This window comes from Canis lupus, chromosome 8 (assembly GCF_011100685.1).
Source record: "Canis lupus familiaris isolate Mischka breed German Shepherd chromosome 8, alternate assembly UU_Cfam_GSD_1.0, whole genome shotgun sequence".
NCBI classification, from domain to species: Eukaryota; Metazoa; Chordata; class Mammalia; order Carnivora; family Canidae; genus Canis; species Canis lupus.
The window spans coordinates 41,772,385-41,915,781 of record NC_049229.1 but is presented as its reverse complement, the minus strand read 5'-3'; the positions used below and the strand labels follow the sequence as shown (position 1 = coordinate 41,915,781).

Sequence of the window (143,397 nt, the reverse complement as noted above, 5' to 3'; positions counted from 1 at the left end):
CACCATTTGCTCCTCTTATGACCTTGGGGAAGGCAGTTTCTCCAAGCTCTAGTTTCCTCAACTGTAAAATGAGAAGGTTAGGTTAGATGACCTCTGAGATCCATTTCCACTCTAACATTTATTGCTTTCACAATTCTGAGACTAAAGTATAAAGAAGCACATCCTGGTACTTCCAGTTGGATAGATAGAGTTCAACCTCTTTTGAACCTTGAATTGTCGTCTATCTTCCTGGCTTAATCATCAGAAGGGAGAATTTCAGAGGCTTTTTTTTTTTTAACTTTAGGATTCCATAAAGTATCTCATAATGTGGTGAAATTCTTAAAATTATTTTCAAAGGGAGCATATTTCTTTTTAAAAGTATATGAACTGCATAGCACTCCTAAGAGAATGTCTTATAAAATTAGAGAATGGAGTATCCCAGTTCCAAAGAGACTGAGAATGACATAATCATGGAGAGAAGTTAGTGAAAGGATCAAAATCCTGTGAGCTACCTCTTTGCCCTCCTACTCTTAGCTATGTACCCACTTTCTAGAGTTGGCCTCTTAAAAATGCAGATTTTCCTATCTCTTACAAAGGAAGAATAAAGAAGGAAGCTCTATGACTAACTGTTGTAGATAAATCAGAGCTAAAAAGGGAATGCACTTATATGTAGAATAATTCTTTCTGTCTGCCATGGATCAGAAGTGTGTTTGAGTTTGAAGATGTGCCTATTCAGAGGAGTGGTGACACTCAGCAGCAGCTTATTACAGAGTAATATGATACTTCTCCATGGAGGTAGCCATTCTTGATTGCAGATATAATTTCACTGCTGGTGGCTGAAAGTACTACTCAGAGATCATGACAGCTGCTTTTGTGCTTACTTCAGTTACATCATGGATGGTCATGATGCAGACCATTTGCGATGGCTGAACTTTCTCCTATTTAAAACAACAAACCCTTGGTTTTGTGAGCAGTGTAGTGAAAAATAGTTCATTGGGAGTGTCTTGTGTATATTAAGGGAATGTCACATAACAAGGAAGTATAGTTAAAGGTGCATTGTCATTTGCTCTTTCAGGCAGTAGTAACATCTAAGGAACACTACTATGTTTAGAGTTCTAGAAGCTATGAAACTTAGAAAAAGTAGGGGCACCTGGGTGGCTCAGTTGGTTAAGCATCCACCTTCAGGTCAGGTCATGATCCCAGGGTCCTAGGATCAAGCCCCATGTCGGGCTCCCTGCTCAGCAGAGTCTGTTTCTCCCTCCTCCCCCTGCAGCTCCCCCTGCTTGTGTACTCTCGTGCTCTCTCTCTCTCAAATAAAATTTTTTAAAAGATTTTATTTATTCATGAGAGACACAGAGAGAAAGAGGCAGAGACATAGACAGGGGGAAGCAGGCTCCATGCAAGGAGCCTGAAGTGGGACTCCATCCCAGAATTCTGGGATCATGCCCTGAGTTGAAGGTGGATGCTCAGCCGCTGAGCCACCCAAGCATCCTTCTCTCAAATAAATTTTTTAAAAAAAGTAAATTTCCCTGTTCTGGAGAAGCTTGATCTCCAGCTGCAAATATAGAATATATAGTTGCGGAATGGTTTATGATCACTTAAAAAGCATCAGACAGCTGACATCATAGACACTGTTGTGATTAACAAAATGTAAATCCATATATAAAGCACTATAGTGGTGTTACATCTTATATGGGATTGGGTTTGAATGCTTAAGATGAAAACCAAGGTAAAGAAAATTAGCCAAGAAAATCTCAGGACAGCATATTGAATACCCACGTGCCATCCCTTCATAAGCCCAACTCAGCTGTTTTCTTTGGCATTGAGTAAAATTGCTCTTTTTTTTTTTTTTTCAGTTGATGAGGTGCTGACTTTTATTTAGGAGTCACAATGAATGAGAAATAATGCAGCTTTAAAAACCACATCTGTATATACATGCCATGGTATGGATGAATTATGCTAAGTGAAATAAGGACATTATGCTTATCGAGGACATTATACTAAGTGAAATAAGCCAGACACAAAAGACAAATATGTTATTCCTCTTCTAGGAGATGCTAGACTAATCAAACTCATAGAAACAGAGAGTAAAATGGTGGTTATCAGAGTCTGGGGGAATAGGAAGTGGGGAATTAAGTGTTGATTTGGTATGGAGTTTCAGTTTGGGGTGGTGAAAAGGTTCTGGAGGTGGGGTAGAGTGATGTTTGCACAGCAGTGTGAATGTACTTACAGCTCTTTAGCCATATACTTAAAAGTTGACAAAATGGTAAATTTTGTTAAATAAATATTACCAAAAAAAAAAAAAAAAAAAAAGACTATCCCCAGATTGTAAAATTCCAGGGCAGCCCGGGTGGCTCAGCGGTTTGGCGCCACCTTCAGTCCAGGTCCTGATCCTGGATACCAGGGATCGGGTCCCACGTCGGGGCTCCCTGCATGGAGCCTGCCTGCTTCTCCCTCTGCCTGTGTCTCTGCCTCTCTCTCTCTGTGTGTCTCTCATGAATGAATAAAATCTTAAAAAAGTAATTCTAAAAGGTAAACTCAAACAGTGTAAGCAGTGGTAACTTTTTGGTCATAAGTAGATTACATGTAGATTTTCAGGGAGAATATCCATGTGGACACATTTTTAGAAATCAAACTCATATGTAGGGCTAATTTTTGCTTGTTACATATGAAGGAATGACCTGCCTCCTGTTTTATAGCTAAGGAAGGAGGTCAGGTCCCAAAGTGTTGAAGAATTATTTATCCAAGCTTACATGTTTAACGCCAAGGAAAAGTCCCTTTCTCACCAGCTGTTCCCTTTTTACACAGATACTTACCAGGTGGTATCAATGCCAGTACTTCATCATTTTTGCCATGTCTGAGTACCATTTTTACTGTTACTTGTTTTCTTTATATAAACATTTCTTATAAAATACATTTACTTAATATATAAAGTTATTTTTTTAAAAATTTTATTTATCTGAGAAACAGAAAGTGAGAGCTCGAAGGGATGGGAAGGGACAGAGGAAGAGGGAGAAGCAGACTTCCCACTGAGCAGGGAGGCTTGATCCAGGACCCCAGGATCATGAGCTGAGCTGAAGGCAGACCTTAACCGACTGAGCCACCCAGGCACCCCCATAAAGTTATGTTATTTTTTTTAAAGATTATTTATTTATTTATGAGAGAGAGAGAGAGACAGACAGACACGAGGGAGAAGCGAGGGAGAAGCAGGCTCCATGCAGGGAGCCCGACGTGGGACTCAATCCCGGGTCTCCAGGACCACGCTCTGGGCTGAAGGTCGCGCTAAATCACTGAGCCACCCGGGCTGCCCTATTTTGGCTTTTTTATGTACAGTTAACATACAATGTTGTATCAGTTTCAGGTATGCAATATAATGATTCCATGATTCTATATATTATTCAGTGCTTATCAAGAGAAGTGTGCTTCTTGGGCAGCCCCAGTGGCGCAGCGGTTTAGCGCCGCCTACAGCCCGGGGTTTGATCCTGGGAACCCTGGATCGAGTCCCACATCAGGCTCCCTGCATGGAGCCTGCGTCTCCCTCTGCCTGTGCCTCTGCCTCTCTCTCTCTTTCTCTGTGTCTCTATGAATAAATAAATAAAATCATTAAAAAAAAAAAGTGTGCTTCTTAAACCCCTTTATCTATCTCACCCATTCTCCCATTTATCTCCCCTCTAGCAGCTGTTAGTTTGTTCTCTGTATTTTAAGATTGTTTTTTTGTCTCTTTTTAGTTTTGTTCATTTGTTTCTTAAATTCCAAAATATGAGTACAATCATACAGTATTTGTCTTTCATTTTTTGACTTATTTGACTTAATTTCACTTAACATTATACCCTCTCAATCCATCTGTGTTGTCACAAATGGTAAGATATCATTCTTTTTCTTTTTTTATGGATGAATAATACCGTTTTATATTTACATACACACACACCCCACATCTTAATCTGTTTATCTATAGGTGGACACTTGGGTTGCTTCCATATCTTGGTTATTGTAAAAAATATTGCAGTAAACATAGGGGTGCATTATATCTTTTCAAATTAGTATTTTTGTTTTCTTTGGGTAAATACCCACAAGTGGAATTACTGGATCATATGGTGATTCTATTTTTAATTTTTTGAGGAACCTCTATACTGCGTCAGCTTGCATTCCCACCAACAGTGCATGAGGGTTCCTTTTTCTCCACATTCTCACCAACACTTGTCATTTCTTGTGTTTTTGATTTTAGCCATTCTGACAGATAAAGTGACATCTCATTGTGGTTTTGATTTGTATTTCCCTGATGATTAGTGATGTTGAGCATCTTTTTATGTGTCTGTTGGCCATCTGTAGGTCTTCTTTGGAAAAAAATGCTTATTCAGGTCCCCTGCCCATTAATTGGATTATTTGGCTTTTTGGTGTTTAATTTTCTAAGTTCTTTATATAGTGGGTATTAACCCCTTACTGAAGATATCATTTGCAAATCTCTCATCAGTAGGTTGCCTTTTTGTTTTGTTAATGGTTTACTTCGCTATATAAAGGCTTTTTCTTTTGCTGTAGTCCCAATGATTTCATTTTGCTTTTGTTTCTCTTGCCTGAGGAAATGTATCTAGAAAAATGTTTCTATGACTGATGTAAAAGAAATTTCTGCTTGTGTTTTCTTCTAGGCATTTCACGGTTTCAGGTCTCACATTTAGGCTCTTAATTCATTAAAAAAGGGGTCCCATTTCACACATAGCTGTCTAGTTTTCCGAGCTCCATTTGTTGAAGAGATTGTTTTTTTTCCCATTATATATTCTTGCCTCCTTGTTGTAGATTAATTGATCATATAGGTGTTTCTTGAGGTAGGCCTGTATAGCTATAAACTTCTCTCTCAGAGAAGTTTTTGCTGCATCCCCAAAATTTTGGACCATTGTATTTCATTGGTCTCCATGTATTTTTAATAACCGTATATAGTCAACATACAGTGTTATATTAGTTTCAGGTATACAATGTAGTGATTCAGCAATTCTGTGTTACTCAGTGCTCATCATGATTGTTGTACTCTTCATCCCCTTCACCTGTTTTACCCAGCCCCTCTCTTTCTTCTCCACTGGAAACAACCAGTTTGTTCTCTGTATTTAAGCATCTTTTTTTTTCCTCCACTTGTTTTTGTTTCTTAAATTCCACATGAGTGAATCATACGGTATTAGTCTTTCTCCAACTTATTTCACTTAGCATTATACCCTCTAGATCCATCCATATTGTTGCAAATGGTAAGATTTCATTCTTTTTTATTGCTGAGTAATATTCCTCTGTGTGTGTATGTGAGAGAGAGAGAGAGAGACATAGTCTTATCCATTCATCTGGGATGGACATGTGGTTGCTTCCATATGTCTAGCTAGTGTAAATAATGCTGCAGTAAACATAGGGGTGCATATATCTTTTTGAATTAGTGTTTCTGGCATGCCTGGGTGGCTCAGCAGTTGAGCGTCTCTACCTTTGGCTCAGGGCGTGATCCTGGAGTCCCAGGATTGGGTCTCAAGTCGGGCTCCCTGCATGGAGCCTGCTTCTCCCTCCTCCTGTGTCTCTGCCTCTTTCTCACTCTCTGTGTCTCTCATGAATAAATGAATAACGTATTTTTAAAAAAAGAATTAGTGTTTCTGTTTTGTTTGGGCAAATAGTAGTGGATTTACTGGATTGTAGGGGAGTTCTATTTAAAAAATTTTGAAGAATCTCCATACTGTTTTCCACAGTGACCACCAGTTTGCATTCCTACCAACAGTGAATGAGGGTCCCTTTTTCTCCACATCCTTACCAGCACTCGTGTCTCCATGTGTTTTTTGATGTCCTCTTTGATTTCTTGGTTGACCCATTCATTGTTTAGTAGTGTATTATTTAGTCTCCATATATTTGTGTTCTTTCCAATTTCTGCGATTGATTTCTAGTATGCATGACATAATTTTAACTTAATGAGATTTGCTTTGTGGCCTAATAAGTGATCTGTGCACTTTAAAGGAATGTATATTGCACTCTTCTTGGATGGAATGATATATATATGTATGTATATATATATATAGAGAGAGTTTTTTTAAGATTTTCTTTATTCATGAGAGAGAGGCAGAGAGAGAAGCAGGCCTCCTACAGGGAGCCCAACGTGGGACTTGATCCCAGGACCCTGGATCATGCCCTGAGCTGAAGACAGACGCTCAACTGCTGAGCCATCTAGGTGTCCCTGGAATGATGTGTGTGTGTGTGTGTGTGTGTGTGTGTGTGTGTGTGTGTGTGTTCAATGGAAAATCTTTCAAACCTATCTAAATGATCAAAAAAAAGGTAGTGAAGGCAAAACAATGCTATTTTAGTTAAATGTTACTGCTTGGCAGCTGAAGCCTATTTTATTTTTGTTAAAAGAAGAAATTAATAATTTTTAGGCATTCAAGATACCAGCACCAAAGTGACAAGATGCAAAGGATTGAAGCAGAATTGAAAGGGGAATGACTTTCTCACTGTGTGAGTCATTGGTATTTACATCATTTTATATATCACCACCAGTGGGTATGGCCAAGAAATATGTACCCATACCCTGCACTCCCTGCAAGTAGAGTAGGTGAGTTTTGAATTTGTTTTGCAGAAGAAAAGCAGTGGTAGGGTCAATATAGAGAAGTGTTTTTCAGTGGAGATAAAAGTGGAGACAAGATTTCAGAGAATCAGTATTATTAAACCTTCTTGTTGATGAAGGTGCACCTAATCCCTGTAGGGGAAAATCGGTTGACAGTGGTTAATTAATTTTTTTTTTTTTTTTTTAAGATTTATTCATGAGAGACACAGAGAGAGAGAGGCAGAGACACAGGCAGAGCGAGAAGCAGGCCCCATGCAGGGAGCCAGACGTGGGACTCGATCCCGGGACTCCAGGATCACACCCTAGGCTGAAGGCAGGCGCTAAACTGCTGAGCCACCCGGGGATCCCCAACAGTGATTAATTTAGACCTGTAATGTTTCTTAGTAGGATAATACTGACCTTTGGAGCCAGATAATTGTCAGGCACGAGTGTCCCAAGCATGGATATTTTTACTTGGGCACTAAAATGCCATTCATAATACCCATCCTCTTCCCTCCCCCATTATTGTGATAACAAGTTCCCATACATTTCTAAATGTTTTTTTAGGGGTGCCCGGATGGCTCAGTAGGTTATGCATCAACTCTTGGCTCAGGTCATGATCTCAGGATTGTGAGATGCAGCCCCTCCCTCTCCTGTCCCCTCCCCTATGCCAGCTTACCTGTGCACTTGCTCTCTCTCTCAAAAATAAGTAAAAATTTTTTAAAAAGTAATTTTTAGAGATAATTAAGTACTACTAACCCCATCGGGAGGGTTGGGCAGTGTATTCTAAGCAGAGGGAATGATCTCTACAAATATATGAAAACAGGACTGAGCAATTGAAACTTCTCTATCTTTTCCAGAAGAGAAGAAGAAGCTGATCAGAGATTTTGACGAAAAGCAACAGGAAGCAAATGAAACGGTGAGGAGGAGGAGCATGTCCTTACTTCTTCCTGGAGTTAGTCATTTCCAAAAGTAATGCTTATTGATCACAGATTAACTGTTCCTGTCTTTGATCTTGGTTTTGATTATTTTTTATTAAATGAGGCCAATTGATGGGGTGAGTGGTAAAGGGGGTTTGACAAACACAAATGGATAAAGCTTGGATACTCTCTTAAAATGAGTCTTTGATATAATACATTCCTGATATGAATAGTAAGGGCATTCTCAAACCTTTACCTGGGTGATCTTTTATTTTCTTTTATTTATTTTATTTTACTTTATTTAAAAAAAATTTTTTTTAATTTTTATTTATTTATGATAGTCACACACAGAGAGAGAGAGAGAGGCAGAGACATAGGCAGAGGGAGAAGCAGGCTCCATGTACCGGGAGCCCGACGTGGGATTCAATCCTGGGTCTCCAGGATCGTGCCCTGGGCCAAAGACAGGCGCTAAACCGCTGCACCACCCAGGGATCCCTATTTTTAAAATTTTTTTATTTATTCATGAGAGACAGAGAAAGAGAGAGGCAGAGACAGGCAGAGGGAGAAGCAGGCTCCATGTAGGGAGCCCAATGTGGGACCCAATTCCGGGACTGCAGGATCACACCCTGGGCCGAAGGCAGGGGCCAAACCACTGAGCCACCCAGGGAATCTCCCTGGGTGGTCTTTTAAAATTTCATTAGGGGCACATTGGTGGCTCATTCGGTTAAGAGTCAGACTCTTGATTTTGGCCAGGGTCATGATCTTGTGGGTCATGGGATTGGGCTGCATCGGGCTCTGCACTCATTGGGGAGTCTGCTTAAAGATTCTTTCCATCTGCCTGCCCCCCATTTCTCTTGCACGCATGCACACACACACTCTCTAAAATGAATAAATAAATCATGTTTAAAAATAAAATTTGGGGCATCTGGGTGGCTTAGTTAAGCATCTGCTTTGGCTCTGGTCATGATCTCAGGGTCCTGGGATCGATCCCCAGTGGGCTTGTGCTGGGCATGGAGCCTGCCTAGGATTCTCTCTTCCTCCTCCTGCCCCTTGCCTGCATTCTTTCTATCTCAATAATAAAAAACTGGCCATTAAGATCAATTTTTCTTCTTTGTTAAACTTACTATAAAAAAGAAATGTATCTCAGAAGTGCTTGTAGCCACATTCCCTTATGTTTTAAAAGAGATTAGCGAAAAAAATAAAAAAATAAAAAAATAAAAGAGATTAGCGAAATTAACCAATCCCAACTCTGGCCATCCCAGGCAGATGAAAATAATTTATGGCCTCTTGTGAACATGTCTGGGTGTTACATTTTACTTACCCAATAAAATGGAAATCTGATTGGGACTCTGGATTATCTAGGACATGGAGACAAACAATTGATTTTCAGAAGAAAGAGGAAGGGGAAGAACCCTGATGCCAGACCCTTACCATTTTAGTACAGTAGACCTCAAAGTGCTTCATGATAGCACTTGAACCATAACAAACTAAAAATTTGGTATACTGAAAAGGATATTTGAAGATTTGTGTAATCTTGAGCAGATTTCTTCAATTTTTATATATGAATTAGAAGTAGTATTTCCTACCTTATTGAGGACAGGAAAGATTAAGTTATTAAATAATGTATAAGATGTTTAATAAGAAATAAAGTACTTGCTAGTTTTTTCACTCATTTATCACATACTTTTTGAATGCCTGTTCTATATGGACTAGGCACTGCCAGGCACTAAGAGAAAGGAGGTGAACATGGAATGCCTGGGTGGCTCAATGGTTGAGCATCTGCCTTTGGCTCAGGTCTTGATCCTGGGGTCCTGGTCTCAAGTCCCACATCAGGCTCCCTGCAGGGAGCCTGCTTCTCCTTCTCCCTATGTCTCTGCCTCTCTCTCTGTGTCTCTCATGAATAAATAAGTAAAATCTTAAAAAAAAATAAAGGAGGTAAACATGTCACATGTGGTCCCTGCCCCTCCCCTCGTGGAACATATGGTTGAGTACTTATTCGGATTTGTCTATGGTTTGATTAGTCAAAACTAGCACATGCCCGGATGAGAGCAGCCCATCTACTCACTACTTTCTGCCTTCCTAGCTGGCAGAGATGGAAGAGGAACTACGTTATGCACCTCTATCTTTCCGTAACCCTATGATGTCTAAGCTTCGAACCTACCGGAAGGATCTTGCCAAACTCCATCGGGAAGTGAGAAGCACACCTTTGACAGCCACACCTGGAGGCCGAGGAGACATGAAATACGGTTCATATGCTGTAGAAAATGAACATATGGTAAGCTTCAGCTGGTTTTTTTTTTCCCTTAATGGCCTGTGGGCACAAAAATTAGCCATATTGTAGAGTTTGTTACCAGTCAGTAGTAGACTCTTGTTCTTTACACTGTATCCTGTTTCCTGCATCCAATTCCCCTTCTCCTCTTGGGGTAACCAGCTCTATTGTATTTAATACAGATCTTTCCAAACCATGCTTAGATTTCTTTGTATCTCTTATAAAACAGTGCTAGGTACTCAGTAGAGGAATACAAGTGTTATCTATTCTTAATTGTATCTGGACTTTGTATTCTGACCTATTGATCTGGGTTTTCATGTATACTCAAAAAATTCAGTTAGGCTTTTTAATTTATCCAAAGTTTGTTACAAATTAACCCAGGCTTTCCTTTACATTTATATCAAGATGACCCAACATCCAGAGACACAGTAGAGAAGGGAGGATCCTTCTCAGGAGGGGACTAACGGGCTTTTACTTAGTTGTAATGGAAAGTAAGCCAGATTACCTCTCTAGACTCTAGCATTCTGATTTATAAAATTAGACTGACAGAATTGAAAACCTATATACTGAAATGAGAAGCTGGATAAAGAATAAAAGTTCACAAAAATTTAATGTGTTGCATTTGGGATTATACTCCACTGTACAAAGTAGAAATGGTCTGGCAAATAGCCAGTAGCATGGGAGAGAAATGGACAGGGACCCACAGGTATAGACTGTATGTATGTAAAAAGGTCAATAGCGTAGTGTTAAACAGTCCTGTTTCATGATACATCCTGATTATGGTTCAAAGACATTCAGATGATACTGGCCTGACATTGCTGATGTCAGAACTGGAGAGAATGATACAAACTTTCAAAAGTCACTTGTGAAGAGAGACGGAAAAGGCAAACAGGTGAAGCTTGTTAAAGTGAGATGAGAGGTATTAAGTGAGTTTGGGCATTTGTTACCAGAAATCAACAACAGAAAAAAAGCAGGAGATAAAGCCAAACAATAGTTTGCTTTAAAATTACTAGTTTCAGGGCAGCCCTGGTAGCGCAGCGGTTTAACGCCTTCTGCAGCCCAGGGTGTGATCCTGGAGACCCGGGATCGAGTCCCACATCGGGCTTCCTGCGTGGAACCTGCTTCTCCCTCTGCCTGTGTCTCTGCCTCTCTCTCGCTCTCTCTGAATGAATAAATAAATCTTTAAAAAAAAAATTACTAGTTTCAGGGGTACCTAGGTGGCTCAGTCAGTTAAGCATCTGCCTTCGGCTCAGATCATGATCCCAGGGTCCTGGAATCAAACCCCGTGCATTGGGCTCCCTGCTGAGCTTTTCCCTCTCCTCTGCTTGTGCACTCTCTTGCTATCTCTATCTCTCAAATAATTTTTTAAAAAATTACTAGTTTCAAAAGTTATAAAGATTATTTAGATACACATACCACCTTCAGTGGCATTCTTGTTCTGAACTGGGGTTGATTTATGTGATCTTATGTCTTTGCCTGCTCTTCGGTCTGATCAGTTAAAAATCCCCCATTTTTTTTTAAAAGCCATACTCCTTTTTTTTTTTTTTTTTTTTTTTAAGATTTATTTATTTATGATAGAGAGAGAGAGAGAGGCAGAGACACAGGCGGAAGGAGAATCAGGCTCCCTGCAGGGAGCCCAATGTGGGACCCAATCCTGGGACTCCAGGATCGCGCCCTGGGCCAAAGGCAGGCGTCAAACTGCTGAGCCACCCAGGAATCCCCCATACTCCTGCTTCTCTTAAGCTAAAGTAATTGGGATTCATTTCAGTGTCATTGAAGTGGTTCCATCATCCACTAGTGTGTAGGCCATTTCTTAGCTGGAAACCCAGTAGTTTGGTTTCTTGATGGTGGTGTGTAGTGCTAGTATACTGTCACATAGTTTAGTCATAGGCCCTGTAAACCAACCCTTTTCTGAATGTGTAAGTGCTTTGAATAGTGAAGAACTTAGCTGTACCCATTAGTCAGTGGTTAATTCTGGCTGACAGAGTCTACTTCTGTCATCGTGCCTTCTGTGTTTGGGATTATAGGTGGAGTGAAACTTTGGTAGGGATTTAGAAAATTAGGGCACTTGGGAAATTAGGGCAGCTTACTTGGCCCTAGATACCTCCTTCCCTGAGAGTAGTCACCAGTGTGGCAACTTCAGAGTTTTTGTTTCATTTGGCTTGAGATGAAATTCTTTTTGGGTTTCCAAGACTGTAGCCACTTAAGTGTTTTCCAAAATGAGATTAGTGTCTCAGACTTCTAAGTGATTTCTGTTCGTACTGCAAATGAATAGCTTATTCATGGTCCCTTAATCCTCAGTACCAATCAAGAGGAAATCTTCAGTGAATTAATCTATTTCTAGGCCATGGAGTTTAGTTAGTTGGTTTGTTACCCCGTAAAAAGTTACAGGCTATATGCATATTTAGGTAGCTCCTGTACCCCAAATCTGGGCCACTGCCTCTCAGAAGTTGTTAGTCCAGAAAGCACATGAAATCACTTCAAATTCATCATGAACACAAGGAAAATGCCTTAATGTTTTTAATTCTTTTCTTGCCTCACATAAATATAATAAACAGTGATGTGACGGTATGTGATCTTATATTGGATTCCAATAATCTTATAGTTGATTAGCATCTTTGGTTGTCTTAAAAGTATTGAAAATTACTGCACGTGCTATATCCATTCTTACATCGGAATGGCCACAGGGAATGTGCGGCAGTGAATTCATAACAGAAGAGGTCTAACATTTCCCTTCCATGTACCTGTCAGAACCGGCTGCAATCTCAAAGGGCATTGCTTCTGCAAGGCACTGATAGCCTGAACCGGGCCACCCAGAGTATTGAGCGTTCTCATCGGATTGCCACAGAGACTGACCAGATTGGCTCAGAAATCATAGAAGAGCTGGGGGAACAACGTGACCAGTTGGAACGTACTAAAAGTAGGGTAAGTCTGAGTGGATGGGGGAAAGTGGGTGGGCCCCTTATATTCTACAGTTACGGATGGGAGTTCTGAATTCAGCGTTAGGACCCTTTAGGTGTTTACACTTTTCTTGGCTGGGAGATTTCTCTTGAAAGTAATTTTACCCCTCAGATTTAGAGGTCATTAGAGGAAGAAAAAAAAAAAAAAAAAAGACTGAGGAAACTCAGCATCTGCATTTATGGAAGATTGTCAGTTCCAAGATGATAGCCACTCCATCCTTTTAATTCCTGTATTACCAACCTAAGATTTTTCTTATACATGTAGTATGATACTATGCTGTTCTTATGAAAGCACCATCTATTTAAAATGATCCTAGTTTGTCATTTAGAGCCAAGGCTATTTTCCAGAGGTCACAAAATAGTACTGCTGACAATTTATAGAGGTTTAATCCTGGACTATATTGCTACCCAAGGTAAACTGGATCACTGTGGGAAGAAAATGGGAAATAGCTTAGGCCAAATGACTATATCAAGGCCTCTGAAAAACACCTTGTTTCTCCCTTTCCATACACCTGCATAGGAATTTCAAAAGTAGCACAACTTGTCAATAAAGTGTCCTATTCTTAACATTATGAGGCAAATACAAATTAAAGAACAGATACTGTGGGCAAGACTTGGATTGTTTCCTCAGTGTGGGGATTGGAGGGGATTTTCTCATATATTCTAATAGTTGCAATTCTCTGTTCTTAAATTAGAATAATGAATGCCCTTCCCTCCTCAGTGAAAGTTCACAACTACTGAATTCAAGGGAAACTGTGGAGAAGGCAACTTGCTTACTGATTGTGTGGTTTTTGACTTTTGAATATATCAGGTGGATTGTTTGAATTTAAAAGCCAAGGAATGAGCTGAAAGATCAACTTATTACTATGGCCACTGGGGAACAGGAACAGATGGCATGTGGCATCTGTTGAAATATTCCCCAGCTATCTAGCTAACAGGCAGCCAAAAGGAAATGATTTTTTTAAAGGCTTTTAAAATATTGATTCCTTTCATAATTTAATGTGTCTGTAAAAGGGGTTAAGAAAAAAGGACCAGATCCCAAACGTGGTAATCCACCAGCCTACAAAAACAAACACTAACCCAAGAGGTTCCCCTGAAGTTTGGCTGATGAAATTCAAATCTGAAGTTGCCTCAGTTACTGGCGAGGTACACTTGAAGCCTTTTTCTGTTTGAGTAGCCAAGGTGAAGGATTAGTTTGGTCCCAGAAGTTCCCCACAGTAACCCTGGGATATAATAATTCCTAGGCCTCCTTGTTGAGTACTAGAGGAACTTGTCCTTTCTAGTTTCTTCTTATATTCAGAGGCCATCATTCATTTTGGTTTGATAGAGTTTTTCAGCACACACCCTTTAATGCCCGCTGTCAATTTAGTTAACTCATGTTTAAGTTCTATAGTATGTACTTTCAGAAGGGGGAAATAATTGCTATTTTCTCTTCTCAGCTGGTAAACACAAGTGAAAACTTGAGCAAAAGTCGAAAGATTCTCCGTTCAATGTCCAGAAAGTAAGTTTTAAAAATAGAGTTGAGAAACTTTGCGACTAAGACATTAAATAGTGACTTGCAAAGGTCCTGATAAAGCAGAAAGAATAAAGTATTATCTTGTCTAGTTAAATATCCTTTGTTAAGAGTATATGCTGCTCTGACTTGGAACAGTTGGAAATTAGTCCACTTTTAATCCCAGCTTACATTTTTCAGAGCACATGCATATTCCTTGAAATATATTTGTATAAACTCAGTTAGAAAACTTAATACTTCCTTTTGGCTCCATTTGTCCTTCATGGGAGTCATCCCCTTATCAGGGAGTTCTGTTAGCAAAAAGTTTACTTAAAAGTCCCTAAAAGTGGCTAGGGTACACAAAACAAAACGATGACCAAGCCATGGAATTAGTAGGAGTGAGATTTTTCTAAACAATGGTAAGAGGAAATTTTCCATTTAGAGCTAACATGAGAACCAGAAATTGGATTCCTACATCAAGAAAAGGTAGTGTAGGAGCTTCAAAAACTTCACTACCTTTATAAAGATAACCATTTGGGTTGATGGAGGAAGAGAAGAGTTACTGACTGGTAATGTATCTCTGCTATTTTGAAATAGGATTCAAATTGATTTCAGAATTGATATTTTTCAGGGCACCTGTCTATCAAGAGTGTTCAACTCTTGATCTTGGGGTTGTGAATTCAGGCCCCATGTTGAGTATGGAGCCTACTTTAAAAATAAATAAATAAATCTTCTAGGAAGAGCTAGTTATAAAAATGTATATTAAGTAATTTTAAAAAAAGAAAACAAGACATTTTTCATTTTATCTTGAGGCAATGTGGGACTCAAACTCACAACCCCAAGATCAAGAGTCACATGCTTTTCCAACTGAGCCAGCCAAGGCACCCCTACAAAAGCTGTTTTTAAAGTGAAGAATGGACTACTATTTGAAGACATTTTAGAATCAAGAAACCATTTTTATGTTTTGGTGTATCTCTTGTCCCAGTCTTCGGCATTTCTGTGAGGTAGTGTTATCCTTAAGTTACAATTGAAAAAGCTTTCAAGTTGTCACTTACCAGCTAAAGAACCTTTTATACACACACACACACACACTTCTGAGTGGCAAGGGGATCCAAAAAAAAAATCAGTCTGCCTCACAGTATCCAACCTTGGCCACAGGGTCAAACCCCTTAAGTATTAGTATTAAGAAAGGAAAGAAATGAGGTCATCCAGACTTCTGACTGTTCCCTACTTTGCTTCTCTTTGTAGAGTAACAACCAACAAGCTGCTACTTTCCATCGTCATCTTACTGGAGCTGGCCATCCTAGGGGGCCTGGTTTATTACAAATTCTTTCACAAGCATTGAAACTTCCTAGAGGGAAGGGTTTGTGGACCAGAACTTTGGCCCTGTGAATGAATGGTGTTAGAGAGGAGGAATAAGCATAGTGCTGCTGTGAGGTAATGGTTCAAGGATGCACGGTGTAGCCAGACTGGGGTGGGGGGAGACAGAAACCACATAACTGTGAAGGAACAGCAATGAGACCAGTATGATATACCAACGTAATAAATGCGGTTTATGACTTCTTTAAATTTACATAGTACTTCAACATATTAATACCCTGTGAACTGCAAAAAACAAAACAAAAAAAACACATCAATTTACAGTAGTATTATTGGTCACCAAGATGGAGAGGGAAAGGAAACTTTACAATTGTGAGAATGCACAAATGTTCTCATTAAGGCAGTATTGACCCAGATGACCATTAGTATCTATCTCCTCAGTTGCCTCATAATTCTGAAATGTCCTTCGTGAAACATGTCAGCACACAAAATTTGCTAAATTCTCACACGTTCTTCACTTTCTGATTCATCTGGTGAACTGGGAGTAGGAAGATGGTCATAAACAATGTGCCCTCCCTCCCTTGTCTGACCAAAACTTGAAGCAATCACATCCACTGCCAAGCCAGCTGTAGCCTTGGCCTCTTCCTCTGAAGCAGCCAACTGAGGATTGACTTCAACAAGATCCAGTGCTGACAGCAACCCTGAAAGAACAAAGTGGGACAAAACCTCAGACGGTTCCCCAGCTGCTACTTTCAGTGAGGGTTATCCCACTAGACAGAGCAAGCCAAGGTTAAAAGTCATTTTCTACTATTAAAATTACCTACCATAAGGAAGGCCCCTACACCTACCTCATCTTTTTGGGCATGAATTTAAGTTCAAACACTGTATACTAGAGTAGGATTAAAATCAGTCATCCCTGTTCAACTAACCTAATAGGCATAGCTGTCAGGCCTCCTGGATAAGGAAAGAGCTCCTCCTTGGGGAGGAGTTAGATAAGGATTTTCCAAACTGCTGTTGGGAAAATGTGTGCCATATCCAGTATTACTAGGAACCTTCTAGATGTCTGTATGTGGGTATATGAAGAGATCATCTTCCCTCTTTTGAGCCATTACCATTTTTGACCTCTGATGCTATCTCTCTTAAGGCACTACATGCTTTTAGTTATCAGCGTATCTCTTAGTGACACCTTTACAGGTCTGAGCTGAGGGCAGGTACCACGTCTGACATGGTTTTTCAGTCTCCCATCATAGTGACCCAGTATCTTGCACTTAGTCAAAGGAATAACTGGCCATACTTTAATTTGGACTTGTTACCTTCTGTGGGTTTAAAAACTTGTACTAAAGGATTTGAGAAGGGAAGATTAGACAAGAACCTATCCCGACCTGCCCACCCCAATACACAAGTCCACTTCTCTAGGGTATTTAACTTTCTTAGTTGGTTATTCTGGGTGAAGCTTATCTACCTCTTCAAGTCATCTGAACAAATGAATACTGGAGAATACAAGTATCAGAATAATTAGGGTGGCTACAAAGCCTGGAAATCTGGGTGTATATATCTACTGGTCTGTTGATGTCACAGTGCAATACATGATATGCTCAATGACATTACATCTGTTCAGTGTGCAGTCCCTTATTAGCAGATTAGCAGTGCATAGCTCAATGCAAAGCTGCAATGAGCAGGCATGTTACTGCAGCATTTCCACTAATTCCTGTGTAAGTATGTGTGTCTGATTTCCACGGACTAAACCTGGGTCTTTGGTATAGCCCAGAAATAATAAAAAGGCACTTGAACTATTAAAAATATGTATTACCCATGTTTCCAGACTATTGCTACCCTCTAACTTAAGCAAAGTGTTTTATGTAGTTATGTAGCTATTCTTTGGGAATAGAATAATAGAGCAGGGGAGGGAGAAACAAGGTATGACCACTACCCCACCTAACTATTAGAGGTTACTAATTAACCCCTGCTCTAACTGGGGTCATTGGGAACCAAAGTGAAGAATCAAATACCCAGGTTCACTGGCCACTAACTAAAGGACAACTGATAACATCTAAGATCGGGGATCTGAGAATGAGACTATCTTAGTGCTGTCAGACCTGATAGACCTACACATTCTTTTCCTTCCTGTGGTGCCTAAGGTTCCAGTAGGCTCCAGAGAGACCATTTCTCAATTTCCTTATCTATCCCAACTACTCAAGAGCTTCCTGTGGTTCTGGGCCTTTCATTGTGGGCTCTCTGCTATTTAGATCCTAATTTCATAGAATGGTACTGAAGTATCATGTGGTAGTTGTTTAAATTTTGCAAGGAAAGGTCATTTAAAGTAACCTTCAGCAACTAGAAGCTTTCTGACATATGGAAACTACAAACCATGAATGAATGTGGGGACAGTAACCTGTGTAGCCACTCTTAATCTAGCATTCATTTTACTAATCTTTTGTCATCCATTCATCTTCTAGTATCCCCATATTAAAACTCCTATCAAGCTCTAGTATAAGGTTTATCCTATATAAGATCCTATATAAAAGACCCAAGATACTGTCCACCTTTGAAATATCTTCAAGAGAAGGTTTAACTCCACATTCTCAACTTCAAGTAAACTGTTACGTCATTGTAAAAATTATAGCTGTTTGGCCTTGCCTTTAACCTTAGTCTGCCTTTAGATAATGCAGATACAAAGAACTACATCGATTTGGCAGGTTATTCTTGTATTTAATAATATTTAAGTAGACAATTTTTTATTCACTATTACCTTTGCATATTTTGATATAAGCCAGGTCCAAACATGCCTCTAAATGACTATTCCTTATCAGCCTGACCATATGGTTTTTAGTTATAAAAGTTTAAGCAAAAATAGTATCTGTAATGCCATGGAATAGTAGGAAAAAACCCTCTGGCATCAGCATATTTACTTACACAGTTAAAAGGTTGATCCCTTCTTACCTGTATTGTGTATTTCCTCAGTAATATACATGCCTTCTCGATAGGTCAGTCCTCCTACCACAGGAGTTCCTGTGGCTGGAGCCAGGGTAGGATCAAATGCATCAATATCAAAACTCAGATGGATTGGCCTTTGTCTTCTTGAGAGGAAGAAGATAAGAACAGTCATTTGGGTGTGCTTGGACATTGATCTTTCCTATGGTGAGAACTCCTTGATTTTGTTGCTGTTAGTCCTGGTACTTTGCTAACACAGCAGATTTCCAGATTTCCTATTCTGGAACTTACTGTGTATTACCATATTAGCTTCCTACACACCCCTTCATTATTTTGCCGTTTGTTCTGTGTGCCTCAGACTAACTCTGATTTATATTTCTGACTTAACCTAGGCATGAGAGCCTTTCACATTAACAATTTTTCACTTCCCTATGAGATTGGGCTCTGGGAGAGTCCAACTTAAGTTAGACTGACCTAGGTTACAGTTGTTCTTATGCTCCCCATGTAACAGCAGCTGAACTTAATTGATTTGGTATCTGCAGTCTTATCTCCCAATTCTAACTTCAGTTTAGCCCACGTGTCCCAGGAGTGGAATCTAGCATACAACACATATATGCTAGATAACTAAGATTTCTTACAGCTTAAGAAATGTAATCGCTACCTTGTAGTATACCATTAATCACTTGGAAATAAAAACTTAGCACTGAGAACATGCTCTTAAAACTAGCCTTTGGTTGGCATTTATCTGCCATCTTTCTATACTACCAAGATTTGCTCAATATAAAACTTTCAGATGCAGCCACAGTGAGTTTAGGAAGGGGACAAATGAATGAATGCTTCTCATCTCAAAAGATAAGCATTAAAAATGGAGCTAAAGAGAAATTCATGAGACACAGAGGACCCAGGCTATGACTTCAAGGAAACCCCCTCCCAACCCCAGAGGAAGAATAGGTCCTATGTTTCATATTCTCCCTTTCCAAAGTATTTGAATTTTTTGGAAATGTACATATTTTGCTTTTATTTTAAAAGAAGAGCTGCTGTCCTCAAATGATGGGCTAAAGTGTGCTGCTCATTGGGAGTCTGCCCTATTCCCTTTGGGACTTTTCCCTTTGGAAGTAGATATCCATTGTAAGTTACTTACTTGCCAATTAGCAGATCAAATGTCTGTTCCATGACCTTCTGAATACCAAGTCGATCTATGTCTCTCATGGAAAAATACTGGATATCATAATTCTTTAAAATAAAACTATGAAATAAAAAGGAAGGAGTCCTTAGTTTGAAAAGCATTTTTAATCAAATGCATGTTGGGGTGGGAGGGAGTTTGTCCTTTTAGTAGCCCTACAAGAAGTCAAAGCAAGGAACACCTATCGAAAGGAACATAAATGGCCGGGACAGACCCAAAGCTTAATTCCAGCATATCAACTTACTGTTCAGGAGGGTCCACATCTCTTAGACCAATATATATGATATTTGGGGAAGAGATACAAGGTTTGATCCAGGAAAATCCTGGGAGTTGTGGTACCTGTCAAAGGAGGAATATACAGGACTCATCAAGGATTCTTGGTCTCACCAAGATAATCACCATATGCTTCCCAAGGTATGCAGTCTGCTTTCTCCTCCTACCTACAGGATATGTTTAAAGCAACCCAGGACACACTTGATCTGGAAAGAGAACTTAACACAAATGGAAATGATTCAGAAGGCAACTGAAGAACAGATTTCTCAATAAAAATTTCTCCTAAGGTGACCATGGTTTCTCATTAACTTACCTAAATAGCAAGAACACTGCTGATTAGCCCTTTTTCACCCCTTTGTACATTACTGAATTGTTTACACATTGGTTCTTGAAACACAACCCAATTGCCATCTTAAGTTGCCTACAGGCAAAACACAAACTCTGCCTAATGAATAACTTTTGTACTCTCCTGGTTTAACTTGGTCTCTCATTGAGGAAAAGGATATACAGATTCTAATCTATTCCCAACATGGACATCTGTGTCTTCTGAGCAGCCTAGGAAAATATTACCTAGAAGTAATCATGGTTTTGCTTTCCTTGAGACCAGTGGGTCTGAGAGTAAGGCAGGCCTGAGAGCCTTTAATCAAGAAGTCCTCTCATGCTGTGAGTATATCAGTCACTAGAGTTACTACCCACTGCCACTTTCCTTTCTCGCAAATTATGACACAAACACACACACATGAGAGACAGGACCATGTCCTAGTCCTCTTTACATCCCTAGCATCTAGTAGACTGCCTGGCCCATAATAATGTTTGATGAACAAGTGAAGGAATACTAAACCTTTCTACCACCATCAGCCCATTCTTCATAGAAATCTTATTAAACTCGTTCCTAGCCCAGCATAACCCCTGCAAGCCATTCAACCTTTTCGTTTTAGCCCACTGACCTTGTCCTGTAGTTCTCTGAGGAGAAATGAAACTGGCTGTCCATGGAGATTTCCAGATGAAGTGGTGAGGGGTGTATTGATGTCAGCATGGGCATCAACCCAGATCACACAAAGGTCTGGGCAGTGCCGGGCGTGGCCACTAATGGTACCAATTGCCAGGCTACAAGGAACAAACACAATAAATCGAGGCCCCCTGCTTGGCAAACATCACCAATAACAAGTATCCTCAAGTCAGTGCAGTTCACACTTTGTCCTCAGGGCAAAGTCAGGGCCCCAGGCTAAGGCTAGATTTGGATGACCAAAAAAGTCCCTGGACCTATAATTCCCAAAGATTAACCTTGAGTAAGTTAGGGAGAAATGGAAGGTTCCAAAGATTCAAAGCTTGTTGACTAGTTATCCTTATAGTTTGACAGATGTCATTGCTGCCTCCAAATCCCTAAAATTTGACCCATTAAGCCCTGGCCCAGAAAAGGACCTCAAATATTTGTTCAGTGAATGAAATCCAGTTAAATGATGTGTTCTGTATATAACAACTCATAAATATTTCTTAATAACTTAAGGAAGATTAGAGATTTAATTTCAAAGAATCAGTTATTAAGGATAAAAATTCACATAATAGCTTTTTGACATTTCTTTTTAGGAAACCGCACATAAGGACAGTAACGGACACCCAGTTAAAGACCTCATTTAGATGATTGAATAAACATGTATTTGCATGCTACCTTCTATATATTAGCATGGCATTCAAATATCTGTGGGGCTTTTTTGCCTTTCCTTGTCCTTGGACTCTATGTACATTGGCCAACTACTGTCCCTATTATAAGAATATAGCTGAAGAAATCGTGGTTGGAAAACTGCCCAGTTTCTCAGTAACCAAAGAATTTGACAGAGATGGGAAATGCAGCTTAAGCATTTTAGAAACTAACTACAGTTCTCCTTGGTCAGTATGGCATGAGACAGCATTTTAAGCTCTATGCCCCACATAGGATGTTTTTTAGGATAGCACTGTCTAGTGTGAAAAGCAGTGGATTAAGTCAGAATCCTGGTTTTTTTCCCAGAAAGCTATGTAATGTAGGGTGAGTCATCGGGTTTTGCTAGTTTCCTTTTTCTGTAAGAAAGGGATAATAATCTTGGCTTATTTAAGTCAGAGTTGGTCTGATGTCTAAGGCAATAGTATATCCTGTGGAAAAGGAGCAGGGTGACCTAAAGATGCCTTCCTTTAAAATGTTCAGTAGCTGTTCAATTTACATACTCATCCCTTCCTTTCTAGAATCTTCCAGATAGCCTAAGTTTTAGCCCTGAACAGGAAACCGTGACGGGGCTGCAATAGTTAGCTACAGACAAAAGCCAGAGACTATGATTAATCATATTGATAAGCAGTTCCCAAATAGATAACCAGAAAAAAGTCAGTATAAATGAACTTCAAGAGATAGCACTGAGCTAATAGGAAGCCCCACACTCTGGCTGATTTAATTGGATCACTGTAGAGAACCTGGATCACTCTCTTAGTCTACCTAAGATTTTATTCCTTTTTTTTTTTTTTTTTAAGATTTTATTTATTTATTCATGAGAGACACGGAGAGAGAGAGGCAGAGGCACAGGCAGAGGGAGAAGCAGGCTCCATGCCAGGAGCCTGACATGGGACTCGATCCTGGGTCTCCAGGATCATGCCCTGGGCTGAAGGCGGCACTAAACCGCAGAGCCACCTGGGCTGCCCTAAAATTTTATTCCTAATGAGGAAATCTACCTGCACTTAAAATTGTAACAAAGATTCAACTTCTGTTAAGGGACCAGAAAAGCTCTCTGGGCACCACAGGGGCAGTTGCTAGATTGGGTCTCAAAAGAAACTTCAGGGATGCCTGGGTGGCTCAGCGGTTGAGTGTCTGCCTTCAGCTCAGGGCATGATCCCGGGTCCAGGATCAAGTCCACGTCGGGCTCCCTGTGAGGAGCCTGCTTCTCCCTCTGTCTATATCTGACTCTCTCTCTCTCTGTTTGTCTCTCATGAATAAATAAAATCTTTAAAAAAAAAAGAAAAGAAAACCTCAGAGGTCACAGTGAATTTGAATCCCACCTTTACTATTTCCTGGCTCTAAAAGTTGGGTGAGTTATCTGACCTCTCTCCAAGTGTTCCTAGCAGTAAATTAGGTAAAACTGTCTGTCTCGTGGCATTACTATAAGGGTTAAAATGAGAATATATATGAAGTGCTCAGTACTCCTAGTATTATAACGCTATTTTTCTTTCTACCAAAAACCTTAATTACTTAGCTCAAATAGGACTCCTCTAGCCCAGAATGATTTCTTCTTTCTTGAAACTGTAGAATTTGGGCAGCCCTGGTGGCTCAAAGGTTTAGCACCGCCTTCAGCCCAGGGCGTGATCTTGGAGACCCAGGATCGAGTCCCACATCAGGTTCCCTGCATGGAGCCTGCTTCTCCCTCTGCCTGTGTCTCTGCCCCCACCCCCCTTCTCTCTCATGAATAAATAAAATCTTTAAAAAAAAAAACAACAACTGTAGAACTCAATATTATTTTTTCATCCCATATGTATTTATTTGATCTAGTCCTGATCACAATTTCCACAATCCCTAGCACTGCACACACACAACAAATAATCCCACAAATTCTGCCTGGTGGATCCTTCCAATTCTCCCAAAGAGCCAAATGAAAGTCATAAAATAGTTTTTCAAGAAAACTTTACAAGAGATGAGCACAAAAATGAAACACAAACACACTGTGTCTAAAAACTTCATTTTGTCTACCTCTGAACTTGCCACATACTATACAGTGTGTTCTGAAAAAACCACAGGTGTCTCCAACAGCTCCGGATCTTAAGATATTAAAACACTGTTATGCACATCATACCATAAAAATTCTAAAGGGCATTTTACTCAAAGTGGGGAAACAGACAAGCTAACTGATTAACACAAAGCACCATACAATCCAGCTCCTCCACCACCCCTTCATCCCAGTTTACCTGTGGTCTCCTCCCATTGTGACACAGCTATAGCCACTTGACACAGCTCTACTAACCACTTCAGCCAGTTCCTGGTTGGCAAGGCCCACTGAGCGAGGATTCACTATTAGGTTGTTGTAGAGATCATCTTTAGGGACTGGAGTAAAACTCAAATCTCCAAAATCTTTTAGCTGGCAGCCTGGAAACAAATGAGGGATGACAAGAACAAGATTAATTGTGTATGTTATTCCAACTCTTACTGGCCCGGGGCACAAATCAGAACTTGTGATAAGGTGCATGTCATACTCATTTTGCCACAGTAAAATTCAAAATGTCACGTGATTGGCAGATGGTCTCAGTCCTCCCAGCAATCCTATAGGGAAGATCCTATTGGAAACACCAATTTTGCAGACAAAGAAGCTGGGTTTTGGATAACGAAGCCCAGAAACGTTCACTGATTTAACCTAACAGTCACAAAATTGGTAGTAATGAGACCTCAGATGTCCCAGGGTTATAGAGGATAAATAGAATACCAAGAGGTATCCATAGGATTTACAGAAATTTAAGTACTAATCAGAGCAAAAATGCATGGAAATTTTCATGTTAAAACTTTTAAAATAAAAGGCCAATCTGAGGACCTAAAACATCCTAAAAGAGAAATGTCAAACATCTGTTACTTACAAAGGTCCCAGACATTGTTTTGATTGCTCAACATAAATTCTTATTTAAACTCACAACAATCCTGTTAGGCAACTAAAACATACTGTTCTATAGACAAGGAAATGGAAGGTCCCCAAGTCACAAAGCTGCTAAGTGGCAGAAGTGGGACCCAAATTCAGGCCCTCTGCCTTCAAAACGTATATTGACTACACAGTTTGTTTCCCAAAAAGTCCCTCTTGATTCCTCCCTGTTAAGAACAAGTGAGACTTCTTGGAAAAAACAACTAGATAACAGAAATGCAGAGGCAGCAGCAAACCTACTGCGGCACACACCTGGGCCAGCTGCCGCCCATGTTCTCAGAATAGCTGAGAACGCAGTGGTGGTGGAAGCACCCTCACTCTGGAAGCACCGGTGCAGAGCCAACCGGGAGGCACTGCCCACAGAGAAGCTGGACAGCAACAGGCTGCCCAAGATGGTGGGCAGCATGGTGGGCATCCACAGCAGCAGGACATTCGCCCAGGTGGATATCGCCCAAGGTGATCAGCCCCTACCTGGGCAAGTCCTCCCCCATATACAAGCCCATGAACCTGGCTGGCCCAGGCATCTGGGCCACCCACTTCCCCAGCTTCGTCCCCCTCAAGTAGCTTGTTGGGCCAGTACAAGCATAAACTTCTCTTTAAAAAACTGTTTTGAAATAACTAGTAATATATGCTGATAATATGCTATAATATTTTCACTCTTAGATTTCACATATTCCAAAGAACTATGCCACTATGCATTCATTTTTTTAAGCTAAAGGTAAGTGCCATCCTTGCCATTTAACCATTTATATGAATAAATTGGTTAGTGCCACTTTTAGAGTTAAGCCTAAGTAATCCAACTCTATCATGAACAGATCTGAACTATCAGAGAACATAATGTTACCATAGATTGTATCCTTAAGTCCCTGCTTCTCAAACTGGAGTCCAGGTAAGATTGGGGGCAGGGGGTAGGAGAAAGTCATCACAGGTAGTAATACTGGCAGAGGTTTGTGTTAAAAATTTGGAATAAGATCAGCATGGACCCATCTTGAATTCAAACAGTACAGTTTTGAGCTTTACCTCTCTAAGATTTTTAATTTACATGAGAAAGAGAATGTACATGTGCAGGGTGTGGGAGGGACGGGGGAGGAAGAGTCCCAGACACACACTGCTGTGTGTGTAGCTGGATGCAGAGCTTGATCCCACAACTATGACATCCTGACCTGAGGTGAAATTCAATCAGACACATAAGCAGCTGCGCCCCCTAGATGTCCCTTGAGCTTTACCTCTTGAACCCATTCTCCATTCAAAGCTAAGTAACTGAGAGGTTTGTAAAAATTTGAGAAGCAGTGGCCTGTAACATAAGGCCACCCAAGGAATCACCACTAAAAAGGGATACTAGAAGCAAAACAAAACCTTATTATTCTATCCCCCAAAATTAAGATGCAGCTACAGCTGCAGAACTCTCTATGTATCTTTTGGTCACTACATTAAAAAAAAAAAAAAAAACATGACCAGAGATAAGGAAAACTGAAAAAAAAATATTGAAGGTAGGAGAAGAATATGGTAACAGGCCAAAGCCATTGGATCCAAGAGAAAAAAATATGACCAAATAAAACACCTACAAAAATCTTTTAAAAAGAAAAAAGAGCCATAAGGGAAAAGCAGCTATAAGATCTCAATACAGGGGACAGTTTAGATTTAAGAGAAATGAAGCTTTAAGTTTTAAGTCAGTATCTGGTCTTGCTGTTGGCAACAGTCTAGGGCTGGACAGATTCTGAATGTCAGTTTCTACTTTCCTACCCCTTACGCCACATCAGGCATTTAGGTTCTTACTAGGTAGAAGACCCAGGGCATGCGGGTGTTTTATAATATTAGGTGTATAGTTAGAAAAAGTTTATTATCTAATTAAATGTTAATATTAACCGACTTTTGAAGATGACTCATTTAATCTTCACATGACCAATAAATACATGGGAATCAACCCAGTGTTTAAGGGACAACTTGGGGGAACATGTAAGTCCAGTTATGGGATCTAGGATGTAGAGTCAGGTAAATGTGACAATACAGTACTCAGCTCACTATTATTTATTCATCAGAAGAAAGCTGCAGAAAGCCTATGAAATTTGGCAGTCTTAGATTACACTCTCTGAGTGTATATATTTGAGTGACTATTTGACTATACTATATATTGACTATACACTATATCTGAGTGTATAGTCACTCTGAGTGACTATATTTCATAAAAGGGTTTTTGGTCACTAAACATGTAACTCTTTGAAGTGGATCACCAGATTAATTCGCAGCACAGACAGAGGGTTCTTCTAAGATTATCTAACTCCATTTGCTCTCATTCCTTACTCACCAGCCTCCCTCTGGTTATTCACTTAGTTTCTCTGTTGCCCTCATACTGGCAAGAGGGCCTCCTAGCAGCAGATGTTGGAAGAACTGTTGTTCACCATAATTATGAATGGGCCTTCTGGTATATACCTCACGGTTAAAATGAACCTCTGGGTTGGAGAGCCTGATAAACTCTGCACATGAAGATTTCTGTTCCTAACTAATTCCAAAAGAGACTGCTATGTTCATTACAGCATTTTTACAATAACCAAGATAGGGAAGCAACCTAAGTGTCCATTTATATATGAACGGATAAAGAATAGGATAAAATTCATATAAATCTATTCTCTATCTGATTATATATAATATATAAATATATAATTTATATAAACCCATTCTTTATCTGATTATATATACTATATAAATATAAATAAATATATATATAAAAATATTACTCAGCCATAAAAAAGAATGGAATCTTGCCATTTACAACAACATGGATGGACCTACAGGGCATTATGCTAAATAAAATAAGTCAGATAGATAATACCATATGATTTCACTTACATATGGAATCTAAAAGAAACAGAAACAGGGCAGTCCAGGTGGCTCAGCAGTTTAGCACTGCCTTCAGCCCAGGGCGTGATCCTGGGAACCTGGGATCAAGTCCCACATCTGGGCTCCCTGCATGGAGCCTGCTTCTCCCTCTGCCTGTGTCTCTGCCTGTCTCTTGTGAATAAATAAATAAAATCTTTAAAAACAAACTCAAATACTAAGAACAAACATAGTTGCCAGAGGGAGCGGAATAGAGGGATGGGCAAAGTAGGTGAAGGGGATTAAAAGGTACAAACTTCCAGTTATAAAAGAAGTCATGGAAATTAAGAGTGCAGTGTAGGGAATATAGTCAATAATAACATAGTAACGTTGTTTGGTAACAGGTGGTGACTATACTTACGGTGAGCACTGTAGATGTACAGAATTGTCGAATCGCTATGTTGTGTACCTGAAGTTACTGTATGTCAACTATACTTCAATAAAACTTAAACAAAACAAACCCTTCTGTTCCTGAGTCCACAAAGCTGAAGACCAGACCACTGAAGGGATTAATATCTGGAGAGACCCTGCCTGATTTGCCCACCCTATAGGACTCCCAATTCTGCTATTTAAAAAAAAAAAAAAAAAAAGCCAGGTAAGAACTAAGGACAATGAGCCTTAAAAGGCAGAAAGGAAATTCAGTGAGGATTGAGGGGTGGGGTGGGGTGGGGCTCAAGGAATGATTCCTACGTCAAGTAAGGTTTGTACCAGCATTGTTTTGCTATTTTTGTTGTTGTCTTTCCTTACTAGTAGAAAATTTTTGTAAAATTGTTAGTGTCTAGTGGTGAAAGTCCCTACCCCACCACCCAGGCTTGACTGCTCTACCTTTGCAGGCCTTGGTGCATAAACACCATTCGTACTATTCTTTTAAATAACGTTGTTGGAGTAGGCTTAATTGCTGTAACTAACCTTCCCCAAAACAATGGCTCAAACACAGTAACTGGTTTCTTGTTTGTTTAACATCCAGGCTGGATATTCCAGGTCAGCAGGCGGCTTTCCTTCACGCAGTGATTCAGAGACCAAGCTCCTTCTGGCTTGTGGCTCTGCCATAACTAGGGTTTTGCCACCTGTGTGGCTAAGGTTTGGGTCTCCCCAGGCTCAAGGCAGCAGGAGAGGAAGAAAGCCCCGAGAAGTCTACTTTTAAAGGCCCAGGCCCATCACACATGCTCAGATGGCACTGGTCAACTAATGCAGGTCTAACTTCTGTCCAGAAGAGAATGGATTTTGGCAGACAGCTAGCAATCTGCCACAACAGTACTTTTAATTTCTACTGCCATAACCTTTGATTAAAAACTCAAAATATTGAAGGCTTCTGTTGCTGATTCTAATTACTGGCAATCCTAACCTAGTGCATTACAGAGCTGAAACAGTGAATATACTATGCCAGCCTGATAGGCCTCTCAGGACCTTTCTCCTCTAATGCCTGCTATCCCGATAGCATTGTAGCCCCAGAGGTGTAGTGGTGAAGAGCCCAGGATTGGTTTCTAAAGCGTGAACAAGGTTCTGAAAGAAGAAATCTACAAGCCATGTTTGGAAAATGTTGAGCAATTTAATAGAAATTAGAAGTTTGCATACTGGAGTAATGCAAATAAGGCTGAAGAGAACATGAATTGTAACCCATAGGGCAACATTTCTGAGGAGTAGGGTTTTATAAGAACAGGATGTACACAGTAATGATGAAGCTAGTAACTTTATCAGAGTGTTATGACAAATTCTAGTTCGCAAGGCCCAAGAAATGGTCTCACTGATTTTTAAAGAATCTTACGAGTCCTAGTGAAAAGAGTAAATATAATAATGGGAAGAGTATCTGCGGGTCATGCTTGAGGGAGCTGCCGGTTTGTCAAACTTTTTGTGCTTCAGGTCAATTCATTGGCAAATCTAGAGGAGATGAAACAATGTTTCATTGCCGCTCTTTCTTCTAAGAAGGCATGGTAGGACAAAACAAACCTAAGACTTCAAAGCTCTCATGACAAACAGATTTGGAACCAACTTGAAAGGGCTCTCGTTGTGACTTGCAGTAGGGGGGAAACATCAAGCTTTGTAGATACCGGCACAGCCTCGTTGCTTCTCTCTCTGCAGTGCTGGTAATAAAAATCCACTGAATACTACTATGATCTTTTAGGTCCAAATGTTAACCTTTGGCCCTGATGAACTTCTCCAGGCTCCATCAGAGTGGAACGGGAACACAAGTACAACAGAATGATGCAACCAAATGGTGGGGAAGAAATCCAAATAGCCCTAACACTAGGGAACGCCTGAAGGAAGCCAGTGAGAGGGAAAGGAACAAAGTTGTCTATCTCCATACATCACACTGCTCTAGAGGCTTTAGGGATAGCAGCTAGTCCTCACATCCTCTGCTGCTATCACTGTCCACACAGTTGAGAGGGAGAGATTCAGCAAAGTTCATAGTTCCAACTGTGTAGGACAAGCCTGGATCACCCTTTCATTAGAGACCCCCATATATAGGTGGTGTTCTGAGTCAGCAGGCACCTTCTGACAGCATAGAAGGTGCCCCATTCTGTCTAACTGCTCTGACTTCCACTTCTAGGGCGTTCTCACCGCTTCCCAGGCTCCCAGCAGGTCAAGAGGAATGGGCTCAAAAGGGGGCTGACACAGGTCAGGTAGCCCACTGTCAGAATAACAGATTCTGAGAAAAGCTAGGGACCGATTAGTGTGCGGTTTTCCAAACTGTCCCTTAACAGGGTGGCATGTTTATTATGACTTGTCAGGAATAACAAGTCAGTGAACCCTGGGGAAAAACAAAGATTCAGCTCTCACTTGGTGCTGGGAGGATACTAATACTAATGGCTTTTAAAGGTTACAGGCTCAAGGGGCACCTGGGTGGCTCAGTCAGGTAAGCATCTGTCTTCAGATGCTGAGATCAGCTCAGGTCATGATCCCAGGGTCCTGGGATAAAGCCCTACATCAGGGCTCCCTGCTCAGCGGGAAGCCTGCTTCTCCCTCTCCCTCTGCCATTCCCAGCCCCCCTCCCCAACTTGTGCTCTGTCAAATAAAATGTTTAAGACTCAAATATTGCACATAACAGATTTAGCCCCAAAAGGAATTCCTGGTAAAGGAATAGAACTGCGAATCCTCAGAACCTCAAAATCATACCTGGAAAACCAGCCTATTAAAAACAAACTTGCAATGTTACCAGAGGTCTAATTTAGGAAAAGGCCAGTTGGGCAGCCCTGGTGGCTCAGCGGTTAAGTGCTGCCTTCGGCCCAGGGCGTGATCCTGGAGACCCGGGATCGAGTCCCACATTGGGCTCCCTGCATGGAGCCTGCTTCTCCCTCTGCCTGTGTCTCTGCCTCTTTCTCTCTCTGTTTCTCATGAATAAATAAAAATCTTTAAAAAAAAAAAAAAAAAAAAGGAAAAGGCCAGTTACTGCAGGGCATCTGAAGTAAGAATTTCTCTTTTCTCTAAAATGTGATTTGGGTAATAACCTTTGAAGAGACTATTACTTAAGGTAAACTCATTTGATTACCACTAAGAAAATGCAGATGTCTGCATTTTATTTAGTGCATTTCCCTGCCAGAGGCTGTACAACCTCCCGCATCAGGTGTCCTGGAGTCCTCTAAAAATCCGCTCTTTGCTTCTTAGATTCCGTCTCCAAAGTAAGTTTAGTGCATCAGGGCAAGAAATCCTGTCACACAAATAACTCATATTTGTTCCAGTTCACTTCTGGGTCTCTGAGAAGACTGCTTCAACCAGGGCTCTCAACATCTCCTTGCCCCTCACCCAGTTCTCCAACGCAATGTGAAACATGGCTGAGGAAGACCAGGCCAGGCAGAGTGGCCCCAGAGGCTTGAGGATGGAAGGTGAGCCAGGTAGCCAGGCCAGTCATTTCAGACATGTCCATCTAACACATACCAGAGTTATCCTCAAGATCAAATAGTATAAACATGGTGTCAATAGATGCCTTTGCATGAATGTGATCCTTGAGTAAGAAAAAAAAAAAAAAAGTCCTAATATAGAACTCAAAGATTTAGTTCAAGACCTGTAACTGAGGGATCCCTGGGTGGCTCAGCGGTTGAGCATCTCCCTTGGGCTCAGGGCATGATCCTGGAGTCCCGGGATCGAGTCCCACATCAGGCTCCCTGAGTGGAGCCTACTTCTCCCTCCGCCTGTGTCTCTGCCTCTCTCTGTCTCTCATGAATAAATAAATAAAATCTTTAAAAGATCTTTAAAATCTTTAAAAGACCTGTAACTGAGAGGACTGGCAACACCATTTATAGTTTTCTTGCTACTTGGTTCTCTGGCTACATAGGCCCTTCTTTCCTAAGGAGGAAAGAGTATCCACTGTCTGAAGATAAGCTTAGTAATGTATGCTCTCTGAACCAAATTGACGTCAACCCACAAAGTGCTTCTAGATCAAGATGAACCAGCTCAGGCTTTCTAAGATGGACTGTTAGCTGGTGGCACCCAAGCAGCCTGATTCCAGCACAGGCAGGGGTAGAGGGGAGGGGTGCCTCTGGCTTCCCAAGTCACATAATCATCTACTCCATTCAGAACAAGATCGTCGAGCTTCTCCAGAAGAGAGATCTGCTATTGCTGACAAAACTTCAACTTGCTCGAATATAGAACCGAAGAGATAGTGACAATCCCTGGGGATGAAGTACTGCTCTTCAGAAAATGGGATCTTAAGTTCTTGGATGCTCCACTTTGTTCCAGAAAGAATTTAAAGGGAAGCCTATCAGGCTGGTGACTACAGCTTTGCCAGGTAACACTTCTGATGTACAGCTCCCTGCCCCAGACCCTGGGCTGGCATCCTGGTGAGTGTTCCCAAAGAACCGCAAACCAGAAAGACCGCATTCCATACCACTCTGGGCTGAAAGCAGAGTGCACACCAGATAGGTACAGGTCAAGTGCCACAATAGATGCAAAAGAGGAATCCTTGCCCTCTGGCCCCTAACGTCCTAGAAGAGTCAAACTCTCCAGCTAACTTCGGTTTCCGAGCTTGTCCTATCTCACATGCTTGTTAGGAGTACTACATGAGATAACAAGGGAAAGCCTCCACACGCTAAGGATTACATATTAGTTTAATTGGATGAAGCATCTTTGTGGTTTTTCGCCCCACCCTACCCTTTTTCTTTTCCTTGAAACTGATGGCGTAACCTAAGACTTCCCAAAACCTGTTTTTTTTTTTTTTTATTTTTTTTATGATAGTCATACAGAGAGAGAGAGAGAGAGAGGCAGAGACAGAGGCAGAGGGAGAAGCAGGCTCCATGCACAGGGAGCCCGACGTGGGATTCGATCCCGGGTCTCCAGGATCGCGCCCTGGGCCAAAGGCAGGCGCCAAACCGCTGCGCCACCCAGGGATCCCCTCCAAAACCTGTTTGTAATAGGACTAGGTCATTTTGATAAAAATCAGGTTTTGGTAAGAAGTAGCAAACACACACAGGCCCATGGATTGCTCATGGAAATGGCTCCAATAGAGTCCAGCTCTCACATACAGCTTGAATCTTCCACATCTCCTATGAAAGAATACAAAGGCAAGGCCAATTAATCCTGAAACACCAATTCTCTAAAGCCCTAACCACAACGCCACACCCTTCTGTGACTCAATTCTTGGGTCACACAGGAAGGAGTTTTCTACTTCTCCTATTCAGGGGTTCTGACCTGGGAGCCTGGGAGAGAAAAACAGGAAGATTTGGTCTTTCTTCTCCCAATCTGAACATTACCACACCTGTTATATTAACATATCCTCACTACCAAGAATTTGATCATTAATAGGGAGGAACAAAAAACTTTATTCAAAGATTAAATTATTTAAACCAACCACAGTAATCCCTTAGGTTCCAGACCTCTGAACCATGCTTTGTTGGATATTAAAATAATGCCAACATCTCTCTCTAAAGTAACTAGAAGCCAGCCTTACTTGAAACAGTCATCATTATTAGCAACTCAGGTCCTGATTCAGAAACAAATAGGTTTCATAAAAGGGCAACAACTAGCTATTATCATCTACTTTTACACTTAGCTTAAATAAATTCATCAACTGGTAGCCTAATACCTTGTAAGAGTTAAACAGTTTCACATATGACTATTACTATGAGTTATACATTCTCAAAAATCTGGAAATCAGCTGGCTTCTAAGGAGCAAATCATTTTGAGAGAGAAGAAATAGTGATCTGGGAAAATCCCACAGGTCATGATGAGAGTGAAGTTACAGGAACACTCATCAGGATGCTTATTCCTCTGTTCCTTCAGCAAAGGCCAACTGTGTGCCTGGTACTCTAGTAAGTCCTGGGGATATGGAGATGAGGTAGGGCTGCAGCTTTCAATGAGTGCACACCCTGACAGGAAGACAGGCAGGGAAATCGAGGTGCAGTGCTTACCACTAGTGAAGGGAACGGGGAGGTGCTGACTCAGACCCAGGAAGAGCCAGGACTTATCAGACGGGGCAATATCTGAATCATGAAGGTATTAACCAGGATAAAAGCAGAAAAGGGAAAAGCTTACCAAGCAGAAGAGGCACATAATACCTTCAGCCCTACAGAACAATTTGCAATTCCCCTGAGCCCAGGGCTCCTGGGAGGACTGTGAAGAGAGGGGGAGGAGCACATCCTAAGCTGTAGGGAGCTACTAAGGTTTTCATGTCAGGAAGTGACAAATCAAATCTGCGCTGCAGGTCTAGTGCCCTTGGGGCCTGAGGAAAATGGTGGACTGGCCTCCACAAGGGGACTGAAAGATAAGGGCATAGGAGAGAAGCAACAGATTCCAGCAATACTTGGAGTGGGTGTGGAGACAAAGGCCTGCACACCAGCTTTCTGGCTCTGCTACCAGAGTTGAGAAAGATGCAGGGTAAGGGAGTGAAGATGATAAGTTCAATTCTGGATAGATGGCCTTGAGGTGTTAGAGACCATCTTGTTGAAAATACATGAAGGGGCGCCTGGGTAGCTCAGTGGGTTAAGCATCTGCCTTCAGCTCAGGTCATGATGTTAGGGTCCTGGATCCAGCCCCATATCGGGCTCCCTGCTCAGCAGGGAGTCTGCTTCTCCTTTTCCCTGTGCCCCAAACCCCTGCCCTGTGCTCTCTTGCCATCTCTCATAAATAAAATCTTCAAACAAACGTGGAAACCAGTAAATGGATCAATTCTAGGCAATGCTTAATAACAAATAACAGCCCTTCAGTAGAAATATATATACTGCCACCACCTTTGCAGAACTTCAAGAAGAAAAAAAAAAAAAAGCCTGAATCTGACCAAGGATCTATATCCAATTATCAATTTACAGGAAGTACAGAAGACAAAACAGGGTGCCTGAGTGGCTCAGTTGGTTAAGTGTCTGCCTTCAGCTCAGGTCATGATCCTGGGATCGAGGCCCAAATTGGGGTTCCCTGCTCAGCAGGGAGTCTGCTCTCCCCCCAACTTGTGTTCTCGCTCTCTAATAAATAAAATCTTTTTTTTAAAAGTTATTTATTTGTGATAGAGAGAGAGAGAGGCAGAGACACAGGCAGAGGGAGAAGCAGGCTCCATGCACCAGGAGCCCGATGTGGAATTCGATCCCGGGTCTCCAGGATCGCGCCCTGGGCCAAAGGCAGGCGCCAAACCACTGCGCCACCCAGGGATCCCTCTAATAAGTAAAATCTTAAAAAAAAAAAAGCACACACATCATAGGACACCATGGAGATATAACCTGCAAAATTCAGAGATTATACAAATGACCTAGTTTCCTCCACAAATACATGGCAAGAAAGAAAAACACAAAAATGAAGCAAGGAACCAGCAAGGATGTAAAAGATATCAATATAGAGCTCATTTGGATCCTGAGTAAAACAAACTGAAAAATAAGTGCAAAAAGCCTAAGTCAATTGAACAGTGTCAACATAAACTGGTGTAAGACAGAGACAAAATAAAAATAGACTGAATTTTCCCTGTTTAGAAGGGAAAAGACTTCTTGCTCCCTTCTGTTTGAGAATTCCCTTCTCTGTCCTTTTCAAATACATGTAAATACAACAAATAAACCTCTTGTCAATCTCCCAACCCAGGAATGTTTCCCTCAAGGACTAGAGATTAACAGACTAACTTCTATGGACACAGGGGATGGGCAGCTTGCTCCATATTGCAAAACTACCTCCTATCTTAGAATATGAGAAGTTGGTTTCCCCCCTGGTGGTTGTTCAAATTTCTATGATAAAGTTAAGATGAGCTTTATCTGACAAAAGTTACTGTCAAATCCTTTAACTGGAGGACTAGTTACTATTTATTATGATATACTATATACTATTTATTATCTTGAAAACACATAATGGGCTGTCCCTGCTTGGCTACTTAAAAGGACCAAATTGCTTTATTTTCACTATCTTTTAGTAGATTGCCTGATTTAATGCTTATTCAATAAATGGTTTTCTTTTTCTACTACTTTTGTGGAAAATTGCTCTCAATTGGGAGATTTTTTTTTTTTTTTGTTATATTTCCCCAACCCTGGGCATTGGATATTAACTTCTTTTAGGTGTGATAATGGTACTGTGGTTAAATTTTAAAGAATTCTTTTTTTTTTTTTTTTTTTAAGCAAGCTCCAAGCCCAACGTGGAGCCCAAGGCAAGGCTCAAACCCATGGCCCTGAGATCAAGACTTGAGCTTAGACCAAGAGTCAGACACTTGACTAACTGAGCCACCCAGGCAAATTTTAAAGAATTCTTATATTTTTAATATTTAAGTATTTGCAGACGAAACAATATGATATCTGTGATTTGCTTCAAAAAGTAGGGGCACCTGGGTGGCTCAGTTGGGAAATGTCCAACTTTTGATTTTGGCTCAGGTCATAATCTCAGGGTCACGAGATGTAGCCGTGGGTCAGGCCCTGCACTTAGTGGAGAGTCTGCTTTTCTTCCTCTCCCTCTGCCCCTCCCTCCTCCTCATGTGTTCTCTCTCTCTAAAATAAATCTTTAAAAAAAAAAAAAAAAAAAAAGGCACAGAGTAGGGTGATTGCCATATATTGATAATTCACACCGGGTAACAGATACAACAAATTCACTCAGTCACAATATCTACTTTTGTTATGTTTTAACACTTTCATAATAAAGTCAAAAAGAACAAGAAGCCACCTGGGATACAGGTTTGGAGCTGAGTGAGAAAACCAGTGTTGGAGATAAAGCTTTGGAGGCATCAGTATACAGGTGACAGGAAACCCATAGGGATGGACAAAATGCCAATGAGATAATATTAGAGCAAGAGGATCAAGGGCAGAACCGTGAGGAACACTAGCACGTAACAGGTGGGTAGCAAAGATCTAGCAAAGGAATCTGAAGAGCTAAAACCAGTAGAGCATGGGGTCTGTTTCGATGAGGAAAGAGTGGCTGACAGCACTGCGAGAAAGTAGGAGGTCTAAGACCTCAGCAAAACCAGTTTCATTGCAGTGATGGCCCAGGATGTCAGAATATAGCAAGTTGCAGCCTGCCAGGGCAGTGGAGAAGTCAGGACGGTGGTGGCTCTGAAGGGAAGCAACTAGACAACAGCTAGAAGGCTTCCTAAAGATAAGGGAGGATGGCAGGACTGTAAGATTTGCAATTAATTATTGAAGGGATGGGTTAGAAGTTGAGAAACCAGGGGAAGGAAGGGATAATTTTTAGAACAAGAAATTCAGAAGGCAGTAGAGATGGGATCTAGGGCACCAGGAGGTGGTGTGACCACTTGTTACCTGTCCAAGATCGGTTTCTCGCTTCTTCAGAGATGGCTGGGAGCATGACCTCTTAGAATGGAGACTAAACTCACCATTTTCCCTTGTCCCTATGTGTGGCCATGTGACCCATGGGCCACAGGATAAGCAGAAGTGTCCTGCGACTTCTTGGGAACTTGCCTTGAGGGAAAGCACAAGTCCTCCCTTTGCTTGCTTCTGTCCATCTTAAAACCTGCTGCCAGGCACAAGGCCAACACCGTCTGGGACCATGAGATAGCGGCCTGGCCGGTCAACAGCAAGATAAGAATCTAGGTCTGAACTTTATTTTTTTTTTAAAGATTTATTTATTTATTTATGATAGATCTAGAGAAAGAGAGAGGCAGAGACACAGGCAGAGGGAGAAGCAGGCTCCATGCCAGGAGCCTGATGCAGGACTCGATCCCAGGACTCCAGGACCCCGCCCTGGGCCAAAGGCAGGCGCCAAACCGCTGAGCCACCCAGGGATCCCCCTAGGTCTGAACTTTAAAACACAGAGTGGCCAAACCAGCCCTGGACTTCTCTTAGATCCCTGTTATTTTGTGCTTTTGCCACATGCAGTTGTAGCTCCCTGATACAGGGAGGGCTAGATCCTTCATCCTCGGAGAGTGTGAAAGTCTTGGGTGATACAAACAACTGGGGGATGACAGGGAGAAGGGCTGCCAAAGGGGTTCCTGGCTGGGTCGGAGAGCCAAGGCTGTGAGGATTACAGGGCGGGACCTGCAACAGCTGTCCCGGAAATGGGAGAGGCAAGGCCCTGGGGACACAGGACTTGGGAAGTAGGAGACCGTTCGCTTATGATGGTGCTACTCCAGCCGAGAAGGCCCCCACCTGGCATCAGTTGTATCCGCAGGAAAGGAGATTCTCAACTACTACTGCTGACCATGGCACCTGCACTAAGTTCCTCAAGGTCTTCAGGACATTTTTGGTTTGTTCATTCTCAGCTTTTATTTATAGAGCAAAACAATGTGCTAAAAAAGTTGAAGTTTTTTTTTTTAAGTTGAAGTTTTTTTAAGCACATGGCGTTGTTATGTCTAAAGAAAAGCTACAACCTCATTTTTAAAAAAAAAGATTTTGTTTATTTATTCACGAGAGACACACAGAGAGAGGCAGAGATATAGGCTGAGGGAGAAGCAGGCTCCACGCAGGGAGCCTGACGTGGGACTCGATCCCAGGTCTCCAGGATCATGCCCTGGGCTGAAGGCAGCGCCAAACAGCTGAGCCACCAGGACTGCCCTACAACCTCCTTAATTCATATTATATTCTAACTTATTTAATTCTTCTTTAAATTGTGGTAAAATACACACAAAAATAACCACTTTGGGGGCACCTGGGTGGCTCTATAAGTATCTGCCTTCAGCTCAGATCATGATCCCAGGATCTTGGGATGGAGCCCGGCATCTAGCTCCCTGCTCAGTAGGGAGCCTGCTTCTCCCTCCGCCATGTGTCCCTCCCCTTGCTTGCACTCTCTCTCAAGTGAATAAATAATCTTAAAAAAAAAAAAAAAAAAAAAACTTTTATGTGGAATTAAGTACATTCACATAATTGTATAACCATAACTACCATCCACCTCCAGAATTCTTTTCATCTTGCAAAACCGAAATCCTGTACCCATTAAACAATAGTTCTTCATCCTCCCTTCCCCCAACCCCTGGCAATCACCATTCTGCTTTCTGTCCCTAGGAATTTTTTTTTTTTTTAAAGAATTTATTTATTCATGAGAGACAGAGAGAGAGAGGCAAAGACACAGGCAGAGGGAGAAGCAGGCCCCATGCAGGGAGCCCAATGTGGGACTCGATCCCGGGACTCCAGGATCATGCCCTGGGCTGAAGGTAGGCGCTAAACCACTGAGCCACCCAGGGATCCCTGTCCCTAGGAATTTGATTACTCTAGGTCCCTCACAAGTGGAATTACACTATCTTTTTGTGACTGGCTTATTTTCAGCATAATGTTCTCAAGATTCACCCAAAGCTGCAGCATATGTCAGAATTTTTCTTTTTTAAGGCTAATATTCTGTTGTGTGTTTGTATCATTTTGCTTATCCATCCATTCATTCATCAGTGAGCCCTTGGGTTGCTTCCGCTTTTTGGTTATTGTGTATAATGCTATGAACATGGGTGTTTTCTTCTAGGGACACCTGGGTGGCTCAGGAGTTGAACATCTGCCTTCGGATCAGGGCATAATCCCCAGACCCAGAATCAAGTCCTGCATTGGGGTCCCTGGGAGGAGACTGCTTCTCCCTCTGCCTATGTCTCTGCTTCTTTCTGTGTCTCTCGTGAATAAATAAATAAATAAATCTTAAAAATCAATCAATCAATCTCTTCTAGACCCTACTTTTAATTCTTTTGGGTATATGCCTGAACTGAAATTGCTGGATCATATGTTAACTATTTTCTATATTTTGAGGAACTGCCATATTGTTTTTGACAGCAGTTATATAATTTTACATTCCCACCAACAATGCACGAGGGTCCTAATATCTCCACATCCTCACCAAGTCTTGTTATTTTCTGGGAGATTTTTCGTCTTTCTTTCTTTCATTCTTTTTTTTTTTTTTTTTTTTTTTTACCCAACCACCCTAATGAGTGTCATCATTTGTTTTTGACAAATTAAGAATGACATAGTAGTAAAAGCCTAGCACAATGTCCAGAACACAATCAATGAATCAAACAACTTTGAAATAAAAAGTGTAAATTAAATTCTTTGCGAATTTTTAAAAAAGATTTTATTTATTTATTCATGAGAGACACAGAGAGAGAGAGAGAGAGAGAGGCAGAGACACAGGCAGAGGGAGAAGCAGGCTCTATGCAGAGAGCCTGACATGGGACTTGATCCCAGGTCTCCAGGACCACACCTGATCTCAAGGCAGTGCTAAACCGCTGAGCCACCCAGGCTGCCCATCTTTGCAATCTTTATGAGAAGGAAAGATCAGTTATACTGAAATTTGCCAAATCCCAATAATGCCTTTAAGAGATTTACCTAGCCTCAGGTACATCAGTGACATATGCTTTTGTTGTGGCACATTACTATGCAAACTACTAATTACAGAACAACTTCATCACCTTTCAAAAAGAAACCAGCACCCATTGCCAGCCACTCCCCATTGCCTTCTCCCCACCAGTCCCTGAACTAATCTACTTTCTGTCTATGGATTTGCCTATTCTGGACATTTCATATAAATGGAATCATAGAATATGTAGCCTTTTGTGTCTTTCATTTGGTATAGTGCTTTCAAGTTTTATCCATGCTGTAGCATGAATTAGAAATTCATTTTTTATGGCTCAATAATATTCCACTTGTATGGATAGATCATATTTTTTTTATTAGATCTCCCACAAAAATACAGACTTCTAGCTTTTCTTGAAAAATTGAAGAGAAGGCCTTCCCTTTCCCACATAGTAATCACTGGCTAGAGCTCAGTAATGGCATTTTGTCACCTGGATGTTCCTGGCACCTGTCTCTGGGTCTTATCATTCCCTCTGCCTAAGGTGTTCCCAGATATGCATCTCATTTCTTTCTTCACTTGCCAAACATTTGCTCACATGACCCCTCCTTGCTGAAGCCCCCCCATCTATATATACAATCCTTGCTCTATCCCCAGTACTTGCTATACCCCATCCCTCGCTTTCATTTATTCTACAGTACTCACGTTACCACCTGACATACTGTAGGTTTTACTCAGGTCTGTTTCCAACCACCCTTCATTAGAATGAGAGCTCCAAGATAACAAGGATTTGTTTTGTTCACTATTGTATTTCCAATACCTAAACCTTAGCAGTGCTCAAATTTTTTGAATATAGAAATTAGTGGGAAAAGAAAAAAGAAATTAGTAAAAGAACTTGTTCTAGTTTTTTATTTATTTTTATTTATTTTTTATTCTTTTTTGGCAGTCAACATGCTTTATTTCCTGGGGCCCAGTGTTCTAGTTTTTAGTGACTAAAAAGCTGCTCCTAGAAAAAATAAACCTGAAAGTGATGGGTTGTTTTGTTTCGCTTTTTAAGATTTTATTTATTCATTTGACAGAGAACATAAGCACAAGCAGGGTTCTGGGATTATGACCTGCATCCAGACTCCCAGCTCAGGGCAGGAAGCTTGCATCTACCTGTCTCTGCCCCTCCCCCCACCACTCCTGCTCTCTAATAATAAAATCTTTAAAAAAATAAAAAGCTTTGATGCATACTTTATATTACATTTTAAGTTCAATGAGATTTAGCAAATGTATAGTCTTGTAACCCTATTATGATATGTGCTTAAGGTCTAGAACATTGAAAATGATTTAAGTCACAGAAATACATTAAAGTAGGTCTGTTTTACTACAGTCAGGCATGCCCAGAACTTTAAAATATCTTTAATTAAAACTTGAGGCTGGGCAGCCCGGGTGGCTCAGCGGTTTAGCACTGCCTTCAGCCCAGGGTGTGATCCTGGAGACCCAGGATCGAGTCCCACATCAGGCTTCCTGCATGGAGCCTGCTTCTCCCTCTGCTTGTGTCTCTGCCCCTCTCTCTCTCTCTGTGTGTTTCTCATGAATAAATAAATAAAAATCTTAAAAAAAAAAAAAAAAAAACACTCGAGGCTGTTTTCAGAAGTCACATTAAGGAACGTGATGGTTGAAAAATCAAAGCACCAGAAGAACAGAAAGCCACTAAAACCCAAAGAGACTAAGATCTAGTCCTAAACTAACTAAAGGCCAAAGTATATTAACTTATAAGAAGACTGTGTCAAGTACTAGGGAAATAGCAAATAAAAGAACAAGAATTTGGGGATCCCTGGTTGGCTCAGCGGTTTGGTGCCTGCCTTGGGCCCAGGGCATAGTCCTGGAGTCCCGGGATGAAGTCCCAGGATCGAGTCCCACCATTGGGCTCCCTGCATGGAGCCTGCTTCTCCCTCTGCCTATGTCTCTGCCTCTCTCTCAGTGTGTCTCTCATGAATAAATAAATAAAATCTTAAAAAAAAAAAAAGAGGGCCAATATCTGGGTTAAAGGCCACATTACCAGCAATAAGGCTTCAAAAGCCACACTGCAGGATGGTCCAGTAAAGATTCTATTGCTATCGCCTCCATTACTAGAGAAAGGTATTACATGTAGCTGGCATGGCTGACTCCATGACACTGGACAGAAGGCACTGCAGGCACTGTTACCACCCTGCCTATCACAGAATGAATTCTTTGCTGCCCTTTCTCAAATTTCAAGTCAGAGTTTAGGATGCATGCTTCTATTGGTGGAGCCCAGGTCAAGATCCCATAATTCTAGTTGCAATGAAAATATGACAGAATGTGGGTGAAGAGAAGTCTAAAGAGGTAGATGAAGGTCAAATTACAGAGGTCCCATTGGCTGAAGTCTAGAACATATAGCAGTAGTAGTTGAAGGACAAATGTCAAAATGTAAAACTACTGGGGCATCTGGGTGGCTCAGTGGTTGAGCATCTGCCTTTGGCTCAGGTTGTGATCCCAGAGTCCCTGGATCAAGTCCCATATTGGGCTTCTCCCTCTGCCTATGTCTCTGCTTCTCTGTGTCTCAAATAAATAAATAAAATCTTATTTTAAAAATGTAAAACTATAAAATGAAAGTGTATTACAAAAATGTATCTAGTACAAGTCTGAGATTTCATTAGTTATTATAGGTTCAGTCTATGTTTTAATAGTATGAAATTTTAATGCTAACTTAAAGAAATACAAAATGAATAATATGGCAAATTAGCAAAGACAGTATATGAATGACAAGACTGAGAAGCATGGATGCATGTATAAGAAAGCCATGGAAAGACACAGCAAAGGAGAAATGGTCTTAGAAAGCTCACTCTGGTGGCAGTGAAGATGTGAACCAAGAAAGGTAAGAATGGGATAAAAGATACCAATGGAAAAAAAAAATACCAATGGAAAGTTATAGTCAAGTGTAAGTGGGATAGAACTATAGCAGCACCATTATGGTGAAGGACTCTAATGGGTGACAGCATGAAACAATGGGAAGACAGCAAGAGAAGTAGATTTGAGGGAGAAGATAATGAATTTTGTTTTGAACAGGTGGAGTTTGAGACATCTGTGAGACAAAGTTGGAGGAATATTTAAGGGTTGGGAAGAAGAGGAAGATCCCACAAGGGAGTCCAGGAAGGAATGGAGGGAAGAGACTCAAAAGAGTCTTTGCTAACAGTATTTCCAGAATAAAGTGGTCAGTTGTACAATAAAGAGGTCCAGCAAAATAAAGGTTGACAGATCAGTGGGCTTGCTCAAGGTAGTCTCCGTGGAACAGCAGGGTGGAAGCCAGGCTGAAGTATCACGATCATACAACTAAACTTACGAATGCTAATATTCTCTACCAGTCACCAAAAGCAAACACACACTCCTGAACTCACACATCAATCCATACCAAATGAACAATTTTCAGACTGCAGATGTTAAACTACCTTAGGCCCTCTATCAGTTCTTCCTGAAGCAGACTGGGGCTCAATCAAAGAGATTCCTATTCTGCCATCTGATGGCACACCAAATGGAACAGGAAGAGCAAACGTCTCTCTCATTGAGAGGAACCAGAGTAGCTCTCATGTGGCTTCCGACTCCAGGACTCTGGGCCTGGTCACAGTGGCAGTTAATTTAGATAGTTGCTTCAGTGGCTGGCACCTCTTTTCAGGACCACAGTTGAGTCAAATTACCTAATTACAATGATAAAGGCCTCAAACTGTTATTCTCTGTTTATAGCTATCTTCCCCCCCACCCCCACCCCAACACTCCACAACCTCTGAAGAAAAAAGAGGCAAATAAGCACGGCTGTCAGCTACCCAGAATCGAAGCAGAGCCACTGCCTCTTCATCTCTCCCAGGCTCTCTGCACATACTCAGATAAGGGGTTACCTGAGAGAGGAAACACCGAGGGTCCTGACTAAACTCAGGGAAAAACCAAACCCAGACACTAAGTCAAATCCATTCATTCAAGAAACTGGAAGTTTGACCAATTCCATGGCAACATCAGCAGCCTGTGACATCAGAGCTGAAGGCAAGGAACAAAGGCATTTCTGAAAGTTACCTTTCCGTGGGTCTTCTTTCCCTTGAAATTTGACCCATGGTGCTTATTTGGAAGTGCCTAGTACTTTAGTACTGTTTCACAATAGAGCAATTGAAACTTCTCTTGGTACTTTTCTTCAACATATTTTTGGAGATTAGCCAAAACCACATGCCGCAAATCTGCTGAGTGTCACAATCTTATTAATATGCAATGAGATTCTATTTGGAGCTGCTGGTGATACTGGCCTACCAGTGAGCTACAGGATAAGGATATAAATTCTAAAACTACAAATATCTGAAAAATTTAAAGAGAAGACCAAATAAACTGCAGCTTCCCCATCACTTTAGGTTGAGAGTTTATAGAGGAGGTATTTGAGGGAGTAGTATTTAAGGGAGAAAGGGTTGGAGTGGAAAAATACTGCGAGCTAGGACAGGAAAGGTCTACAAAGCATGAGTAAGGGAAGCTGCCACAAATGTGCCCCTCCCCCTCATTCAACAGCCTCAGCTGAATCTTATAAATGTGTCCTGTATAAGAGGCTGAAATTGAGTACCGAGCAGGCAATTCAAGCAAGGCCAGGCCCAGTTCATCAGATGGACTGCAGAGCTTTATCCAGTATTAAGAAATAGTGATTACCAGAGATTGTTGTCTTCGATGTAAAATGATGCCTTTTAAAAAGGCTGAATGCATACTGCTGACTTAAAGGGACAGTATCCTCAATTATAAGCAGGAACAGAAACTTCTTCCCATTAGGTAACTGATGACACAATAAAACTAAATTTTCATTTATCTTTCATCTCTGGTGGTGAATCTGGAGAGTTATTAAAATGATTAAGAGACCCTACTGTAATTATTTAACAGAGAAAAGTTTTAAGTATTCAGCCATAGACACCATACCTAGATGTAGTCAGAGGTATAAGACGTGTACCTCACTCAAGGTGGCTTTGGTGACTTCATTATTCCTGAGTTTTAGGAGGAAATGATCCACCTCTGGAATGGACTCAGTGATCAGCAGAGGAGATTTCAAAGCAAGAGTGGGGAGGGAATTTTTAATTCACCTACATTCCCCATTGCTATCTCCAGGACCTACAGCTTCCTTGCCTTTTGCACTTACACCTTCAGAAAAGATCTGTGAATTGTCCTAATATGAATGGAGGAAATGGCTTTAAACACCAGCTAGAAACAGTAAGGTTAAATAAATAACCTGAATCAATAACCGTTGGAATTTGGTGCCCTCTTACCAAAAGAAGGGTTCTCTATTACCATATGCATGGCATTTATCTTTGGGTCAGGTTCTGTAGGTTTATTTTATTTTATTTTATTTTATTTTATTTTATTTTATTTGGTTCTGTAGGTTTAGACAAGAATGAAACTTTACTGCAGTTCACCGGGGCGCTTGTGAAAATGCACACGTCTAAGTCTCACCACAGAGCCAATAAACCAGAGTATTTCATGGAGGAGCCTAGGAACCTGTTTTTAACAAGTAATCCAAGTGATTTTCATAATCAGAGAAGTTTGAGAAACTGATCTAAGGCTCTGACTACAGTAATATAGAGTTATTCATCCTAAGGAGGAAAGGAAGGATATGAACAGAGGAAACTAGCTAGACTGATGAATCAGAAGCACTTCCTGACTGAGTTCAGAGAGCTAGAATTTGAGAGAGAAAGGCTGATGGAGCAGTTAGAGTTGGAGCTAGCTAGCATTCTTCACACTGCTTTGCTGTCACTAAGCTTGCTCCAGCTGCCGCCTCACTCCACCTCCTTGCCTTCCACAGTTACTCTATAGGTGACAAGACTTTGCCTGAAGACTCTCAGATCTTAAACAGCAGATGGAATCCAAAGGAGGATGAGAGGCTTCCCAAGTACAAACAGATAGTGTGCAGTCCCTGGATAGGAGACGAGACTCTGAACTGGTCTGTAAACGGCTATCACAGACATCTGAAAATCCAACCACTTACCCAAACTGGAGAGTCTTTTCATCAAGCCAGCTTCTCTTATGGCAGCAGGACCATATTCCACACCCTTTCTTTTCTGTCACATAAATTACACGGTTAGATGTGAGGGGAGAGGGTTAAAAACAAGACCACTTTATTTCACAAAAATACAGAAATCTGCTATTCTGTACCTAGTTCCCAAACAGATCCTTCTGGAAACCTGTGACAGCAAGCATCAGCCTTTCCTTTTATTATTTTCACCTGAGGTCGGTTCATTTCAAACACTCGCCGGAAGAAAGCCCGAAAAACAACAATTACCGGGATCGAACCAACCTCCAAGCCCGTGGCTGTGGGATGCACAAATGGAAGCCGAGACGGGGGGAGGGGCTGAGCCAGGTCTGGACCTAGAGAGCCCGGGCTCCCCGCGCAGGGAGCTCTGCACGGCTGCAGGTTGCATCCATTGAAGAGAACAAAACAGCCGCTCCCATCCTCCCGCCGCTGGAGACGGCAGCGCCGATTTCCCCGCCAATGCATGGTTTCTAAGAATGGACCCCGAAGCCTTCAATCTTCGGTCGCTCTCTGTGACCTCTTCCCTCTCGACTTTGCACCAGGCACTCGGGCTGGTTGCTGCCCCTCCAGCCCCTCCCTGAGATCCCGTCCCCCCTTCTCCCCCAGCACCCCAGGCGGGACCCACCACTTCCTCCCTCCTCCGGGGGAGGCCGCAGAACCCCGGCAGCCCGCGGCCGCCTGCCCGCCGCGCGAGCACGACGCCCCCCTCCTCCTTCCACACCTACCAGGGAAAACCCCACGTGCTCTCCCGGAGCCCAGCTGTGGGAACTCCCCGCCTCATCCCCTCTCCGTCCTCCCCGTCCGTCCCCCACCCCCGCTTCCCCCAGGTTCTACCCCACGGTGCCAGGTCCAGGTTCCCACCTGTCCCTGCGAGAACGGGGCCCCGATCACAGCCACCGAGTGAACGGACTTCGTCAGGACGGAGTGCACTCGCGTCCGCAGGAGACGCGACAGGCTGCTTCCCAGCGACATGACCGGCAGCGCGGCAGCGAGCGGAGCAAGGAGCGCCTCGGTGCGGCCCGCCGCCTTCAAGGAGCGCAGCCGCCCGGCGCCTCGCTCACCTACCCCGGCGCCCGCGGCCCCGCCCCGCCCTGTGACGTCACCGCCCGGCCCCGCCCCGCCCCGCCCCGCCCCAACCGGCCCCCGACACACCTTCCCGCAGACCCCGCCCACCGCTCCTGGCGTGGACACGCCCTCGCTGACGTCACCCCCCCCAGCCCGAGCTCTCCCTCCGCCGACGAGCCCTGCAGCAGACGCCGCGAGGCTAGTGTCCGGTCTGGCCAATAAGGGCGCGGTCGCCGACAGGTGAGTCGGTGGCGGGGAGCGAGCCGCGCAGGTGAAGTTAGCGCATTCGGCGGAACGCGGGAGCCAGCTCGCAGCCCTGCAGATCGCGACTCTCCTCCTACGGTGCACGCCCGGCGGACGCCAACCCTAGGGGCTGCCCGGCTGGCTGCGCCGCTGGGAGCCCCTTCAGTGCCTGCCGAGGCGAAGCCCCGTCCGCCTGCTCTATTCCATCAAAACTGTGGGTGCAAAGAACACGCTTATCCATCTTTGGGCGTTGAAGGCTAGGAGGTCAAACAAGAGCTCTCCGGGCTGGGCATGTTAGGATCTTACGAAACGATCCCCTTCCAGGTGTTTTCACTTCTTTACCTGAATAACGGGAGCACTGGTTATTAAAAACCAAACTTAGCAACATATCTGGACTATTCTTAAAATTTGGAGAGATTGAAGAGCTGAAAGTAACTACTTAAAGTTTTTATAATAATATTTTGATAATAATGATGAAATCTCCAAGAACGTTTAGCCCTCTAACAATTCCATAAATCTGGGGGCAGCTTGGGTGGCTCGGCGGTTTAGCGCCACCTTCAGCCCAAGGCGTGGTCCTGGGGATGCGGGATCGAGTCCCACATCGGGCCTGCTTCTCCCTCTGCCTGCGTCTCTGTTTCTCATGAATAAGTAAAATCTAAGAAACAAACAAACAAAAAACCCATAAATCTGGGACAGTTTTAAAGAGGAGGAAACAAAATGAGAGAATATAACTTTCCCAAAGTCACATAGCCTGTAAGTGACAGAGTTGTGTGACTCCAGACTCCCAAGTTCTTATCCATGGTGGGCTTGTGGGAATTTGGACGTTAGTCGTACCAAGACACATTTTTACATAAACAACAGAAAATTATCTCACCTGATGCCATCTTACATGCTGCTCTCCAAAATAGTTCAGAGGTCTCCATGGCAACATCACAACTCCAAGGAGCTTTAGGATCCTAAGGCGGTTTATTTTTAGAGGATAAATTTTATACCTGTCTCCCCCTGCTGGTTTAACAAAGACATGTCCTGAAGCTTTAGCAAAATAAGAATATTCCTGTAAGGCAGTAGTTCTAAAAGTGTGATCCTCCCGCTAGCACCATCAGCCTTTGCATACTTGTCAAATGGAAGTCACTGACTCAGTAACTCTGAGAGCGGAGCACCAGCAACCTAAATTTTTTTTTTTTTAAATTTATGATAGTCACAGAGAGAGAGAGGGGCAGAGACACAGGCAGAGAGAGAAGCAGGCTCCATGCACCGGGAGCCCGACATGGGATTCGATCCCGGGTCTCCAGGATCGTGCCCTGGGCCAAAGGCAGGCGCTAAACCGCTGCGCCACCCAGGGATCCCAGCAACCTAAATTTTAACAATGTCTCCAGGGTCAGAGCTGTAGGGAGTGGTATGGGTGTGGCCAGGGATTCAGGGTCACTGATACTGTCACATTTGTTCAGATCCTTGGGATTAATTTGGTACCTTTTTCCTATTCACCACATCCCCTTGACTGTTTTCTGACATTGATTCAGGCTCTCCTGGACTACTGCAAAACCTGTTTCTTAAAAAAAAAAAAAAAGAAAAGAAAAGAAAGAAAAAAAAAGAAACCTGTTTCTTGAGCACCTACTGTGGGTCACCAGACTGACCTTTCTAAAGTACTACATTAATCTTGCATGCATTTCAGTGGCTTTCCATTACCTATAGTTTAGTTAGAAATGAATTACCAGCTCCACATCATTAGGGTCCAAGAAGGGGACAGTAGATTGTTATATTACTATTATCCTTTAAAATTCTAATTATTATTACATTTATATGTGGGAGATATTTTAGAATTCATTTTTTAAACCCTGAAAAACAAGTGGTCTGCTTTTGTTTTCAAAATAGGCATTTATGGGATGTCTGGGTGGCTCAGCAGTTGAGCAGCTGCCTTTGGCTCAGGGCATGATCCTGGGGTCTGGGATTGAGTCCTGCATTGGGCTCCTTGTGGGGAGCCTGCTTCTCCCTCTGCCTGTGTCTCTGCCTCTCACTCTCTCTCTCTCTCTCATGAATAAATAAAATCTTTTTTTAAAAAGTCATTTATTTTCTTTTTTAAAGTCATTTATTTTCAAAATAAGTTATTAAAGATAATATTCTAAAGTTATAAAAGTCATAGAAAAATGAGTTTAAGTTTTAGAAATGTACTTTAAAATTTATGTTCTGGGGCACCTGGATGGCTCAGCGGTTGTCTGCCTTTGGCTCAGGTGGTGATCCCGGGGTTCCAGGATCGAGTCCCACGTCGGGCTCCCTGCGAGGAGCCTGCTTCTCCCTCTGCATATATCTCTGCCTCTCTCTCTGTCTCTCATGAATAGATAAAATCTTTTATAAATAAATAAATAAAACTTATGTTCTGCTATAGCATAAGTCTAGACCCTTCCTCAGATCCAAAACAAGTTGTTTTGCTTCTCTTCTTCCTTTATTGAAGGACCTCGATATTCAACCTCTTTAATTCAGTGGCTGCCAACACACACTCTATCCTTGATAGGTTGCTGGCAGTGTTTATGTACTTGGGGAGTGGGGTGGGGGAGCCAACAGAGTAGGTAAGACCTGATCATGGTGTTTGCCAATTTCTATAGTGCATATGCCCTCAAGCACCATTGTGATGTTACTGATCATGGAGCTGGGAAAAGGTGCTCATCATATAGCATTTCCATCATACAGATATGATCAATATAAATAACCTCAAATAATAGCAAGATGTGGTAAAATAATTAGGCAATGACAAGTTTTGAATGTATATTATCTTTGTTTTTAATACAATTTACTTGTAAGTGTATATAATTTTATTTCTAATAATGACAGTATTTAACAACTGATTCAAAATACTCTTGAAAATTTATTTTTTTAAAAGATTTTATTTATTCATGAGACGCAGAGACACAGGCAGAGGGAGAAACAGGCTCTATGGAGGAAGCCCAACATGGGACTCGATCCTGGGTCTCCAGGATCACACCCTCAGCCAGAGGCAGCGCTAAACCACTGAGCCACCCGGGCTGCCCTACTCTTGAAAATTTAATGATAGGGTCTTGCAGGTAGCAAGCATAGCTCCAGTATGTCACCAGCATACCACTGTTTACTAAAAATCCAAGGGAACTCAGAAAAGACTAAATTAGAAATTCTCAAGGGCCAGGATCATAACTCTTTCTGCTCATCATTTTATCCCTTCCTGAATACAGTGCTTGGTACAAAACAGGGGCTTGGCAAGTAATAAACCTTCCAGATTTTTATGAAATCCTTATTCATGAGCCTTGATCTATGGCTCTGATATAGGATGGAAGTCTCCAAAGATTCCTTTCTGGACTTCTACATTTACATCCTAAAGAACTGAGCTCACCAACCACACCTTTAGACTCTAAAATTTGTAATCTCAGGGATCCCTGGGTGGCGCAGTGGTTTGGTGCCTGCCTTTGGCCCAGGGCATGATCCTGGAGACCTGGGATCGAATCCCACGTTGGGCTCCCGGTGCATGGAGCCTGCTTCTCCCTCTGCCTATGTCTCTGCCTCTCTCTCTATCATAAAAAAAATAAAATTTGTAGTCTCTCTTTTATTTAAAAAATGTATTTGTTCATTTATTGCCAATACTTACTGAGCAGTTAGTGTGTGCAAAGCACTGTTCTATGTGCTGTTCATAGAGATGAAGACAGATGATAGCTCATCGCTCCCAGTGCTTACACTCTAGTGGGGAAAACAGTCAAGTAATTAAATAATTTCAGATAGTAGTAAATGCTATGGAGAAAATAAAGCAGGGATATGGGACATGAGGTGCTGTTTTAGAAAGGAGTACCAGGAAGACCTCTCCAAACTAACCTTTGAGACAGAAACCTGAATGATGAGAAAGAGCTGGTCATAACAAGTTCTGGGAGTAGAGCCTTCTAGGGTTACAGGGACAGCAAGACCCAAAGCCATAAAGTTGAAATATGCTTGTGGGTCAGAAGAACAAGAATGCCTGTGTAGCCCAAAAAATGTGTAGCCCAAATGGGGGTTTAGTTAATTGAATCAGATTGTTAGGCTGTGGGGACAGATCTCAAGAGGCAGAATTGAAGAGCATGAACTTTAGAGGAAGATTTTTTTTTTTTTTTTTTTTTTACACAAAGGCAGAGGGTTAAATGTTCTGAATCTGTGCTAAGGAGTTGGGAAAATTCAGTCTCTTCTTTCTTGTTTTGCTTTTCTATCCCAAGTCTGGGAGAATTAACATAATAACCCTAGGATACTGTTAAGGTAAGGAAGCAGAGGATGAGTTCTATAGAGGGTAAAATAGTCTGTTTAGCAAGCAGTAGAGACTCCTGGTTTCAGTAGGAAGGCTGGATAGAGGGGAATAAAGGAAGGGAATAACTGTAAGGGACTGATTTCATTGCCTGCCCAACCCACAGTCTGGTCTGGAGGCAGCCACCTGAGCCCCTTATATACTCACCACCCCCAACACCACCACAAACAGAGGGATTTTCATTTTGAGCCTTGATCAGTGATAGGGACGTGAAAGCAGAAATATGGTTGCCATCAACGTATAAATGAAACTTAGGTATGAAACCTCTTTCAGCATCAGTGGAGGCTGAGGCTACAAGGATGTCTGAACACTGTTTTCTTTGCTGAGGCTCCAAGCTGAAAACAAGTCTTAAGCCCTCTGTGCCTGAATGTTGTATTTGGGACGTTTTATAACCAAACTGACATGAATTCTCTCCTTGGTGAGTCACAGATAGAGACTACACTAGGTGGAGTTGTCACACAAAGGAAACTTTATTTGCAACAAAATAAGGAGATCATGGGGAATGACTTCCAAACTGGGAACTCCCAAGTCGGGATGAGTGGTTTCTTTGATTTGGGGTTAGGATGAATATTCAGAAAGTGGAGCTTTGTCATTGGGGCTAAGATTGCACAGGTATTCTGTGTTGTTAATGAAACTGGTGCTCCTCCGTGGGCAGAGACTTTAACGTTATAATGAGGTAGAGGTAACTGTCAGACACTCCGTGGTCCATCTGCTCTGGTGTGAGTCAGTGGTCAGTCTCAAACTGGTGGGTCTGTGGAGCTCTTCCTGTTGTTTGCCTCCAAAAGATAAAGTTAACATTCTTGTGGTTCCCATGAAAAAGGTGGGTGTCAAGAAGAAGGAGGGGGAGGAGAAGGAAAAGTGGAGGAAGAGGAAGAAGATGAGAAAGAGGAAGGAGAAGAAGATGAATAGGAAGAAGAAGGAAGGGCAGCCCTGGTGGCCCAGTGGTTTAGCACCACCTTCAGCCCAGGGTGTGATCCTGGAGACCCGGAATCGAGTCCCACATGGGGCTCCCTGCATGGAGCCTGCTTCTCCCTCTGCCTCTCTCTCTCTCTCTCTCTGTGTGTCTCTCATGAATAAATAAAATCTTAAAAAAAAAAAAAAAGAATTAAAAAAATGAATTTAAAAAAAAGGAAGAAGAAGGAAAAGTAGAGGAAGAAGAAAGGTGTTTGTAGGGGTCTTGCTGGTGACAGTTTAACCTCTTAACCCTATGAGGTGCGGTTTCATTTTCTCCCCTCTCCCTATCTCTTTTCCTTCACTTAATTTCTTCTCATCGTTCAGGTTTCAGTGTCAAAGTCCCTTCTCTGAAGAAGTCTTCCCAGTCCTCCAAAGTTGAATTAGACATAATCATAGAATTTGCTAAGGTTAATGAATACTATATGCTAGATACCCACTCACACTTCACAATTGTTATTTAATCCCCACCACAAGGCACTGAGATAGGCAAACTATCATCTCCATTTCATATATGGGAAGCAAGGCCTGCAAAGGCTAACAAATTTACCAGAATTCACACAGTAATTGGCCAAAAGCAGCATCCCAAACTGAGACAGATCAAGGGTATTAAATACCCCTGCATGGTTTACTTAATCCTCTGAATTATAATTGTATATTTAAAGGACTATCTCTTTCTCCTTGAGAGCAGCTCCTTTGAGAGCAGGAATGGTGTCTTACCTACTCACTGTCATTTCACACAGTGCCTAACATGAGAAGCGTTCGATAAATTTTTATTCAATGACTAGATATTAAATGGCATATGAAAGTGTTTTTTAAAAAAGATTTACTTATTTGAGAGAGAGTGCTCACATATGGGGGGAAGGACAGAGGAAGAGAATCTTCAAGCAGATTCCCTGCTGAGTGCAGAGCAGGGGTCCATCAAGGCTCTATTTCATGACCCTGAGATCATGACCTGAATGGAAAGCAAGAGTCTGAGCCACTCAGGTGCCCCTGACAGTGCCTTTTAAAATAAGTCATACCTCTTTATGTTATGAAAGTTCTGATGATGGTATTACCACTCTTATATGGCCCACAGAAGATTTTTATGGAATTAGCATTTGAGTTGAGCCTTAAGGATTTTCCAGAAGGAATCTGTAGGGTGTTTAGGGAATGGTGAAAATACCGTCAGCTACAGGCATGAACTTGAGTGATGGATGTAGAGGTAGAGAGTCAATAAATAGTTGAGAGCCCATTTGTCAGGCAATGTTCTATGAGCTAGTGATAGAGTGATAAGTTGAGTCCAACTGTCTCCTGGGGAGAGAGCACCTATAGGTACTATTATGTGTGAAAAACAAAACAAGGTAATGTGGTAGAGGTATGTATGAGAACTGCATTAACTAGTGCAGTCAGGGGAATGAGAGACAGATGCTGAAAGTACTGTGCAGGTGCAGTAAATAGTACTTAGCTATAGATTAGGGAGGGAACCAGAAAAGGGAGACATGTAAAGCCTAAATGAAGAGGAAAATTATGGTACTGGAGTAATGATTCTGAAGGATTAATAACCATCAAAGGAGTATGAAAATTACTTGAAACAGAAAATACCTGATCAGCACCCAAAGAAATAAATAGTAAAGCAAGAAACATAAGGAGAGCCTCCTGAATATACAGCTGCCACGGTACTCCATCCTTCACCCCACCGAGGGAGTTTCCTGATTGGGAAAGACAGTCATAAAAAGTGTGAACTCAGCTGCCCAGTAGCTTCAAAAAGCCCAACAGAACTTCTCACACTTTTAAAAAAAGATTTTATTTATTTATTCATGAGCGACACAGAGAGAGACAGAGACAGAGGGAGAAGCAGGCTCCTTGCGGGGAGCCCTATGTGGGACTCAATGTTGGGACTCCAAGATCATACCCTAGGCCAAAGGCAAGGGCTAAACCGCTGAGCTCCCCAGGCTGCCCAACTTCTCACACTTTTAAGTATGAAGTCTTAATCCCCCTTGTCTTAGATGTTGGTTATAGCTTTATCTCTGGCTAACCAGTAACTCAATACTGAACAGCTCTCCTTTTTCCAGTTAATACATCTATTGTCAGGTAATTTCCAGGTAATTCACGTTCAACCATGTGAATCTGAGGGGAAAAGATTTCCTCTCAATAGTTCTCAACCCTGGCAGCTGTTAAAAATAATCTAGGCAGGGACGCCTGGGTGGCTCAGTGGTTGAGCATCTGCTTTGGGCTCAGGTGGTGATCCTGCAGTCCCGGGATCGAGTCCCACATCGGGCTTCCTGCATGGAGCCTGCTTCTCCCTCTGCCTGTGTCTCTGCCTTTCTCTCTGTATCTCTCACGAATAAAAAAAAAAAAAAAAAAAATCTAGACAGCTTCCAAAAAATGCTCTTGTTCATAACCTCCCTGCTCCCTACCCATTCTTACTCAATTACCAATTATTACCAAGTAACCAAGTTGTTTGTTTTTTTTTTTTAAAGATTTTATTTATTTATTCATGAGAGACACACAAAGAGAGGCAGAGACATAGGCTGAGGGAGAATCAGGCTCACCTCGGGGAACCCAATGCGGGACTCCATCCCAGACCTCTGGGATCATGCCCTGAGCCAAAGGCAGATGCTCACTGAGCCACTCAGGTTCCCCCCCAAGTAACCAAGTTCTTAAGAACTCTTCAGATGTTCCTAAGAGGTCAGGGTAGAGAATCCAGTATTAAGTGTTATATCTTTCAAATTTTCAGTGTGTCTTAAGTTTTAATGTACAAGCAAATCACCTGAAGTTTTTGTTAAAACTCAGATTCTGATGCTGTAGGTCTGGGGTGAGACCCAAGAATCCGCATTTTGAATGAGCTCCTAGGTGATGCCAATGCTGCTGGTCTTCCTACCACACTTTGAATAGCAAGGTTTTTTTCAACCAAGGTCTGTTCACCTTTCAAGTTTTCAGAAACATTTTTACCTAAGGGTAACTTATTACCAAGGCCTCACAGTTGTGGCTTAATCAAAATCACTTAAGTTGTGGCTGTTGGCCACATGAAATTGAGCTGAGTGTAATGATCTAATTGAACCTGTTTGTCAAACCTATGTCCAATAAGCTAGATCACTGTTTTAATTTATTTTAAACAAGTTTGGTTTATTCCACTTAAAAAACTTTTAGTGTACAATGGCATAAGGTATCTTGATATTACAAGGGGAGAGAAACCTTCTATATAAAAGCCAGGTGTGTTCCTTGACTTAAATTGAAAGTATTAAGCTTTGGGACACCTGGGTGGCTCAGTGGTTGAGCATCTGCCTTTGGCCCAGGGCATGATTCTGGGATCCATGATCGAGTCCCACATCCAGCTCCTTGCAGGGAGCCTGCTTCTCCCTCTGCCTATGTCTCTGCCTCTCTCTCTCTCTGTGTCTCTCATGAGTAAATAAATAAAATCTTTTAAAAAAAGAGAAAATATTAAGCTTTACATCCTAGAATGCTACAAGATGGGGATATGACTCTATGAAAAATAAAACAAATTCTACTTTCTGCTGTGACTGTTTTAATAGGTTTCTTTCTATTTCTATGTGTCTATTTTCCTTTCTTTCCTACTTGTCTATTTTTTCCACTGAAATAATTCTTCCTTATTTGAAATAATTACTAGCCATTTTCACCAGAAAGGAAAACAACAGCGTAATACTAAATAAGTAATAGTAGGTTAACATGATGGAATACTATGTAACTATTTTAAATGGTATTTATTTTAAAAATCTGTAGAAATATGGAAAATGTTTGGCGCACCCGGGTGTCCTAGTCACTTAAAGCACTAGACTCTAGGTTTCTTTTTTTTTTTTTTTTTTTTGACTCTAGGTTTCTGCTCAGGTCATGATCTCAGGGTCATAAAACCCTTGTTGGGTTCTCCATTCAGCGTGGAGTTTGCTTGTCCCTCTCCCTCTGTCCTCCTCCTACTCGCTCTCTCTCTCAAATAAATAATTAATAATAAAAATCCTTAAAAAAACGAAATATGGAAAATGTTTGCCAAACATTAATTTTTAATTACTGTTGAATTACTTAAACAAGGAGGCAAAAAAAAAAAAAAAAACAAAAAAAAAAACAAGGAGGCCATTAGAGTATTTCTAATAGTTTAGCTGCCCACATAAGCAAACCAAAACCTAAGCCTGTAAATGTCACAAGATTAAGAAATCTAAATCTAAGCACAGCCAATCATAGTCAACAAAGCTTTCCCAAATCAGGCAATCTTAAATTGTAGGCAATCACATAATTTCCTTGTTTTGCTTCCACCTCTTCTCTATAAAAGTCTTTCCCTTACCTCCCATCAGGTGGAGAGTTCTTAACTACTTCTGGTTTGGCATTGCCCTATTCAAATAGATTTTTGCTCAAACTTAAAAAAAAAAAATTTTTTTTTTTAACATGGGTCTTAAACTCACAACCCTGAGATTAAGACCTGAGCTAAGACTCATGCTTCACTAACCGAGCTACCCAAGGGCTCCAACCTTAACATGCTTAATATATCTTAGTTTAGATTTTATTTTTATTTTTTTAAAAATTTTTTAAGATTTATTTTTATTTATTTATGATAGACACACAGAGAGAGAGAGAGAGGCAGAGACACAGGCAGAGGGATAAGCAGGCTCCATGCCGGGAGCCCGACGCGGGTATCGATCCCGGGACTCCAGGATCGCGCCCTGGGCCAAAGGCAGGCGTGAAACCGCTGAGCCACCCAGGGATCCCCTTAGTTTAGATTTTTAAAAAAATTTTTTTTAGTTTTGATTTTAATTTTACAAAATGGTGCATACACTATGACTGCAATAATTTTTAAAAGTGTAATAACCAAAAGATGGGATGAGAGAGTGACATGTAACACTGAAAGGTTTTTAGGATTGTCTGTAATATTTTTCTCTCATTCAAAAGTTTTCTTTATTACATCATCTTCAATAAAAACATTAAAACAAGAGGACTTAAATGCTTGGGAAGTGAAGATTTATTTGTTTAAGTGGCAGGATTATGGATGTATTTTCTTTTATATAATTTCAGTTTGATTTTGGGAAAATAAAGAACATATTGAAAATGGACAGATAATAAAATTTTAAAAATACATGTTACTTACAAGAGTATCAAAAATATTAAACGCATAAGTGTACAAATAAGTGTAATGGAAGATGTATAAGACAACCACAATAATTGCTGAGAAAAATTAGAGAAGAACTAAATAAATGGAGAAACATACCAGGTCTATGGGCTGGAAGACTCAACATAGTTAAGATGTCAATTCTCCCTAAATTGATTGATAGATTCAATGCAACCCAAGGAGAATTTTTGGTGAAAATACAAAGAACCTAGACCAGCCAACACAATATTGAAGGAAAAGATCGAAATTAAAAGACAACATTATGAGAAATCAGAATCTACTATAAAGCTATAGTAATTGAGACAGGTTGATGTTGACACAAAGAAAGACAAAATAGAAAAACAGACCATGATAGAATTTGGAAACAGATTGACACAAATGCAGTCACTTGATTTACAACAAAGGTACCATTGCCATCAGTGGGGAAAGATGGTCTTTTCGACAAATCTATTGGGGAAGAAAAAAGAACCTTGACCCTTACCTCCTATCAAACAAAAATTAATTCAAAATGGATCATAAGCCTAAATGTGAAAGGTAAAACAATAAATCTTTTAGGAAACAAAGGAATAGAATATTTTCATAACTCAAGGCAGGCAAACTGTCTTGAACAGGATCTAAAACAGCATTACCCATAAAAGATTGAAAATTAGACTTCATTAAAATTAAAACCTCTCCTCACCAAAGACACCATTAAGAGTATGAAAAAATATGGCATAGAGTGCATTTTACTGCACAGATGATAACACCTCAATAAAAAATTGTTTTAAATGGACAGATAAGGAAAATTCCACTTCTAGAAGACAGGTTAGACATATCTTTCCCAACCCTTCCAACTGAGAACAGCTAATCCATGAATATTTTATAAGAAACAAACAAAAGAAGACTATGAAAGGTGGAAAGAAGGAGGCAGACTGACTAGAGATCTCTCTATGACACAGCAGTGTGTTCCTTGGGTTTTCTTTTTGCCTCATATATCACATACTGGGTGCTGGAGAAAATGGCAACCAGGAAATGCTTTATGGATGGAAACCTGCCTTCTCTAGCCAAAGAACTAAGTAAGGAACAAACTAGTGAGACAAGAAACTTTTAGAGATTAACTAGTCTACTCCAGCCAAACACTACCCCCCCCCCCCAAAAAAAAAAGGTGCTCCCTCCCACTCCTGCCAGTTGAGGAACCTAGACTTACATCTTGCCAAGCTATAAAGGAGAGCTCCACCCAGCCACTGGGATGGTATCAGAGAAGGCTGAGTAAGAAGTGGGGACTTTATCCCTTTTGAGTGGTAACAGCTGCCCTCAGTGCCATCCCATGGTGTGAATGGAGTACATGAAGGGGAGCTTGGACTTCTTATCCAGAAATTATCCACTCTTATCTAGATATTACAAGGAATACCTCCCCATTAGGAGTCAGTGAAGGCCAAGTGGAGAACTTGGACTTCCACCTCTGCCTAGCAGTAATGTGTTAGTGTCCCTCTTCCTCCACTGGAAAAGTGTCAGTGGAGGCCTGTTATAAGAGAAGATTAAATAAAATCCAAAATCCCACAATATTCAAAATGCCCAGGTTTCAGTTGAAAATCACTCATCATGAGACACCTGGGTGGCTCAGCAGTTGAGCATCTCCCTTTGGCTCAGGGCCCAATCCCGGATTCCTGGGATCAAGTCCCACATCAGGCTCCTTGCATGGAGCCTGCTTCTTCTCTCTCTGCCTGTGTCTCTGCCTCTCTTTCTGTGTCTCTCATGAATAAATAAATAAAATCTTAAAAAAAAAGAAAAAAAAATCACTCATCATATTACGAACCAGAAAAACCTCAACTTTAATGACAATAAACAATCAACAGATGCCAATAGTGAGATGACATAGATGTTAGAATTTTCTTTTTTTTAATATTTTATTTATTTATTTATTCATGAGAGACACAGAGAGAGAGGCAGAGACATAGGCAGAGGGAGAAGCAGGCTCCCTGTGGAGAGCCCAATGCTGGACTTGATCCCAGGACCCTGAGCCACTGAGCCACCCAGGCATCCTGATGTTAGAATTTTCTAATAAGGATTTTAAAGCAGCCATCATAAAAATGTTTCTACAAACAGATACAAACACACTACAAACAAATGATGAAGTTGAAAGTCTCAGTAAGGTAAATAAATAAAAATTAAAAAAAAAAAAAAAAAAAAAGGGATCCCTGGGTGGCGCAGCGGTTAGGCGCCTGCCTTTGGCCCAGGGCGCAATCCTGGAGACCCGGGATCGAATCCCACGTTGGGCTCCCGGTGCATGGAGCCTTCTTCTCCCTCTGCCTGTGTCTCTGCCTCTCTCTCTCTGTGTGACTATCATAAATAAATAAAAATTTAAAAAAAAAAAAAAAAAGAAAGTCTCAGTAAGGAATAAAAAAATATCAAGAAGAACCAAAATGGAAATTCTAGAACTGAAATATATAACTAAAATAAAAAAACCTCAGGGTATGGGCTTAACAACAGAATGGTGAAAACACAAGAAATTATCAGTGAACTATAAGACAGAATAACAGAAATTACCCATTCTGACCAACAGTGAGAAAACAGACTGAAAGGAAAAAAAAAAAAAAAAAAAAAGAACTGAGTGTTAGGGACTCAGACTATAACAAAAAATATAACAATCATATCATCTGAGTCTTACAAGGAGAGAAGAGAGAGGGTGAAGCTGAATAAGATACATGAAAAAATAATGGCTGAAAATTTCCCAAATTTGGCAAGACATAAAACTTACAGATTCAGAAAGCTGAGCAAATCCAAATTGGATAAACCCAAAGAAATGCATGCCATTATATATCATAGTCAAATTTCTGAAAGATAAAGACAAAGAAAAATCTTGAAAGCAGAATGGAGAAACACCTTACGTATAGGAGAAAAATAATTCAAATGACAGAGATTTACCATCTGAAACCATGGAGACCAGAAGAAAGTGGAACAATATTTTCCAAGTGCTGAAAAAAGCCTGTCAACCAATAATTCTATATCCAGGCAAGATGTCTTCCACAAATGAAGGGGGAAATCAAGACAACCTCAGATGAGAGAAAACTAAGAGAATTTGTCACCAGCAGACCTACCTTGAAAGAATGGATAAAGGAAGCAAGTTCTCTGAGCAGAAAGCAAATGACAAAAGAAGGAATCTTGGAATATTAAAAAGGAAGAAAAAAAAACAATGAAAAGAGCAAAAATATGAGTAAATACAATAGGTTTTCTTTCTCTTTTGAGTTTTCTAAATTATGTTTGGTGGTTGAAATGAAAATTAGGCCACTGTCTGATGGGGTTCTAGATGAGTCTGAGGAAATATTAGGTAATTATAAACAGGGAAGGGAAAGCAGAAGTAAGGTTTCTAGACTTCACCTGAACTGGTAAATCACTGATTTCAGTAGACTATGGTAAGTAGTGAGATCATAGAAAATAGGTATATTGGTCTTTGCTCCCAGTTCCTGGCACAGAGCTCCTCAAACCCTTGTAATATCCTAAGTGATAAGAGCACTAGGAGCATCTTTTGTTTTAATGTTTAGTTTTTGGTTCTTGACACAGAGTTCCTAAATCCCTTGGAATTTTCTGGATGACAGCAAGATCTTTTGCTCTAATGAGGTGACTCTTGGTGGTCTCCTGGGTGGGGGCTCCTTACCAGAAAGACCAAGCCATGATTAGGAGCTTGGGATTTTCAGCCGCATCCCCTATTCTCTAGAGGGGAGAAAGGGATTAGAAAGGGGGTTAATAATCCATCGTGCCTACATGATGAAACCTCCATGAAAATTTCCCTAGCATGAATTCTGGAGAGCTTCCAGGTTGGCGAACACTTCCACATACCAGGAGGATGATATACCCCAAATAGAAGGATGAAATATTTTGTAATGCAAAGGAAAGAAATAAATTTTATTTATTAATTCGAGAGAGAGAGAGAGAGAGAGAGAGAGAGAGGCAGAGACACAGGCAGAGGGAGAAGCAGGCTCCATGCAGGGAGTCGTTTGTGGGACATGATCCCAGGTCTCCAGGATTACGCCCTGGGTGGGAGGTGCCGCTAAACCACTGAACCACCCGGGCTGCCCTTATTTATTTATTTTAGAGAGAAAGAGAGCATGAGCATGACAGGCAGAAGCAGAGGGAAAGGGAGAGAGAATCTCAAGCAGACTCTATTGAGTGTGGAATCCAATGTGGGTCTTGATCCCAGAACCCCACAATCATGACCTGAATTGAAATCAAGAGTTGGCCACTTAACTGAGCCCCCAGGTGCTCTGATCAGATTTCTTTCTTAAAATTCATGTTCATAGATACTCAGATTCCAAGAAGAACTTCACTAATAGAAATAACTACCCATCTTATTAAGTCAGGTTAGTTCTGTGAACGGCCACCACAATGGTCAAGTCACTCAAGTATATTTTGTTTCTTGTAGCAGTACTCTTTGGAAAGTGTAGCAAAGACTGGCTAGTTGTTCTTATCAAATTGTTTCTCTCTCCCCTCTGGGCATACTGATAAACCATGCTTCCCAGCATCCTTTGAAGTTAGTTATAGACAAGTTAATAAATTCTGGCCAGTGGAATGTAGGTGGAAGACCATAAAACCCTCCCATGCATGATACTCCATTCTTGCGCCTCCTCTGTTGGCCATACAGAAGATCCAATGGCGAAACGCATGAGAAGGTCCCAAGGGATCACGAAGCCACTAGCTAGAAGAAGCCCGAGTCTCCAAATTACCACTTGGCAGAAATTCTAAGTCATCTGACCACAAGCATCCAAGTGGAACAGAGTGGTAATAAACATTTGTGTTCACCCTCCGAAATTGTGTTTTTGTTTTGTTTTTAAAATAACAGCCTATCTTGGGCAGCCCGGGTGGCTCAGCGGTTTAGCGCCACCTGCAGCCCAGGGTGTGATCCTGGAGTCCCGGAATCGAGTCCCATATCGGGCTCCCTCCATGGAGCCTGCTTCTCCCTCTGCCTGTGTTTCTGCCTCTCTCTCTCTCTCTCTCTCTCTCTGTGGGTCTCATGAATAAATAAATAAAATCTTTATTAAAAAAATAACAGCCTATCTTGACTATACGTTTCTCAAGCTTCCTTTCTCTGCTTCTCCACAACGGAATTCATCAAGGTATTAGTTGTGACCCCACAAAAAACATAGTAAACTTATTTGGAGAAACTTGCTAACTCTTAAGTTCTTTTCATCAGCTTCCCTTCCTTGCTGATAGATTCCACTGAGCTTTTTTTTTTTTTTTTAAGATTTTATTTATTCATGAGAGAGAAAGAGAGAGAGAGGGGCAGAGACACAGGCAGAGGGAGAAGCAGGCTCCATGCAGGGAGCCCAACGACGACGTGGGACTTGATCCTGGGACTCCAAGATCACTCCCTGGGCCAAAGGCAGGCGCTAAACTGCTGAGCCACCCAGGGATCCCCTCCACTGGACTTCTGAGGCTTATCAATACTTTGAACTCCAACATTTAGAGCTAAAACAACCACTCTTGCTGTTCTCATTTTGAAGCTTATTTATTTATAATCTCTACACTTAATATGGGGGTTAAACTCACAACCCTGAGATCAAGAGGCACATGGCTCTTCCAACTGAGCCAGCCCAGCACCCCTCCCTCCTTGCTCTTTTTATTCAGTCATGTCATGGGAACTTATCACTTCATGTCCCAGCTGGCATCTAGATAAATGGCAAACACATAAGTTCCAATTTCTACTGAGGTGTCAAACACCAAACAGAGCTAGGATGACACTGTATCTGACAAAGCAATGGAGTTATAAGGATTTTGGAATTACATTACCATACTATCCCTAATCATTTAATATTAAAAAAAATTAAGTACATTAGGTGCTTTTTTTCCCTATCACCTATAGATGTGAATCTTATGAACCTGCACAGGTTCTTAACCTTTTTTTGTGCCATATACCCTTTGTAAGTCTAGCAAGTCTGGTAAACTTAACCTTTTTTTTTTAACCTTTTTTGTGCCATATACCCTTTGTAAGTCTAGCAAGTCTGGTAAACTTAATGGGCCCTTTACCACAATAATTTTTTTAAAAAGATTTTATGTATTTATTATTTATTTATTTATTCATTCATTCATGAGAGACACAGAGAGAGAGAGAGGCAGAGACACAGGCAGAAGGAGAAGCAGGCTCCGTACAAGGATCCTGATGCAGGACTTGATCCTTGATCCTGGGATCAGGCCCTCAAGCAGACAGACGCTCAACCAGTGAGCCACCCAGGCGTCCCACCACAATAATGTTTTAGAATGAATACAATACATAGGATTTAAAAATCGACTGAATTAAAATACAGTTACCAAAATATTTTTAATATGTGTTTGTGTCTCTATTGACAGATTAAATAATAAGATATAGAAGAAGGTCTAGTAATTACTGCAATTTTGAAGTAGTGATGAGTGGAAATGACATTTTGAGATGACAACTGTTGTGAAATGAAAATATTCAAGGTTTCTATCAGAGTGACAAAGAGCACAAATATTGCTGATACTAATTGGTTTGTTGCCTGCATTCATAGCACCCCTCCAAAAAAGTTAAATTTTAATTAGAAGTTAATGAAACTAAAGATGAGCTTCTGATTTTATCCATGGAGTTCAGGTTAAGAACTCCAGGACTGAAGGCTTCCTCCGAACCATCGACAGTGTTTCTCTGAGTGCTGGAAATATAAGTGGCGTAAAATGTTCTTCTTTTGTATATTTTTCAAATTTTCCACAATAAGAGACATCACATGATATTTACAGTATTGCTTGGTAAGATTCAGGGTATAGAAATAAAACTGCAGAAACAAAGCAACACTTGAAGAATATCATTTGTGTTGTGCCCAAGATTGCGAATCCGAGAAACCACCAAGGAGCCGACACCGATGCAAGCGCACAAGGGTTTATTAGCAAGCTCGAGCTTGGGTCCAAGTATACCCAACTCAGCAGAGCAGGGACTTGGACCCAAGCTCGAGCTTGCTAATAAACCCTTGTGCGCTTGCATCGGTGTCGGCTCCTTGGTGGTTTCTCGGATTCGTAATCTTGGGCACAACATTCGGGGGCTCATCCGGGATCCGAGAGACCCCCAGGACCCTATCCGGAGGGTTTCACGCGTGGTGAGTGCACTCAACTTTTTCCACCTTTTGTGCGCATATTCTCTGAGAGCTCTAACCTGTAGGAATTCCAATCTGTATTAGGTCGGCATTGGCTTAGGCGGACGCGCTGGCGGGCCGCCAACCGAGGGGTCTTGAGGAGACGTCCCTTGCCCCTGCCTGGAGGACGGGGTCCTCATCTGTATGGAGGACGGGCGGTCCTCATCTGTAAGGAGGACAGGAGTCCTCGTCTGTAAGGAGGGCCGGCTGCCAGCCCTTCGGATTACTTTCTGTCTTGTCTCTGCGGCCGCACTGGAACGTTTGTCTGTTACTGTGTTCTTGTTACCTGTTTGCGCGCTGGTCTGTGTTACCGTGTTCTTGTTAACTGTGCGCTTGACTGTGTTATTTGTTAACTGTCATAACTGTCTGTGCCTTGGTGTGGATGGGGGACATAATGGGGCAGATGACACCCTTGTCTCTTCTGCTCTCCCATTTCTAGGATGTTAGGGAAAGAGCTCGTATTCTGAGCATAGACATACAGAGAGAGAGATTCCAAATTTATTGCATATCAGAATGGCCAACCTTTGGCGTGTGATGGCCCCGAGAAGGAACTCTTTCACCTACCTATTATCTCACAGGTTAAGGCCATGATCTTCAGGGACAAACTGGACGGCCACCCTGACCAGGTGCCCTACATCCTGGTCTGGCAGGACATGAACAAGAATTCCCCTCCTTGGCTAAAACCATTTTTACTCCCCAAAGCACACAACTCGGCTGAAGGTAAGGAGAGACTCTGGGTCCACTGCCAGACTCTAGGGGCAGGTCTCCAGGCTGCCAAGCACAAGCCGACCAATCTGGCCGAGGTATGGTTATGTAAGACAGGGTAAGGACGAGAGTCCTGCAGCCTTCTTAGAGAGAATACTAGGAGAGAAGAGCTTGCAGGACTTATAGTAGCAGAAAGAGTCTATAATAATAAAGTCCAGAAGAACAACAAACCAAACTAAGTGACCGGCAGACCTGAAACCTAGCCAGGATCCTGCTGGCCACAACTATGGACGACCCACAGGAAAGACAGAGGTACCTCAAGAAGCTGGCTTCAGGCACAGGTAAGGAGGATGGCCCTGGTCATTGGGAGTGCCCTAAACTGAACAAAAACCAATGTGCTTACTACAAAGAAGAGGGCCACTGGGTGAAAGACTGTCTTAACAAAAGACCTAAGGTCCCTGCCAAGATCTTGGAGATGGAGGACCTGGACGACTAGGGTAGCTGGGGTTCAGCACCCCTCCCCGAGCCCAGGGTAACCCTCAGAGTGGAGGGGCAACCTATTGAATTCCTAGTGGACACTGGGGCACATTTTGTTTTATTACAACCCCAAGGGAAATTGGCAAACAAGACTTCATGGGTGCAAGGGGCCACGGGCACCAAACGGTACTCATGGACTACCCGAAGAACTGTGGATCTCAGCATGGGCTGGGTATCCCATTCCTTCATAGTCAGGTCGGGATTTGCTCACCAAGATGGAGGCACAAATTTGTTTCCACCCCAAAGAGACAAAAATCCTAAACAAGGAGGGGCACCCTATTCAGGTGCTTCTCCTGAGTTTAGAAGAGGGATATTGTCTCCACCAAATGCCCTCAGCCCCAATGACTGACATTGACCGTTGGCTGCGGGAATTTCCCCAAGCGTGGGCAGAAACTGGGGGAATTGGGCTGGCCTGGCACCGACCGCCATATACATTGAACTAAAGCTGGGGGCAGACCCCAGGGTCCACCGATACCCCATGCCTCTCATAGCGTGTAGGGGAATCACACCCTACATATGGTGACTACTGGACTCGGGCATATTGAGGCCTTGCCAATCGGCATGGAACACTCCCTTGCTGTCGGTTCGGAAACTGCACTCTAACGATTACTTGGGTGAGTTCTGTTCCGAGCACCCTCATTTGATATCCTGTTGGAGGCGGAGGAACAGGACAGACACATGCCTGCGAAGCACCAGGGACTTACTACAAACCATAGCGGCTCTAGGATACCGGGCCTCAGCTAAAAAAGCCCAGATCTGCAGAGCAGAGGACAGCACAGACCGTGACCAAGAAACTGCTGGAAGACATCTCACCGAAGTATGGTTTTCTTGTTAAGATTGGATCAGACAATGGCCCAGGATTCGTCTCTAAGGTAACACGGGGAGTGGCACTTGTACTTGGGGCAGATTGGAAATTACATTGTGCACATAGGCCCCAGAGCTCAGGACAGGTAGAGACGATGAACAGAACATTAAAGGAGACCTTAACTAAATTAGCCCTGGAGACCTGCGGGGACTGGGTGACTCTCCTCCCCTTCGCCCTATATAGGGTGAGGAACTCCCCATATAAGATGGGACTGACTCCCTACGAGGCCATGTTCGGTATTCCTCCACCTATTATCCCCAATTTAGCAGCAGGTCTCCAAGGTGAAGAGCCTCTGGCATGTTGGAACGTGGAGAAGGGTTCCATGTGAACAGCAGTTGAACATGGGTCAGTCGGTCCTGAGAGATGGGCGAGCGCCATTCCGAAGGGACGGGCGTTGGCCTCCTTGCCCTCAGCTGATCGGAAGGGAGTCCGGTTCAGATCCCCGAATCTGGAGGGCAGAGATGGGCGCCGAGGCGTCCAGTGCGGTAAGGCAACCGATCTCGGAGAAGCCAGCGGGAGCCCCGGGGAGAGTTCTCTTTCCTTTGTGAAGGGCAGGGCGCCCTTGAATGGGCTCGCCCCGAGAGAGGGGCCTGTGCCTTGGAAAGCATCGCGGTTCCGGCGGCGTCCGGTGAGCTCTCGCTGGCCCTTGAAAATCTGGGGGAGAGGGTGTAAATCTCCCGCTGGGCGGTACAAACCTGAGGTGCTTGCTGAGTTTGATCACCAACTCCTTTTCTCCCTCCAAATGTTACAACGAACCCACGAGCAGCTGTGGCCTAAGCTGAGGGCCCTCTACGAGACTGGGCCACCCCTGGGCCCCCATCGATACCGGCCAGGTGACTGGGTGTATGTGCGGAGATACCAACACCAGAGACTTCAACCTCGCTGGAAGGGACCCTACATCGTGATCCTGACCACTCCCACCGCTCTCAAGGTCGCGGGATTACTCCCTGGGTCCACTACACCCACGTGGGGCCAGCTGCAAGGACTTTGTTAAGACTGCGCAGTTCTCACTTACCCCACTAATGTTGCTTCCCTGTTAGCCATTTAAAAATGTGCATGCAATTCAGCCTTGCTTTTAAAGTTTTTTAAGAGTTAAAAAGATGGGAGCATCTTAACTGTAGAGAGGCTTTTGCAAGCAAGGGGAGTGGTTTATGTGCTGCCCCAAATGAGGAGTGTTACTTCTTTACTGACCACTCAGGAATAGTCCGGGAATCTATGGCAAAAGTCAGAAAAGGTTTGGCTAGACGTAAACGGGAACGAAAACAGCAACAAGGTTGGTTTCAATCCTGGTTTAATCATTCCCCCTGGCTCACTCTTGGAGAGCAACCTGGACCCATGATTGGGTCCTTCCTTAGGTTCCTCTGAGAGGGGGAAATGTGGAGGCCGAGAAAAATCAAGGCCATTCCACCTAAAGTTTAGCATTAGCACAAGTACAGCCATCTTAGGTCCCTGTGAATAAGAGCTGAACTTTAAGGGGAAAAACTGCAGAATGTCCTCAATGTCCTCGGCAGGTAATCCCATATCAGGAAGACAACAGAGCTCAGAATTGCCCTTGGCAGAGAATCCCATTTCAGAAAGACAAGAGAGCCCACGCCCATGGTAGAAAGTCCCATCTTAGAATTCTTCCATCCCTTCTGGAAATCCCCTAGACCAGCCTATAAAAAACCCAGCTGTAACCCACTTCGGGGTCAAGTCCCTGCTCCGCTGTGTTGGGTATACTTGGACCCAAGCTCGAGCTTGCTAATAAACCCTCGTGCGCTTGCATCGGTGTCGGCTTCTTGGTGGTTTCTCGGATTCGCAATCTTGGGCACAACAGTTTTGGGGAAAAAAGGAAACAAAATCTTGGATGAAGATGGAAAGACCGAACCTAACTTTCATCAGAGAGACTCAAAGCTGGTGAGACTGTTAATGCCATTTGTCTTTATAGACAAAGGGATCAATTCTTTAATTCATGATGCTGCCTCAGGGCTGAAGCACCATAACTCCAACAGGCCACAAGCCACTCTTGAGCCAAAAGTAAAAAAAAAAAAAAAAAAAAAAAAAACCAAAGACAAAAACAAACAAAACAAAACAAAACCCACAGGCGCTATTACTCATGGGTTTAGTGATTTTTATTATCCACACCTTCTGCATCTTCCTCTCTTGCTAACTTCCCAGCCAGGACTCCTCTGTCTACTCAATGCTCCACGCAGTGGTTGGGAAGAGACAACTCCCAAGCCAGTGAAATCCAAACTTCTTACCAGGCCCTATAAGACCCTCTTGGATCTGAGGTCTGCACCTCTCTCCCCAACTTCATTGATTTTAATTTTTTTTATTTATTTATTCATGAGAGACAGAAGCAGAGGCATAGGCATAGGCAGAAGCAGGCTCCCTGCGGGGAGAGCCTGATGTGGGACTCGATCCCAGGACCTCGGGATCATGGCCTGAGCCCAAAGCAGATGCTCAACCACTGAGCCACCCAGGCGCCCCTACCTTCCCAACTTCCAAATGCCTCCTCCTTGTGTCAGTCTCTTGATTCCTCCAATACATCAACCTTGTTCCAGCCTCGGGGACTTTGCCTTTCCTGGTCCTCCAAACTGTCATATTCCTCCTCCAGAGCTCTCCCGGACCAGTCTGGCTCCCCACGCGCGCAGCTCCAGGGTCCTCAGAGATTTTCCTGATTGCCCTGTGGCAAGTGTCCCCAAGCCACTCCTGCGGTCATGTTATTGCCAGCAGCACTCCCTGAAATCGTTTTGACACCCTTCCATATTGCAGTTGCTCTTACTGGAGCGGACGCTCCTTGAAGGCACGAATCTCCAGCACGGGCGGGCCAGCCCTGGATCTTCAGCAACTACCTGGCGCGGGAATGAAATGAATGAGTAAGTGACTGTAACGAGTGTGTATCTGCGGACTGTCTCCTGGCCTGGACCTAGAAATCGTCTGCCAAGCGAGAGCGCGTGAACAGGCCAGCTGCGTCGGCCTCCCGCGAGTCTCCGGAGTAGCCACGCCGCCCGCAGAAGCCCTGCGGGGCCGGGAAGCGCGAAACCCGAGCCGGCGGAGCCTCGCCGCAGCTCTGGGCGCCGACTGCGGCTGCGCGGAGCGTGAGGCGGGGGCGGGGCGGGGCGGGGCCTGCGCCGCTCTCCGGAAGTGGGTTGGAGCTGCTGAGAGGGCGCCGGCGGGCGAGAGGGCGCGACGGGGCGCGAGAGGGCGCCGGCGGGAGGGGCCCGCCGACCATGGAGGACGAGCGGAGCTTCTCGGATATCTGCGGCGGCCGCCTGGCCCTGCAGCGCCGCTACTACTCCCCGTCCTGCCGGGAGTTCTGCCTCAGCTGCCCCCGGCTCTCGCTGCGCTCGCTCACCGCGGTCACCTGCGCCGTGTGGCTCGCGGCCTACGGACTCTTCACCCTCTGCGAGGTAAAGGCCGCTCGGCCCCTCCCCGCAGTCGGAGTCGGGGGCGGCGTTCCCGGGTCGAGGCCGGGTCTCTCGTCGGGCCTTCCCGTCGGTGTAGGGTCGGAGGGCGGGAACTGGCTGGCTCTGCTGCCGGGACAGCTGTTTTCTTGACGTTTAGTGACGTTTTGACACCTGTGCTCTGTGCCTCCTGTGGGCGTCCACTTAGACCTTGCGCGATAGCCTCAGACTCTAACTTCCAGGTGACCTACGTAGCACGTGCTCACAGGAATTCAGTTCCAGGGGTTCGGAGAACTGTTAAGTGCATCGACCTCATCCGTCGCTCCGAATCTTCAGAGGAGTCGCTGCCAACAGAACCTTTATAGAGTCTTAAGGAGAAACCGTCTTTGCCTCCACAACATGAGCTTCATCAGTTCTAACCTGTTTTTCAAGGCAGTCTACCCCCCCCACCCCCACCCCTTCCCCAACCTCAAGTGATTTCTAATGAATTAGGAAGTTTTGGTGATGCGTTGTTTCTGGGCTCACCATTCGGACTCATTCCTATTTTCTGAGCCTCAGCTTTAACATGTTTAAAAGGGAATTGCTGCCTGCCATGCCAGCTTCACAGTATTGAGGGTCACATGTAGTGGCTTTGTGGCAGCCCTCAAATAAAACGAGTCACCCTAAATGCTTTTCAAGATGAATTTTTTTAAGACTTTATTTATTCATGAGAGACACACAGAGACAGAGAGAGAGAGGCAGAGACACAGGCAGAGGGAGAAGGAGGCTCCATGCAGGGAGATGGACGTGGGACTCGATCCCGGGTCTCCAGGATCACGCCCTGGGCTGAAGGCGGCGCTAAACCGCCGAGCCACCCGGGCTGCCCCAAGATGAATTTAGTTTCAGATGTAGTGTCCTGAACTGAATATATTATTCTAGGAGTGATCTGACCAGGTCGAGGGTTTTTTCTATATTTTGGGTCTTGTTTCCATTAATGCATTCATTGGCTCTCTTACCATCAATGTATGGTAATTTGGCATAGATATGTGCAGAATTAAGACTGCCCTAAGTTATGCCAAACTGTATCTAGAAGTTTGTTCAAAAGCCAGTTAATATGGTTAAACTGCCAGGACAGTCCTTCTCCCCCCTCGAAAAAGATTTAATTTATAATGTAGTTGAATTTTAATACTAGCCTGAGTTCTGGCCGTGTTGTCATGTGAGGAGGAGGAGCGAACAGATTATTATATGTCCACTAACTGCCAGCTGCTTTCCTGAATGTCTCATTTTAACCTTAGAAGAAAGCCAAGGCTTAGAGTAATAATTTACCCAAGGTCACAAAGCTAGTAAATGGCATACTTGGGCTTCAAACTCAGGACTGACTCTGAAACCCTTTCTTTTCCACTATACTGTCTCCTCCTTGGGGAGGGCTTACTTAGGTAAAATTTTTAAATAGAAGTTTGTTTTTATGCCAGCTCCTTTTTGTACCCTCTTATCCTGGTATGTCCCACCTGCCTCCATGAAGGGCCCACAACTCAGTAACCTTATCTTCCTTCAAACTCCACTGCAGGGGATCCTGGCTCAGCGGTTTAGCGCCGCCTTCAGTCCAGGGCGTAATCCTGGAGACCCGGATGGAGTCCCACATCCGGCTGGCTCCCTGCATGGAGCCTGCTTCTCCCTCGGCCTGTGTGTCTTTGCTTCTCTCTCTGTGTGTGTCTCTCATGAATAAATAAATAAAATCTTAAGAAAAAAAAACCTCCACTATATTTCTTAAGGGGTCTGTGTATCAGAGTTTATCTTTGGGTTCAAAACTATTTGTCAGAGTAATGACTCTCAGGAGGGAGAAGAAATGAAGGAATTCACAGAAACATGTGGCTTAATTTCAGCCCAAATAAATATTGAATTGTTAGAATTTCAGACAGAAAAATGAAGTATAGGGATCCCTGGGTGGCGCAGCGGTTTAGCGCCTGCCTTTGGCCCAGGGCACGATCCTGGAGACCCTGGATCGAATCCCATGTCGGGCTCCCGGTGCATGGAGCCTGCTTCTCCTTCTGCCTATGTCTCTGCCCTTCTCTCTCTCTCTCTGTGTGACTATCATAAATAAATAAAAATTAAAAAAAAAAGAAAAATGAAGTATAAAGAATGTAGGTAGTAATGAAGTTTTGGGCAAGGATTACCTTATTAAAAAGCTGATAGGGATTAAATCCCCTTACATTTTTTGTACTTCATCCCTTCTTTCCTGCTGGTTTTGAATTCACAATTCTATTAAAAGTGTAGGTTATTACCTGATTTATTGCAATCTGGAATGCTTTACCCCCTTCCTTTTCTCAACTAAGCATATCTATCAATAACCACCAGCTCTTATATACCAGTGAAATTCTTCTTCCTTGGAAGTCTTCATGGGGTATCCTGTGTGCTTTGAGGTCTCTTTCTTGCTTTCTCTCATTCTGTTTTAATACTTAGGCACTAATAGTTCCATAGTAGTCTCCAAAAATTTTAATTTTTGTATTAATTTTGCCTCTAATACACCTGTAAGGGCTGGGGCCGAATTTTCTATTCTTCCATGTTTATTCAGTTCAGACTATGAACCAGACACTGTACTAGATACTAGGCATTTAATTAACTTAAAGTAGACATTTTTGGATCATCAGAGACCTAGCACATAGATTTTTCCATTCTCCATTCATTAATCAGTAAGTAATTACCAAGTACAGAGGTCAGCAAACTTTAAAAGGCCAAATAGTAAATATTTTGGGCTTTACAGGTCTCTCACAGTCCTGTTTCTTTTTCTTTCTTTTACAACTCTTTTAAAAGTGTAAAAACGGATGCCTGGGTGGCTCAGTCAGTTGGGCATTTGCTTTTGGCTCAGGTCATGATCCTGGAGTCCCAGGATCAAGCCTTGTGTCAGGCTCCCTGCTCATTGGGGAGTCTGCTTCTCCTCCCTCTGCACCACTTCCCCTGCTTGTGTTCTCTCTCTCTTGCTCTCTTTCTTTCTCTCAAATAAATAAAATCTTTTTTTTTTTTTTTTTTAAGTGTAAAAACCATTCTTAGCTCAGGGTCGACCAGACAAAAACAGATCACAGGCCCAAATAGAGTCCTGATCCAACACTTACTGTATGTTACATAGAATGAAGTAGAAAAGTATTTTCAAAGAAAACCAGAGGCAGTTGGTAGTTTAAAACAGTAAAAACAGATTTAAAAAAAAGATTTTACTTATTTATTTATTCATGAGAGACACATAGAGGCAGAGACATAGGCGGAGGGAGAAGTAGGCTCCTTGTGGTGAGCCTGATGTGGGACTTGATCCCAGGACCCCAGGATCATGCCCTGAGTCGAAGGCAGATGCTCAATCACTAAGCCACCCAGATGTCCCAGTAAAAACAGATTTTATTCAGCAACTACTGCAGTAGGAAAAAAGAGACCTCACTGCAGAATTGGGCTCAATTCTGAATATAGCACGGACAAGTTGGAATTCATAGCCAAGGAGCACAGTGGGGATCAGTGGATGGAAAATGACTAAAAGAAAACATCAGTAGTAGTTCCAGGCATCAAAACCTCAAGAGGATCTAGGATCTCTTTCTTCCTAGATCTCTTTTTAAATTTTTTTTTCTTTTTTCTTTTTTTTTTTTTTTTTTAGGCAGAGGGAGAAGCAGGCTCCATGCACCGGGAGCCCGATGTGGGATTCGATCTTGGGTCTCCAGGATCGTGCCCTGGGCCAAAGGCAGGCACTAAACCGCTGCACCACCCAGGGATCCCCCTAGATCTCTTTTTAAGATGCACTTCATTTTCCAGAAGCCCCTCCAGGAGACCCTCACACTCATTGACCAGAGTTGTATCATGTAATCATTTCTAAACCAGTCATTGGCAGGAGTGGGAACCAATCATGATTCATTCCGAGTTTTATTAGCAAGAGTGGCTGTTGAGTACCGTCTGCTACATTGTGCTAAGCATTTTATTATTGTACTGTCTGATTTTGCACTGTATATTCTGCTGGTGGAGCAGGAGAGGAAAAGGTCTGAGTCGTTATGAAAGACCTCTGAGAGTGGTGTGATGATAGATACTGTTTTGGTGATTAAAGTTCTCCTGTCCATTTGTTGTCTGGATGCTTTCATTATGCTTTCATAGCACTACAGAGTTGAAATAAAAGTGATTTCCTCTTCCATGCATGTTCTTCCCATCTTGTCAACTCATAGTAGAACACAAGCTTTTTTCCGCATTGCCTAGAGTAGACTGGTTAAACAGCGGACATCTGTGCGGAGGACCACCTGGTAATCTTACTGCCTATGTCTGGCTCTCTCTTCAGAACAGCATGATCCTCTCTGCTGCCATCTTCATCACCCTCTTAGGCCTGCTTGGTTATCTCCATTTTGTCAAGATTGATCAGGAGACATTATTAATCATTGATTCCCTTGGCATCCAGATGACTTCATCCTATGCCTCAGGCAAAGAAAGCACTACCTTCATAGAGATGAGCAAGGTGAAGGATGTGGTTATCAATGAGGCTATTTACATGGTAAGTAGTTAAGTAGTAAGTATTACAGGTTTCTCGAGAAGACGCAGCCCAGTGGCCTTTGCCTGGATCTAAACTGAGTCTTAATAACTTGATGTCTGTTCACAGAATTAAACTTGAAGACTCTGTTCCAGTATTGTAATGTTTCCTTTTTGGCTAGCATGTCTATAGACCATGAAAATGAAACTTGTATTGGAAAAATAGATTCCTGTATTTTTATAGAGATATAGCAGGATTTCACAGATACTAAGTCAGCATTTCAACTTTATTTTTTAGCTCAGCTTCAAAATCATCTCGTGGTGGTGGTTGTTGCTGCTGACATTTTGTCGTTTTTTGCATTTAAAGAATTCTCACTTCAAAAGCAATCAGGTGTTCTACTACTTGATAGTTAGAGATAACCATTTACTTTTTTTTTTTTTTTAAGATTTTATTTACTTATTCATAGAGACACACACAGAGAGAGAGGCAGAGGCAGAGACACAGGCAGAGGGAGAAGCAGGCTCCACGCAGGGAACCCGACGTGGGACTCGATCCCAGGTCTCCAGGATCACACCCCGGGCTGCAGGTGGTGCCAAACTGCTGTGCCACTGGGGCTGCCCGAGATAACCATTTATTAAAAGGTCTTTAGCCTTCCCTTGAAGAAAAAGAAAACAAAACGAGTCTCACTTAGATCTCTGCTATTTGGTTTATTTTCTTACAGCAGAAGGTGATTTACTACCTCTGCATTTTATTGAAGGATCCAGTGGAACCACATGGGATATCCCAAGTAGTACCCGTCTTCCAGGTGAGCATAGAACACTTGTCTAGAGCTTCTTCTCCAGAAAACCCGGTACCTTTCTCCATTCTCTGCATATCTACTGCTACTTATATTCAATAGGAATGTAAACTCCTGTTGTTAAGCGTATTTGAGGACACCTGACAGCTATTTTTATTGAGAGTTTTGGATTTTAGTTATTTCAAGTTTCTTTCTAAAGCAAATACAGGCTTTCAGAAATATTATAAATTTATACAGATTATAAAGAAAAAATAAATAGCAGTTTCTGCCTAGAAGTTACCATTCATCTGCTTTGTTAGTCTGCCAATACAGGGTTTTACATAAATGTCACTGATCTACACATGCAGTTATACCTAATTTATGTCTTGCTTTTTAAATCTAATATACATATTTTCATGCATCTTCAGAGGCCATTATACTATTTTAAATAGTTCTATTATCATGTTGAGTTTATTTAGCCACTCTACTGCTAGCTTTGAAATCATCTCCAGGTTAGTTTTTGTCTCGCTCTTACAAAAAATACACAAACACAACTATAAGTATATATTTACGTACATAGTTAACTCTGCCTTACTGCCCTTCCTTTTTTCACAAAGGATTTAAGGCCGCTAAGCTAAAATTCCTTTGCATTATAGTTCAAAGTTATTTTAGTAAAGCTTATGAACAGTGTAATAGATTTTTACAGTTTGAGATTTGGCTCCAGAGATTAGACAACTTTACTGTACTTTTGGGAATTTGTACTTGTTTTTCTACAGTCTTGGCTAACTGTGGGTTTAGTTCTTTGTTTCCTTTAGTATGTAGGTAAAGGAATCTAAAGTTATTGAATTGCTCTTTAAATGACAAAGATTTTTCATGTTTCTTTGAATTATCTATCCCTGTTTCCTCTTGTTCTAAACTATCCATCTCCTTTATTAGTCAAGTAGAATCTAGATATTGATTATGCATTTATAACAACTTACATATTTTGGGTAACAAACTTTTATTAAATATGTTTTCCACATATTTTTTCCCCATTCGGTGACTTTTCTTTTAATTTTGGTTGTATCACATTTCATTGTACAAAATACCTTTCAATATTTACATATTAAATTGCACTTCTCGTCCTTGAGGGCGGTTTCACAGCTTGTGACATTTATGAGGGAGTGTGTCCTTGTTATTCCTCTTGCTTTCTTAGCCAGTAAGGTGCTGTTTGGCCTGAACTTCTGCCTCTTCGAGCTCACACCTGAGCCATTTAGACCCCCTGATGTGGTGAGATTGAGGTTACCCATAGAGGCAGCACCATTAAGTGCTCTCTTATGTTCTCTTCTGCTCTCTTATCCTGACTGCATTTCTTGCCTTTGGAATTCAGAGTGCCAAGCCCCGCCTGGACTGCTTGATTGAAGTGTACAGGAGCTGCCAGGAGATCCTGGCACACCAGAAAGCCACACCAGCAAGTCCTTGAGTCCCAGCATTTCAGAGGCCAGTATTATCTTCCATGGGAGATGACTCCTAAGCCATAGTGGCTGGTTTATTTTCTGTATTCTAAACCATCAGGCAGACACAGTCCTAGGAACCAGTATGGATGCAGTGGATCTCAGAGCCATACAGCAGGTGCCTGGAAACCTAACTCATTGTGTGATGTTGAGCAAAGTATTTATGTATATTTTAGCGATCTCTTTGTAAGGTTTCGCCTACTTTATCAATTGAGGGAAGATCTTAAGAAACGATATGTCAAAAGTAATGTTGACGAAGAGCACTTTGTGAAATTCCTCAGCATGTTCAGGTTTACTTTTTTGTAGAGATTTGTGGAGCAAGACAATGGGAAACTGACATCAGATCTCTTACAAAACATGATTTCCAACTGCACGGACCCCTGTATAAAAGTCAACCCCTTCACGTACCAGTGAGTAGGAAGACATGTCCTACAAAAGACTAGCCTCTGTCCACCTAGCTCCTGTGTTCTGTAGAGGGTGAATTTATGACAACTCTCGTAATAAACCGATCTCTTTCCAAAACACACAGTAATTGCCTGGTTCACACACAGCTGCTTTTTATTGACAACATGAACATGGCATTTCAGTCATGAGTGTCAGGCACATTAATACTCTACTGTTACTCAGCATTGTCTGTGGTTTCAAAACCTTATTTTGCCAAGAGGGGTGACACCAAAGGCCAGACAGATATTCAGCTTTGGTTTCCAGACATGTTAGAGGAGAATAAACACACAAACAGTAGAAGCTTTTGATTATAAGGCAGTTTTCTTCTGTGTAAAACTAATAAACTGTGGGAGGACCCCTGAGGGGCCAGGAGGGAGCGAGGCAGGGTGGGGGAAGTAGCCTGAGCTCAAGTTCATTGTGAACACAGCTCCGTTCTTGCTTGTTTTGGCCATGGGATCCTAATTTTTTTTAACTCCCAAGTCGATATTATTCTCATGGCCATAGAGACACTCAGGACATTAGAAAACTAGAGTTGTAATTGCTGCCTTTTCCATCATCCCAGGAGTAGTTATTTGGAGCCTAATGGTACATGTGATGTTTGACTTGTTTGAGGTAGAAATGTCTCTGCTAGATCCCAAGGGCCTGGGCAGCAATAGAAATGGGAGATGGCTGTAAAATTTCCAGCCTCGCAAAGCCAAGGTCATTTAAAAGAGGCATTCTCATGTGCTGCTTTTTTTTTTTTTTTTTTTTAAATCATGCTTGTCAGTTTAAAGAGTGAGGGAGGGGAAGCCTATAGCAGCTGAGGTGTTCAGATAAACTAGTTCCAGCCTTGAAGTTTTTGCAGTGTGCAACACACATACATACACACATTGTTGAAGTCAGAGGCTTGGTTCTTGGATGCTACTGCTAAACCCATACAGTTTTCAGCACTTTATTGAATGCTAAGACTGCCTTAGAACTTTGAAATAAAACTCGGTTTCTCCAATGCCAGAAAATCAGAGTATGAATGAACTCTTTCGTCTTTTTGTTTTCTGTTAGAGGAGGGTAGAGACAAAGTTCATCCCCTCTGCATTCAATACAAGGTCTCAGTTGGGGATGGGGGGTTATAGTTGTATCACCTGGATATTCTTAGAGTGGGACAGAGATCTCCTATGTGCCTTCTCCCCTCTGACTAATTCCCAGCAGAAGTTTGCCAGAAGTCTTGAGGAACAAATCCAGGCCCTGGATTCTGTTTCTGACTCATCTTTGGTGGCCTCACAAAGCAGCAAAAAAACAGTGCATTTGCTTGGTCTTTCAAAGAGCAAGGAAACAAGTGACGACCACCCCATCCTACAGTAGGAAGCACAGCCTTCACTGAGCCCTGTCCAGTCACTAAAATGAGACAGGGAGAAGTCAGGTTGGACTTACCCCCTGCCCTTGCTTGTACCCAGTTGGGCTGACAGTCCAGTGTGAGGGAGAACAGCTTCAGTCTCAGCAGGAATAGTGCCTTTTCCTTGTCCTGCAAAGATAGGAGCTGCTGCTCCAGAGGGGGACTGCAAATGCCTACTCATTTGCAGTGGGGAAGGAAAACATGAGTCTCTTCCTTTTTCTCCAGCCCTACCGATACCTTTCCCACCTGGGAATGGAAGTCCAGTTTTAGTGAGTTCTAGGCTTTTGTCACAGTTCAGATGAATTGGAAATTTTAGTCCTATCTTGTTCAGGGATGTTGGGAAAACTTCAAGTATAAATCCCCACGTAAGGACCATATACAGTATAAAAGATACCAGCCTTCCCAAGAGTATCAGTGCAGAAAGCCTTGACTTACAGCACTGATGCCCTCAGTAACCAGTAACAGTGGACATTCCCAGTCTGTGTCTAGAATCGGGCAGCATCCAGAGCTCAGCATTCTTGTGAAAAAAAGTGGTTTCTATACCAGGTCTGGATTTTTGAAAGTTGGGCCCTGAAACATAAGGCACCTAGAGAGTAAAGGCTTCGTGGACACTGAAATACACATTTCATAGAACAAACAGGGCTGGGTTGGGGGAGGGCTGTCAGGCCCATCACAGTAGTATCATACCCCAGGATACAGATCGCTAACCCCAGAGGTACCAGGTGGTTGGCAGGGAAAGGGGTAGAAGTTTTCACAGCAGCGTTGGCCCTCTGGCAGCACATGGGACAGAAGCAAAGAACTGCTGTCCGTCCAGTTCCCATAGCTGGTGGGCGGCAGGTGGGTTAGGGGGGGTGTTCACAGTTGTTGAGCAATGGTTCATGTAGCTGGCCATGATGAAGGTAGCCTCTGCAATCTTAAGACAACAGAAACAAAGGAACTGAACTGGCCTTGGCTTGAATCCTGGCTTTCTCACATACTAGCTGCTATACGGGGTACATAACCTTCCTGGGCTTCAGTTTCTTAAAGTATCTGGGAGAAAATGTCCAAAGGGAACCATTTCTATGAGGCTCAAAGGCCCAGTGAAATGGATGCCTGTTGGTCTGCAGCACCACTGTCACACAGTACCCTCCTGAGAACAGGAGGGGTGATACTCAGCTCTGCTGGTCTCCAAGTCAGGGAAGTGGATGTCCCTGGAAGAAGTGTCTGTATAGCCTCTCCTTTAGCAGGAGCAGTATTAAAAGGAAGAGGTTGGGGAAACTCCAATTTTAGGATTAAAACAAAAGGGTTTCTACTTACTCTCAGAATGGAGTCAGGAACTATAAATCAGAATTTAAGCTTTGGAGTCTACTTTGTAACTGTTATTTTTGCTAGTCCGTATTTCCCGCACTGAGCATGATACAAAGCTTTTAAAGTAGAAGAGGTCTCTGGATGGACTTTAAGACCATAGAAAAGGGGGAGCATGTGCAGACGTCTTACTTTGGGACTGGCAGAAGCCAGGAGAAGGTGAGAGCACACTGAGGAGAAAGCTGGCTGCCCTGGCTCTGGGTCTGCTGCAAGAAGAGCAAGTAGACACCTGCCTCCAGCCTATGTGATGCTGGGCTGCAAGGGCTGAAAGCACTATGTGGACCAGAGTGCATGCCCTCCTGGCCAGCCCCTCATCCACCAGCTCAGCAGTGACTCCTGAGCTGCAACCCTACCTGAACCCTTTGGAGGATTGATTGTAGACAAGGCCAAAGTTTCACCTGGGGAAGGCCCTTCTAGAGGATGGTCATAACCCAGCTTCCATTTTTTTTCCCCCCAGCTTCCGTTCTTAACTTCAAGCCCACCTCCTCATACTAGATAAATCCAAGTAACATGTTTTAGCAGCTTTCAGACCCACCTTGGGAGCAGCCATCTGGAAGAGCAACTTCTCAATGTGACCTTTCCCAGAGCCCTGGTCTGGAATGGATCTAATTACAAGCATGAAGTCATCCCGGCAGCCACCGAAGGTCATTACTGAAGAGTAGGGGTATGTGACGTGCACTTGCTGTGAGAAGAAGCCAGTTAGTTCTGGGGAAACTTCCCACCTGCCTCCTGAGCTGCACCCCGTTTCTTCCAGGCACAATTAGCCTTAACCAGAAAGGGAGAACTTGGAAGTGGTCCTAATTTGGAGGTCTACATCTTGAATGTCTACAAACTGTGTCTAGACTAGAGGACAGCAAGGCTTGGGGAGGGCGGGTAGGGAAACTGTGGTCACTTAGCTCGGGACTTTCAGTCCAGAGAGTAAGAGAAAAAGGCACTATTCAGAAGGAGGGGTCAGAGCCAGCCCTCGTTGTTTTGTACCATAGTATTGTGGTCCAGGATGCTGACACCATCCTCATTCACAGCAATCCACACCAGAGTGCTCTCTTTGGAAGACAGCTGTGCAGGCTAGGGAAACAGGAAATCCCATCAGACACAACCACAGCTAGGGATGCTCAACCATAAGAGCTTTCTGAGGAAGAAGGCACATTCAGGGATCTGCTAAGCAGTGGTTTGTGACCTTTTCTCATTGTGGAAAACTTGAAAGATGGTATTTGTACAGCATGCCGAAGTAAACACACAGAGACATCTGGCCTTGGAGCTCTGGCCACCTAATTACCATCTCAAGGGTGGAGGGGTACCTATAGCCCATCCTGCCACAGTACACTGTAGGGGCTCTGTGCTGCAGAACAAAGGCCAGCCCTGACTGCTCTGTCATGGGCATGGAGAATGGGCTGTTTTCTCCTAGTGCTGGCAAACTGACAGCATTCCACCCACAGCCTCTCCTGGCTGAAGTGCATCTTGCTTCAGCCAATTTCCTAGGAGCTGCAAAAGAAACAGGAAAGAATGCAATCTTATGGGCTTTATGCTCCACTACTGAGAAAAGGGACTATCTGGTGGACAATTCCTGGAATGACTGATTTTCACTGTCATAGCTACAGTAGAGCAATCCAGATTTCCTAGCTCTCCTACCCAAAAGGCTGAGGAGAAGGATGGACATGTCCTCATTTTCAGAAGCTTCTCCCAAACTCCCAAGACTAAGAGGTTCCCAGGATCCCTCTGTCATATGCCCTTATAACATCCCTATACTTCTCCTTCCATATTGTAACAGTTTGTAAAATAACTTACATGTATATTTAGATAGAGAATATATATAATTATTTGATTAATGTATGTCTCCCCCACTAGATGGGAAGCTCCATGAAGGCCAGGACAGTATCTGATTCACTCATCTCTTGCAATCTCATACAGTGCCTGAGTCCTAGTAGGAGCTCAGCAATTCTTTATTGAATAAATGAATGTCCACTGGTCTAATCTCTACCATCAGTGAATAGGATCATGATCCAGCTTTGAGGACATGATTGATTATGAATAAAGTTTATGCACATCAGACACCTGGCCAAGAAAAGTTCCAGCTAAAATTACTACTGGCCACCTGGGCTTCACTCAGGTGAAATTAACTGTTGCCTGAGTAGTTAAGAGTCCCCTGTGGCCATGCTAAGTCAGCAGAGATGCATTCGTTTAGATTACATAGTTACATATTGTTCTTTTGCACCTTTTAAAAAATGAAAGCATTTTTGAGATGGTAATGTCAAGTTTGAATCCTTGTGTGTGAATTAGTTGGCCGTATATTTTTTCTTTAGGGGTAGCACTGAGAAGTCTGAAAGGAAACATGAATGTTACCCAGAAATAATCCTGGCTGGAAGTCAGTGATCACAACTGTGCTCTGGACCAGAAATGGTGGAGAAACGGCGCCCTCTGGTGGTTGCCAGCGTGCAGGCGGGCCCTGCAGACTGGACTGGCTCCAATTGGACCAGATGTGGACAGCAGCTTGAGGAGAAATCTAGGGCATGTTCCTGAGGGGGGTGTGGGGGGTGGTAATCACTCCTTCCCCCTGGAAACCACCAGCACTTACCCGAGCAGCAAAGAGCTTAGCACCAAAGAAAGGCCATTTCCGGGCCACTGTCAGGTAGATGCGGATGCACTCGGGAGGGGAACAGCCTTGCAGTGCTGCCCACTTTGTGGTCAGCAGATCTGCCAGGTGCCTAGTTTGAATGAATGGAGACAAGTGGGCCACTGAAGTGCCAACATGTTTTCACTGCAGCTCTGAGGCCTTCCCCAGCCCGACAGCCCCTGCCTCCCCACTGCAACTCCCTCCAAGACCTTGCAGCCTACCTCAACTGTTCAGAGGGTGCCCCGTGTCTGTAGCGCCTTGGGTAGAACCTGTCTAAGACGTGCTGGAGGTGATGTTGAACCTTGGCAGGGAGTGGGCTCCCAGGGCCTGGTGGGCTGGGCCTCTCTAAGTCCCCATATTCTACCTGCGTTGGAAGCACATGAAGGGGGCAGTCAAGAGTCTGGAGGTGGGTGAGGTGGGGCTGGGGCTGCTGGAGAGGTGAAATAAACCATTACACTTCACTGCGTCATTGATGGGGTGAGGGTGGATGCGAAAACACTTCTTTGAATGACCCTTTATCTCAAATTTCATAGACCCTAGAGAGATCACCTTATAGTCCTAGATGGTTATTTACATCAACCTCCCTGTTGCAGTGGAGGTTAGTGCCTTATCCAAAGACAGTTAATCAGTGGCAGACAAGGGCAAACTGGATATTCTGGCTTCCAATCCAAAAATATGAGATACAGTACTGAAGATGCTATAGATCCTAGAGTATTTCAGTGTTCCAGAGGTGGCCTTTGGAATCAGACACTGGGCTCAGATAGATACCAGCTCTGCCATCTGCTGGCTCTGTAACCCTGAGCAAGTTACTTAAACTCTCTGGGCTTCAATTTCCTCATCAATTAAGTGAGGATAAGAACTAACTGGGATAAAACAAAATGTTTTAGCAGAGGCTTCTTTATAGGGTATTTGGTAAATGTTTACTACTAAAAAGTCCAACTATTATTTCCCCTCCCCCCCAGCATGTACATTCAGATGCTTTCTCATGGGAACCACAAGGGCATCCCAGATACTTCCAGCAAGACAGCCTCGTAAAGGTAACGGAGAAGAGTCGAAGTCTGAGTGCATTCAGATTCTAAATGTTATACAGTTGTAAGTACAAATTTTAGTACATCCATTCTGTGATACACATTCTTTTGGTAGCATACTTAGTACAACCCCGTGGGGGCGGGCAGGGAGGCATTTTTGTTTTCTGTATACAGAGAAGGAAACTAAAGCACAGACCACTGCAGTGACCTGGCCACGATCTTGCAGCAGGAAGGTCGCTGGCACTCAAAGGCAGGACTCTGGCTTCCACCACCAGAGTTCTGCCCATAATCTGTATCTGCAGAGAAGGGCTCTGCTGGTAAGGAGCCAGCTTCCCTCCATAGCAGGGCCACCCTCCTCTCGGGCACCACAGGGTCTGTGGTCTCCTGTTTCAGGCTGCATGCTATGTGCTCCCTGTGAGTCTGATCCAACTCCTGAACAGAACCTTACCTGAGCCATCAGGGCAGCCATCTCAAGAGCCAGCTCCTTGTTGACAGGAAACCTCCCTGCCACTATCTCCCCACTAGTCTGGGAGGCGAGCAGCAGCCGCTCCCGCTCCGTCTCCCCTTTGACTTGACTCCGAAAGTACAGCCTACAGGGAAGACAGAAGAAGCCAAGACTCAGCTGGGATCCTAAATGGATGAGGTCATCCTGGCATCTGTTCATCTTCATTTCCAAAGAAAGAAACTACTCTTTTTATACCATCTGTGAGCCTATTTTTTATTGCCTCCAGAAAAATTTAACTAAGCACAACACAGGGCAGATAGAGTGCCATCATATCTCAAGCAACAGCGGCACAAGGTACACCTGAATATACTACTACCTTACTGGATTTGGTGAGGGGAATCTGCTCCCTGGAATCATAGCTTATTAGGGAGCTGGATGAATTAAAGATTCCAAGAGACTAATGGAAGTTATTTGCCTGGAGACAGATCTAGGATGGGATTTTCTTATTCGAATGGACAAAAAATCATGGTATCTACTTCTATATTTGCTGGAATTGTTACAGGAGCTATTTATTCTTTGGCCTTAAATATCTAGTGCTCATACAAAATTTCACTTTCCTAATGTAACGTGCAGCCATCGCACACCAGGTTGTTCTGATTTTTTTTGGCAGGGTAGGGGTGTGTGTGTGTGTGTGCAGTTCAGGAACCAAGAGCCTGAGCTACCCAGGGCCAGCCTGGGCCACCAACTACTGTCCACAACACAGTGTTGTCTGTGGATCCACTGTCTGTCCAGCACAGGCCAGCCTGTTGGAGTGATGAGTGCCCCCCCCCCCCCCGCCCCCGGTGGCAAGCTCTCATGCTTGGCCCCACCCTAGGGCGGCACTCAGGACCTGTTCTTGTACATCAGCTTCACAACACGCGTGCCACCCTCAGCCTTGCCAGAGTGCAGCTCCTTCAGGGCTTGTTCCCACTTGGAGATGGCATCACAGATCTTAAAGAGGCAAGAGAGGAAAGTCAGGAAAGGCCCTGGGGCAGGACTCAGGAAGAGCAGCAAGGCAGGGTTGAGTGACTGTCCTCCATCAGGAGGCTGACTTGCAGGCCTCATGTGCCTGGGACCTAGAGGTGCCTTACAACCATCTCACAGACAGGAAGAGCCCTGGGCAGGGCATGAGCAGCAAAGCATGGAATGCTGCTCCCATTGGCCTTAACACCTGAGAAGTCTCCCAGAGGCTAGGCAGGCCTCAATCAAAAACTGTGGCCCCGTATTACCAGCTCCATTTCCATTCCACTGACCACTATTCTCTTCCAACAAGTGTACTCAGAGGCCTACTGTGTAACCAAGCCTTACAGACACGCAGACATTTACAAAGAGAATATATAGTGCAGTATTTCAAGGCAACTTTGGTAAAAGACTATAGAAGCCTTTGCCCCGTTGCCATAAAAAGAGCAGACATGACCAGCACTCAAACTCATCAATGCAACAGCGCATTCCCATAAACACTTAACATCCCCCATGGGGGCTAATCACAAACCACAAGACAAGATAGGTCTTAAATCCCATTCAAGGGCCTTTGACTTGATATATATATATATACATACACACACACACACACACACATATATATATACAATTTGAGATCCTTTCTACTGGCGCTAACTGCTTAAAATGTGCTTGAACCTGTAAGCACAGCATGGGCCCTGGCAGACAGGGAGAGAATGAGGTGCCAGGATACAACGCCACAGGTGTATAGCTGCCATCCTCTGCATGTGTACAAGGACAAATGCCTCCCTGTCCTTCCCCCACCAAGAGGAGAAGCAGCTTTTCCCCTGGATACTGCATAGCCCTTCAAGGGTAGGGGAAATATGTAGGGAAAAACAACTTTTCTCTGCCTGTATGGGTATGTTTTAGGATGCCACAGAATGCTGGCCCACAGGAGCACCTTGGGTTCCAAAGCCAACAGGCTGTGAAATAGTAAGACACCAGCCAGAGGGGCTCTTTCCCCACCACCCAAACCCCAAAGCCTTGGGAGTGTCCCAGGAGGCACTCAGTGGGATTTGTGGGCAGGCCATCACCTTGACACCCCCTGGCAGGCAGTGTTCCAGGTCCCTGCCGGAAGGATCGTCTGTGAAGAGGGCAAAGCCAGAGTGGGAGGACTTTCTCATGCCTGTCTCTTGGTTCAGACGCTGGAGGAACTCATCAACTGTGGAGGAGCCATCAAAACCGACCACCTACATGGGAGAAGTGTTAGTCCCAGAGGAAACTTCCTGAGAGGAGCTCAATAGGGCTAGTGGAGCAGTGTGGGTCTGGAAGGAGGAAAGCTCGGCTGAAAGGAGCAAGGGCACATGGCAAATGCTGAAGGAAGCTGGCTTCCGTGGTCACATGCAGAGGGGGAGTGCTTCAGGGATAAGCCTGCCTGCTGTAAGCTGGAGTCAGAAGCTCTGCTGCTCCTTTCTGGCCACTCTTTTGGAGGCCTTTGTCATGCCACTTGTTTGGTCAATGTGTCAGCTTCCCCATTCAGGCAGTGGCTTCAAAAGATCTACTTCCCAGGTGCCAAACAGCAAGGCACTTTTGCAATTCGAGATCCTTTCTACTGGCACTAATCTCCCCACCCCTACCTGCAAATTGCAGGCTCTTCCTTCTGCTTGTTTGCCTATTAAGAATCTGCCAAGCCTGAGGAGGTTTAGTACCCACCTGGCCTAAGGTGTTCTCTGGGGTCAGGATATGAGAGGGCTCAGGAGAGGGAGCCGCGCTGCCTCCTCACCTGGTAAGTCCCATTGGTGAAGTGCACAGGGATGCTGAAGGGCAAGGAGTGGTGGAAGGGGTTGCGTAGCAAGATGGACACCACTTCCATGCGTGATGGCCTGGCCTCCCGCTCCCCGGCCTGCAGGGTCCGCTCCACCGCACGCTGGCAGTAGGTGGCATACTGGCCGGTTTCATTTCTAGAGACAGGTGACAGGTGAAAAAAGAAAAGAATTCCAGGGGATCCACTCATCCCTGCTACCCTGGCACCATGGCTGCCACCCTGACCCAGCCAAGATCAAATCTGCAGTGGGGCCGGTGGTGAGTAAAGCCCTGAACACTCTGGTGTGTGGTGTTACTCTGTCATTCAGGGTCTATCAGCAGCAGGTGGCTGGCACAGATATTTTCTCCAGAAGAACAGGGCAACAGATAATGAAAATGTGGGAATGATCTGGGGACACTGTAGCTTCACGTCAGCACAGCCACTAAGCATGCATATGGACACAGACTGGTGTGCAGAGTAGCCCTGGCAAGCCCAGACCTCCACATGCCCATCTGTGGACATGGCAATGAGGGACGTCTCTGTGACCGATGTGCAAACCTCCAGGGGCAGGGTGATCTGATCCATCCTGGTCCCCCATGGCCCACTTCACCACACCACAGTCAGCAGTGCTGGAGTGGCTCACTCACCTGGGATCTGCATGGCGCTGGAACTGCTGTTTCACGTACCAGAGGAAGTGGTGCTGGGGCAGGAAAAGTGGGGTGCACAGAGCCAGGAGCTGCCAGCACTGCCGGGAGAACAAGCAGCATGGGGTGGGTGCCAGCTGTGCAGTACCACCAGCCCTCACGGCCCTGAGCGACCGGGCCTTCAGCACTCTCCAAACCAGGGCCCCCAGCCTTCTGTGGCCTCCAGATTGGCCATCTGGTCAGGCTTTGTCCAGAACAGCAATCACACAACCTGATTATGCACAGACACCTAGGAGAGGCACAGCCGTACGGAGGCAGCCACTGGTACCACATGTAGAGGGGACCTGCCCAGAACCCTCCTTCCACCTTCCAGCCTACTGGGCAGCCCCGGCCAATGGCTGCTGTCAGCAGCTTCGCCCTGGGGATGCCCACCTGTACGAGCGAGTATTTCTGAGGTGGGCGGCAGCTGGTCTGCTTCATGAGTTGGCAGTAGATCTCGCTCTGCAGCTCGGGGTGAACGAGGCAGACCTGCAGGGCCGTCTGGGCCAGAGACACGTGGTAGTCCACGGAGGCAGCCTCCACAGGCACGTTGATGAAGAGCTGGCAGGACTGGCAGGAAAAGGACAGGGGCCCAGGCAGACCAACGGCCCCTTGATTAGTACCCGTAGTGGCAGTGGGCAGACTGGGCGGCCCCCCATGGCTCCCGGGAGGTCCGGGTTGCCACAGGCAGCCCTTTCTAAGAGGGAGCGCGCCATTCACTGCCTGAGAGCAGCTCTGCCTGCTGAGAAGGCTGCTTTGGGATAGGATCTTTCTTCCTTTAAATGTGTCCATTACATAAGCAAGACATTTTTTAAAGAGAATATTCAGATGGACACAGAGAACATTCTAAAATAGGTCAGAATCTCTCAGGTTGAGAAGCAACCTAAACCTGGCCTTTCCTGCTGCTTGCTACATGAGGAGGGGAGTTCCTCAAGGGGGAGTTTTACTGGCACCTTCCAAGGGAGCCGCGAATGTCTCCCCGCCATAATGGACAGTGGTGAGGACCCTCTGGGACTCCTTCCTTTCCATTCACAGCCCTCTATGAGTTCCCCCTAACTACAAGGTTCCATGGGTTCCACCTGACTATCACCACAGTGGGCAAACTGCTCTGGGGTGAGCCTGGCCTCATGGGGAGGGGGCCACCTGTGGGTGGGCTGGGCTTCCTCCCTATTTTACCTTGAAGAGCTTGAGAGCCTCGGTCTGCAGAGCCTCTGAGGGCAGGGTGGTGAGGGAGGTGTACAGCCCATCTTTGCTGTAACACAGCATGGGGTGTCTCCAGAGAGGGGAATCTGCCCAAAGCAAGCACCGAGAGCCACGCAGTTAGCACCAGTGAGGGACCTGGCCTCCCACCACCTCTTTGATTTGTGGGGAAAACAAGGATTGACCATCTGAGCACATGCGATGTACTGTGTTTATACCCACGGAGTGTGAGGTATGCAGCCGTGCACCGCATCTAGCGCACAAGGACGGCTTACAGAAAGGGAGCTACTGCTCTGCTCTTGGGGCTGAAGTAAGTGAGGTTGGGGTATCTGAGCACAAGCATGTGTGTGCAGGGGAGGCCGCTCCCTGCAGCATCAGGTCTCGATGGGGAACCCACATCAGCCTGAAATAAGCCTCGGAGGAGCAGTGAAGGGGTGTGTGGTATGTGTCATTTGCTTCTTGGGGTCCTGAGAATCACTAGCAAAATAAAGATCCAGTAACGCCCCAGGCTTAGGTTAGTCCAATCCCAATTTAGGCTTCATTAATTAACAAACTCTAACTCTTAATCAGCTACCTTTTTTCCTCAACCCTCTGCCCAGCCAGCAAAGCTGCAGTGAACAAAGTAAAACATTGACTGAGGTCACTGGAAAATCGGCTTCCCAAAGAAACTCCCCCAGATACAGAGTGGTCATCTTCATTGAAACAGGGCTCTGGAGCTTGGATGAGAAAGGCCCTCTGTGGCTTAGATGCTTTTAAAACAGCTTCAGGTACAGAAATGCTTTCTTTGGGTTTCTGACCAACCACTACCCAGACACCACCCCCCCACCCAAGCAGTGATGGCCACCCTTGCTTTACCTGGGTCTCCCTCCCCATCCATCAGTTTTCCAATGAGCTGCTCATAGGCAGTGCCAACCCTGGCACTGCTGCCGCCTGCAGCCACTGTGAGGTGGTAAAGCCACGTGTCCTAGAAGGGGATGGAAGCCATCTGGTGAGACTGGAGTAGGAAGAATGGAGGTAAGCGCTCCAGAGAAGCTTCCTTGAAGGGGCCAAGCCCAGGGTGATATGAGGCTAGTCTGGTTGGCACAAGTCAAGGCCATCAGTCTCTAGGAGGAAAGACCTGGGATCAGTGAACATGAACCCAAGTTTCTAAGCTTGAGGTGCTATCTCATAGTCCCAGTGGAGAGAAGCTGGTCACTGGGAGGGAATTCACTATAAGAAATCATCCCAGAGAATATGAGCCACCAAAATGTCCAGAAGGGACTTGAATCTGGGGAGGCTGGGAAAGAAAGATGGAAGATGAGAATCACAGGACTGAGCATGGCCATGGGGGCCCAGCCCCCTCCCTTACCTTTTCATGCTTAGTGCCAATGAGGAGGTAGGTGGGGCTATGCTCTGGGGGGTGGATCACCAGGGTGCAGTGGGAGGACAGCAACCGCCTGCTCCCTCCAGCCTCATAGTCCTCGTCCGAGTCACAGGATCGATCTACTTCCTCTATGCGCGCGTCCCGCACAGGCAGATGGCCCAGGGGTCGCTGCGGACAGGAGGAGCCTTCCATGAATGGGAGAGCCAGCAGAGTACAAGGCAGTCTCCTCTCTCTGAACCCTTGGGCCCTGTTGGGCTAGGAATCATGGGCATGGCCAGGTCACAGATTGAGGGGGTTAACTACAGCTCCCCGGCTGAGGCTTGCCTTGAGAAGCACAGTTAGACCACACAGGTGGAATCTGTGGGCCACGCACATTGGCCCTTTAGGCTAGTGGGATCCAGCCAGCTTTGTACTTGTGGTGGCATTGGGTGCGGTAGGGGGGAAAGCTGGGGCCTGCCATCAGGACATGGAGAAACAGGAATGTGGTCTGGGGAGAGCAGAGAGTAGGTGCTGTCAGGAAGCCATGAAGTACCTTGTCCTCATGACTTCGATAGTAGTAGAAGGTTTTCCCAACAAGAGCACACCAGACCAGCTTGGAATGGCCATGTTTTACCTATAAAACAGAAATTAAGACCACATTATTAGAACCAGGTAATCCCACAAGTAAATCCAGGACTGCCAAAGAGAGGCCACAGAAAGGCAGATCTCCAAAGACCTGGTCAAACTCAGGTCCTTAAGTGGAGATGTCACCCAGACTCCCTACTAACAGAACCAGCCCTTTCACATCGAGGGTCTGTGGTGTGTACCCTGTGATACCTCATCCATTCTTGTGCCACATGCCATTAAAAGATTAACCAGGCCAATCAGGGGTCCTGTCCCAGGACTGTGTTCATCAGCTATAAGGATGCTGAGAGGGAGGCAGGGCCATCCACGGTAGCCTGAAGCCCCCAGGCCGACATAAATCACAAGGGCATTGCAAGTGCACAGAGGGCAGAGGAGGCCAGCACGAGCCACAGCCTGAATGGGGAAGCAGAGGCAGAGAGAGCCAAGAGTACGGAGCTTGCTCACACAAGTAGCTCTGCTTCCTGCTGGCCTGCTGGCCTAGTTCATGTGCTTCCTTGTTAACTTCCGTCTTCTTGAGGTTAACAAGCACTTCTCTGCTCCTTAGGCCACAAGAGTCCTAACTCAAACACCTTTAGGGCAGGTCTGGGATCCCATGTCTTGGAGTGGGCACACCTGCCTCGCCTATGTCATGGCTTCCCACTCCTCACAGAGGCAGGTGCAGGTGGGGTGGGTGGCAACTCCCAATAACCTCAGAACAGGTACAAAACATTCCTTTCCTTCCTGTCCTGGCGACAGCTTGGTGCTAACAACCCTCATCTCTGTTTTCATTCTCTGACACTAGGAGTGGTCAGGCTGTGTTTGAGGCTAATCTCCAAGAGCCAATTCCTGCAGACAGGGGCTGTAAGGGGGTCGGCACTCAAGAGGCCCATATTCAGGAGGCCCACATCCCTCCCCACCGGCCCCTCCAATACCTTGGTCAGCCAGCCCTTCACAGTGGGCTTGGTGCCGCCCCGAGGCAGGGCTGGAGGCCCCACGGCCTGGACCCTCAGCAGGCTCTGCAGCACCCGGATCCACTCCTCCAGCAGGCCAGGTGAGTCTGCTGTCAGGTAATAGGTTTTCTTCTCAGAGATAAGCTGTAGAGGAGGGATTGGGGGCCAGGGGAGATGGCATGATGGAATGCCAGGGACCTGGCTCTGAGGCGGTGCAAATCCCTGAATCCACCGGGACTTCTTTCTTGCCACCTGGGACTCAATCCCTTCTTTCCTTTGTTCTTTTCCCCATCTCTGCTGCCTTCACTCTGGCTCACCCATTCAGTCTCTTCTTCCTCCCCAGTACTAGAGGCACATCCAGACGGGGATGTGAGGTTTCTCCCACACACTCATTCTTCCCCAGCTTTGTTTCAATCAGAATCCTATCCAAACCCAATAGCTCCTCATCTAAACCCCTGGCTGCTAGGAGCACACCCACCTGGAATGTCTGTGCACCCTCCCCACGAACAATCTGGCAATGGGAATTCAGTTCCACTACTCCCTGAGGTTTCCGGATGACATCACTCTGTAAAGACAGGAATGGGGAGGAAAACAGTCAGAGCCTTCCCAGAACACATCGTTCTCCCTCAAATGTGACTCTAGGCCTCAGACAAAGGAGAAAGCGATCCCCAAGCTTTCCTGCACTGTGATATGAAGGGTAACTTGTTCTGGATCCTGGTTCTAGCTAAATGGGGCAATAATTAGAAACAGGTTCATCTGACCCAGGCCTTGAAAAGTATAGATTGAACCTTTAAAACTGGGTCAGAAGCCAGCAGGTTATTACTGAGCTATAAAGCCTTTACAGTCTTTCTACATCTTTATACCAAGTATGGCAAATAAGTGTCATACATACATATCACCATTCCCCTCTCCGGTGTGCCCGCACACCTTACTAACCACTCAGAGCATGCCTACTTGCTGAGTGATACAGGCCCAGAATCCTCAACAGCCACTGACAATCGGCTGGAGTTGCATGAGCGACACAGCCTTTTCACTTTCTTTAAAACATTAATGTTGGTTCCCCAAGGAGGTCCTGTCAAACTAGATCTCAACATCCAAGGCTCCCTAGTTCCAAACTACAGGAAGGAGGTGGAGGAGGTCATGGGCTCTCTGTTAGAACAACCCAGATGACGTGAGGGCAGCCAGGGAAAAATTCTTTTATAGGACCAGGCATTAAAAGAAATCAGCTTCTGAAGTATGAAGGAATCACCAAGCCAACTCATCTAGAACGGCCTCTGACGCCTCTGTACCTGATTTCACTCCAAGAACCAGTGACCAGCCTCGTGGTTCCATGTGAGGCTCAGAGCCTCGGGTATCCAGACAGGCCACCTCTCCCCACCTGCCAGACCTCTGGCCTCTGGCCGTGGGCCATACCAGCCCTTCCTCTAGCCTCTGTCGCACAATTCTGAGTTTGGACTGGGGCCCTTGTGACTACTGTCCTTGGGGAGGAGGGTCTCACCGGAGACTTGTAGTACATAATCTGTCCCTGTCTCAGGACAAACCAGCGCCTCTTCCACGTCTTCACCCGGCTCCCCATTTTTAGCAGGTAGCCTGACTTCTCCAGTGACTCCTGCAGGGGTGAGAGGGCACAGAGGGGAAGAGGAGTGGACAGAAAGAGGGAGTCACTTGGGGTTTGTAGATGTCACCCAGGCCAAAACGTCCCAGTTGAGTTACTGCTTTGCCCTCAATTACAAAGTCTTGAGTACCTACTCTGTATTTTCAGGGCACCAGGCCCTACTAAAGGTTCAGAGAGAACTAGCATAAAGCAAGGTGATCCCGCCATGGAAGGGTCCTGCTGGCTAGGGAAGATAACACCCACCCCATGAGAAGGCAGCAGGCCAGGGGCTGCACAAGGGAGCAGCTAGCCAGGGAGGGCTTCACAAAGACCCAGATCTGAACTGGCCTGGGAAAGAAAAGTCAGCTTCCCTTCAAAGACGCACCAAGGGGAGGAAAAGGCCCTCGTGGGCAGCAGGAAAGGAGAGTGAGATTTGGGAAACAAGGGGCACATCAGCCAGGCTGGGGCAGGGGGCTGATGGAGGCGGGGAGACAAGGCCCATCGGCACAGTGGTGTGGCCCAAGGACCGGGGGATGAGGGATGTGAGTTTGCAGCACGGCTCTGAGCCTCAGGCTTCTTATCCATAAAATGGGGCCCTAGTCCTGAGAAGATGGTGAGGACACATGAACCAAGGACTGAGGACAGTGTGTGGCACAGTGTAAGAACCCCGTAAAGGTCAGCTCTCGGCATTCCGGGGTCAAAACACATGTAATCTCCTGGGGCCGCCGGGGGAAAGCCCACTGGCTACTCCTAGCTCCATGAGGAGCTCACTAGGTCCCCTCTCCTTCCTTGCAGGGTCTGTGTATACCTGCCTGCCCCCCAGCACACTCCTTGGCACTTCACACCTGTCACTACCCCCTGCCACTGCCTTCACTGTTCCCCAGGACGCCTATCTCCAGGCAGGCAGCATCTGCTGGAGGCCTGCTCCCATCCTGCCTGCCTCAACCCGGCTGAGGGCGCTGTGCTCCCAGCTCACCCCGCCCAGGCCTGGCCCCTCAATGGAGTAGGAGGAGGTGCGCTGGAGTTTGTGCTCCGGCTCCGAATAGTCGCTGTCCAGTGAGCAGGCATCTGGGGGGATGGCGTAGTCGCCCTCGGAGCTCAGCGAGGACATGGAGACACCTGCCAAGGGAGGAGGAGTCCAGGCCTGGGTCCCCATACCCCTCCCGGGGCTGCAGGGACTGCAGGGACCTTCCTCACCGACCCAGGATCTCTGAGTCTGGAGCTGAGGGTCACAGGCAGAGATGAAGCAGGGAGCCCTGGAGAAGCCCACCCGTAGGAAGAGGGCTTGCTGCCCCGCACCCTGCTGCTCCCTCCTCTGTACCTCTCTTGATGGCCCTGGGGCTGCCCAGTCCACTGGTCTTCCTGGACTCTGAGCAGGGGACCGAAGATCGGAAACTCGCCTGAGAGCTGCAGTCATCGTCGGACCCGGAGGACTCATCCATAAAAGGCACGCTGCTGATCTGCGTGGCTCTCTGCAAGACAGGTGCCCTCCCCCACTGCAGCTCACCTTGCCAAACAAGACCCTTCCCCTCGGCACTTGTGTTCCTGCCCACGTGCCCGGGGTGCAGCCAACACAGCCTCCCCAGGCACTCGACAGACAACTGTTGCATCTGTGTCCTCACCTCCAAGCTTCTCCTTTGGCCTCCCGCCCCCACATGGAGTCCTCCATCCTCCGTGGTCCCCAAAGGAGCTGCCCCATCTGAGCTAACTGGCTGCTATGACCCTTGCTCCTGCCACTAGGGGGCCAGGATGCCACGTGGCGCAAGCAAGAGACAGGAGCTTTATTTATTTATTTTTAAGATTTTATTTATTTATGAGAGACACAGAGCGAGAGAGAGAAAGAGAGAGAGAGAGAGAGACAAAGAGAGAGAGAGGCAGAGAGAGAAGCAGGCTCCATGCAGGGAGCCCGACGTGGGACTCGATCCCCGGTCTCCAGGATCACACCCTGGGCTGAAGGTGGCGCTAAACTACTAAGCCACCAGGGCTGCCCGAGACAGGAGCTTTAAACCGTGTGTGGGGATAAGGAAACAAGAGGCCATCTCGGTGGGCAACATTTAGAAAGACAGTGTCAATGTTGGTGAAAGCGTGGGAAAAAAGATACTCTATAGTGTGATAAAGCCTTTTAGGAGGTAATTTGGCACTACCTGCCAAAATTTAAAATATGGATATCATTTGCCCATAAATTTCACCTCTGGAAATACATTATACTAAGTCCACAGAGATATATTTGCACAATGATATTCATTACAGCATTGATTTTAGAGAAAAACATAGATATGACCTAAATTGTTAATCAGTGTGGGCAGCCTGGGTGGTTCAGCGGTTTAGCGCCACCTTCAGTCCAGGGCATTATCCTGGAGACCCAGAATCGAGTCCCATGTCGGGCTCCCTGCATGGAGCCTGCTTCTCCCTCTGCCTGTGTGTCTGCCTCTCTCTCTCTCTGTATGTGTCTCTCATGAATAAATAAATAAAATCTTAAAAAAAAATTGTCAATCAGTGGAGGGCAGGTTAAGTAAGGTAGTTATGGGGGAATCTATACCAAGGGGTACTGGACAGCCCTAAGGGGAAGCAGAGCTGTGCACAGAGGTACGGCAGGAAGATGTGACACACGGTCACATAAACATACAAGGAGTAGAAGGATGTGTATAATGTGATCCTCGCTGCGTGCATGTGTGTGTTTGAGAGAGAGAAAGAGAGGGACAGACAGGGACACAGACAATATTTGTCGATATACCGGTAAATTTGTCAGAGAGCCTCACAGGATAAACACCAAACCATTAATGATAGTGGCCTCTGGGGTCAGAAATTAGGGAAAAGCAATGTGAAAGAAAATTTAACTTTTGGATTTTTGGTTCTTCTATAAAATGTTTTATAAAGCATTACTGTTTTGAGCTCAAAAACCACTAATAAAATGAAAAATGTGTATGACGTTATCTCAGTTGTATCTGACCTTTGTTAAAAAATATGTAGAGATATGAAACTAACATGACACTGCGTGCCAACTACATTAAAAAAAAACCACGCAGAGATATTATGAGAGTATACACAGGAATATTTGTTTGAGTATGTATGAAAAGTTCTGGAAGGAGTCTTCTTGGGAACAGACATGTGAAAAGATGGTGAGGACAGGTGAAGCAGGCATAGGTCTAACATTTAACTTTTCACTTTGCCCACAATTGTATTGATTCAAATTTTTGTAAACATACAATTTTTATAATAAAAATCTAATAAAAATAAAATGACACATACATGGGAGCTGAGCTCCCTGCCCAGACTCATGTGTGTGCTGAAGCCTGACCCTAGAGGCCCACTAGAGCCACTACATGGAGAAGGGGCCTCCTGGATGGAACACCCCCACCTCGGACAGCAGCTTCTTACCCCCTTCAGGGCTGTGTAGACAGGCACGGTGACATTCTTGTAGACAAGGCCAGAGAAAGGCCCAGGGGACGCAAGGGCAGGAGGGCTTGAAGCTGGAGGGGGTGGGGAAGAGGGATGAGATTAATTCAGGTGCCATAACTCACTCAGGGGCCTGTGGGAAGTAGAGACGTGGGCCAGCGGAAGATATCCAGGCAGAGAGTGTTCCCTGAACAAGCACTCCAGGAAGACAGGTGGGGTGGCAGTCCTTAGGATGGGGGCTGTGGACTTCAGCCCCACTTTTGCCACTATGGAGCTCACATCATGGGGGATTCAGTGGCTGGCCAACTGACTCAGGAGCCAGAGGGTTAGGGATGTGGTTCCTTCGTGGGGATGGGGGAGGCGGCATCTAAATTGGGGCACTGAGGAGCTCCCCCCACCCCCCAGTACTGGGCATTACTGAAGAGAAGCCAATGCAGATGGGGGAGGCTGGGCTGGAGGGTCTCACCTCTAAAGTCCCTTCCAGCTCTGTAATTGGCTACAATCCTGTTCAAGGCCCCGCCCACCCTATAAGTGAGTAGTTGACCCCACACAGCTTCCTTTTCCCTCAAGGTGGCCCTGGCTGTGTGATTTCAGTGAACCTCACCGGCTGGGGGAGGGAACGGGGTGACAGGTGACACTGGCCCTGGGTGTTGCTAAGAGTCTTCTCCCTGCATGCCCACCCTGTCCACCACGTGGGACTCACCACAGCAGGTGACATTAGTTCTGGAAGATGCATCTGAGAGCCGCATGCCAGCCATGGCCACAGCATAGATCCGGCTCTCCTGTAATGGAAGGCCCCATCGGGTCAGAGCCCAGTGTGGAGCCCCGCCCAGCCCCTCCTGAGTGTGGAGAGAAAAGGACGCTGTGGACACAGGCCTCCATGGAGGCTTGGCCAACTACCGGTGGGGGAATCCTAGGCAAGTTACATCTGAGCCTCCTCCTCCTCAGCTCTGAAGTGGGGTAATGCTCACCTGTCAGGCTGTTATGAACATCATTAATGTAAACATTTGATAGCATCCAACAGATATTCACTTCTTCTCTTGCCTCCACCCTTCCCTTGGGGCAAGGAAGTTCAAGAGGAGGAGGTCAGTGACCCGACCCATTTTAGAGGATCTTACCCATTTTAGAGGCCCTGGGTCCCAGGCTCTCACCCCTCAAAGCTGGGGTGTTGATAAGGAAGTGGGTGGCCCGTGGCAAGGGCATGCCCTTTTGCAAGCCTGTTGTTTGGAAGCTGGGACACAGTTTTTTCCTACAGTAACAACGTTATGTTCACAGTTAGGCCCAACCTGCAAAGCCTGCCTGAGCTCCCCCAGGACCCTGAACTCTGCTGTAGAAGACACAGGGATGGGAACCTCCACCCTTAACTCCTCTTTTACTCCTCAGGATTCCTGTGTCTGAAGCAGGGCCCTGGGCCTAGGGAGCTTTACTAATAGTTTTGATGAACAACCCAGAGGCCCCACTGCTGCTCTTTCTTAACTCTTCTCCATTCAAGGGAAAGGGAAACAAAGGCCCCGTCAGGGGGCAGGGGAGTCACAAGGACTAGGGGAGGTGGGCCCGGCCTGGGGCTGGAAGGGCCATGGGGTGCTACTGGGTGTCCCCCAGAGGGGAGCAGCGGCTCTGGAGGGCTGGGTGAGACCCCCTCCCTGAGCTGGGTGGAGGGATAGGAAGGTAAGAGACAGAGAGGCAGGGGGAGGGGGTCCCAGGAGGGGATTATTCCTGCTAGTAGTGATCATGGAGCTCAACCAGGACAGGCCTCTAACATTATAGAGGAAATGCAAAAGAAGCTTGAGGGATTTGGGTAAAACAGACAAGAGAGCGTTTTTACAAAAGTTACCCACTGTCCAACTCATGAGGCTGCTCTGGGGATCAACCAAAACAGGGCTTGGCATGCTCTCAACTGGCAGATCAGTCTACCTCCTCCCTCCGACTGAGGAATGTCCTCCTCTCAGTTCCCAGTCTAGATTTCCCCTCAGGTGGCCGCTGCCCAGTTGGTCCCATCTAAGAAGAGAGGGTGGGCACCTGTCTGGTTTTTTTTTAAGATTTTTAAAAATATATTTTATTTATTTATTCATGAGAGACACACAGAGAGAGGCAGAGACACAGGCAGAGGGAGAAGCAGGCTCCATGCAGGGAGCCCGACGTGGGACTCGATCCTGGGTCTCCAGGATCACGCCCTGAGCCAAAGGCAGACGCTCATCTACTGAGCCACCCAGATGCCCCTATAATCTTTAGGAGCAAGATACAACAAGGATCATGAACAGGAGACAACTCCTCCTTAGCTGGTAAGGCCACTGCGGGGTCCCGGGGCTTGCCAAGAGCAGGGAGGGCCTGTGGGAAGACCCAGATCCCACCATCACCCCCAGAGCTTAGCTAATGTCACATGGGGAAAGTGTTGTCCGAAGCACCTTCTATATTTATTCACTCCCTTCTTCTCTGGCTGTCCCTCTCCTTCCCCTTAACACACACTCATCACGTACAGGCAGAGCACAGGAACTCCTCTGTCCATACAGGTGGACAGCTCTATTTTGGCAAAATGGCAAAAGTGAGCAGCGCTTTCCTCTGGTAACACCTGCTGAGGTCTCTTGTCACACCCCTTGCCAGAATGCTCCCTCACTGCCTGCCTCTGCTTTCAGATTCTAGATCGTTTGTAGTTACAAGACAGCAATGAAAAAAAGGAGGGATGGTTCTGACGGAGATCCAGCCTGGCCGGGCCCTTGCCTCCTTTCCGACATCCTCTCCCTGTGCCCCGCCTGCCCCTTTGCTCCTTCTCTGCCCCCTGTCCCTCCACCTCACCCTTCCAACCTGGGAGGCAGCGCCCTGTGCGGTGCTCCCACGACCTCAGAGCTTCAGGGACAGGGCAGCATCACAAGGCCTGGAGACTGGCCCTGGGTAGACCTCCCAGAGCTCCCGCCAGGCCTCGCTCCCAGGCGTGGCTGTGTCTCCGGCCATCAGGCCCCCTCACAGTGATCAGTGTTGGTCAGCAAGCACTGCTAAGGACCTGGCCTGTGTGCCTGCAGCACTGAGGCTCCCAGACCGCCAGGATTTCCAAAGGAACCCCTGGAGGGGCATCTGGGTGGCTCAGTCAGTTAAGCCTCTGCCTTTGGCTCAGGTTATGATCCCAAGGTCCTGGGATCAAGCCCCACATGGGGCTCCCTACTCAGCTGAGAGCCTGCTTCTCCCTCTCCCTCTGCCCCTCCCTCCTGCTCATGCATGCACTCCCTCTCTCAAATAAAGAAATAAAACCTTAAAAAAAAAAGAGCCCCTGGAAGGTGCTACTGAAAAGGCAGGTCTCCTGGGCAGTGGTGAAAGGTGGTGTCTCCCTGAAGTACGCCTCTCAGTACCCTATTCCTTATGCTGCCAGGAGCCTGACACTCAAGACGTCTCCTACCTCGGACCCTCATACCACAGCAGCATCCAGGGGTCTGAGCTCAAGTAAGAGGCTGACATCTGCTCTCTGATGTCCCCTAAGAAGCAGCGTAGCTGGAAGGCTAGAGCTGAGCTCTGGAGGCAGCAGGGCCACATTTAAAGCCTGGCTCCTGGGCAGCCCAGGTGGCTCAGTGATTTAGCGCTGCCTTCAGCCCAGGGCCTGATCCTGGGGTCCTGGGATCGAGTCCCGAGTCCCATGTTGGGCTCCCTGCATGGAGCCTGCTTCTCCCTCTGCCTGTGTCTCTGTCTCTGTCTCTCTCTCTGTCTCTCATGAATAAATCAATAAAATCTTAAAAAAAAAAAAAAAAGCCTGGCTCCTAACTAACTACTGCATGACCTTGAGTAAGTAACCACGTCTGTGGGGACAGCAGTTTCCCATCTGTGACACAGGACAGTACTAAGTTGTTCACACTTCCGCCGGGCCGTGAGCTACATGCTCTCATGTAGCTCTCATGAGAGCTCTCATCCCACCTTCCACACTGACCTGCTCAACCTCATCCATGTCCATCCACCCCGTTTTCATTTTAACTGTTTATCATGGAAAATGCCAAACAGGCAGAAAGGTGAAATAAAGAGACTAAAGAATGACCTCACGTAGCCACCTCCCAGTTCTCCGAAGACTGACACATGGCTGGTCTTGTTTCACTGGTGCTCCCAACCCCAGATCACTGATTCTGAGGCAGTGCCACCAGACATCACGTCCTTTATCCAATATTACAATATGGGAGCTAAGGCTCACAGACAACAGTAGCCAGCTGTGAACCACTACCATGGGTACTTACTGCCAGCTAGTAGACTATCAATCCTCACAAACAACCCAATAAAGGAAGTACTATTATCCCCATGTTACAGATGGGAAACCGAGGCATGCAGGTTTAGTAACTTGCTCAGGGCGCACAGTTAGCAGTTGACCCCTAGTGGTTTGATCCGGGGATCTGTGCTCTTTACCACCACACTGCACCACCCCGAAGAGTCAAGAAGATTAAATGAGAACGTTGTGCACAAAGCTCCCAGCTTGGCGTGTGGCACATGCTCATGAAACAAGAGCCAACCACCATCTGCTCACCCAAATCCTGGCTCTACCCCTTGCTAACTGGTCATGAGGACGAGAGCCTCATCTCAGGCTCCACGTGAGGCTGTGTTCGGTGAGCCACTCTGCCCCCCTGCCCCTCTGCCCTGCAAACCAACTGCCTCTTACCCAGGATGGAAACCGGTGCAGGGGGGGTGTGGGGGGTTTGTTGCCCAAATCCACTTCCTCCAGCTCAGCTCTGGGGGCCTTCGGGCTTTCTCTTTCCTTTTCCTTCGCCATTGGGGGTTGCTCCTCCATCTCCACATTCTCTGGTTCCTCCCGGAGCTCAGCTCGGGCCTCCACCTCAGGAAGGCTGGAGGGGTGGAGGGCTGAGAGGGTCCCAATCTCAATGCTCACCACGTGGTTGAAGTGCCCAGGGCCCACCTGGGGCTGGCTGTGGTGCCGCTTGGCCAGCTGGATGCTGTCCCGCGGGGTGCTGGGGACCCGCACCTTTGGTAGGGTCAGGCTGCAGCCCGGGCTGCCTTCCCTGGCAGAATTCTTTGTCCCAGGGAGTGTCCCTCCCTGAGCAATGACCAGGCCCTCACCCCAGGAGGCCGAACCATGTCTGTGGGTGCGAGGCTTCATGCACAGCCGGCGGGGAGAGCCCTCTCCCAGATGCAAGGGAAGGGCCTTGGAGTCTGATATTTCCCCAGGATGGACCACGATGGGACTAGAATCCTCCAGGGAAATTCCTGGAGAAACAGAGTCCTTGTTCTGCAGGGCATCTGGGGAAGGTGCAGCCATAGTTGCCTTCAGGGCACCCTGGGCCTGAGGACCACTGTCCTGCCCTATCGGCTGGGTTCCTGGACCTGAAGGACCAGAATCCTGCTCTGGTATTTCCTGGGTGGCCACCAGCAGCTTCCCTGAAGGTGCCATCTGAAGAGCTGTGGTTGGGGTGAAAAACAGGCATATTAAGAGCTTCCTCAATTCAATGTATGCCCTGGCACACGCGCGTGCGCACACACACACACACAAAGGCCTGTCCTGCTTACCTTCTAGAGCATCTTGGAGGACTCCCACCTGCTCCGCCAGGTGCTGATTACTGCTCTTCAGGTGCTGGTTCTCCATCTCAAGCTGGGCAAAAAGAAAAATAAAGATTTAGAATATTTAGCTTACAGGTTCAGGCATATAATTCAAAATAAGATTAAAATCCTTTTTAAAGATCAAATCTTTGAAAAAGAACAGTTGGTGCCCCAGCAATCCAGGGCTGGCCCTCCCAGGAGCTCTGACCTACCCCTTTCCTTTGTGCTAACCAGTTTTGGTTGGGATAGAATTCCATTTAGCAGCCCCTGCACCTTTTCTAGGTATTTTAACTTTTTAAAAAAATTGTGAACTATAATACATACACAGGAAATTGCATAGCATATCAACGAAGAGCTGAACAAATGACTCTGAAGTGAACACTCATATGACTTCTGCCAAGGTCAAGAAATAGGAATTTGCCAGCATTGTTAACAAACCGGGATGTACCCCCTCCCATTCACACGCTTCTCTCTCCCCATGAAGGCAACCACTCTTCTAAGTGTACAAGACTCACCCCCTTGCTTTCTGGGTTTTATCATCTAAGTATGCACCCCGACACACATTGGCCCAGTTGTGCCCATTCTGGTATAAATGGAATTATATGGTGTGTGCTTCTAGGTCAGGCTTCTTTTACTCAACACACTATCTGTAAGACTCATGTTTGTGGTTGCCCCATTTTCTTTGGAATGAAATCCAACCTACTTTTTCGAGCACCTTTTAGCAAATATGGAGGCATCCTAGGTATCAGCTCTGCACTCCAAGAATTTATAGTCTAGCAGGTGACATGAGATATGCACCCACAGCAGGAGAGGAGAGGCAAAAAGAGCTGGTCCCCCCTGCAGGTATGAACTATGGTGCCAGGGTGGAGGAAGAAAAGTTGGCATTTGTCCTTTTCCAAAATTCGATTCCTTTCCTTTCTTTTTTTAAGATTTTACTTATTTATTTATGTGAGACAGAGAGAGAGAGAGGCAAAGACACAGGCAGAGGGAGAAGCAGGCTCCATGCAGGCAGCCCGACGTGGGACTGGATCCCGGGACCCCAGGAGCACATCCTGAGCCAAAGGCAGACACTTAACCTCTGAGCCACCCAGGTGACCCTCGATTCCTTTTCCTCTTGTTTCGAGAAAGAGGTTGCAGTTTGTTTTTCATTGCTAGTAGCACTGCAGCTTCTAGCCTCAAGTCTTCCTAAATCAAGCTGTAGCAACCCATGAGCTACGGAAATGAATGGCTAGAGGTGGAAAGCTGGGGGGATAGGGGGTTTGGGGGGCAAGAGGTCAGGGACTTGGTGTCTACTAGGTACAGAGCTGCTGTTTGGGGTGATGCAGTTTTGGAAACAGACAGTGGTGGTGGTCTTACAACATTTTGAGCGTACTTAATGCCACTGAACTGGGGCAAATGGGAAATGGCATGTATATTTTGCCAATACCACAAAGAAGAAAGGAGAGGACAGAGGGGAAGTGGGGAGGGCAGCAGTAGGGTGTATGTTCTCACACCTCAGATGGGAGATTCACTCCTCCCCAAACGCATGCAAAGCTGATCAGGAGCCCTAGGGAGACCCAACGGTGACAGAAGGAAGGGAAACGTGAAGTGATGAGTCTGAGTGTTCAAGCTGAATGAAGGACAAATGGTTAACACAATGAAGGTCTGTCAAGGCCCCACAAACAGGAGACTTTGTGCTGGAGGATGGAGGGACCCCTGCCATATGGCCACTCCAGGTTTCTGGAGAGGAGTTTTTAGCTCACCTCTGCTAACTTCAGGGTCACCCATTCTTTGATCTTTGCAGCTTTCTCTTGGACAACTTTTGCTTCTTCAGCTCTCATCTGCTTCTGCAAGAAATCAAAGGTCTTTAGTTAATCATAGCAGCCTCCAGTAGAGTGAATGACAGGGGTAGGAGGGGGTGGGGGGCCCAGAAGCTCTGAGAAGGAATATCAAGCAACTGGGGTGGGGGGGAGTGGCCCAGTGGAAAAAAATTCATTTATGAATTTAAAAAATATTCTTAAGGTGGGTGGGAAAAGCCTTCCTAAGCATGATACCTATCCTAAAGCCATGAAAGAAAAGACTAATGAATCTATACTGTCATTATAAATTACTATCTGACAAACAAAAGTTCCCTTAAAATCAAAAGCAAACTGGGGGGATGATTTACAACACAAATGACTTACATAAAGAGGGCCAATTTGAAATAAACAAACCAATAAATACATGCACAAAGAATATGAACAGGAAATCAACAGAAAGAAATAAAGGGAAAGAAACTCATGAAAAGTTGTTCAACCCAACCATAACTTTAAAAATGCCCATAAAAGTCAGACCTCGTTTTTCTTCCATCAGACTAACACAATTTAAAAGTCTGATATCATCCCAAATTGTCAAGGATGTTGGGAAACAATCCCTCTTATGGAAACTGGCAAAGCCTTTTTGGGCAGCAATTTGATAATATCTGCCCGTGTTTTAAATGGCTGACCTAGCAAACTCACTGCTTAGGGATCATGAGTTGCAATATTATTTGATAAAGCAAAAAACCCCAAACCAGACATAACTAAGTGTCCACAAATCGGGGCTTGGCTAAATAAACAAAATGAAAATGGAATGCTGTCCTTTGATACACAAGAAACGTTCACAATGAACCCTGGAATGATCTTAAGGTTATCCAGTTTAAGGGGTTTGCACACTGGCCACAATCCAGCCTTCCACCTGGTTCCCAACCCTCCCTCCGCCCCACCTATTTTTATAAATAAAGTTGTCCTGGAACACAGCCATGCCTATTCATTTATGGTATTGTCTAGGGCTACTTTCACGACACCATGGCACAGCCGAAGAGTTGCAACAGAGACCACGTGGCCCACAAAGCCAAAAGTATTTACTATCTGGCCCTTGAGAGAACAAGCTGGCCAACCCCTTGCCTAGTCCGATACCCTCCTTATGTGGCTGCAGAAACTGAGGCCCAGAGGGTGAAGTGATTTGCTTCTATCAGTTTGGGCAGCACAGCTGGAACTAAAGCCAGGTGTACCTACTTGTAGAACAGCATTCTTTCTTTTCTGACCTTTCATTATTGTAAAATGTTTCTTTTTTCTAAGTTTTAGCAGGAATCATTGTGCCCACTCATCCCCAGTTGCTGCCACTTCTATGAACCACACAAAAAAGCGGTAAGGTATCTCTGGCCACACCGTGAGGTTGCTTGTTGGAAATGATGGTGTCCTGGCACCAGGGGATAACTGGGTAGGTGAGGCCGAGGGCAGAGGGAAGGCACACCATTCGGAAGGAGTTAATGGGACTATAGAGGGCAGGAGGCCGGGAACTGGCAGAGGGATGTTCCAGATACCCTCTCTGGAGCAAAGGGGCTAGCTGAAGCTGGAAGGTTGGGCGGTGGCCTCTCAGCCTCCCGTGTCTCTGCCCCCTCAGGTTCACTGAGAAACTTTGGCCTACCAGCTGATCGAGGCTCACTGTCCAGCTCTGTGCTGCTCTGCCACTAAAGGTGTCGTGTCCCACATGTCAACAGGACACAAGGCCAGGGTGGAGGAGGACAAGCTTTCCTTGCCATGTCTGATATTACACAGGGATTACCTGAATTTACTCTCTGGAGAGCCCTAGGGTATATTATGACCTCTACCTTACAGATGCGTAAAATGCGAATCGGTGACTTATTTGCCTACAGAGAGCAGCGGGTGCTGGGGATGGGGCGGGGAATCAGACCAGAAGAAGTCTTGCCTCCAAGGTCCTTTCCCCACTATATCCCCTGCCTAGCTCCTCCTAATGGACCTAACAGTTAAATCTCCATGTGAAAGAATAGTCTCATGAGGGAAGGGAGTGAGCTCCCCTCCACAAGCAGAGGGGCTCCATTCAAGAAGCCTGTGGCCAACAGGTGTGGAGGCTGCAGAGGGCAATGGTGCTGCGCTGCACATCAGACCTTACCTGCTTCTCCAGCTGTGCTTCCAGCTGGCTGATGAGCTCATCTTTGCTCTGCATGGCTTTCAGCAATTCTTGGTACTTCTGGTGCAGGCTGCCTCCTAAGTCCACATTCTTCAGATTGGACAGTTTCACCTTCTCCTCCATCACACCCACCTTAAAAGTACCATCATTACATAGGGTTGGCATAGGTGTGTGACATGGCCACTAACCTGCCCTGGGACACTTCCCAATGCCCCAGCCCACGATCCCCAGGCAGAGCTCTCACCCAGAACAGTTGGAGCCAGTTAACTCAATAATCATTTATTAAGCCTCATCTGGGCAAAATAAGGATGTGACAAGGAAGAAACGGTTAGGTACTGGGCCATCTAGCTCGGGGGGGGCCCCAACAGGGTCGAGTTGGGCAGGACAAACAGCCCAGAGAGAAACTGCTTCGGCCTCATGGTGGCAGAGACATCTGCTGCTCACTGAAGGTTCCCTGTGCTTCTCACTCTTCCCCAGCCTCTTGTAGTTAGATGGCCATGGTATTCACTCCAGCCCATGAGTCTGAGTGGAGTGACTCATCATTTCTGGACTGACATATTTAAGAGCTCTCTCCTTTCCATGGCAACCAAGGAGGCTGCATGTTCTAGAATGTCCAGGTAGAAGATGGAGAATTCCATCAGCCTCGATTCCCAAGTCCCTGTAGGAAGTAGAACCCCAGCTAAGCCTCGATGGAGAGATACCAGGACAGAGAACTGAACGGGATAACCTGTTGAGACCTGTTACCTCAGCGTAACTTGGCCTATTTGAACTAATCCAGCCATCTGCTCATGTACTAACCCTTACCCAAAGACTCGTTCATGCTCAAAGAGAGCTCCATACACCTGAATTAATTTGTTCAGAAGAATGAGACATGACTGCTGGTTTTTCTTGTCCCCATGAGGAGTTGGTGAGGGTGATGAGTATGTCTGGGTGTGTTCCTCGGAAGGATCAGGGAAGGCCAATGGCCGTTTCTGCACAGTCCTGCCCATCCGCTGGCCCGTTACCTGGGTCTCTGCGTTCTCTGCTCTCTGCTCTGCCTCCAGCAGCCTCTGCTCCAGCTCCTGCATCTGCTCAACCAGAGAGGAAGGACAAATGTAGGTGGGGTGTCCCTACCACAACCATGGTTCCAGAGCAACATGAGCAAATTGTGCAGACACTCCACACAGCCAGACTTAAACTGCTCATCTCCAGTGGCTCAAGGGTGTCAGGGCAAAGATTTTCATGGCAACCCTCTGCTCCCTTATCCTGAGTTTATGCGGCAGGTGAAGAGCCTAGAGCTGCTGTCCTCTCTGCTGAGTGAGTAAAAGCCTAGTTCTTTCCCCTATGTGTGGGGTGCCTCGGCAGGCAGCAGAAACATTCTTCATGAGGCAGTGCTGCCCTGAGCCCTCAGTCTCCTCGGCACCAGGTCCCAGGCAGTGCTTGCCACTGCTCACCACATGCCTGCCATGGAACATGCTCCCACGTGAGCCCCCACCACGTCAGCAGCAAGAGAATGTTCCTTTCCACCCAGGAACAGCTCACTGGCTGGGGACAAATATTTATCCCTTATCAAGGACATCTCTGACTATAAAGGGCATTAACAGGCATCACCTTATTTGATTTATTTAATCTTCAACAGAGAGGCTCAAGACACATTCTTAAAAATTCTATCTTGCTACCAGTAGAGATGTGTCATTTAAGTCTGAGGAGCTGCATAATTCTGGAATCTTATGCCAACTGGCCCAAGCAAAGGGACCAACGTTCTTACACACGGAGACTCATCGGGGACCAGCTCTAAGCTAAAAGCTAAAGAGATGCTCACGAGCCCACACGGCAGCTTCGCAAGCTCATGGTGACAGAGTGCGGGCTGGATTGCAGTTCCCATCCTCCCCTGGTGGGCGCTGGGCTGCCTGCACGGTGTACGTCATCACACAGAGGCTCTGTGGAAGCCAATCTCTCCTGCCAGGAGCCCCTTGCTTCCATGTGCCATGTGCCATGTGCCATGTGCCACAGCCCAGTCAGTTACCTGCTTCCCTCCCTACCCTGCCTTACACCAAGGCAACATGTATGCATTAAACATACACTAGAGGCAGAACAGCCCAGCCTCGTCCTCCATGAGGCTGGACAGGCCTCACCTTCTCAGTTCCAGTCCAGCCTCACCCACTTCATCTCTGCACGTCTGGCCTTTGCTCCAGCTACTCAACCTTCTCTCTTTGGCCTGGACCTGGTTTGATATTTATCAGCGAACCAAGCAATCAATCCCTCCTCTTTTTTCCCAATCTATCATCGGCTCAACTGAAATTTTGCCTTCCCTTCTCGATTAAAGGATGCAGGAGAAGGAGCTCCCCAGTCCGGTGCTGGGCAGTGTGAAAGGAGAGTTCTCTGGAAGGAGTTCATGTTTGAGGACCTGGGGCATGTCTTTGCCTCAGGCCAGCCTTTTCTCATCTACTTTTTCTCTTCTCCTTGGGGCTGGGGAGATACAGATGCTTTCAGCACACATTCCCTATGAAAGGATCTGAGGATCTCAAGTAAAACTCATGATTTACAACTCATGCGACAAAAACGCCTCCTGGGCTCCCAGTGGACAGGACCACGGCTGATGGGCATTCATGCCCTCAGGCCAAGGGTGCCTACAGCTCTTCTTTCCTTCCTTTCCCGGGTTTCATAATCATGATCAAACCTCTCGACTCAAGTCTGAGAGGGTGGGTTGGTGCTGGCCAGACAGAGGCATCAGTTAGAGCCAGATGGCCTTTCCAAAATCAAATAGTTCTGGAGTCTGGGTTACAGGAATCCCCTGACCTTCAAACAGCTACAGGTAAGGTAAGAGCATAGCATAAGCTGATATTATGATTAAAGAGGTGGCTGCCCAGAGCTACAAGAATTCTACTTAGTTGGAGGGAGGTGTAGGTTGACACACAGCAGTGGCTCCCAACGACCAAGTTAGTACTATATAACCTGTCCTCCTTTGGCACTGGACCTGACTGGGCCAATCAAGTTCTCTGTCCCCAGGAATCTGACATCTGGGATCAAGAGACCAGAGACAAGAATCAGGGGGCTGCATGGGAGATTGTGCACAAACTTCATCAAGTCATGTTAGGTAATTCTTTCATTTCTGTGAGCTGTCCCAGGATCCTCCAAATTAATTCCATTTGCTTAAGCTAGCCAGATTTGTAGTTTTAGCTCCCCTTAGAAATAACTCTAATACAGTTGCTGGGAGCATCTAAATTTTTTTAGTAAGATTTATTTATTTATTTGAAAGAGAGAGCATGTGCACAAGCAGGAGGGATAGACCAAGAGGGAGAGAGAGAAGCTCAAGCAGACTCTGGGCTCAGCGCAGAACCGAATGTGGGCTCCATTTCCCAACCTGTAGATCATGACCACAGACCCAAAACAAAGAGTTGTATGCCTAACCGACTGTGCCACCCAGGTGCCCTGGAAGCATTTAATTTTTTAAGGAAATACAGCACACAATGAAATGAAATGAAATGAAATGAAATGAAATGAAATGAAATGAAATGAATACAACGAAATACTGAATAAGAAGGCTTTGGATTCCTGACAAGTTTCCTAGATTAACCTTCAGCTGGACCATTCAGATCTAACATCTGTTCTATAGCTCAGAAGACATAGGATTTCCATAGGAAATGATCATTCATATTCAAAACCTTCTGTAACAACTGTCTGGTATTTTCAAACTTCTGATAGAAAAACTTGTCTTCTAGTTTATGGATGGAGAAACCAAGGTCGAGTGAAGAATAGAATTGTATTTGAGTCCTACTGCTCAGCTGGGCATACCCACTGGGTGAACAGTGGTCAAGGCTGGAAATCACTCTGTTATTGACAACACAGTGAGCATTTTTTTTCCCTCAAGAATTTTGCTACTAGACATCCCTTTAAAGTATGCTGTCACTGAAGCAAATGGAAAGGAACGCACTTTCCATCGCCTGGGGTCTCCACCCAGTCTGGGCTGGCTGCCACAGGGTCCCCATACTCCTGCCAATCCTCCAGCTGTACTTATCTTCCCAGCAGGGATACTCAAAACTCAAAGCATTTTGTATTCGCCTTTATTCTGGAGTATTTTTTCCCCTCTAAAACTAATTTTGAGCACTAAAAACATTCTGGACATCTGGGACGTTTTTAAGAGAAGAGTGTAATGACCATCCATGTATCCATCACTATTCTCCAAAAATTACCAGCATCCTGTCATCCTTGTTTGAAAAGAATTATTTTTAATATTAGTTTTCCCTTTCTTTTTATAAAAACACATTTTCTCCACTGCCCTGGGAGTACTCCAGGTATGTCTATGCTGGAATGTCATTTTTAGAGTTTTCAGACTTCATTTAATGCCACCTTTTCAAGATGGCAGACTGTTCTTTACACTTGTATATGGGGCCACCCCTTCTTTGGGTTCTATTTCTCCTCTGAGTGGGTTCCCTAGTACCATGTCCTCAGCTGTCCTTTGAGTCTGTGGGCCTTGGGTGATGCACTAGCCAAGGAGGTGTCAGGTTCGGGCAGATGGCTTTGAGGAGGATCCACTCTCACCAGCTGTGATCGGCACAGGAGACTCATAAATAAGCGGCCCTGGCACTGGCCGCAGCGACCTGATGACATGCGCTTGGTGCCAACCTGGTGTTTAATCTCCGTGTCCACAGCTCCTCATTACACTCACAATGCTGTGAAATGGCAGCACCATGGCAGCAACTGTGGTGGACACTCTCTTGCACTCCCAGCACAGTCCCGTGTGTTGAGCTGTGGCCTGAACCAAGCACCACACTTGCTGGGGCTCAGCTGTCCTTTGAAAAAGGGATTCAACATTCTTACTACTGCTTTGCACTCACCCCAGAGACCGGTACAGGGAAGCACTAAGTGTTCAACCTGACTGGCTCTGCCACAGTGTGGCTTTAGGGTAAGTTCCTTAACTGCTCTGTGCCTCAGTTTCCTCACCAGGAGAAAAAAGAGTAATGAGTCTTCACCTCTGACGGTTGCTGGGAACATTACATGAAGTGGCTCATGTTGTTTTGTTTTGTTTTAAGATTTTATTTATTTATTCATGATAGACAGAGAGACAGAGAGAGGCAGAGACACAGGCAGAGGGAGAAGCAGGCTCCATGCCGGGGGCCCGATGTGGGACTCGATCCCGGGACTCCAGGATCGTGCCCTGGGCCAAAGGCAGGCGCCAAACCGCTGAGCCACCCAGGGATCCCCCCATGAAGTGGCTCATGTAAAGCTCACGTGTACTGTGTGGCCCTTACTGAGCCATTTACAGTAAGCTACTTGTTGGTTTCTCATATACAGAGATGATGCTTTTGCCTGGGACAGTCTGGTGTTCACCTGTTGTCCCACAATAATTACTAACAGAGCTTTCTTTTCTCCCTCTAGAGTGTCTTGGGTTAGATGGGAAATCATATGGTTATCTGACTTATGATCCACCTACAGCAAGAATGGCTTCAAGCCAGAGGCTGCCAACTATCGTCTATAGGGTGTCTTGTAGGATAGGCAGCCTTAGGGGTATTTAGGTGACAGATAGAACAAGGCCACTCACTGCATGTCTGGCACTGGCTTAAACACTTACACGTATTGACTCATTTAATCTTCATCCCAATAGGAGGGAGCAAGTACTACCATTAGCCCTGTTGTGTATATAAGGAAATTGATGCAGAGGGGTTGGGTAACTTAGCTAACAAGTCACATGGCTGAGAGGCAGAACTCAGGAGGGCTGGCTACAGAGTCTAACTATACTGGTAGCCACTGCGCCTCTCATACGCAAATCTCAGTAAAAACTGAGATTCCACACACAATCCTTGGCTCCTAGCTTCCCTTGAAAATTCAGACCTGGACATGCTAGGGTTACATTTTCTTATGGCTATAAGTGGACTTCTTGTCTAGCTCTAGCACATTCCCAAAACCCACCTGTCTCACCTCTGTAAGTTAACCTGCAAGCATCTGAGTAGCAGCCTCCAGTTTCAGCTATTAAATGGTTATCTCTGTTATAAAGACAGTGGCTTTCAAACTTATTTTTTTTTTACTAGATCTTTTGTTTAATTAAAATCCTATGTTTAGTCCCAAATATATAAAATACAGCACCATGAGGTGCCCTAGTGTCTGACTACAGATAATACAGGAGAGAAAGGGCTCTGAGTCTTATCTGTGAGTTACCCTGCTCCTCTGGGGCACATGGGGCTCAAGATGTCCACTAGAAAGACAGCTGAATGAGGCTGAGGCAAGGCCATGGCAAGAGCTTGTGGCTATAGATCTCACTGTCAGGGGTGTAATGACCCATGCAGAGCTTACTCAAGGCTGATTCTTGGGTCTTACCCACAGAGGGTTTTAATTAGCAAGCCTGAAGCTGAGACCCAGGAACGAGCTTGGGAAGAAAATCTCAGGTGATCCTGAGGCAGGTGACCCACAGACCATACTCTGAAAAACACTAAACTGGCCCCAGAATGCTAAGCATAGCCAACTTCTGGGATACATTCTAGGGCCAAGCCCACATCATCACAGGGCTTCTCAAATGGCTTTAGTGATACAGAGCTCTATCAATACTATGGTTCCAGAAAAACACTATAGTGGACCCTATTAAAAATAGGTAGGAGAATAAAAAGCCTCTCTCTCTCTCTCTCTCTCTCCACACACACACACACACATGCCCATACACAGTGAATAAAGTTCTAGAAGGTATCTGCTCCCAAAGCAAATTGGATCTGTCAGCTAAGGTCAATTCTGTGATGACTTTATGCAGACTTCAACATAGTTCCAGCTAGTCCTGACAGCCCTAGTACTCTCCTTTCATAGTACCTGGCCTTTTCATAAATTGAGGTATTTAAATATATGTTTTTCTGGCCTCTGTGTTCTATCCATACATTGAGAAACTGATGCCTACAGAGAATCACTGCCTCTGTATAATCTATAGACTGAGAGGGGAGGAGTGACAGTAATTGTTCCTTTGTTTAAGGGGACTGAACTGAACCATTCATTGTTCAAGAAATAAAAGTCTTAAACTACAAATTTTTGGTTTATAAATGTAAAACTGAGTTATTGCATTTTAAAATCTTGGTGGAGCGAGTAAGAAATTCTAGAAAAGAGGAAGTGTACACCTTCCTATTGGAATGGGTCTGGGAAAAGTTGCTTCGGTTAAAAATATTCAAGCTTGGGACTCCTGGGTGGCTCAGCGGCTGAGTGTCTGCCTTTGGCTCAGGGCATGATCCCGGAGTCCTGGGATCGAATCCTGCATCGGGCTTCCTGCATGGAGCCTGCTTCTCCCTCTGCCTATGTTTCTGCCTCTGTGTCTGTGTCTTTCATGAATAAATAAATAACATCTTTTTAAAAAATTAAATAAATAAAAATATTCAAGCTAAAAAATGAGGGATGTTTTATTATATTACTACTTCCTCCTATAAGTCCACTCAAATCTCTTTTGGAAATAGGGAGTAAATAAATAAAAAATTTAAAACTTGTGTTAGTTCTAATTATTGATGCCATGTGTTCATCATTGTAATTTCTACTGTGGATAGCCCATCTGTGGATAGTTACTACACTCCCACTTTTCGGATGGCATAACTAAAGCACAAGTTTAGCAAGAATGAAAAAAAATCCAAGGGACTTTCAGATCCATCTATACAGCCTCCAAGAACAGTATCAAGTTTCAAATTGATCTGAACAGCCTTTGTGACTTCTTCAGTACACGAAGGAAGAGAGCCAGCGGTGGGGGAGTGGAGGTAGCAGGGACGGGACTGGTGCCAGGGAGCAGAGCAAGATGTGAACTCCAAGACGTCAGCCATTCCCTCGACTCCTGTACTGGATAGGAAGTGAACCCACAATTCACCTGGCTACAGAATTACGTGGTCCTGGCAGTCTGCATGTCCATGGCAACGGCACACCAGGCCTGGCAAGGTATAACAGCAGAAATAAGGTCTAATACTGTTTCCCCTCACCCTTAGGTGAGGGATTATGTGGTAACCTTGACATCTTTTCTTTAAAAAAATGTTTGCTTTTTAGCACAGATCATTCCATGTCCAGAATGGCAATTCTGCAAAGAGGGAGGCGAGTATGAGTAGGCTGTGGGATGGGGATGAAGGCAGGTTTCTAAGCCTTAGCAGCCAGTGGGCAGTATCTGATCCCAGGAAGGGCTGGTCCCCTGGGAAGCACCCAGGCTTGGCCTGCCCTGCACAACAGCCAGCAATGAGTGAGCACAGTCATCCAGGCAGTGCAATCCCCACCGGCTGGCGGGTGAGAGGGCTGGTCAGAGGGACCCAGCTGACCTGGCTCACCGGGTGTAGGTGGGTACTGGTGATAATTAACTAGTAAGTTCTAGGAGCAGCTACAAAGACAGGACCCGGGCTTGGCCCCAGCACGAGCTCTCCTGAGAAACCTGGGTCATCTCTTCCTATTGACGTATTGGGGAAAATCTCAAAGTGAACTGTTGAACCTGTCCTGTTGGTTTGGGGATGATTGCAGGTGATAGGCACAGGCATGACATTGAGCAACATGGTATTTATGGCTTTAAGGTTTCCTGCCAAGAGGTCTGGTGTTGGGCTAATGTCTTGGTACTCTTCCTTAATTCTTCCAGCCTGTGATTCCTAGTCAAGATTTCTTTCTCCTTTATCCCACACCCCAGTCTCTTCTGCCCCATGTCCACATGCTTCCCCTTTCTTTACCCAAGTCATATTCTGAGCCCCCAACTTTTAATGGCATTCCAGCTATATGACAATCAAAGGCAGCCTGGAAGAGAAGATAGGGCCAATCTTCTAAAAGTTCAAACTATTTAGACCCAAGGGGCTGCAAAGAAAGAAGGTGCTTATTGATGTGTTTAAGGACCCTAGGGTATAGGGGAGGAAGGCACTTTAAGATAGTTTTTATTATGAAATATTTCAGGAAACACAGAGAATAATATTTTTTTTTATAACATTCTTTTTTTTTATAATTTTTTTTAAAAGATTTTATTTATTTATTCATGATAGTCACACAGAGAGAGAGAGAGAGGCAGAGACATAGGCAGAGGGAGAAGCAGGCTCCATGCAGGGAGCCCGATGTGGGATTCGATCCCGGGTCTCCAGGATCGCGCCCTGGGCCAAAGGCAGGCGCCAAACCGCTGCGCCACCCAGGGATCCCGAGAATAATATTTTAAAACACGTATCCACTACTCAGCTTTATCAAATCTTAATTTCTGCATATCTGCTTCTAGACATCTTTAAGAAATTGGCCACTACAAAATAAATAAATAAATAAATAAATAAAATAAAAAAAAAGAAATTGGCCACTACAGAGAAGCGAAATCCCCAGGATACTCTTAAATTTCACTTCTAGCATCTACCCCACACTTCATTGTGTTTACATTTTACCTCATTTGCATATATCCCTAAACAACAGCTAGACCATCTTGTAGGTTTTAAAACTTTATATAAACCATATTGTTCTCTATGAGTCCTCCCATCTTTTTTGTTCAGTGGTGGTGTTTGAGTTTTATACATTTAGCTCACCTGCTTCGTTTTTACCTGCAAGGTAGTATTACATTGTACAAATACACTCAGTATGTTTACCCACTTCCCTGTTGATTGACATGTAGGCTATTTCCAATTTTTCATACAGCAATGCTACATCCTTGTATGTGACAAGACATTCTTTTTTTAAATATTTTATTTATTTATTCATGAGACACAGAGAAAGAGAGGCAGAGACACAGGCAGAGGGAGAAGCAGGCTCTATGCAGGGAGGCTGATGTGGGACTCGATCCGGGGTCTCCAGGATCAGGGCCTGGGCTGAAGGCGGCGCTAAACCGCTGAGCCACCCAGGCTGCCCGAGGCTTTTATTTGTATGAGAGAGAAGGGGAGAACAGATACTGGGGAACAAGTAGCAGTCTTTAAGCCTGGAATTTAAGTCTAGAATAATGTTAATAAATGGAGTGTAGAACTTTCAAAGCAGTAGAGTTGAGAATGGAATAAAGTCTATTAAGTCTAGACCAGAAAGAAAAAGAGTATTTAAAAAAAAAAAAAAAAGGAGTAAATAGAAGACACAGAATGCAATGGTAGAAATAAATCCAAATATATCAGTCAAAAGAGACATATATAAGAATGTCTTGTCAGGACAGATTATTCTCTCAAGCATTCAGTTGTTCTGGATCATATATTTATCTTTACTATAGGTTCTGTTTTCCTGGGAGAATCCTGTGTGATCTGCTGAGGTCTTGTTTCTCTAGAGAGGTTCTGTATCTATTCCTACGAGGTCTCCTAGGGTCATCACTGGCCTAGGATTTAGCATTCCTAATCCACACAAATAGTATAAATTCTAATGCTAAGCCAGTACGATCATCAGGTTCTCAAGGAGGACTTTTATTTTGCTTTCTTTTGTTTTTTTTTGTGTGTCCAGAGCCTTGGCTAAGCATGAAATGCTGTTCTGTTATCTCCCTGTATTGGTAGATGATTTTTTTCCTTGTCTACCTTTTTATTTATGGTAAAGTACTTTGATAGTCCTGACTTTACATGAAAGTTTCAGTTTCAGCTCCAGCTTCCAACGGGCCAGACCTCATCTCTGTCTCCACAGATTAAACCTCACACTGCTCACTGCTACAGGAAGGCCAGTCACATAGCCTGTCCTACTGAGCTGCCAGAGTTGAGTACCACTTGGGTTTTCCTCTTCATTTTGCCCACTATTTTCTTCAGTTCGTGGCTCTAAATAATATTAATTTAAATATTTAATCCAATATTTCTAGGTGTTTCACAGCAGTATTTTTTTTAAAGGTTATTTTGAGGTCCACATTACTAGGAACAGAAGTCTCTTTCCTCTGACATCTTTCAAACCAGCCGGGAGACCCTTACTTATCCTCCACTCACATATCCTAAGGCAAAGTTCTCAAACTCTACAGTGTACAAATTTAATTTCTGGGAGCTCCTTAAACATGCAGACTATGAGCGGCACCCCCAGGAGCCCTGGATCAGGAGGACTGGGGTGGGGCCCAGGAATGTACGTGCTTAGTAAGTTCTCCAGGTTTCTGGCATGGGTGACAAGGACCATCCTTTGAGAACCACTATCTAAGGCCTGCTTCCCTCTTGCTGAGGTGGCTGAATTTCACCCTTTCTTAGTACCTGAATCACAGCCACAGGAACCCTGCTGGTTTCTGTTTTGCAAAGCCTGAACTAGGAGACAGCAATGACAACAGACCCAAAGTTCACAAGTTCTACTTCAGGCTAGTCCAGGGCCACTACCTCAGCAGTGGAAATGCAGAATAATGCCAATAACTTGTCTTCCTAGACTTCAGGGAGGGGGGATTATCAATAAAACAGGCTATTTCCTCAGGCTTTACAAACCAGACTTTGACATTACTTAGAGAGGACTGGACTGAATTTCACTTTTGTACTACGAAAGAAAGGTTGGCTAAGCAGATGGATAATGTAAACAAAATTAGAAAGAAGATAGTTGATTCGGTTAATATATATACATATATACGTGTGTGTGTGTGTGTGTGAGACTGTGTGTATGTATTACTGCAGGTCTCTACTCCCCATATAGGTTATGCTCCAAAATGCTTCTGAAAGTTAGCTGTTTAGAATGCACTTTCCTAGAGAAACATTACAAATGATGGTCAGTGTCCCAGACCAGCCCACCTTAGCCTAGAAAGCCAATAATTGTTCCCATTTAAGGCCTATTGCATGCCCAAACCTTTATATGTGACCTGACATAATTCTCAAAATAACTGAAAGACAGACATTTGTGTCCCTCCCTTACCAGTGAAGGGACTTGCCAGGGTCACACAGCTAGTAAGTGGCAGAGCCAGGTGGGTCTGGCTTCAAAACCTGTGTCCTTATCACCAGGAAACCAGGCTGCCTTCCATAGCTCTTAGGCTTAATAGAAGGTGACAGTAGGATGAGGATTTCCATTTTTCTCCCCTAAAACATTTTCTTTCCTCACACTGAAAAAGAAATAAAGGAATAATAGAACCTCCACTGCAGCCACAGTTGACGCAAGAGGTAATAGAGGACCAAGAAGATTTCTATCATTTCTCTGAAGCGGGAAAGAATGCAAGATGCAGCTTAGTAACCTGCTTTGATTTTGGACTTAAAAACAAAACAAAACAAAACAAAAAAACCCCTGGATTCCATTTTGCATGTGTGGAAAGTATCTTATTACAAGTTCACCTTCTGGGCAGCCCCGGTGGCTCAGCGGTTTACCACCGCCTTCAGCCCAGGGCGTGATCCTGGAGATCCGGGATCGAGTCCCACATCAGGCTCCCTGCATGGAGCCTGCTTCTCCCTCTGCCTGTGTCTCTGCCTCTCTCTCTCTCTCTCTCTCTGTGTGTATGTGTGTCTCTCATGAATAAATAAATAAAATCTTTAAATAAAGAAATAAATAAAAAGCTCACCTTCCTGCAATGAGTAGTAAACAAGCTTAGGGATCTAATGCACACTATAGTGAATATAGACAATAGTGCTGCATTATAATCATCAAACTTGCTAGGAAACTGAAACTTAATTATTCCAACCACTGAAAAGAAATGACAATTATGTAATGGGATAGAAGTGCCAATTACCACTACAAAGGCAACCATATTATAATATATAAATGTATCAGATTAACATGTAGTGTACCTTAAATTATATAATGTTATATGCCAAATATACTTCAATTAAAAATTGGGTAATAACTCAAAAAGAAGAAGGAGAAGTGGAAGAAGGAGAAAGTTCACCTTTTCCAACTCCAACTCTGTCTCTCTGTCTCTGGCTCTGGTAGAGACCTGTGCGGCGACACCAGTTAGCTCTCCAGGACTCACCTTGTCCGCCAGCAACTCCCGGATCTTGCTGGCCTGCAGGCGGAACCGGAAGAGCTGGGTTTCCAGGGCCAGGCAGCGCTTCTGCCAGTCCACGCTGGCCCGGGTCTCCACCTTGAGTTCTGCCATGACGGGAGCAACTTCCAGCTTGTTCCAGGGAGCCCTGGGAGCCAGCACACAGCGAGGGGAGAGGATCAGTAAGGATGTGAAGAGGAGGGCTGAGAAAACAGGGCTAGGGGATGCCAGTCACTGCTCTCCCTCTGTTCCACCTCCCTTAGCTCAGTGTGTCCCGTTCAGTCATAAGTTAGCTGAGCAAACTCAGGAACTCATTGTGACAGCCATAAAAAAAATTAAAAAAAAAAAAAAGGGCCTCGTTTGTTTTTCATTTGATTACCTATTTAACAAATATGTATCCATTCAACAAACATTTATATGCTAGACACTGTTCTAGGCACTGGAAATGCAAAGGTAAATAAAAGAGGTCCCCTTATCTTTGAGTTTTCCAAGGAACTCTTAGGAAAGTAATAGCAAAATTACCATGTACTCAAATTGCTTCAATACGCAGGTAAATGGGAGCAGGGAAATGGGGTAGACTGTGGGGGAAGGAATGATGAGGGGGACGATGTTTAGGGGAGACTTAAAGTGAGGGACAGATTCATTTGAGATCACATAGTTAACTGGAGGAAGAACCCTGGTTTCCAGTTTAGTAATGATTCTACTACACCTATATAGATTTATCTATTTAACAATTAGTCTTTCTCTCTTTCTTTCTTTCCTCTTCTCTCCCTCCCTTCTTTCTTTCCTTCAAGTAGGCTCCATGCCCAATGTGGGACTTGAACTCACGACCCTGAGATCAAGAGTCCTATGCTCCACCAACTAAGCCAGCCAGGTGCTCCCATCTATATAGATTTTCATTTTTTTTATTTTTATTTTAAAGAGTTTATTCACTTATTCATGAGAGACACATGGGGGTGGAGGGGCACAGACACAGGCAGAGGGAAAAGCAGGCTCCATGCAGGGAGCCTGATGTGGGACTCAATCCCGAGCCTCCAGGATCACACTCTGGGCTGAAGGCGGCGCTAAACCGCTGAGCCACCGGGGCTGCCCCTATATAGATTTTTAGAGAAAAAGGTGTTCTCTTTTGGAACAGATTCTCACCCTAAGTTCGAAAATGCAAACCAAAAGATTGGTAGACATTTTGCTGTAGACTGTAGGTAGACTACAGAGGTAGACTCCGGGGAATGCCACAAGTCTTTGCATCAATTATACAAATTCAGAGCAAATCAAGTAGACACCTATAATATTCCCAGTTGGGGGAATATACTCAGATGTCTCCTGGACAAATTTTAGAGAAGATAAATTAGGTTGGGGATGAGAAAATACAGAAGCAGAGAGAGAGGACACAGAAGACTGAACACAAAGGAGCAATGAGCTGGAAGACACATCTGTCATCAGGACTTTAAAATGCCCCTCCCCCCCAGTAATAATGATGCTTGGCAACAAGCATAAATTTGGTCTGCCCCAAACCATGACATATGATTACTCGAGCATCAGGTGATTGTTAAGGAATGACTTTTAGTTTTTTAGGTTGATAATATTTTTACAATGTGATCAGTCAGAGATACATATGACTTACAAGAGAAATGATATAATCTGGGATATATGCCTTAAAACACTTTATGGTAGGAATGCTGGATGGCTTTGTCCTTTAGGCGTCTGCCCTTGCAGGACATGGGATCAAGCGGAGTCCAGCTCCCTGTTCACTAGGGAGTCTGCATCTTCCTCTCCCCTACCCCTGCATGTGCTCTCTCTCTGTCAGATAAATAAATAAAATCTTTTAAAAATAAAACAAAATAAAAAATAAAATACTTCATGGTTAGGGGGTTAGCAGTAGTGTGGGGAGGAGATATATGAAATAAGATTTATCAAATTGCTGATATTTTGAAGCTAGTTGATGGGCACCTGGGAGTTCTTTATATTTGTTTCTCTATTTGAATACATGCCTAGAGAGTTCTGTACTAAAAATTTGTTTTTTAAATCCCTTTTCACTTCTTCAGGAGCCACATGGCCTCAGAAAACCCAGAACCTCCTGTACTGTTGCCGGATACTACCTTGGTAACCAATGAGCTTATCTTCAATGGGTTAATCACCTCACATTTGACTTTTACAAGTATCTGTCTCCCATACCACAAATAGCTATGATTTATTGTGTTCTTATTGTATGCCAGGCCTGTGTGGCCTCTTTAATCCTCATGAAGATACGTAAGGCAAGACACTCTCACAATGAGGACAGGGAGGAACTGAGAGGCTATACAGAGTTCTAGAGCCAGTAAGTAGTGGGGATGGTATACTTGTTCCAAAATTCCTACTCTTAGCAACTGTGCTCTTTACCTATCCAGAAACTGAAAAGAATTCTGATTTCACAAAGAGTGAGCTGGATTGTTAAGAATGAGAGAACTATTTTATGGGATCTTTCAGGATCCTTGGCACTAAGGTGAACCCATATTCAAGATTTTCCAGGGCATCCTGGTCTCAAACATTCTGACACCACAACCTCTATAAGCACAGACATTTATCATGAGTCTCGACTTTCCATTTAGAACGCAGGGTCAGTAGACCTGTAGAGAAAGGCCCAACAATTAAACACTGATGGGTCTAGTATCTAAGTCTTTGGGTTCTGGGCAGCTCAGAACACTGGACATGTGACCTCAGCCCTGCTCTCCCGGGACTGTCATACTGAACAATCCCAACATTGTGACCTCCCAGCAATCCCCACCTCAAAAGACTGGGACCGACTGGAACGGCGCAGGAAGACAAAAGACAAAAACAAAACATGACCTTCTCTGAGCTAAGATCACAGCTGAAAAGACAAAACAGAACCTTGTGGAGCCTCTGGAGAAGAGAAGGCTGGGAGGCTTCATCGTGTTTGATTTGCTTTGTCCTTTAAAGGGATTTTGCTTTTTCTCATATGAATAAAAAAAGCGGCAGATCTGAAAGTAGGACCTGGGAGTCTTGCAATCTAGCTGAGGGCTAAGAATTAGCAGTAAAAACACCCAAATAACACCAAGGGGCAAGAGAAACTTAATCCTTTCGTGGCATTGAAAGAGTTTGGTGTATTTTAATTCCCTGTTATTGACTGTCAAAGCTGCAGCTCAGATTTCATGAGGACAGTGGAAAACCAAATCATCAAAATCTCCAGGAGCTTTGGAAGTAAAACACATCACTGGCCTCTGCCTAGCCCTGATATCTGAAATTATACCTAGACTGCAGGGAGTCCTTTCCCAATCAAGCATCTTATGACATCACATTTTTGAACAGATCAAGTGCTCTGCTGAAGCCTCTCCCTGCCCTGGAAATGCTAGTGTAGGGGCTGGACTTGTGCTAGGCTTGTCTCAGCATGTGAGGAGAGCTATAAGCTTTCAAAAGGGAACTGGAGCAAGGTGCCTACTGCCAAGCACATGGCCCAGAGGCTCTTCCGACAGAAGCAGGTGGTTGCCGCAGCAGCTATAAAACATGAGATGTTAAGGCAAACTACCAGCAAATTGAACTTCATCTGCTAAATCACCTCGCACTTGTCTCTCCCATAAAGATGTGCAAAGATGAGCAGAAGAGAATTTACAGAATGGTTTTTAACTTTCCAAAGTATTGTGACAGGTGTGATTTCTCTCCTGCTCCTCTCAATATCCCTGAGATGTAGGACAAGAGATATTATTCACAATGAACAGATAAGAAAACCCATCACATCCATGACTTGAGATACAGACCTAAGTAGTATCAGAACTGGGCCAAAAATCCCAATCTCCCAACATACAGAACATCCTCTTTCTGTGCAGATGCTTCAATAATGGTGGCGGAGTCTCATGCTATCTGACTAGCCTAACACAGAACATTAATGGCAAAACAGATGGGGAGATGAGAGAAGGGACAAAACCTAGTACAACTGTTCATTTTTTATTCTGGAAAGCTTAAAATATATACAAGTAGGGAGAATAGTACAGTAAGTCCCCATATACCCTCCCCCCAGCTACAAAAATCAACTCATGGCCGCTCTTGTGAAACCCACTTCTCTTGATTCCTACTAGCGCCCAGCATGCTAAACTGCTCAGTCAGTCTAACCTACTCAGACAGTCAAATGACTGCACCACCTGGAGCCCTGCTTTGGAACTCCCTCAGTACCCCGGCATCCTGGACTGACACAGCCCAGAGGTTGGTGGAGTATACCTCTGAGGCAGGGGCTGGGGCTGCGTGCAGGGTGGGTGATGAAAAGAGCCCACAGGGATCATCAGGTAACCTCAGACTCTAGGCCTATTATCAGAGAAAACACAGACTTGACCTGGGATGGCTTTGGCAAGTTTAGGGATTTGACCAGAAATTGACAAGATGCTGAGATTAAATTTAATTCAACCAAAAAATAAAAAAATAAAAAATAAATAAATAAATAAATTTAATTCAACCAACTTTTGTGAAGTGATTCCTATGTACAAGGTTGGGGACATAAAGATGAGTAAAGATCCCATGGCTTGCGAGCCTCAGGTCTATAGTCTGCATATCCTGGAACTTCCCTGCAAAGAGGACCAGCCAATACAAGACCCTAAAAGAAAGAGGTCAGAGGTCACCGCAGGTGGCTTCACAAGGTATCAGCGACTCTGTTCTGGGTACAGTTTCCACTGGGTTCTCCCATGTCACCTCACTATGGTTCACTCCCTGAGTGTGAGCACCTTTTGTCATTTCCACTTGCTAGTGATGGGCTACCACTATCTTCTAAAAGTGCTCGACTTTGTTGGCCACCCGTCCAACTGTGGGAAAGAAGAGCTTTGTGCCCTCTTTCTGGGGATAGAGCTGCGGGAGGATGAGTAGACACAAGTGCATAACTCCTTCTGCCCGCACCTTGTCATCTGATCAAGCCAACAATATGCATTTTACTCTTGGGTGCTAAGCAGCACATTTCACAATGTTGGAAGAGACAGGAAAAGGCGAGCATGTTCCAGCCTCCCGGGATTTAAATACCAAAAGGGACAATCAGAAGTAGCATCGTTTGAGAACATAACCAGTAAAGAGAAACAGCAGAGTGTAGTACTTACGGTCCTCCCCTCCCTTCTGGCATCAAATAAGCCTGGGTTTGAGTCCTGGCTCTGGCACTAATTAATCTTGTGACCTTAAACCATTTGCTTAACCTCTTGAGCCTCAGCGCCATTTTGAAATTGAAAGTAATAATATTTCAAAAGGAGGGCAATAATATTAGGCTGAATCGTATGAAATTATCAGCATTTAATGATTTTTTGACCTTCAAAAATGGCAACTTCAGGGATGCCTGGGTGGCTTAGTCCGCTAGGTGTCTGACTCTTGGTTTCAGCTCAGATCATGATCTCATGGATCGTGAGATTGAGCCCTGCACCTGTGCGGGCTCTGCTCTTACCTGAGAGTTCTCTTGAAGATTCTCTTCCTCTGTCCCTCCCCCCACTTGTCCTGTCTGTCAAATAAATAAATAAATCTTTTTTAAAAATGGCAATTTTATAGACCACACTATGTCATTTCTTTTGAGAATTAAAGGTGATATTACAGAAGCCTGGCATACAGTAAGCACTCAATAATGACAGCTACAATCGACAGTGAAAAGGCAAACCACCAGTGCCTGGGTATACTAGGGGATGGGGTCCATAGATGTGTTCACTACCAGATCCATTTCAGCAAGAACGGGATTTTTAAAAATTATTTTATCTCATTATTTTTGAATACTGAACAAAGGAGTATATGGTATAAAGTAAGGCTTCTTCCCACCCCTCTACATCAGCCACAGTTCTCCCCAGAGGCAGCTGTGCTATGGGGCTTTATGTCTTTCAGAGATATCCAGTGCAGACACAAGCATTCACATATATGTTGCATGCACAACACAAACACAAATGGTGACACACAATACACACTGTACTTAACCTATAACTGAGAGTTCTTCCTATATCAACATACACACCTGACCTGTCCTCCCTCCATGCTTTTTAACAGCTGTATTGTATAAGGGTCCCTTATTGACAGACATTTGGGCTGTTTGAAACCTTTAGCTAAAACAAAGCTGCAACAAATATATGTCATTCCATAGGCATCAGAGTATATCTGAAGGATAAAGTTCAGAAATGGAATATCTGAAGGATAAAGTCCCAGAAATGGAAATGCAGGATATACATTTTTAAATGGCCAAATAGTCCAAATTGCCTTCCCCAAGACTATTCGAATTCATATTCCAGCCAGCAATAAGTGCCTGCTTCCCGACGGAGGAGATCAGTTTTGAATTCATTCTTGACAGAATGGAGAGAAGGCTCAGCTGGGCTATCCAGAGAATGCAGGATGGTGGCTCAAGAGCCAGCCTGCTGTGAACTCGCCCAGATCAGGAGTGAGGGAATCCTCACACCTTAACATCAGCATGTATCAAGCACTCTGCAAACCACAAGGAGCACAGAGTTCCCTATATGGTTACACAGCCTCATAGAGAAAAGGGACTAGTGAAGACGAGGGCAGGATGAGGGAGCAGAGTAGGAGGTACATGCTTCTTCCCTAGAGCTGGTGACTTCTGAAAAGGGCAGAGCGGCACCACATTTTCTCAACTCAGTTGTTAGTCTCAATGAGTTGAGACCACAGGGTATCCCCACCCCCACCACCATAACTAGCTCTAAGCAGGTCCTCTCAGCAGCCTACTGGAGGAAAGTGGGCAACGGTGAACCACATCCCACATGTGGAATACAGGAGGCTCGGGTCTGAGTTTTGCCTCTTCCGCTTTTTTAGCTATATGACCTTGGGCAAATCACAATTTCTCTGAGTCTGCTTTCTCCTTTGCAAAATGGGGATAATAACACGCAGAAACTCTATCAAGTGTTAGATGACATTACCATACAGAAGTGTTCGGTGTTCGGTGACATTACCATACAGAAAGTCTGGCAGGTAGAAGACAGTCCAAAAAGCCTGGCGAAAGAACTCACGACTTTTCCAATGCCATTGTTATTAAGATGATCTTTCAAAGTAGAAAAAGTTTTACCTGGAACTGAGGCTCTGCACAAAAGAGTTTTATGAGATGGGCTCACAGTAAAAGTTCTAGAGATGTCCTGGAAGGGACAGATCCAACAGGGAGCGGATTCTACTTCCAAGTGAGGGTCTTCACTGCCTCTGCCCCCCTGCACCCCCGCCCCAGGAGGGTTCCCAGGTGACAGAGTCCTCTCTAAGGCTCCCGGGACACAAAGCTCCTGCCTGTCACTCAGTGCCCAACTTGTTTTCTTTTCTGCTTGGCTGACCTGCTTGTAGGAGTCGAGCCTGACCCAACAGAGTCCATAAAGGGGCCGCCGAGAAATCACAGAAGAGATTACCTGAGACGAGGCCGAGGCCGGCAGGAGAGCCGAGGGGGGACGCGAGCGGGAGGCCGGGCGGCGCGGCGCCAAGCCTGCAGCGCGCCCGAGGCCCTTCCCGGGGCGGCGGGCCCCAGCCGGTCCCGCAGTCCCGCTCCTCCCGAGGGGGCGGCTCCTCCCGAGGGGCGTCCGCAAGCCCAGCCGCGCTGCCAGCGCCGCGAGCGCCGGGTGGGGAGGCACCTGCTCCGAGTCGCCGCACGGCCGGGGGCGGCCGGTCCTCCGCGCCCCGCCGGTGCCCCCGGGCCGCGCACGCCCCGCGCCGCGCCTCCCGCCCACCCGGGACCCGGGCGCCCTCCGCTGACCTCGCGTCCTTCTGGGCCGGCTCGGCGGCGGCCGCCCGGCCTCGGCTCGGCGGCGGCAGGGGGCGCGGGGCGGGGCGCGGGCGGGCGGGGCGGCGGGGCGGGGGCGCGGCGGGGCGGGGGTGCCGGCGGGCGGGCCGCACAAAGCCGAGCCGGGCCTCGCGGCGCCCCATGCAGCGCGGCGCCGCGCCCCCTCCTTCAAGGCCGAGGCCGCCGCGGCTCCTCGGGCGGCTCGCGGGCAGGCACAGGAAATGACCTCAGCGGGCTCCAGCCTCCCCGCTCTCCGCGCCGCCGGGCCGTCCCCGGGGCGGCGGGGTCTCCGGGCGCCCAGCTCCCCGCGGCGGGGGGCGGCCGGGAGCCCCGAGACCCGCTCAGCGCCCGGCCAGCGCGGGAGCCCCGCAGGCTGGGGCGCGAGACCAGACCGTGCCCCCCCCCCCCCACCACCACCAAGGAGGTTCCAGCATGTGCTGGCGACCTGTGAAAACTGTGCCGCCCGGATACTTGCAGCAGAAGTCCTGTTTCCAACAGTCTGTCCCAATTCCACACCCATGTTCTGGTTTGTAATTTGGGGGGGGGGGGGGGGGAAAGTCCTCACAACCCTGAAAGTAACTTGCTTATGTATGTATGTATGTATGTATGTATGTATGTATGTGCATTATTTATGTTGAAGGAGCCGGCCAAGAAGCCAGAAGGCCAACAGGACGCTGCTTGCTGGGCAGCTTGCAGAGAAGTCTTCATACTCTCGTTCTTCAAGGCCTTGCAGTCCCTTGGCTCACCAGTACAAGCCTGCACCCACAGGGGATTGGAACCCCCAACTTTTGGTAAAGAAGATGAATATGGAGAACACTGCAAGGAAGGATCCACATTTCAAAGCCGCTTTCTTCCCCAACCCTGTAGGCTCTGTCTAGGCCTGAACAGAGACGACCACCACCAGGGCCATTTCACCAAAGGGGCTTTGGAAGACTATCTCCAGGCCGTGATGAGGGATCCCTCTGGCTCCACCTCTAGTTTGAATTAGAATCTCTGGAGGTGAAACTGCTAGATTACCCAGCTAACAAGCTCCCCAGGCAATTCTCATGCACAACTTTGAGAGCCCAGATGATATAGAAAGCTGGTCCCAATTGTTCAGGAGGCCAAGGCAAAAGTTCAGCTGGGCCAATGGGACTCCAGGGGCTAAACTTGCAAATGGACTAGAGCTCCTGGGGATAGAGATAGATCAACCCCAGACTGTGGGACAACTGGCCTCTGCTATCCCTTCAACACTCAGGAAGATGCCTAAGGTAGCCCAAAAGCAAGTCTTATGGGATTTATTAAGAGTCATTCATTCATTCATTCATTCATGCCTTCATTCACCTTTTTTTTTTTTTTAAGATTTTATTTATTTATTCATGATAGACGTAGAGAGAAAGAGAGAGACACAGGCAGAGGGAGAAGCAGGCTCCATGCCAGGAGCCCGACGCAGGGCTCGATCCCAGGACTCCAGGATCACACCCTGGGCCAAAGGCAGGCGCTAAACTGCTGAGCCACCCAAGGATCCCCCTTCATTCACCTTGAATAGCTAATCATGCACATACATTTCAAATAATATGGAAGAGCTAATGCTGAAAAATGTCTACCTCCCTTATGCTCCAGATCACTCCTCCCCAAACACAAAATTTCCTTTCAACATATTTTATGCATAAAGTATTCATAAATCCATATTCATTTATACACACACACACATATTTGACCCTTGAACAGCATGCATTTGAACTGTGCAGATTCACTTATACATGGATCTTTTCCTTTTCCTTTTTTTAAAAGATTTATTTATTTATTCATGAGAGACACAGAGAGAGACAGGCAAAGACAGAGGCAGAGGGAGAAGCAGGCTCCTTGCAGGGAGCTTGATGTGGGACTGGATCCCGGGACCACGGGATCATGCCCTGAGCCGAAGGCAGCCGCTCAACCACTGAGCCACCCAGGCGTCCCTCTGTTCCTTTTTTTAAAAAAAGATTTATTTATTTACTTTAGAGGCGGGGGTGGGGGTGAGGGTGGGTGGGGAGGGACAGAGGGAGAGAGAGAGGATCTCAAGCAGACTCCCAACTGAGCAGAGTCCAATGTGGAGCTCTATCTCATGACCCTGAGATCATGACCAAAATCAAGAATCAGAGGCTTGGGTGGCCCCGATGGCCCAGTGGTTTAGCGCCTCCTTCAGCCCAGGGTGTGGTCCTGGAGACCCGGGATCGAGTCCCACGTCCGGCTCCCTGCATGGAGCCTGCTTCTCCTTCTGCCTGTGTCTCTGCCTCTCTCTCTCTCTGTCTGTCATGAGTAAATAAATAAAATCTTAAAAAAAGAAAAAAAAAAGGATCAGAGGCTTAACTGACTGAGCTCCTACATGGATCTTTTTCAATAAAAAATGTATTGGAATATTTTTTGGAGACTTGTGACAATTTAAAAAAACTTGCCCATGAACCACATACCTAGAAATACAAAAAAAATTAAGAAAAATTCAGTATTATTGTAAGAATACAGTATTTAATATATAACATACAAACTATGTACTAATCAACTGTGTTATCAGTAAGGTTTCTGGTCAACAGTAGACTACTAGTTACATTTCTGGGGAGTCATAAGTTATACTCAGATTTTTGACTACATGGAAGTTGGTGCCCCTAACCCCTGGCATTGTTCAAGGGTCAACTAGATAGATAGAGTAATAGATAGATTCATGTATATCTATTTATAGCCCCTTTTCAGCACTAAGAAAGCATCTCTTGCCTTTTTTTCCCTTAACATTACCATTTGTTGACTCTGTGTGACATATCAGCACACTTAGAGATGCCTTACGTTTTTTAGGGGTTCCCTAGTGTTCCTAATGATGGATATTTAGGATATTTCCAATCTTTGGCTATTACGTACCTTGCTACAGTGAATATCTCTGTACATACTTCTTGGCCCACATTAATGACTATCTTTATGGTTTAATATTTAGAAGTGGAATTTCTGGCTCTAAACACATTATGAATTTTCAATTTCAATAGATGCAACCGAATCACCCTCAGAGGAGACTGCACCAATCTACACTTCTATCAGTGTATTGAGTGCCTCTTCAGTCCCTCCCACCACACCAATTAAGTGATTTATCACAAAGTTCAAAGCTTTTAGAAAGGGAGGATTAAGTGAGTTCATATGCATGGATGATTTTCAAACACTGCTAGCAGGCAGAAAGGCTCAGGGAAACATTAGCCTTTAGTCTCCCAACTGCACTCCTCCCTATGACTCTCCCTTCCTTTGGGCTCTGTCTCAATACCAGCTCTGGAAACTCCAGCAAGCTCCTTGGCCTCTCTGGGACTCTGTTTCCTTTTCTCTAATGTGCAAATCATAATGTCTCTCTCTGGAGTTGGTTTGAGGAATCAGATAATAGAGTCACATAAATTTTGGGATCCAATCATTGTTTAATAAGTGATAGCTATTCTTCCCTCAAACTTCCCCTCTAGCTTTAATTTTGAAAATTTCAAACTGACAGAAGTTGCAAAAATAGTGCTTTAACCACCCATATACTCTTTGCCTAGATTTACCACATTTGCTCTCTCTCTAGGTCTTTACACATATATATTATATTACATTATACTATATATTTATGTCACCTATTTATATTATGTATTTTATATATTTTGATATATCACATATAATATGATATAATATATAATTTTTGTCCTCAGCCATTTGAGAGTTGTACATATCATGACCTTTTACCCCTGAATACTTCAATATGTACCTTCCTAAAACAAGAGTATTCTTCTAACACTATCATACTTAGGAAACTTATCATTTTTTTTAAGGATTTTATTCATTTATTCATGAGAGACACGGAGAAAAAGACAGAAACACAGACAGAGGGAGAAGCAGGCTCTTTGCAGGAAGCCCGATGTGGGGACTCAATGTGGGACTCGATCCCCCACCCCAGACGCCCAACCACTGAGCCACCCAGGCGTCCCAAGGAAATTTATCATTGATATTACTATCGTTTACCATACAAATCATATTAAAATTTCTCCAATTGTCCCAATAATGTCCTTTATAGCTGAATTTTATAGCTCTTTGATTTTTATTATTAGTTTCTACCTAATACTCACCAGTGTGAATGGATGCCTAGAGGAGAATGGGCTCATCCCCTCCTCTGCTCCAGGGAGAAGAGTGCCTCCCACAACTCTAGAGCCTAGTATTCCTCAGGGCTGCAGGTAATCAATAACCAGGCTAGCAGGGAAGATCACAGGCAGGGCAGAGTGTTCCATCTAATGCTAGGGATTGTCCCACCAGCCCTCTTTGCTGATGTTGCCTCCTCTGTCTGACCCCAGCCACCCCATGCTGGCTGCCTGGATAGGTTCTGCCCCCCTACGCAACTCTGGTTGGGTTTCTGGTATCTCCTGTCCCCATGGTCCTAGTCAGCAGAGGCAGCTGTGTGGGCTTCAGTGAGGGAAGCTTGGCCCCTCTGTCACCCTCAACCACACCCTCCCCATGCCACCTCGTCCCAGGGATGAATTGCTATGGCCCCCCTACACACACTACTTAACCCTGGAATTAAGGGTTGAGCTGTCGAGACACTTCTTTTTCTCCACAATCTTTCTATCTTAAGCAGCCTTCTCTGTAGCCTTCCATGGCTCTGAGCCTGCGAGTCAAACTGGCTACTGACTGTATTCAGACAGTAACATCAGCTGATACTCTTATGCTTCTCTTCTCCCCTCTGATTCTTCTTCCCATTCATTCATTCATTCATTTGTTCATTCATTCATTTATGATAGCTGACTTTTAAGTTGTTCTAGGTACTCCATTAGACGCCCAGTGATAAACTCGGATAAACCATCTCCTTGCTTCCAGCCTCAGTTTGTCCTGGTAAAGCAGGGAAATTATTACCTCAGCACAGCTACCTTTCAGGCCAGAATACTTGAGAGTTGGAGGTAAAGGCAGGATTATGAGAGAATTGCTGTAGCAGAGGGCGAAACTGAAGTAAGGAAATGGCCATCTTGGGCACCATCTTTGACGGTGCTGTAGTGGGAGAGAGAGGAGAGAGCAGGAAGGCTGGAGGTAGCCTGCTGGAAAGGCTCTAAGCCCCCAGACTCCTCTATTGGTCCATGCAGAAATGGTACTCATCACACTTAAAATTCATTCCTGTTTCATGTTAACTTATTATTACAGTGGCCTGACAACCACTGTAGAGGGAAAAAGCCATTGTGTGCTCTGAGTTGAAATCTCAGTTGGGTCACTGAAGCTGAGAGTCCGCTTTTGCTTTTCTGAGAGGGCTTTGTGGCCATTCACTGTGACCAGGTCTGAACCAATTTGGTCCTTTGGTGATAATCAAGTTCTTACTCTCATAGCCGGTGAAGATAAAAATGGAGACCATTCATCTTCTCCATATAACCTGCTACAGGTGGGATAGTAAAAATGGCCAAAATTCTGCGGATTACACAGACATTTATTAGCAAGCAGGCACAAAAATTCCTACAACCTGCTTCAAAGGCGTCAGGAAGTTGGACTGGTCTGATTCCTACACATTATTTGTGTGAGGACCCAGATCGTCTTTCTGGCTAACTCCTTATTTTGAAAACCTCGAGCATACCTCAAGCATGTTCAGCCTGCTGGTGTACGCTTTGATGCCATTTGAAGTGCTTATGTAACCACACTCTAGAGTGTGGATTCCTGATTAGAATACTTCAGATGCTAACTAACCCCTCCAGGGGTTAGAGGAGAGTCAGTTTACACATACACACACCACGTGTTTTAGACTGAAGTAATTTAAAAAATAAATTCCTACAGAGTAAATATAACAGCATCCTACTCTGTGCTTAGTTTCCTGGGCAATACCGTGGAAAGAATGGGAGCCATGGAACTGGCCAAACATCAGATCAAGTCCCATATTTACCATATCTATGCTGATGTAACCTTGGAGCAAGTGCTTAATTAATTCCTCATTTGTCAAATGATGATAATAACAATTCTTGCCTCTTAGTGTTGTTGAAAGGATTAAATGAGACAGAATTGTGTCTGGCATGTAACAAGTGCTGTATAAATGGTAGTTTTTGTTATTCATTCTTTGAACAAATATTTGCTGGAGGTCTAATGTTTATCAGATACTCTTCCAGGTCCCTAGTATCTACTCTACTAGGTCAAGAGATGGTGGTACCTCAAGGAGCTGGCTTTGTGGCAAGATTGCAATAGATAAGAAAGATGTCTTGAGAGTCAGGAATAACTCTAGGAGAACTGGTGAAATGTTTGATAATTCATCTTACCATAAGTCCTGGGCTTTCCAGAAACCCCATTTCCCAACACCATTTGTTTTCTCTGAGCGGGGCTCCGGGTTCCAGAGAAACCTCTCTTGCTTCACTGAAACCCTCCCAAATTAAGCACCCCTTCTTCTGCCCCCAGGGCCTTGTTCTCAGTTGTCGTTGGATGGAAACTAAAGGGAAAAGGGAGGGAGAGGAGATGGAGGAGGGGCCTCAGAATCCCAGGAGTCCGGGGGTTGGGGGGGGGCAGTCCTGGTCCAGCCTTCTATCTCAGGAGTCAGGGTCAGAACTTGGCAGCTCTTGGGTTACAGAGAATTCAGGACACTATTTCTACTTCTGAATCTCTGGGAGCAGCTAGGGCAACCATGGACTGAGGTAGAGAGGCTCAGAGTCATTGCCCAATTCAGGTGGGAAGGCAATGATTAGACATGTAGAGAGATGCAGGATGGGAAGGAAATGAAATGGTACAGAGCAGAATTCTGTGTGTGTGTGTGTGCGTGCATGTGCATGTGCATGTGTGTGTGTGTGTGTGTTGGGCAGGGGTGGGGGTGTCTTAACTTTGGGCATGGACTCTTCTTACATTTATTTATTCAGTTATTCAGGAACAAGTATTTATGGAGTAGTTACCATTTGCCAGGTACTGTGTGAGGAAACAAAGTGTGGCAAGTGTGATGATGACCTCAGGACACAGACTTCAAAACCAGGCATACCTGCCATTGAATCCTGGGTCTTCCCAGTGGGGAGCATGGCTAATGATCTATCCAGTCCAGCTCTGGGATCTGGAGCCAGACAGAGCCAGACAGAGCCAGGCAGAGAGCAGGGAAGGGAGAGATTCGTTTGTAAAACAGGGATCTGTACTTTTTCCTTAGAGGGTAGTTGTAAAGATGGAGATAAAGGGTCTGCCCCCATGTCTGGCATATCATATGCACCTAGTAAGTGTTTCTAAATGGGGGTATAAAAGACTAGCAAGGTGCCCAAAGGCTAGAGACTTGGAAGCTAACAAAGAGCAATGGGTGGAAGGAAGGGGCTGGTCAAGAAGGATCCTAATGAGAAGGAAAGCAGTGATTTCCCCATCTAACCTTATATCATGAAGCCCTGGGGCCACTGACTAAAAATATGGATTGAGGCCCTGCACATTGAGATCAGCAGGCCCAGGGGTCTATATTTTCATGATCCTTAGACCAATAGGAAGCCTGGTATTGACTGGTTTGTCATACATAATATTCCAACATTTCCAGTGATCTTCTCAGGGAGGAACAATAGCCCCAGAGTGCAACACAGGGTAGAACTGATGTAATTACAACATATATCAATGCAAAATGATCTGTTCAGTGCAGCTGCAAGCTCCCCAGGCAAGAAAGAGCCAGGCAGAGGGGGTGGGGGGAAACAAGAAGAAGAGGTGGTAGGGAGAGCTCAGGGAATGAGAATGGGGTAAATCCAGCCATCTGAGTGGGGTTCTTGTTCATTTAGAACTTACAACATTAAGCCAGCTGTCTTATTTTTCCAACAGCTTTCATCACAGATGAAAACAATGGTGATTCGCATTAAGGGACAGGAGGGGCTGGGAAGGGACCAGCTTCAAGTCAGAGGCAGGTTCTCCAGGAGTCTATAGTGCCCATGTGGGAACAGACTTTGGGGTTCTAAGAAGCCAAAGGAACTCAGGCCAGTCAGGGAGCTGATCATGGCACCTTGGCCTCCTTTTTGCAGCTTCAGACACTTGAAGTGTCTCAGTGCAACAGTGAGTTGCCTCTGGGATTCTATTTCCAGAGTTCAGATTCCAGTTCTGGCACTTAGCTCAGTACTGGCATATAGCAAGTGCTGAGTAGATGCTGGCCTTTATTATTACTTTTTCAGCTGATGACAGACCATGGGAGAGGTCTGGTGGGCTAGGGTTCTAATTTCATAGGTTCAGTACATGCTTGGTGAGTGTCTACTATGGACTGGAAGGAGGAGAGGGAGAACAGTGAGGAACATGTGGCTCAGTCCTGGGCAAACTGGACTGTGGAGGGCCTCCTTGTGCCCCTAAGCCTCCCTTCCTCTGAGAGGCTGCTTCACCTGATTGGTGGAGATCTACATGCAAGGGTGTGAGTAGGAGTCCCTCTGTTTCAGGGACACAGGCATTCCCCTGCAGGGGACCTTGCAGGCTGAGTGATTGCTATAAGAGCGCACCAAAGGGCGCCCCAGAATTCACAGGGATGACAAGACATGAAATACCTGGACAGAATGAGAGGACCTAACCATTGAGGCTCTTCCTCTCTCCTTTCCCCAATGGTTTATCATGGAACCAATCGCTCTGTTATCAGTTTTGATGAACGAAGCCTTCATCTGGCATGCTTATGATCGTTGTGCTCAGACTCAGGGGCTTTACGAGTGTCAGGTCTCATGCCCTATTGGAAGCCCTCTTTGCCAGCTCCTTTTTATAAAAGGGGTTTAGTCCAGGTTCACATAATCTTCTTCCCCTCTCAAAGTCCCCAAGGTGACCAGCAATTAGGACAGGGGAGGCTATCTCTTAGCGCCATCTAGTGGTCAGGATGGCTTGTTTTCTTTTCTTTTTTTTTCTTTTTAAGATTTATTTATTTAGGTGAGAGAGAGCAAGCAGGGCCTGGAGGGGCAGAGGGAGAAGGAGAGAGAACCTCAAGTAGACTCCTAGCTTAGTGCGGAGCCCGACATGGGGCTGGATCCTACAACCTTGAGATCACGACCTGAGTAGGAACCAAGAGTGAAACCAAGAGTCCACTGGTCGCTCTACTGACTGCCACCCAGGTGCCCCAGGATGGCTTATTTTCTTAAAGAACCCTGAGCTCCAGCATTCCTACTCTCAGCCATACCTAGGGCCAGCTCTCTTCCCTTTGATCTGATCAGTGCATACTTTGGTCCCCTGGGAGGAGGTGGTTAATGGGGCTCTAACGCCTGTCTAAAGTGGAGACTTTAAACCTTAAATTCTGCATTCTTTGTTCCTGTTCAACGTTGCATAGTTTCCGGGAAGGGGACTGGAAAACTTAGTGGTACTAAAAGATGAAGGTAAAGTAGAGATTGATGGAAAGAACATTCTCCCATTCTCCCCTTCCCAGCTTTGAACACTCGGCTGCAGCAGTGCACAGACCATCACCTTGGCACTTATTCCAGGTGTCTCTCACCTAGTCATGTCACAAGAGCAGGGAACAGGAAGAGTCTCTTCTGCAAAAGTCCAAGCTGCAGGTTAAGGATCATCTTTGCTCTGTCACAGATAAAGTGATAAGAGATGGAACCAGAGTGTTCAACTCAGAGCACGAAGGAATCCACATATTGGGAGATTTGCTCAAGTAAAAGTGAGCTTTGGAAATTTCAGAGAGTTGGTACAGACAGCCCACCTTTCCAAAATGCAATTTCCTCATTTTTAGGTTCTGAACTTCTGGTTAAAATCCAGAAGAGGGGGCAGCCCCAGTGGTGCAGCAGTTTAGCACCGCCTGCGGCCCAGGGCATGATCCTGGAGACCCGGGATCAAGTCCCACTTCGGGCTCCCAGCATGGAGCCTGCTTCTCCCTCTGCCTGTGTGTGTCTGTGCCTCTCTCTCTGTGTCTCTATGAATAAATAAATAAAAATCTTTTAAAAAATAAATAAAATAAAATCCAGAAGAGGGAATACTGGTCTTTTTCCAATTACAGCGTGGAGATTATCCACAGGAATGAGGTAGAGCCAACAGGTCTCATGCATAAGAAGGGAGGTTGGTGATGGAGCAGAACACACAGATTCCTAGGATCAGAAGCAACAAGCATTGCTCTAGGGGTAACACATGACTGTTGCTCCTTCCAAACACTACATGTTGTTCCACTGGTCACTGGAGAAACTCTCAGATGGCTTTGGAATGGTCTGATCCTGGAAGCAGGAATTTCCCTACAGGGCATAGGGGACTGTTCTTATGTGGACTTAGGATCTTTCAGGAAAAAATGCTTTTGAGAAGACCACGGCTTTTTGGGAAGCAAAAAAATTTTTTTTTTAGATTTTTTTTTTTAATTCATGACAGACACAAAGAGAGAGAGAGAGGGAGAGAGAGAGAGAGAGAGAGAGGCAGAGACACAGGCAGAGGGAGAAGCAGGCTCCCTGCAGTGAGCCTGACGTGGGACTCAATCCCCGGTCCCCAGGATCACACCCTGGGCTGAAGGTGGCGCTAAACCGCTGAGCCACCAGGGCTGCCCGGGAAGCAAAATTTTAATGTTGAAATAAATCCATTGGAATATTCAGAATAAGAAATTTCCTTAAATATCTTCGTCATTCAAGGTAATGTCAGTGGAAGGTAATGTACATATATATAGTAACGACATAGGATTAGGAGCTATTTATAGAAGTAAAGATCACTAAAATTTTTCCAGAATCATGTCTTCCACTCAAAATCCCTGCTTTTCCTGACATAGTTTTATGATTTTTTTTTTGTTTTTTTTTTTAGAGAAGGAGAGAGAAGGAGATGGGGAGAGGGAGAGAGAATCTTGAGCAAGCTCCACATCCAGCACAGACCCTATGTGTGCTCAATCTCACTCACAACCCTGAGATCATGCATGACCTGAGAAGAAATCAAAAGTCCAACTGAGCCACTCAGGTGCCCCAAAAGGCATTCATTTCTTAATGTCAAATGAAAAAAATTCTAGAAAAGTGTATATAATACAAATTATTTTATGTAAAACTGTATGTATACATTTTTCCCCCAAACGTTAACAGTGATTATTTTGGGGTGTAGAAGTTTGGTGTAATGTTTTTAGTTTCTGCTTTGTTCTTTTCTATATTATGTGGATGTTTTACAAGGAGTATGAATCATTTTTCTAATACAGCTATTAAAATGTTTTTAAAGTATTGATCTCATCAGTAATGTAGAAAGCTGAGATTCAGGGAAGTTGACAACAAACTCAATATAGCCACAGTCTGCCAGTCAAAGAGCCAGATTTGCCCTCATCACTTCCCATCCCTCAAGTTTAATGCCAAGCCCTTGGAGTCATTGCCTCGAATTGGTGAAGGTTCCGGGGAAGGATATAGCAAGTGGACACCTGGGAGAATTGGGGGTCCATGTTCAGATCAGAGGGGATTCACGTGCTGGATCCCTGTTACCTCTTCAGAGCAATTGAGCTACACAACAAGAGCATTACTGGATTCCTGTTATACACTATGGTCCTGTGGTCTGGCAGTTGTCCAGGTGTTGAAGGAGTAGACACGAGTCTGGGGACAGAGTTAACTTGGGCCTAGTTCTGACCCAAGCCCATTTATACCCCGCAAGGGAAATGATGTATTCAGCTATGTTCTCTACTTGAGGAAAGAAGGAACATGTGGCTAGTTGGATGTAGTCCAAAGGACCGACTTCATGGGGCTCTAGTAGGGAGCAATATGGTGAATGATTTCAAGGAGAAACTCCAGAGTCCCTCTTCCTTTCCTCCACCACTTCTCACTCTTCCACACTCACCCATGTTCATCCACACTCCTTAACTGTAGTACTAGAGACCCACAGATCCTTTCCTTGACATTCTTGGATTTCTGAGACATCATTCAACTCAGCCTGCTTGTCAAGTGACAGGACAGGGAGTGGGACCCACTGAGCACAGGGTCTTCCTAGAATAAGAACTTGGATTTAAATAGTAAAAGCACAGGGATGCTCGGGTGACTCAAGGGTTGAGCATCTACCTTTGGCTCAGGTCGTGATTCCAGGGTCCTGGGATCAAGTCCCGCATCAGGCTCCCCACAGGGAGCCTGCTTCTCCCTCTGCCTATGTCCCTGCCTGTCTGTCTGTCTCTCATGAATAAAAAAAATTTTTTTTAAATAGTAAAAGCTCAGAGAAAGACTATAGTATTAATTTCCCATTATACTAACACCAAAAAGGGTGCTTACTGGGTCAAGATGAGGTCTCTGAGCAACCAGTTCCATCTCAGCCTATGCATTCTGAACATAGACATGCAGTTCCAGACAAAGCACTCACCAGTGCCGTGTTCTTTTTTTGTGTCATTGGAAATCTCATTCTTCTTCCCTCCCTTCCTTCCCTCCCCAGACCCCTCTACTCTATTCTCTGGGGGAGGTCACAGTCCTATATACCTGGGGGAGGTCACAGTCCTATATACATGACATAACTACCCACAGATAGGAAAGAAAATCCACCAAAGTTGGCAGTGCTTCCTTCCCAGGTAGGTATCTTGCTGAGGACATAAGAGAAAGCAAACCTTGACCTAAGCTGTGGGTAAGAAAGAAAGGCAAACAGTCTTATGACAGCAAAAGTGTGTAAATTTGCATATACTAGTCAATTGTGAGCCAAAGTGGAGAGGTTTTTTTTGCAGAATGTGGTGGAGATAAAGCCAGGCCATGGAAACAGCTTCATCATAGAACACAAATAATCACAGACCTTGCACAGCATGGGGGTACAGAACTTAAAGCCAGGAACATGGGGAAATTCTTTCTCATTATTGACTGTTATGGATTGGTGTCATATTCAGGTGCATAGGTCTCAATCTTTTTACCTGTGTGACCCCAATCCTTAGCACAGTGCATGGTACATTAATGGTTGTTGAATTGAGTAACAAGTACTTTGAAGTCAGATTCAGTCCTCATAATAGCACAGTGCTTGGGAAGAGAAACACTAAATACATGCTCATTAATTAATTAGCATCTGAAACTAATAGGATGCCTGACTGAACTAATTCCCTAGACAACTTAGAGTCCCAGGGATCAGCAACCTCTCAGGCTTATGCTGCCTTTCCTGAAGATGGTAGAGTTCTCCTTGAAGGGCCACCACAAGGAGGGGAAAATAATTGAAACAGGTTTTCTCCTACCCTCGGTGATGCCATCTGCACACCCCACCCCCACCCCACCTCCAAGCTGGGCTGCCTTACAGCCAGCTCCCTAGGCAGAGACTGTTTGCTTCAGATCTACAAAAAGGAAGATTTTCCCACTGTAACCCATCCCAGGACCTGGTGGGGCCCAGAATTGGGACTTGGATGAGATGCTGTGATAGAAATTCTTAGCCTATTAGTGTTGCCAAGTCCCAAGATATCCTTCTGCAATCACTGTGTCTGGCTGAAGTTTCTCTTTGAACTGATACAGTGAAGTCGGGACAGGCACACAGTGTCCCCCCAGGCAGAATGGCTTAGATAGCAGCATAAAAGCTTTTAGTTGCAAAGCCTTCTCATAAGCAGGCTCGCCTTAACAATATCCCTTTGTCCCATCTCAGACGACTAAGCTCCTTGTATCCTGGCAAAGGGAGGCACGGAGGGGAGGTGACCAGCTTGGAGTTTGGTTTCTAATCTCCAGGGCAGAAATTCTTTCCAATTTGCCCAGCACCTGGGCTAACTGCTGAGTCGGAAATGAGAGCAGCTGGGCAGTGGGGGTGGCTCTCTCCATGATTCCGAAGCCTTATAATGAACTCTATCTCACACCCCACCACCACCAAATTTACAACCTTCACAGTTAAACTCGACACTTAGAAATATGAAGTAGTGTAGTTTCAATGTATGTTTTCATATTTTCACTTCGATTTCTTTTAGCATTAGCCTTTCCCCTCTAATTTACTGCTAATCTCATGAAACTGCACTAATTTCCAGGGCTGTCTTAATGCACACACATTAATGTCTTAATGCTTTATGGATGAATCTACACTCACACAGAATGGTAAATTCTTCATTTTCAAGCTTGAGATGTTCATGAATATTGCATAGTCCTTATCTGTTGCATTTTCTTTCTGATGACTGAAAAAAAAGAGGGAGGACGTGACTTTTAAATATCCCCTGAGTAGGAACACACAGATTATTTTGAGAGCTCCATGACAGTTAATACCCCTTTCCCACATAGACATACAGTTAGCAAAACTTCTAATAAACGTGCAGTCAACTGACCACTTCCCTGGGTTTAATGCCTCTTCCTCCTCTACTGGTACCCCTTTCTGTCCTTCAAAGAGGCATTTTGTAAACATTCGAGGACATTGGTAACAACCTTTTGCACTCTCTTCCCCTTATCATAATTCACCATTCCTGAGCACAGCTCAGAGTTGGAAGAGTCCATAAAACATCTGCCTTTTTCCACCTCTATACCAACCCCAGCACAAGCAGGGATTTTATTCAGCAAACTATGTCTTCCTGCCCTGGCACGTTTCAGAGCTTCCTGCTACTTTCTTGAGGCTTATGTATTCCTCCCTTCATCTTTGTAGCTAAGAACTCAACAGGGGCACTGAGTCAGGTGTGAAGTCCCTGCACTGCCTGCTTTCCCTGTGGCATGGGTATTTGCTGTATGGGGTTGCACGGCTGCCTCTGTCCTCCTTTGGAAAACAGCTCTTTGATGTCTCTTTCAATGCTTACCTCTCAATCATGATGTGGGGTGCCAGTAGAGCCAGTGTCAGAGTATCCTGCTGATCCTCCCTTGTCCAAAAGGTGGATGTATGACTGAACATAGGTGAGTTTGACTCTAACACAAACAGAAATGATAAAAAGATTGAAGTCTAGTTGTTCAGCAGCAGAGCCCTGACAAGACTCTCAATCACTTCCCATTACCCTGGCTCCCAAAGTGGTTCTGGTTCTAGCCTCTGTTTTGCCAGCATTCCCTTCAAATCTGTCAGTCATCTGATCATACGCTTCCAAGAAATTCCTTTTAGACATAGATAGCTAAAGTCAGTTTCTGTTACTTGCAACCAAAGAATCCTAAATGATGCAGGTTCACACTCTAGTCTCTTTATGATCCTTTCCTTCCTATTTCCAGAAGGGACTGTTACAAAGAGACTCCCCCATTTTCAAACTCTGGATGATTGCCCTGACCTCCTCTCAAACTGCCAAGACTATGCCCATGTTTTCTGAAAGGCAAGAGTTTTTCTGCCCTTCTACTAAGTGAACCATCCATAAAGGGGTTGCTCTTGTCCGCCACGAGCAATTTTCTTGCTGGCTTACAAGAGAAACAGAAAGACTTCTGTATGCTTGCTAGAGAGGGTCGGTGGCCCGAGGTTTCTCCAGTTGTCTCTCTCCTAGCTGGTTTTCCGGTAAAGCTGGTCCACTTAGTTCCAAACTTGGGATTGCCTTTGGCTTCAATGCTTCCTCTGCTCCCACCTCACTTATTGCTTTCTTGTCCCAGCGTCTGGGACAGACTGTGCAAATACACGTACAATACAAGAGACAGGTCTCTCCTGGCCTCCAATTTCCATGCTTGTGCTCTTTCCCAGGTCCTTCCTGATCTGGCTGTGGGCCCAGTCCCCCCACTGAAATCACCCTCTTGAGCCACATCTCTCCTGACTTGTGGTCAGAGGGCAATCCCCAGGGAACTGATCCTCTCTAACAAGCATACAGAAGTCTTTCTGTTTCTCTTGAAAGTCATCAGGAAAATGACTTATGGCAGACAAGAGCAATCCCTTTATGGATGGTTTGCTTAGTAAAAGGGCAGAAAAGTTCCTGTCTTTCAGAAAATATGACTGAGAACCTAACTTATTTGAGGCACTTTAGGGAGTACAAAGACACTTGAACAACTCTCATTTTCCTAACCTGATGGTAGAAGAGAGATGTGGCGAGAATTACCATTAACTGCCTACTATGGCAGGGACTTTTAACTACGTATATGTGTCTGACAAAATGCTAGCTATCTAAAATTATCTCATTTATGCTTATGATAGCCATGGGATGGGGGATTATTGCCATTCTATTTGTAGATAAGGATAATAGCCTCAGAAAAGTTAAATAAATAGCCTTAAGACATCTGGCTAGGATGTGGACTCTGGACTCAAATCCAGGTTGCTTTGATAAGACAGGAAGGCAAAGGAGGGGTTGGCATCCTCTGGGGGGTGTTGGCGTAGCAGGGCTTGCTCTGTCCCATGCCCTCCACCTTGAATCTGTACTTGAATCATTAGCAATTACTATTACGGTGCCTACCTTCCCTCAGGGTTACCCTCTCCACCCATTCCGACAACTCTGTACCTTTGCCTCAGCATTCTTAGGGTAAAAAGCCAGGGACCCACCACTGCCACAGATGCTATTTTTAGGTCTGCTTCTGGAGTTGACTGCTCTGCCCTGTACATATCTAATCTTATTTGAAATTTTCTAGGTGCAGGCAGACAGAAAAGACCTTGGATGGAGGGTCAGAAGACCTGAATTTCACCTGCATTCTGCCTTTACTAGCAGTATAACCTTGATCAAACCATGCAATCTCTCTGAGCCTTGATTTCCTCATTTACATAACGGGGGTTAAAATAGCTGCCTTACCCAAAGAGAAAAAGATACGTTACTTGTAAGGCATTGTATGAGTTTTTGTTAGGGAGCAGTGATTCTTAATTTAGGAATAAGGAAAACCCAGATCAAGCAGTGAAGTCCGTGGGAGAGACTGGCGGATGCCAAGCCTTGCACCTTGGTTCCTTACCTTTCCTTCTTGATTCTATTACTGGCACCTTGGCTTCTATACTAAAGATGAAAATATTAGTATTATATATGAAAGCATTTTCTTTGATCTCAAAGTT

The 143,397-nt window shown here is 44.9% G+C and overlaps 4 protein-coding genes and 1 long non-coding RNA gene across 11 annotated transcripts in view; 3 read left to right on the top strand and 2 right to left on the bottom strand.

Moving 5' to 3' along the window:
- The window catches only part of VTI1B (vesicle transport through interaction with t-SNAREs 1B), a 29,072-nt gene extending 13,326 nt beyond the window's left edge, over positions 1-15,746 (top strand). Inside the window, exons 2-6 of the mRNA XM_038545034.1 lie at positions 7,393-7,451; positions 9,536-9,727; positions 12,473-12,646; positions 14,121-14,182; positions 15,422-15,746. Coding sequence (XP_038400962.1) covers positions 7,393-7,451; positions 9,536-9,727; positions 12,473-12,646; positions 14,121-14,182; positions 15,422-15,518 — 584 coding nt within the window. The 3' untranslated portion in view covers positions 15,519-15,746. The remainder of the gene's footprint in view (positions 1-7,392; positions 7,452-9,535; positions 9,728-12,472; positions 12,647-14,120; positions 14,183-15,421) is intronic.
- Positions 15,705-47,023, bottom strand: ARG2 (arginase 2). The gene is given in 9 exon segments (NM_001145120.1): positions 15,705-16,194; positions 18,434-18,567; positions 19,566-19,694; positions 19,852-19,946; positions 20,740-20,756; positions 20,806-20,987; positions 23,799-23,976; positions 45,999-46,071; positions 46,905-47,023. Coding segments are annotated over 9 exon segments (1,125 nt in total). The 5' UTR covers positions 47,016-47,023; the 3' UTR covers positions 15,705-15,988.
- A 22,991-nt stretch (positions 47,024-70,014) lies between these two features.
- On the top strand, positions 70,015-78,452 carry PIGH (phosphatidylinositol glycan anchor biosynthesis class H). Of its 3 annotated transcripts, none has more exons than XM_038545027.1 (4): positions 70,015-70,296; positions 74,570-74,779; positions 75,513-75,560; positions 76,900-78,452. In XM_038545027.1, exons 1-4 carry the CDS (start codon positions 70,117-70,119, stop codon positions 76,990-76,992), a joined length of 531 nt encoding a protein of 176 aa, XP_038400955.1. In that variant the 5' UTR covers positions 70,015-70,116; the 3' UTR covers positions 76,993-78,452. The 3 variants fall into 3 exon arrangements, with proteins under 3 accessions (XP_038400955.1, XP_038400954.1, XP_038400953.1); XM_038545026.1 differs by having other exon boundaries at positions 75,480-75,560; XM_038545025.1 differs by having other exon boundaries at positions 70,016-70,296; positions 75,477-75,560.
- On the bottom strand, positions 75,246-126,763 carry PLEKHH1 (pleckstrin homology, MyTH4 and FERM domain containing H1). 4 transcript variants are annotated; one of them, XM_038545023.1, is made up of 29 exons: positions 126,709-126,763; positions 119,022-119,181; positions 107,287-107,349; positions 106,265-106,414; positions 104,095-104,178; positions 102,323-102,404; positions 101,460-102,214; positions 97,539-97,617; positions 96,818-96,909; positions 94,761-94,911; positions 94,416-94,558; positions 93,344-93,454; positions 92,324-92,410; positions 91,828-91,989; positions 90,825-90,905; positions 90,278-90,460; positions 89,785-89,893; positions 88,906-89,018; positions 88,123-88,299; positions 87,694-87,791; positions 87,026-87,203; positions 86,337-86,492; positions 85,154-85,254; positions 84,268-84,409; positions 83,013-83,155; positions 82,753-82,882; positions 81,159-81,245; positions 80,716-80,862; positions 75,246-75,410 (listed from the first exon to the last, which is right to left on the bottom strand). In XM_038545023.1, exons 2-29 carry the CDS (start codon positions 119,145-119,147, stop codon positions 75,390-75,392), a joined length of 3,951 nt encoding a protein of 1,316 aa, XP_038400951.1. In that variant the 5' UTR covers positions 119,148-119,181; positions 126,709-126,763; the 3' UTR covers positions 75,246-75,389. The 4 variants fall into 4 exon arrangements, with proteins under 4 accessions (XP_038400951.1, XP_038400949.1, XP_038400950.1 ...); XM_038545021.1 differs by lacking the exon at positions 75,246-75,410 and adding an exon at positions 78,192-79,749; XM_038545022.1 differs by lacking the exons at positions 75,246-75,410; positions 126,709-126,763 and adding exons at positions 78,192-79,749; positions 126,368-126,479.
- Positions 83,754-96,625, top strand: LOC111097081. Of its 2 annotated transcripts, none has more exons than XR_005363447.1 (4): positions 83,754-83,828; positions 89,529-89,696; positions 91,698-91,946; positions 94,235-96,625. It is a non-coding gene; the product is annotated as an uncharacterized LOC111097081 (long non-coding RNA). The 2 variants fall into 2 exon arrangements; XR_005363446.1 differs by having other exon boundaries at positions 83,754-83,883.
- Positions 126,764-143,397: the final 16,634 nt, after the last annotated feature.

Excerpts from the sequence above, each read along its gene's own strand:
- PLEKHH1 (XM_038545021.1), bottom strand. The coding sequence starts at position 119,147 with ATGGCAGAACTCAAGGTGGAGACCCGGGCCAGCGTGGACTGGCAGAAG. Across the intron at positions 92,411-93,343 it reads TTATGTACTACAAGTCTCCG|AGTGATGTCATCCGGAAACC; the intron begins GTGAGACCCTCC and ends CTGTCTTTACAG. Across the intron at positions 80,863-81,158 it reads TCCTGGACCACAATACTATG|CAAGTGCACGTCACATACCC; the intron begins GTACAAAACAAC and ends TTCTTCTCACAG.
- PIGH (XM_038545025.1), top strand. The coding sequence starts at position 70,117 with ATGGAGGACGAGCGGAGCTTCTCGGATATCTGCGGCGGCCGCCTGGCC. Across the intron at positions 70,297-74,569 it reads GACTCTTCACCCTCTGCGAG|AACAGCATGATCCTCTCTGC; the intron begins GTAAAGGCCGCT and ends CTCTCTCTTCAG. Across the intron at positions 74,780-75,476 it reads TCAATGAGGCTATTTACATG|CAGAAGGTGATTTACTACCT; the intron begins GTAAGTAGTTAA and ends ATTTTCTTACAG.